The sequence below is a fragment of the Poromitra crassiceps genome (genome assembly GCF_964638095.1).
Source record: "Poromitra crassiceps genome assembly, contig: HAP1_SCAFFOLD_537, whole genome shotgun sequence".
NCBI lineage: Eukaryota > Metazoa > Chordata > Actinopteri > Beryciformes > Melamphaidae > Poromitra > Poromitra crassiceps.
The window spans coordinates 1-115,574 of record NW_028151871.1 but is presented as its reverse complement, the minus strand read 5'-3'; the positions used below and the strand labels follow the sequence as shown (position 1 = coordinate 115,574).

The window sequence follows — 115,574 nt, the reverse complement described above, 5'->3', positions numbered from 1 at the left end:
AGGGGGAGAGAGGGAGAACCAGGGGGAGAGGAGAAGCGGAGAGGAGAGCAGAGGGGAGAGGAGGAGAGGGGGAACCAGAGGGGAGAGGCGAGGAGAGCAGAGGGGGAGAGAGGGAGAACCAGGGGGAGAGGAGAAGCGGAGAGGAGAGCAGAGGAGGAGAGGGGGAACCAGGGGGAGAGGAGGGGAGAGCAGAGGGGGAGAGAGGGAGAACCAGGGGGAGAGGAGAAGCGGAGAGGAGAGCAGAGGGGAGAGGAGGAGAGGGGGAACCAGGGGGAGAGGAGGGGAGAGGAGAGGAGAGCAGAGGGGGAGAGGGAGAGGAGAGCAGAGGGGAAAGGAGGAGAGGGAGAGAGGGGGAACCAGGGGGAGAGGAGGGGAGAGGAGAAGCGGAGACGAGAGCAGAGGGGGAGAGGAGAGGGGGAACCAGAGGGGAGAGAGGAGAGGGAGAGAGGGGGAACCAGGGGGAGAGGAGAGGAGAGGAGGGGAGAGAGGGGGAAAGGAGAGGAGAGGGGGAAAGGAGGAGGGAGAGAGGGGAAGAGGAGAGGAGGGGAGAGGGAGAGGAGAGGGGGAGAGGAGAACAGAGGGGGAGAGGGGAGAGGGGAGAGGCGAGGAGAGGGGAGGGAGGGGAGAGTGGGAGGAGGGGAGGAGGGGAGAGGGGAGAGGGAGAGGAGAGGAGGGGAGAGGGGAGATGAGGAGAGGAGAGAAGAGGAGAGAGGGGGAGAGAGGAGAGGAGAGGAGAGCGCCGCCAGCGGTGGGGGGCGCCCCTTGAAGCTTACCCCTTTACCCCCCCCCCCCCCCTATGGGCGGGGTATCCGGGGATATGAGTCAAGCGCGTGCGGGGGAGGGGGGGGGGGGGGCATGGTGGCTGGACCCCTCCAGGGGCACTGCCATCTCTCTGGGCAGCCCTGGTAGTGGAAGCGATCATCTTGCTCTATAATGACCAGAATGGGTGTTGTTCAAACTGAACATTTATTTCTTTAACATGCTGCAGCAGAAAGGGAGATAAACAGTGGACACTATTTTCGTAGTTAAGCTATGAAGTAGCCTACTTCCCCCCGCAGCATCGTGACATTGAATGAAAGTATAGGCTCGTTTGAGATGACTTCTGGCTCGCCTGGGAAGCAGGCGAGAGCAGCCGAGAGAGGGGCGGGTCATGCCTTCGCCATCATGGGAAAAAAAAGATTGCGTCCCGGAGCTAGCCTGAGAGGCTAATAAAAGCTACATGTTACAGAGTAAGCTGACTATCAGTAGGCCTACGTTATAGACCAAATCAGCGGGATGTTTACATTTACTTCCGGGTACCCCTGAGGTCCACACATTATAATGGCGGTGGACGGCACAAACTGACATGTTGAAGACAAAAACAGACAAAGAAGACAAAAATGGTTCGTCCGTGTTGTGTTGTTGTTTAATATCATTCATAACAACACTTTCACTAACGTTAGTGGAGACCAGCTAATTTACCTGTTGGACCAGACTAGAGTAGACTTGAAGCTAAATTAAATTGACCTGGCGTCAGTAGCTCTGTCTGTACCAGGCTCTTTCTCGCCGAGAAGAGCCTGGTGACGCGAGGTTACTCTGTCTGTAACGTAAAAAAACAGCGAGTTTGACAGACAAACAAACTTTATTAGCTAGCTAACACTACATAAAACAAACACAGAAGAAAGGCTAGATACGTCGGACAAGCATGTTTACCAACCGTTTAACCATTTAAATTGAAAGTAGTCGGCCGAAAACAACGAGAGGGTTTGACAGCATTTATATGACAACACGCACATTTAAACCTGCCGCCTTTCCCAAGTGGTACCCGGAAGTAAATTTGTTTACATGGTGACGTCACGGTGATTTGGTCTATAGTATCAAGCTGGATTTAAAAGCAATATTGCAGTTGAATTCAGGGAATGTGCGATATAGGGATATATTTTCATTTCTAGAAGAAACTGGACTAAGCAGAAGAATATAGTCAGGATAGTGTAGTGTTTTAGAAAACCATTCTGATCCACACTCCATTTCAGAAGGTGGCGGTAATGCACCATAAGTTGTTTGCCAACCGCCATAAAACACTAAAAAAGAAGAAGAAGAAGGTACTACCCGGAAGTGACCAGGCCAGCACCAGCACAGCACAACAAGTTTCGTTTGAAATTCGAGCGGGCGTTTCACCGGAGGGTAGCCTGCCGCCCGGGATACGGTAATATTGACAAAACTAGTTGCTTATAATGTATTTGAAACTGTATGTCTTGTATAAGCAGACGGTACCGAAGTATTTTGGTGTACCCCGAAACGCAACATTATGTGTGTTTTTCTATTAGCTAGCATACGTTAGCTAACGCTAAAGCAGATTAGCTTGCATTAGCGCTTATTCTCTAGAGACTGCTTTACACAACGTTACCAGCGTTATTTAACGCTAGGTTAGTCCGTGAGACTGATGTAACGTTAATGTTACGGTAAGTAGTTAAATCGTTTTAGACTTATTTGTGAATTGCATTTACTCAAAGGGTGAACAGTATACAAAACAATGCTAGCTGACGTTAGTGCGGGAGTCAGTCTGCTTAACGGAAGCGTGTCCTGCAACGGACAATATTTTTACAAAACTCCTGTTAAAATTGTGCTTCAAACACTGCTACAATGATCATGTCATGTTTCCGTGTAGTTTAACGGCGAAAACGTTAAGTCGAACTTCTTTCTAGCAACATACCGTTGAAATAATTTCTTTTAGTTGTGTCTTTGATTTACCAGAGTCGGGGAACGGACGCTACCGCTGGCGTCTTAACTGAAAGCTCACTCTGCGGCTCTGCTGGTTAGCAAGCCAGTAGCCTCTCTCCCAGTAGCCTCTCTTCCTTTCCGTCAGAGAGAGAGGCTGGCTAGCGAGACTAGCAAGCCAGTAATAGTCAACAAAGAGTGGCTTGTAGTGGTCGCTGAGTCCCATTTTGCTGCATTATTGCCACATGCTGGCCGTGTTGTGTTTTAGACAAAACTAGCGTTAGCTAGCTAGCAAGCTAGCAACTTTAACGATCAGTAACTCTCGTCGCCCAAGCACGTCTTATGGCTTTCTGTCATCAAAGTCACTTTCCTAAAGTAATTTGACATGTTACCATGCACATATTCATATGAAATTCCACATATTGACACATATAGATGTATAAATTAGTTCCACTTTCACAAAGCGGCGATCCAGCATCTGAAATGCTAGCCGCAAAACGCGACTATTTCACTCGAGTACCTCTCCCATCATAGTCGCGCTCGCCCGACCCCTTTATCGAGGGAAAGTTGCACATTTAGCGATCTACAAGCTTCAAACATGCACCAATCACTAATATAAACTACGCACCTTGTTGCCACGGATGTTGTCGAGCAGGCCGCGCTGAGGCCGCGCTTTGTTAACTCGTATTTTAAGAAAGTTTGGGTTATTTGTGTGTCCGGAAACATTATTTTCCCTTCTCCAACGACTCTTCTTCTTTTTTGCTGCTCACCGGTTCAACTGCTCAACTGCGCCCCTCCCATCAGAAACCTGTGACTGACAGAACGACACAGGGCAAACCCCATACTTGACACATGATGTAATACCCCATGATGCGGTGGCGCAGTTGAGCAGTTGAACCGGTGAGCAGCAAAAAAGAAGAAGAGTCGTTGGAGAAGGGAAAATAATGTTTCCGGACACACAAATAACCCAAACTTTCTTAAAATACGAGTTAACAAAGCGCGGCCTCAGCGCGGCCTGCTCGACAACATCCGTGGCAACAAGGTGCGTAGTTTATATTAGTGATTGGTGCATGTTTGAAGCTTGTAGATCGCTAAATGTGCAACTTTCCCTCGATAAAGGGGTCGGGCGAGCGCGACTATGATGGGAGAGGTACTCGAGTGAAATAGTCGCGTTTTGCGGCTACTGAAATGCCTGCTAAAGTACCGGAAACCACGTCGAGAGACCTCTGACCCGGACGTGACGAAACAGGCGTCCAGGTGTCCGTTGCAGGACACGGTTACAAGCAAAACACTAATGAGGGTTTCCAAATTCCAATCATGGAAGTTGGAAACCCTCATTACTGTTTTGCTTGCACCTGTGTTTACCCTGCCTTTTCGACACAAAATAGGCCCCGTGAAAAGGGTCTATTGGAGGTGTGGGTCGATGGGCACACCACACCTGCCCTCCTGTAGTGCACATCTGTACACACAGAGAAATCAAATGAAAGTTCAAGTGACCGCCACCCACTCTGTGATCTATGATGACGTGTGCACGATCTTGTCTGCATGGAAATGAATGACTGAGTGACTTTCTTCTTTGCTACACAGCTTGTAGTTTACCTCTGCAGTGTACTATCATTCTTGCACTTCTTTTTCAAAATCATTTTCTATCATATTTATGTCGAACCGAAAGCATGTTTTAACATGACTCCACCAGATAACACAAGCAAAAATTCTCCAAAAACAAACTTCGTTCATTTAAGGTTACACTTGGACTTGGCCCATTTCCCAGCAACTGTTTTGAGGCAGTTTTAAAGCAGGTGTAATGAACCACATTGACGAGGGCCCTGGCAGGTAGGTAGTAAAGCAGGTCAAGCAGTTCCGTGACGTCTCCTGGTCCGAAAGAGAATTCCCCATTTATTTTCTCCATAGACATTTAGAAAAATCCTTATATAACGAGTTTAAAGGCTGGAACCAAGCCGGCCAACGACCTACTGAATTGTGAGTGACCATAAAACATTTCACTTGGAGCAAAAACAAAAAATAAAAGCAGGGGGGAAAAATCGAAATGAATGGTTAATTCTCTTCCGGACCAGGAGACGTCACCGAACGTCGCATACCTGCTTTACTACCTGCTTACCACCTCAAAACGGTTGCTGTGAAATGGGTCAATTATACCCAAATGTCGTCCTTTCTGACACTGTATTGATGAACGATGTGTGTGTAAAAATAAATGTATTTTTATTTTTTTATAAATGAAAAGAAGTGGCCCATGAAAACCATACCAGTCCAAAACAAGTCCAGTGAACGTCTCTATTCAGGCATCTTTCAGTCATCCTTTTTTTTTAATTGAAGGAATGCAATGATTCGCTGTGACAGAAAGATGAGGGGAAGATTCTTATTAAGTGTTTTAAGTGTCTTATTAGCACTTGTTAAAAGCATCACAGTCAAATAGCCTAATCACTCACTTAAATGGTAACAGTTGCACACGTCTTTGCATTATAAATTTCCTAGTAAATTCAATCAGTATGTGTTTTTGATCACACTGGGACATACAAAATATTAATTAAGGCAGAGTTGTTTCATTTAAAAGAAAGTCTTTGTGTATTTGTTTTATTTTCATGAATCAGCTGATATTATGTTTGTATGTTTTGTGCACATTACCCATGTCTATCATTTATCAACACATGATCATAATCTGTACACATTTGCACAAGGCACTCAGTGTTTGTACATATGCAGGTATTGTATGTCACGTATGATTTTTTTATACATGTGCATGTGCCAGATTTTGCCAGAAAACAATGAAAAAGAGACACTTATTATCAAATGATTCAATGTGTGTCTGTCTGAGTTAGCGTGTGTTGTGATTTTATCCCCCCCCCCCCCCCCCCCCCCCCCCCTTCTCCCCTGATGGTAATCACAAAGCAGAAAATAGTGCTGTGTACAGTGATTTGCTGAGCTATGAGATGGATCAGGTCAAACACTGTGCACACATGAAAGGTTGGTGGTGGAAAAGGTTGCTGTATTTGACCCAAGCACTGTCAGGAGGGTGTATTTCAGCGCTGGTAGGCTATAACTACATTTGACCAAATATTCAGTATCAGAATTTGTCTAAGATAAAATCACCCAATTCTTTGCTTTGGGCATCTATAAATATCAGTGTTCAGCAGCCGAGAAAAACAAACTCTGAATAGATCGCAAGACCAGCCATGAAGATGGAAAATAAATAAAGAAAATAAAAAGAAATCAATGAGTATGAATTTATGGTCAAAATCAATAACCCACAGAAGAGATCACTGTAATGTGATGCCAAAGGAAATCAATGAACTCCATGGCCACTGGTTGATTGTGTGCAATTTGTTATTTTGCTGTGGCTTTCGTCATCTGTAGAGAGGAGTAACATACATAAAGCTGGTTTATTTTTATGTGATGCAGGGAATCAAACTCCAGAGTTTAAAATCCAGATCCTTTAGCTGAAACAATATTGATGTGAGTGTAGGCAAACCATATCTATATGTACAGTAGTATTCTTAATCTGCAGCTAGAATGGTTTTATTTACCATATACCTTTATATACCTATAGTCTGTTTTAATAGAACTTATTGCTGAATCCTTATTTTATAAGGTCTATGGCAGCTGTTCTCAAAGTGGGGTCCATGGACCACCAGGGATCCTTGAGGGAGTTCCAGGGGGTCCCCAGCAAATTGATCAATTTTAATCATTTCATTTACAAGAAATTAACACAATAGAATATAGAAGAATGACTTTTGTTCGTGGTGGTTTCAGTGTTCACACTATAATACAGATAGGCATGTAATTCTGAACAAAATCATATCTAACAATACAAATATTGTCCGATTTGGGTCCGAGAGGCAAAATACCATCAAATGGAGGATCGGTGGCCTAATGTGGCTAGGGGTCCTCCATATGAAAAGGCAATCACATGTCTATGGTTCTCAAACTTCTTCACATAAAGTGCCCCTAAATGTACACAAATTAGCCCACCGACCCCCATTTGATAAGATTTTTTTCCAGGCTCCCCCATCTGATAAGATTTTTGCTTTCAGATATTTTATTACACTTAAAAGAGGAAGGCCACCCGCACACTCTTCACTTGCTCAATCAGGAGTTTAAATGTTTTGGTACAAGACCTTTTTCAAGTACAATTTATTATTTATTTATACTTGAAAAAGGTCTTGTACCGAAACGTTGCATATTAAACTCTTAAATAATAATAATAATTTATTTATTTTATAAAGCGCTTATCTAGGCTACTCCACCTACAGTACGCACCTGCCACAAGACTTCAGGTGTGCAAGAGTCGATATTTTATTACAGAAAGTGTATGAAAACAAGATTACCATAATAGTCCTACATTCTGTCATGCTGCAAGTGCTCGGCGTTGAACAGCCCGCAACAAATCACTAATTCCGACCACGGTAGACTACTCGAAGTGTTCTAGGTGTCGAGCAGCCTGTGAATGTTCTAGGTGCCGAGCAGCCTGCAAGTGTTCCGGGTGTCGAGCAGCCCGTAGTCTCCCCACTAATTCAGACCCCAGTGGACTACTTGAAGTGTTCAAGGTGCTGAGCAGCCTGCAAGTGTTCCAGGTGCCGAGCAGCCTGTAGTCAGGGGGGGGGCTCAATCCAAATCTCAAAACCGAGGGGGCTCAATCCAAATCCCAACACTGAGGCAGCATCACTATTTCAGACCTCAATAGACGACTCGAAGTGTTCTAGGTGTCGAGCAGCCTGCAAGTGTTCCAGGTGCCGAGCAGCCTGTAGTCACATAACTAATTCAGCAAGTCCGTGGCAACAAGGTGCGTAGTTTATATTAGTGATTGGTGCATGTTTGAAGCTTGTAGATCGCTAAATGTGCAACTTTCCCTCGATAAAGGGGTCGGGCGAGCGCGACTATGATGGGAGAGGTACTCGAGTGAAATAGTCGCGTTTTGCGGCTACTGAAATGCCTGCTAAAGTACCGGAAACCACGTCGAGAGACCTCTGACCCGGACGTGACGAAACAGGCGTCCAGGTGTCCGTTGCAGGACACGGTTACAAGCAAAACACTAATGAGGGTTTCCAAATTCCAATCATGGAAGTTGGAAACCCTCATTACTGTTTTGCTTGCACCTGTGTTTACCCTGCCTTTTCGACACAAAATAGGCCCCGTGAAAAGGGTCTATTGGAGGTGTGGGTCGATGGGCACACCACACCTGCCCTCCTGTAGTGCACATCTGTACACACAGAGAAATCAAATGAAAGTTCAAGTGACCGCCACCCACTCTGTGATCTATGATGACGTGTGCACGATCTTGTCTGCATGGAAATGAATGACTGAGTGACTTTCTTCTTTGCTACACAGCTTGTAGTTTACCTCTGCAGTGTACTATCATTCTTGCACTTCTTTTTCAAAATCATTTTCTATCATATTTATGTCGAACCGAAAGCATGTTTTAACATGACTCCACCAGATAACACAAGCAAAAATTCTCCAAAAACAAACTTCGTTCATTTAAGGTTACACTTGGACTTGGCCCATTTCCCAGCAACTGTTTTGAGGCAGTTTTAAAGCAGGTGTAATGAACCACATTGACGAGGGCCCTGGCAGGTAGGTAGTAAAGCAGGTCAAGCAGTTCCGTGACGTCTCCTGGTCCGAAAGAGAATTCCCCATTTATTTTCTCCATAGACATTTAGAAAAATCCTTATATAACGAGTTTAAAGGCTGGAACCAAGCCGGCCAACGACCTACTGAATTGTGAGTGACCATAAAACATTTCACTTGGAGCAAAAACAAAAAATAAAAGCAGGGGGGAAAAATCGAAATGAATGGTTAATTCTCTTCCGGACCAGGAGACGTCACCGAACGTCGCATACCTGCTTTACTACCTGCTTACCACCTCAAAACGGTTGCTGTGAAATGGGTCAATTATACCCAAATGTCGTCCTTTCTGACACTGTATTGATGAACGATGTGTGTGTAAAAATAAATGTATTTTTATTTTTTTATAAATGAAAAGAAGTGGCCCATGAAAACCATACCAGTCCAAAACAAGTCCAGTGAACGTCTCTATTCAGGCATCTTTCAGTCATCCTTTTTTTTTAATTGAAGGAATGCAATGATTCGCTGTGACAGAAAGATGAGGGGAAGATTCTTATTAAGTGTTTTAAGTGTCTTATTAGCACTTGTTAAAAGCATCACAGTCAAATAGCCTAATCACTCACTTAAATGGTAACAGTTGCACACGTCTTTGCATTATAAATTTCCTAGTAAATTCAATCAGTATGTGTTTTTGATCACACTGGGACATACAAAATATTAATTAAGGCAGAGTTGTTTCATTTAAAAGAAAGTCTTTGTGTATTTGTTTTATTTTCATGAATCAGCTGATATTATGTTTGTATGTTTTGTGCACATTACCCATGTCTATCATTTATCAACACATGATCATAATCTGTACACATTTGCACAAGGCACTCAGTGTTTGTACATATGCAGGTATTGTATGTCACGTATGATTTTTTTATACATGTGCATGTGCCAGATTTTGCCAGAAAACAATGAAAAAGAGACACTTATTATCAAATGATTCAATGTGTGTCTGTCTGAGTTAGCGTGTGTTGTGATTTTATCCCCCCCCCCCCCCCCCCCCCCCCCCCTTCTCCCCTGATGGTAATCACAAAGCAGAAAATAGTGCTGTGTACAGTGATTTGCTGAGCTATGAGATGGATCAGGTCAAACACTGTGCACACATGAAAGGTTGGTGGTGGAAAAGGTTGCTGTATTTGACCCAAGCACTGTCAGGAGGGTGTATTTCAGCGCTGGTAGGCTATAACTACATTTGACCAAATATTCAGTATCAGAATTTGTCTAAGATAAAATCACCCAATTCTTTGCTTTGGGCATCTATAAATATCAGTGTTCAGCAGCCGAGAAAAACAAACTCTGAATAGATCGCAAGACCAGCCATGAAGATGGAAAATAAATAAAGAAAATAAAAAGAAATCAATGAGTATGAATTTATGGTCAAAATCAATAACCCACAGAAGAGATCACTGTAATGTGATGCCAAAGGAAATCAATGAACTCCATGGCCACTGGTTGATTGTGTGCAATTTGTTATTTTGCTGTGGCTTTCGTCATCTGTAGAGAGGAGTAACATACATAAAGCTGGTTTATTTTTATGTGATGCAGGGAATCAAACTCCAGAGTTTAAAATCCAGATCCTTTAGCTGAAACAATATTGATGTGAGTGTAGGCAAACCATATCTATATGTACAGTAGTATTCTTAATCTGCAGCTAGAATGGTTTTATTTACCATATACCTTTATATACCTATAGTCTGTTTTAATAGAACTTATTGCTGAATCCTTATTTTATAAGGTCTATGGCAGCTGTTCTCAAAGTGGGGTCCATGGACCACCAGGGATCCTTGAGGGAGTTCCAGGGGGTCCCCAGCAAATTGATCAATTTTAATCATTTCATTTACAAGAAATTAACACAATAGAATATAGAAGAATGACTTTTGTTCGTGGTGGTTTCAGTGTTCACACTATAATACAGATAGGCATGTAATTCTGAACAAAATCATATCTAACAATACAAATATTGTCCGATTTGGGTCCGAGAGGCAAAATACCATCAAATGGAGGATCGGTGGCCTAATGTGGCTAGGGGTCCTCCATATGAAAAGGCAATCACATGTCTATGGTTCTCAAACTTCTTCACATAAAGTGCCCCTAAATGTACACAAATTAGCCCACCGACCCCCATTTGATAAGATTTTTTTCCAGGCTCCCCCATCTGATAAGATTTTTGCTTTCAGATATTTTATTACACTTAAAAGAGGAAGGCCACCCGCACACTCTTCACTTGCTCAATCAGGAGTTTAAATGTTTTGGTACAAGACCTTTTTCAAGTACAATTTATTATTTATTTATACTTGAAAAAGGTCTTGTACCGAAACGTTGCATATTAAACTCTTAAATAATAATAATAATTTATTTATTTTATAAAGCGCTTATCTAGGCTACTCCACCTACAGTACGCACCTGCCACAAGACTTCAGGTGTGCAAGAGTCGATATTTTATTACAGAAAGTGTATGAAAACAAGATTACCATAATAGTCCTACATTCTGTCATGCTGCAAGTGCTCGGCGTTGAACAGCCCGCAACAAATCACTAATTCCGACCACGGTAGACTACTCGAAGTGTTCTAGGTGTCGAGCAGCCTGTGAATGTTCTAGGTGCCGAGCAGCCTGCAAGTGTTCCGGGTGTCGAGCAGCCCGTAGTCTCCCCACTAATTCAGACCCCAGTGGACTACTTGAAGTGTTCAAGGTGCTGAGCAGCCTGCAAGTGTTCCAGGTGCCGAGCAGCCTGTAGTCAGGGGGGGGGCTCAATCCAAATCTCAAAACCGAGGGGGCTCAATCCAAATCCCAACACTGAGGCAGCATCACTATTTCAGACCTCAATAGACGACTCGAAGTGTTCTAGGTGTCGAGCAGCCTGCAAGTGTTCCAGGTGCCGAGCAGCCTGTAGTCACATAACTAATTCAGCAAGACCTCAGCAGGCGACTCGAAGTGTTCTAGGTGCCGAGCAGCCCGCAAGTGTTCTAGGTGCCGAGCAGCCTGTAGTCAGTCAGTTTGGGGGGGGGTTCAACGCCGAACTATGCCAACGCCGAATTATGCCGGACTGGGCGATCATCCCGCGCCCGCGCATCGCAGCAGCCTCGCCCGGCGATGGTTCCGTAAGTCGCCGTGCTGCCGAGCCAACCGGTCGGCGACAAGCGTCGCCTTCCGCCCAGCGCCCGCTGCATCGCGAGGCGAGCAGACCGGTTGGCCTTCAGGTTTCTCTCTTTTGGGGGGTTCTCCGAGCAGATGCCCTCCCGCCTCAAGAAGAGAGGCATCTTGCCACGGAGTCACTACGCCAAAGAATCAGTTGCCATGCTGCCACGCCATCAGAATTAATGCCATACCGCTTCAGGCCATGAATCCTATCGCCATGCCATACTTCAATAAAGCTTGCTGATTAACCTTACCCTCTGGTCTCTCATGATTGAAATATGTTTGCATGGATCAGTGTGTGTCTATGTACATGTGTGATGGTATACACTGCCTTGACAAAATATTCATTGTCCTTAACTTTTCCTGCGTTTGTGGTGTTACAGCCTGGATGAATGTAGGATTTTTAATCACAGATCTATACACAATAAATCATAACGTCCCGCATTGGACTTTTTTTTTTTTTAATCCATGAAAAATGAAAAGCGTACATATTTTCAGACAATAGATATTCAACCCCGTGACATTGACACTCCAAATTGAATTAAGGCAGATCGAAAAGTCTTTTGTCCATGAGCTATTTCTGTCATTTCATTGGAGTCCACTCCTAGCCAGTTCAACTCATTGGACATGATTTTACGTTGACGCAGCACATATGTCTCCATAAGGCTCCCACAGATGGCAGGCATGTCAGAGCAGAATGTTTACAGTGGAGCCCAAGGAAAGGAGACTCCCACTGATTACCATACCCTTTGATTCAGGAGGAACAATGTGCCTTTGCATTCTTGGCCTCAAGTCAAGCTTGTTCAAGGTGGGCATCAGACTCCACCGAGTGTCTGCGTTGTCCCCTCTCCTGTTTGTGTTATTCGTGAACAGAATATCAAGGCACAGCTGAGGTCTGGAGAGTGTCCCGATTCCATGACATTTCGGCGGCATCACTACGGGTCGTGGATGATGTTGCCCTTCTGCCTTTATTGGACTGTTTTCTCTGATATGCATAGAGTACCACAGGAATGAGTGGGAAGTAGCAAATCGCCGCCATGCTGGTTCGTAAGGGGAAAAGGCTATGGGATTTTAGAATGGGGATTTCGGGTTAAATGTATGAAATAAGGTCTAGGCTTAACAAACGTTTATGGGAGTGGAAATTTGTGTTCAGCAGGATAATCTTCACAAACGAGGTCCACTCTTATGACTTTTGAAGGGTAAATGCGTTTTTTGTTGTGTTTTTCAGAAGGCAGATGCCATGTTTTGTATTTTTCCGATACCGGTGCTAAAACCATACTTTAAAACGATACCAGTGTGTAAACGGTGCCTGAACCGACACTTTTTAAACTTGACGTGGTTTTAAAACGATTTTTCAACGTGAGGGGAGTGGCTACCGCGTTAGAAACCTTCAAACTGCAAGGTTATTGGTTGCGATTAAAGGAGGGATTTTTACACACAAATAAAATCCCGAGTCCGGCTTGACCGAGACCGATGGAGGGCGAGTCCGAGACCGATGGAGGGCGAGTCGAGACCGAGACCGATGGAGGGCGAGTCCGAGACGAGACCGAGACCATCAACATGTGGTCTTGAGACCGGTCTCGAGACCAAGACCGATCTCGAGTACTCCAACACTAGTGTCTGGCTTCATTCTGCACGACAGGATGAGCAGATCAGCCATCTAGAAGGTTGAGCTGCTGCTCGATCACGTTGGGAGGAGCCAGTTGAGTTTCAGGCACCTGTTAAGAACGTCCCCAGGGTGTCTCCCTTTATAGGTTTACCACGCACCTGGGGTACATCCAGGACACACTGGCGAGAGTATATCTCCCAACCTCCTGGGGAGCGCCTGGGGACCCAACAGGAGGAGTTGGAAGAAGTTACAATCAGGTATAGATCTGAGGAAGGCTGTAAACCAATTTGTGTTGGTGAATAGACACAAACAAAGTAGGCTTCAGTATCAGGAAATGTGAAAAACAATACGAAGACCCAGACTCCTTCTAGAGCCGGTTGTCCAGCTGAACTGAGCGACCATGCATGAAGGACTTTGGACAGGGACGTGGCAGCAGCAGCAGAGAGAACAATGAAAAGAGCCAAATCCAGGGAAATTCCCGAGGAGGACCTGCTTCAGATTACCAGAGACTTTAAATTGGGGTGACAGTTAATGTTGCAACAGGGCAACAACCTTAAGCACACAGCCAAATCAAAACTGGAGTGGCTTCAGAACAAGAATGTAAAAGTTCAGGAATGGTCCAGCTAGAGCACAGACTTAAATCCCACTGGAATCTAGATTAAGAGAGAGAGAGCCATTCACAGACACTACGCATCAAACTTGACTTGAGGTTGGGCAAATTTGCAAGGAAGTTTTTTTTTTCTTTCTTTCCCCAAAATTCACATGTGCCCTGCTCATACAGATTTCTGTAGAAGTCTTTACGCTGTAAATATTGCTGTCAAAGGTGCTTCTGCAAATAATTAAATCCTCCGTTCTTTAATTTACATTACATTTGCAACAATTTCTAAATGTTTTCAGTCCATCGTTATGTTTTTTTGTGTGTAGCTTGTTGCCAAAAACGAAACATTGAATCCATTTATTATCCATGTGCAACACTATAAAATGCGGGAAAAAGTGTAGGTGGTTGAATTCTATCCGGAGACATTTTATATGTGCATTGCCTCTGTGTTCCATCGTGTCCATTGCTTAACATTGTGGTCCGCTCTTGTGTGCAGGAATCAACCAATTCAATCCCATGGCTCTGCCCAACGTCCAGATGTCCCAGGCACCCATGGGAGCCCGCGCCGCCTCCCCCATGAACCACCCACAGCAAATCAACATGAGCTCCGTCCCACCGGTGAGGCGGGAGGGGAAACGCCAATCACACATCACAGCACACACACACACACACAGTGGGAAAGTAACATCAGCTAACACCCAAATGCTGGTCAATTCTTCCTCTGGCTATTTGTCTACACTAACAGCCACTTGGTCGTCTATTCAAAAATCTAGCTGGCTGGTGAATTTTGGGAAGGACGAGTCACTGTTGCAGGTGTGCAATGACAACAAATGCAAAAGTCCAGTGTGAAGCAGAAGCAGGTGAATTGAGAAGAAAAGATCAGGCCTGTGCTGATGGTGATGTCTCTGTTGTGCTGCTTCACAGTGAGGGCCCTTAGCCACGGTGTGCTAGCTACTGCAGAGCCTTTGGAAACCAAGGTGTGGGATACAGTGACCTTTTTAATACCAAATCATATTCCCAGTCATTTCCTTGATTGCCAGATAATGGGAATTGGATTAATTGTGAGTGCACTGCACATCAATGGCTCTTGGTCAATGCGCAGCTTTCCAATGTGCTATGAGAGACTAATTGAAATTGTAACATTGCCTCAACCTAGCGAATTGATTCAATAGCATTCGACTACAGACAAAATATTCAACATGACCCAGTGGTGTTTTTTTGCATTAATTATGGCTGCACTATTAATCAAACTCCAATTGTGATTTGAACATGCAATTTCTCTTTCACAGTCGACCACTCAGCGATTGTAATTGGGTAGTGCAAGCTTGTTACTTAGGAGAGAGTAGAGAAGTGGCCACTGAATAATCCTGAGGACTGAGGAGGACGAGGTTGTTGGTAAACTATTATAGTTAATGAGGATGATTTTGTCCTGGAAAAAAGATCAGCATTTTTTTTTTTACAAAGTTAAGTGGAAAGAGAAGAGGCAGAGGAGAGTACAGGGAAAGGATACACCATGGAGACAAGGGAGAAGATGGAGCCACCAAAAGAAAGACTAAGGACACAGAGGAGGAGGAGGAGACTACAGAATAGTTCAATCAGAGAATCCAAATCAATCCCTTAACTCATTCTCTGCCAGGGTCATTTCGGTCTGTGTGCTCCCAGTGCCAGGATTTTGAGCATATTTCCTGATCTTCCAGGACCCACAGAATATTCTGTGCTAGGAATAAAATTACACAACATATCTCACAATAAAGCAGAGACTCTCTTCTTACCCCTTGTAAAAAACTGAAACTCTACCATGTTTCCTTGTTTAGTTACAAGCAGTGGAAGTTAGCTTGTTTTCACTAAAAATGCCCTCCTTGGGAGAGAAATAGGAGAAAAAGAGGTTTTTAGTGAAGGACACCGTTTCAAGCAGAACTCTCTTTTGAGCCTTTTATTTTTTGCCTCAGTGACACATCAGACATATACAGTATTTGTTTTCCCAAATAAATAAATAAAAAATAAAAAATAAGAGAATGTATTTGAGGGAGCTGTGTCGGTCCATCCCGCCCAGTGAGCGGCTACAGAGAGAGAGAGAGTCTGGCCCCTGGGGTTTCTTGACAGATGAGGCTTGGCCGCTGCCTCCTTGCTACAGTATTGTCAGTAAAATGGAAGATCCTCAGAATAAGTTGGAACCTATTTCGAGACATGGTCTTTCCGAAATAGGTGGTGTAGGACTACACACAGGACTGGGACTAGGACTGGACTGCGCCTCCATCGACTCAGAGTCTGAAAACACAAAATATCAAAGTATGATAAATATGTGCACAAAATCAAATAAATAATTTACTTTTACAGTTGCCATGTGGATTTTTAGCTTAGCTTGATAAAAGCATAAACAAATGGAACAAACCCTTATGTGGTCACACTCACACTCTCTCTCTCTCTCTCTCTCACACACACACACACACAGGAATAACGAGTGCTGTAACGTTACCTGCTGTCACGTTACCTCTCATAACTAACGTTAGCACAGAAGATCACACAATAGCTACGTTAGTGCTGTAAACTTTGAAATGTTTATGTGACACAGACGGCTGTGTGTGATCATTTCATCTCAAACGCGATACAAAAAATAGGCTACTTTTTACCATCGTCATCGCTCTCTCCAAGTGGCACCCATTTCTCCTCTGATTCATCTGTGTCAGACGGATCAGAACGCTGTGAAGGGGAGCCTTCGTCGCCCTGGCGCTCCGTCGTGGAGCAACAACAAAAACGCCGGCGTCTTCCTCGCCATCGTCGCCAGCCGAGAACTCTGGATCGGACTCTGTTTCGACCACAGGCTCCACCCATAAATACTAAACTAGCGGGTTCCTTTTATCAGTTTGACTTGAAACAATGTCACAGGCTGGGAAAGTGTCTGATGTAATGTAAACACCCAAAACATGAAAGTACGTCCGAGTACGTCTTTGGCACAGAACGCCATTGTTAAAAGTACGTCCGGGTACGTCTTTGGCAGAGAATGAGTTTTGGAAGAGAGCTACGAAATGGAATCTGAGGTAAGAGAATAGGACAATGTAAGACCTGTAGTTAAGCTCATTAGTACAGTGATTCTCAACCTTTTCCATGTTACGGACCTCTGATTTAGGGCCACAGACCCCCATTTGATATTGTGTCTATGACCCAAATCTGAAAATGTGTATTGTTAGATAGGTGTGTGTCCAGAATTCCCATTAAAAAAAAGTATTGTAGGTAGAGAAAGAGGTCACAGTGAAACTATACTCAAAATGGCCATTCTGCTACATTCTCTGATTGTTGGCTTCTTGTCAATGAAATAATGGTGAAGTTGAACAATTCATCACTTTGCTGGGTACCGCGTCAAAGCCCCATGATGATCACTGGACCCATGTTGAGAACCACCATACTCCTAGGATCCTGTCCCCACCAAAGTCTATAAATCCCCCCTATGTGACATTTGGAAAATGAATTTGAGGCCCTCATGTAATAACCACCAAGTCCCAAGAAACCAGTAAAAAGTGGCTACCCAAGCCTATGTAGCGGTAAAAGAGAATGTTGTTGCGGAAGATGAGCGGATCATTTCTTATCCTTTGCAGAACATTTTAAGAACATTTTGAAAGTGCTTGCTAACCACACTATGAAATAATTATGTAAGGCTGTGTGTCCATCTAGCGTCTTTTTCTGACCGTAAAACGCTGGAAGTACGCTGGGGAGCGCTGATCTCAGTCCACAATATGCAAGGAAGCAGTCTGAAAGTAACGTTAGCTCAGTGCGGTAGCTATAGCTGACAGCTAACATTAGCTAGCAACACACATACAGTGATTTAGCTCAACACTCACCAGAAGTCTAGAAAATCTGTTCCCACAATTGTATCTCTTGTGATAGTTTCTCCATGTGATTAGTTGCCAAAAAAGGAGCACCCGACACCAGCGTCTTTCTGAAAAGTTAAAATATTTTCAGCTGGAAGCGCTGGGAGCCCGGCGCACAAAAATGACGGCGCGCTCTGAAAATAGACGCTGGTTGCAGTGCACTTTCTCTAGACGTCCGTGTGCACCCGCATACCCATTGGAAACAACTGAAAAAAGACCTGAGGAAAAGAAGCTAGGCCCTTAGATTGTGAGATAGTGTAAATTTCAAGCCTTTGAAAATTACAATGTCTCTTAATTTTACATTATTTCATAGCGTGTTGAATGCACCAGTCACAACATGTACATATGAGCATTTTGCCGCTGTTTGAATGTGTATTTGGTGACTTAACGGGGGTAGGCTAGCCCTTCCGCAGACTACCAGTCATTGTGCTTCTAAGCTAACTAGCAGGAGGGGCGCTACGTTCTAATGCATGCACAGAGAAGAGAAGGGCATCTGTCTTCTCGTGAAAATGGCGTGGAATAGGCGAATCTCCCTAAATGTTTGCATGTTCCTTTAACCATCGCAATGGCTTGTGTTGCTCAATTCCTGAGGAGGACAGAAAATGTCACCTGTGTGATCTGGGAGAGGTTGAAAATGAAATGCACTTTCTGTTTTACTGTCCGTTATATCACAATCTTAGACATAGGCTTTTCTGTAAAATTTCTTTTGATGAAGGTCCTGATCTGTTTTCTATGTCTGATGACTGTAGACTTCAGTACTTGTTTACTGAAAAAGTGTTCCAGGTTGCTCAGTTTGTGTTAAATGCCTACCAACAGCGTAGGATGGTACTTTATGTTTGAGATATAATCTTTTCTTTCATTGTCTGACATGTTCTGGAGATGTATCATATTCTGTTCTTTCATTTTCTTTTTCTTGCTCCTGTATGCTTTGAAACTAGTGTCTTGTAAGCCCATGTGGGCTGGGCACCTTAAGGTGTATGACACTTTGAAAAATAAATAACTAACTAACTAACTAACTAAAAGCTAGTGTGGTCGGTAGAAACGTCATCATTCCTGTTGCTCAATTCATGGTAACATCCCATGGCCATTCCTTCCCTCTCCTGCTGTCTAGATGGGCATGTCACCCTCCAGGATGCCCCAGGCCCAGGGCATGATGGTGGCGCATGGCGGTGGCAGCATGGTGGGGCAGACGGCCAGCCAGGGACAGTTTCTGGCTCAGACCCAGTTTCCTCCAGGATCTGCCGCCGTCGCCGCTACGGGTGCCATGAATGTCACCGTGGGCCCTGGCATGGGCCAGCCACAGGCACAGGCTGCAGTCACCCAGGTGAGACATGGAGAGACATGCGTGGCTTGCTCTTGTTAATGCTGTTCGTTTTCGGACTAGATTCGCTACTAAACTTTGCTAATTCAGACTAGCTGCTGGGGGACTAATCGAAAGCTGCTGTAACCAATCATACTAGCCGCTACTTGCTTTTAAATTACTCTCAAACCAATCACAAGGTGCTCTCTAAACCCAAATCTATGTGGTGTTACGTTTGTCTTTGTTGTCTGTATGACCTTGTGACTGTCTGTCTGCTTATCTCGTGTGTGTGTGTGCGCGTGTGTCCGCCTGCACTTTGTGTGTCTTCTTCTTCAGCAGCAGCAGCAACAACAACAACAACAACAACAGAGCGCTAACCTCCCCATGAATGCACTTGGCCCCTCGTTGGGCCCCCAGCTAGGCTCCTCCCACTCCCCCCTGCTCTCCACGCCTCCGCCCGCCGCCTCCTCTAACCTGCCGCACCCTCAGCCCTCCAGCCGCAGCTCCACCCCCACCCTCCCCGGCCCTGGCCCTGGCCCTGACCCCGGCCCGGCCCAGGGCGCCACCCCGTCCGCCCCGCCCAGCCCCAAACACAGGCGGAGCTCCCCGTAGCAGCACAGACGCAGCCCCCGCCTCAGCCCCCTACCACGCCGGTGAGACCCCGAGACCCCTCCGCATGCCCTCCGCTCTGACTCGCCTCCCCTCAAAACTCCATCCCTCTTGACTGCCATGCACCAACCGTCCCACGCACGTTCACCTTGTTTGTCTTGTAACCGCATCTCTGTTTATAGCATCCGTCACAATGGGAATATCGCATCTTTGGACTTGAGGGAGCGATGAATTGCAAATGGGAGATGTCAATGTGTGTCCTCGTAGCTCCAACCCTGCATGCACACAAGTAAACAGTGAGCTGATGCCAGTGCCTCATGGATTCTCTCCCTCCCTCCCTCCCTCCCTCCCTCCTCTGTGTTTCAGCTGTCTCAACCGGGGGCCAGTCTGGATAACCGGGTTCCCACACCGGCTTCAGCTGCCAGTGCGGACCTGCACTCGCAGCATGCCGGAGCTGACCTGCCTGTGCAGGAGACCAAAGCCGAGCCACGGCATGACCCGCGCGCGTTTCAGGCCAGCGGTGGCAAGACTGAGCCCAAGATGGAGGTGGGTGGGCCTTAAGCCTTCATTCTTCATCTTCATTCAACAACTGCCACTTTGGTTGATGTTGGACAGTATTTATTGTTTTTTGTTTTCAAATGCACTGTAATCATGGTAACACGGTTTTAATGATAATTACAATCTTAAACGCTAATACCAAACGCCAGGAATTTGATCACGGTTCATTAAACCGGTAATCGTTTAATCTCTAATCTGGACATATCAGTCTCCTGGATGATCTCCATTCTCAATGATAATATAATGTATTTTAAGTCACTTTGTTTGGTTGCTATGGAGAAATATGTCTCACATTGTGAAGCTTGGAGAATGACAAGACTCAAATAAAAACAGAAACATGTATTTTTGTCTAAACCAGAGGTTTTCAAAGTGAGAGGCGGGCATTCCCTGGGGGGCTCCAAGCAGTTTCAGGGGAGGTGAGGTGAATGGAAGTGAAAACATATTACATTAGTTATTATTAGATTATAGTTATCAAAAGGAGATGACACAGAATAGCCTAAATGTGTGTGATTTGGTTAAAGATAGTTCAGAGATAAAGTAGTTTTGGGCAATGTTACTGTTTCTACCATTCTCCCAGAGTCCGAAACAAATGAATGCCTTCAGACGTACACTTGTATGTATTTGGTATTCTAGTCTGAAGTATGGCAAACCACAATATCAGGCTATCATGGCTCAATTGTTGAGTGTCTGTCTATGGGATCAAATAACATAATCATGATCCAATAGGCCTCCAGGAATTGACTGAGGGGGACTTCCTTTTTCCAAGCTGTGTCTGGGGGGAGGCCTACATTCTCAGACTTTGAAAACCCCCGGTCTAAACCAATCTCTGAATGGCGTAAGCCATCAATTATCCAACCCCTGCAAGTGTTGAGTTGACAACTATAGCAGCGATGGAATGAGTCACGGCCTTTCTGTCTGCAGACTGAGGACGACGCTGGTTTGCTATCGATAAAAAAGGAGGAGCCAGAGGAGAAGCAGGAGCCAATGGAGGTGGAGGAGAAGAAGCCGGAAATGAAGACGGAACCCAAAGACGAGGAGGAGGGAGGAGCCAACGGCACAACCTCCTCATCCCCGACTCAGTCACGGAGGAAAAGTGAGTGTGGAGGTCAATGAAATGCTCCTCTGTTGTTGTTTAGGGCCTCTGACTAAGAGATAGAAACGCAGGGTCCCTGCGTTTCTATCTCTTAGTCAGAGGCCCTAAACAACAACAGAGGAGCATTTCATTGACCTCCACACTCACTGTGTTTGGTTTGTGTGTGTTTGGTTCGTGTGTGTTTGGTTCGTGGTTCGTGTGTGTTTGGTTCGTGTGTGTTTGGTTCGTGTGTGTTTGGTTCGACAAAAGACAACAATGTTACAACGCAGAACATGTGTTGTAACAACAAAGACAACAATGTTACAACACAGAACATGTGTTGTAACAACAAAGACAACAATGTTACAACGCAGAACATGTGTTGTAACAACAAAGACAACAATGTTACAACGCAGCCACTGGCTGTTTTCGTGGCTGTTTTTGTGACTGTTTTGTGCCCGTAGCTGTTTTTGTGGCTGTTTTTGTGGCTGTTTTTGTGGCTGTTTTGTGCCCGTGGCTGTTTTCGTGGCTGTTTTTGTGGCTGTTTTGTGCCCGTGGCTGTTTTCGTGGCTGTTTTGTGCCCGTGGCTGTTTTCGTGGCTGTTTTTGTGGCTGTTTTGTGCCCCTGGCTGTTTTCGTGGCTGTTTTGTGCCCGTGGCTGTTTTTGTGGCTGTTTTCGTGGCTGTTTTCATGCCTGTTTTGGTGGCTGTTTTGTGCCCATGGCTGTTTTCGTGGCTGTTTTTTGCCCGTGGCTGTTTCGTGGCTGTTTTCGCCACGGGCACCGTGGCTGTTTTCGTGGCTGTTTTGTGCCTGTGGCTGTTTTCGTGGCTGTTTTTTGCCCCGTGGCTGTTTCGTGGCTGTTTTCGTGGCTGTTTTCATGCCTGTTTTCGTGGCTGTTTTGGTGGCTGTTTTGTGCCCATGGCTGTTTTCGTGGCTGTTTTCGTAGCTGTTTTCGTGGCTGTTTTGTGGCTGTTTTGTGCCCGTGGATGTTTTCGTGGCTGTTTTGTGCCCGTGGCTGTTTTTGTGGCTGTTTTCGTGGCTGTTTTGTGCCCGCGGCTGTTTTCGTGTCTGTTTTGTGCCCGTGGCTGTTTTTGTAGCTGTTTTCGTGGCTGTTTTCATGCCTGTTTTGGTGGCTGTTTTGTGCCCGTGGCTGTTTTCGTGGCTGTTTTCGTGGCTGTTTTTTGCCCGTGGCTGTTTTTGTAGCTGTTTTCGTGGCTGTTTTCATGCCTGTTTTGGTGGCTGTTTTGTGCCCGTGGCTGTTTTTGTAGCTGTTTTCGTGGCTGTTTTGTGCCCGTGGCTGTTTTTGTAGCTGTTTTCGTGGCTGTTTTCATGCCTGTTTTGGTGGCTGTTTTGTGCCCGTGGCTGTTTTCGTGGCTGTTTTTTGCCCGTGGCTGTTTCGTGGCTGTTTTCGCCACGGGCACCGTGGCTGTTTTCGTGGCTGTTTTGTGCCTGTGGCTGTTTTCGTGGCTGTTTTTTGCCCGTGGCTGTTTTGTGGCTGTTTTCGTGGCTGTTTTCATGCCTGTTTTCGTGGCTGTTTTGTGCCCATGGCTGTTTTCGTGGCTGTTTTCGTGGCTGTTTTCGTAGCTGTTTTCGTGGCTGTTTTGTGCCCGTGGCTGTTTTCATAGCTGTTTTTGTGGCGGTTTTCGTGGCTGTTTTGTGCCCGCGGCTGTTTTGGTGGCTGTTTTGGTGGCTGTTTTGTGGCTGTTTTTGTGGCTGTTTTGTGCCCGTGGCTGTTTTCGTGGCTGTTTTGTGCCCGTGGCTGTTTTCGTGGCTGTTTTTGTGGCTGTTTTCGTGGCTGTTTTCGTGGCTGTTTTGTGCCCGCGGCTGTTTTCGTGTCTGTTTTGTGCCCGTGGCTGTTTTCGTGGCTGTTTTGTGCCCGTGGCTGTTTTTGTAGCTGTTTTCGTGGCTGTTTTCATGCCTGTTTTGGTGGCTGTTTTGTGCCCGTGGCTGTTTTCGTGGCTGTTTTCGTGGCTGTTTTTTGCCCGTGGCTGTTTCGTGGCTGTTTTCGCCACGGGCACCGTGGCTGTTTTGTGCCTGTGGCTGTTTTCGTGGCTGTTTTTTGCCCGTGGCTGTTTCGTGGCTGTTTTCGTGGCTGTTTTCATGCCTGTTTTCGTGGCTGTTTTGGTGGCTGTTTTGTGCCCATGGCTGTTTTCGTGGCTGTTTTCGTAGCTGTTTTCGTAGCTGTTTTCGTGGCTGTTTTGTGCCCGTGGCTGTTTTCGTAGCTGTTTTTGTGGCGGTTTTCGTGGCTGTTTTGTGCCCGCGGCTGTTTTCGTGGCTGTTTTGTGCCCGTGGCTGTTTTAGTGGCTGTTTTGTGCCCGTGGCTGTTTTCGTGGCCGTTTTCATGGCTGTTTTCGTGGCTGTTTTGTGCCCGTGGCTGTTTTTGTGGCTGTTTTCATGCCTGTTTTCGTGGCTGTTTTGTGCCCGTGGCTGTTTTAGTGGCTGTTTTGGTGGCTGTTTTTTGCCCGTGGCTGTTTTCGTGGCTGTTTTCGTCACGGGCACCGTGGCTGTTTTTGTGGCTGTTTTCGTGGCTGTTTTTTGCCCGTGGCTGTTTTCGTGGCTGTTTTCATGCCTGTTTTCGTGGCTGTTTTGGTGGCTGTTTTGTGCCCATGGCTGTTTTCGTGGCTGTTTTCATGCCTGTTTTCGTGGCTGTTTTCATGCCTGTTTTCGTGGCTGTTTTGGTGGCTGTTTTGTGCCCATGGCTGTTTTCATGCCTGTTTTCGTAGCTGTTTTCGTGGCTGTTTTGTGCCCGTGGCTGTTTTCGTGGCTGTTTTGTGCCCGTGGCTGTTTTCATGGCTGTTTTGTATGCAAGAAGAAAAACATTTACAATTTACAGAATAAAAAACAAAGGTCTCACTTTTTTTTTCCTTTTTTTTTTTCACTTCTTAGCATATTTGAAAGTGGGAAGAAGTATAAACTTTTTTAATTCCACCCTTTTCATTAAATCATAACATAATCATAGAAACTGCAACCTGTTCCTTAACTTAAAATACAATTACTTTTAACAAAATTGTAAACTGTTATATAGTTATAACTTGGAAGCTATATATCATCATATATATTACTATGAATTATATGATTTATATTACTTGGAAGTCATATAGTTACTATAGTATAAATATATATAAAACATACTCAGACAGCATACCTTTATAATCCTATATAAATACATGAACATTCGCTTACATGAGTTCACATGCACGTTTCGCGCGAACACGCAACCACATCATCCCCACCATTTATCATTTATCATGGGAGTGGCATCATACCACTGCAGCAACAACACCATCCCGGATGGCCAGCCCCACAAAGTGGACTCAGCCAAACACACACGAACCAAACACACACCAACCAAACACACACCAACCACGAACCAAACACACACGAACCAAACACACACGAACCAAACACACACGAACCATGAACCAAACACACACGAACCAAACACACACGAACCAAACACACACGAACCAAACACACACTTTATTTCATTTGGCAGACGCTTTTATCCAAAGCGACTTACATCACATTTCAATACAATTCATTCAGAGAAATACAAACAATGAAAACATAACTAAAACCATATATAATCAATAAGGTTTAACCGATTCCGGAGGGACCCAGGTGTAGCCCGAAAAGGTAAGTTTTTAGTCTCCGGCGAAAAATCACACACGAACCATGAACCAAACACACACCAACCAAACACACACCAACCACGAACCAAACACACATGAACCAAACACACACCAACCACGAACCAAACACACACGAACCAAACACACACGAACCAAACACACACGAACCAAACACACACGAACCATGAACCAAACACACACGAACCAAACACACACGAACCAAACACACACGAACCAAACACACACTTTATTTCATTTGGCAGACGCTTTTATCCAAAGCGACTTACATCACATTTCAATACAATTCATTCAGAGAAATACAAACAATGAAAACATAACTAAAACCATATATAATCAATAAGGTTTAACCGATTCCGGAGGGACCCAGGTGTAGCCCGAAAAGGTAAGTTTTTAGTCTCCGGCGAAAAATCACACACGAACCATGAACCAAACACACACGAACCAAACACACACGAACCAAACACACACACACATGAACCAATCACACACGAACCAAACACACATTTGATTTGATTTGATTCCATTTTATTTAATCAGAATATATCTTCAAAGTTATACGGGCAGACAAAACGCAACGCGTTTCAACCACGTAGGTCTTCCTCAGGCAATGTTAGCTGGGCGGCGGCCGACGCCCAGCTAACATTGCCTGAGGAAGACCTACGTGGTTGAAACGCGTTGCGTTTTGTCTGCCCGTATAACTTTGAAGATATATTCTGATTTGTAACTGCCTGTACACAGATATATTACTTCGCATTAAATATTGCTATATAAAAATACTCCTAGTAGCTCCACCGTTTTTTCAATTTGAATACTTTTGCCTTTTGAGCTGCTTGGGTCCACACTTTATTTGATTTGATTCCATTTTATTTCAAATATGCAAGAAGAAAAACATTTATTGTTTTCGTGGCTGTTTTCATGCCTGTTTTCGTGGCTGTTTTGTGCCCATGGCTGTTTTCGTGGCTGTTTTCGTAGCTGTTTTCGTGGCTGTTTTGTGCCCGTGGCTGTTTTCGTAGCTGTTTTTGTGGCGGTTTTCGTGGCTGTTTTGTGCCCGCGGCTGTTTTGGTGGCTGTTTTGGTGGCTGTTTTGTGGCTGTTTTTGTGGCTGTTTTGTGCCCGTGGCTGTTTTCGTGGCTGTTTTGTGCCCGTGGCTGTTTTCGTGGCTGTTTTTGTGGCTGTTTTCGTGGCTGTTTTCGTGGCTGTTTTGTGCCCGCGGCTGTTTTCGTGTCTGTTTTGTGCCCGTGGCTGTTTTCGTGGCTGTTTTGTGCCCGTGGCTGTTTTTGTAGCTGTTTTCGTGGCTGTTTTCATGCCTGTTTTGGTGGCTGTTTTGTGCCCGTGGCTGTTTTGGTGGCTGTTTTCGTGGCTGTTTTGGTGGCTGTTTTCGTGGCTGTTTTTTGCCCGTGGCTGTTTCGTGGCTGTTTTCGCCACGGGCACCGTGGCTGTTTTGTGCCTGTGGCTGTTTTCGTGGCTGTTTTTTGCCCGTGGCTGTTTCGTGGCTGTTTTCGTAGCTGTTTTTGTGGCGGTTTTCGTGGCTGTTTTGTGCCCGCAGCTGTTTTGGTGGCTGTTTTGTGGCTGTTTTTGTGGCTGTTTTGTGCCCGTGGCTGTTTTCGTGGCTGTTTTGTGCCCGTGGCTGTTTTCGTGGCTGTTTTTGTGGCTGTTTTCGTGGCTGTTTTCGTGGCTGTTTTGTGCCCGCGGCTGTTTTCGTGTCTGTTTTGTGCCCGTGGCTGTTTTCGTGGCTGTTTTGTGCCCGTGGCTGTTTTTGTAGCTGTTTTCGTGGCTGTTTTCATGCCTGTTTTGGTGGCTGTTTTGTGCCCGTGGCTGTTTTGGTGGCTGTTTTCGTGGCTGTTTTCGTGGCTGTTTTTTGCCCGTGGCTGTTTCGTGGCTGTTTTCGCCACGGGCACCGTGGCTGTTTTGTGCCTGTGGCTGTTTTCGTGGCTGTTTTTTGCCCGTGGCTGTTTCGTGGCTGTTTTCGTGGCTGTTTTCATGCCTGTTTTCGTGGCTGTTTTGGTGGCTGTTTTGTGCCCATGGCTGTTTTCGTGGCTGTTTTCGTAGCTGTTTTCGTGGCTGTTTTGTGCCCGTGGCTGTTTTCGTAGCTGTTTTTGTGGCGGTTTTCGTGGCTGTTTTGTGCCCGCGGCTGTTTTCGTGGCTGTTTTGTGCCCGTGGCTGTTTTAGTGGCTGTTTTGTGCCCGTGGCTGTTTTCGTGGCCGTTTTCATGGCTGTTTTCGTGGCTGTTTTGTGCCCGTGGCTGTTTTTGTGGCTGTTTTCATGCCTGTTTTCGTGGCTGTTTTGTGCCCGTGGCTGTTTTAGTGGCTGTTTTGGTGGCTGTTTTTTGCCCGTGGCTGTTTTCGTGGCTGTTTTCGTCACGGGCACCGTGGCTGTTTTTGTGGCTGTTTTCGTGGCTGTTTTTTGCCCGTGGCTGTTTTCGTGGCTGTTTTCATGCCTGTTTTCGTGGCTGTTTTGGTGGCTGTTTTGTGCCCATGGCTGTTTTCGTGGCTGTTTTCATGCCTGTTTTCGTGGCTGTTTTCATGCCTGTTTTCGTGGCTGTTTTGGTGGCTGTTTTGTGCCCATGGCTGTTTTCATGCCTGTTTTCGTAGCTGTTTTCGTGGCTGTTTTGTGCCCGTGGCTGTTTTCGTGGCTGTTTTGTGCCCGTGGCTGTTTTCATGGCTGTTTTGTATGCAAGAAGAAAAACATTTACAATTTACAGAATAAAAAACAAAGGTCTCACTTTTTTTCTTCTTTTTTTTTTCACTTCTTAGCATATTTGAAAGTGGGAAGAAGTATAAACTTTTTTAATCCCACCCTTTTCATTAAATCATAACATAATCATAGAAACTGCAACCTGTTCCTTAACTTAAAATACAATTACTTTTAACAAAATTGTAAACTGTTATATAGTTATAACTTGGAAGCTATATATCATCATATATATTACTATGAATTATATGATTTATATTACTTGGAAGTCATATAGTTACTATAGTATAAATATATATAAAACATACTCAGACAGCATACCTTTATAATCCTATATAAATACATGAACATTCGCTTACATGAGTTCACATGCACGTTTCGCGCGAACACGCAACCACATCATCCCCACCATTTATCATTTATCATGGGAGTGGCATCATACCACTGCAGCAACAACACCATCCCGGATGGCCAGCCCCACAAAGTGGACTCAGCCAAACACACACGAACCAAACACACACGAACCAAACACACACCAACCACGAACCAAACACACACGAACCAAACACACACGAACCAAACACACACGAACCATGAACCAAACACACACGAACCATGAACCAAACACACACGAACCAAACACACACGAACCAAACACACACTTTATTTCATTTGGCAGACGCTTTTATCCAAAGCGACTTACATCACATTTCAATACAATTCATTCAGAGAAATACAAACAATGAAAACATAACTAAAACCATATATAATCAATAAGGTTTAACCGATTCCGGAGGGACCCAGGTGTAGCCCGAAAAGGTAAGTTTTTAGTCTCCGGCGAAAAATCACACACGAACCATGAACCAAACACACACGAACCAAACACACACCAACCACGAACCAAACACACATGAACCAAACACACACCAACCACGAACCAAACACACACGAACCAAACACACACGAACCAAACACACACGAACCAAACACACACGAACCATGAACCAAACACACACGAACCAAACACACACGAACCAAACACACACGAACCAAACACACACTTTATTTCATTTGGCAGACGCTTTTATCCAAAGCGACTTACATCACATTTCAATACAATTCATTCAGAGAAATACAAACAATGAAAACATAACTAAAACCATATATAATCAATAAGGTTTAACCGATTCCGGAGGGACCCAGGTGTAGCCCGAAAAGGTAAGTTTTTAGTCTCCGGCGAAAAATCACACACGAACCATGAACCAAACACACACGAACCAAACACACACGAACCAAACACACACACACATGAACCAATCACACACGAACCAAACACACATTTGATTTGATTTGATTCCATTTTATTTAATCAGAATATATCTTCAAAGTTATACGGGCAGACAAAACGCAACGCGTTTCAACCACGTAGGTCTTCCTCAGGCAATGTTAGCTGGGCGGCGGCCGACGCCCAGCTAACATTGCCTGAGGAAGACCTACGTGGTTGAAACGCGTTGCGTTTTGTCTGCCCGTATAACTTTGAAGATATATTCTGATTTGTAACTGCCTGTACACAGATATATTACTTCGCATTAAATATTGCTATATAAAAATACTCCTAGTAGCTCCACCGTTTTTTCAATTTGAATACTTTTGCCTTTTGAGCTGCTTGGGTCCACACTTTATTTGATTTGATTCCATTTTATTTCAAATATGCAAGAAGAAAAACATTTATTGTTTTCGTGGCTGTTTTCATGCCTGTTTTCGTGGCTGTTTTGTGCCCATGGCTGTTTTCGTGGCTGTTTTCGTAGCTGTTTTCGTGGCTGTTTTGTGCCCGTGGCTGTTTTCGTAGCTGTTTTTGTGGCGGTTTTCGTGGCTGTTTTGTGCCCGTGGCTGTTTTGGTGGCTGTTTTGGTGGCTGTTTTGTGGCTGTTTTTGTGGCTGTTTTGTGCCCGTGGCTGTTTTCGTGGCTGTTTTGTGCCCGTGGCTGTTTTCGTGGCTGTTTTTGTGGCTGTTTTCGTGGCTGTTTTCGTGGCTGTTTTGTGCCCGCGGCTGTTTTCGTGTCTGTTTTGTGCCCGTGGCTGTTTTCGTGGCTGTTTTGTGCCCGTGGCTGTTTTTGTAGCTGTTTTCGTGGCTGTTTTCATGCCTGTTTTGGTGGCTGTTTTGTGCCCGTGGCTGTTTTGGTGGCTGTTTTCGTGGCTGTTTTCGTGGCTGTTTTCGTGGCTGTTTTTTGCCCGTGGCTGTTTCGTGGCTGTTTTCGCCACGGGCACCGTGGCTGTTTTGTGCCTGTGGCTGTTTTCGTGGCTGTTTTTTGCCCGTGGCTGTTTCGTGGCTGTTTTCGTAGCTGTTTTTGTGGCGGTTTTCGTGGCTGTTTTGTGCCCGCAGCTGTTTTGGTGGCTGTTTTGTGGCTGTTTTTGTGGCTGTTTTGTGCCCGTGGCTGTTTTCGTGGCTGTTTTGTGCCCGTGGCTGTTTTCGTGGCTGTTTTTGTGGCTGTTTTCGTGGCTGTTTTCGTGGCTGTTTTGTGCCCGCGGCTGTTTTCGTGTCTGTTTTGTGCCCGTGGCTGTTTTCGTGGCTGTTTTGTGCCCGTGGCTGTTTTTGTAGCTGTTTTCGTGGCTGTTTTCATGCCTGTTTTGGTGGCTGTTTTGTGCCCGTGGCTGTTTTGGTGGCTGTTTTCGTGGCTGTTTTCGTGGCTGTTTTTTGCCCGTGGCTGTTTCGTGGCTGTTTTCGCCACGGGCACCGTGGCTGTTTTGTGCCTGTGGCTGTTTTCGTGGCTGTCTTTTGCCCGTGGCTGTTTCGTGGCTGTTTTCGTGGCTGTTTTCATGCCTGTTTTCGTGGCTGTTTTGGTGGCTGTTTTGTGCCCGTGGCTGTTTTCGTGGCTGTTTTCGTAGCTGTTTTCGTGGCTGTTTTGTGCCCGTGGCTGTTTTCGTAGCTGTTTTTGTGGCGGTTTTCGTGGCTGTTTTGTGCCCGCGGCTGTTTTCGTGGCTGTTTTGTGCCCGTGGCTGTTTTAGTGGCTGTTTTGTGCCCGTGGCTGTTTTCGTGGCCGTTTTCATGGCTGTTTTCGTGGCTGTTTTGTGCCCGTGGCTGTTTTTGTGGCTGTTTTCATGCCTGTTTTCGTGGCTGTTTTGTGCCCGTGGCTGTTTTAGTGGCTGTTTTGGTGGCTGTTTTTTGCCCGTGGCTGTTTTCGTGGCTGTTTTCGTCACGGGCACCGTGGCTGTTTTTGTGGCTGTTTTCGTGGCTGTTTTTTGCCCGTGGCTGTTTTCGTGGCTGTTTTCATGCCTGTTTTCGTGGCTGTTTTGGTGGCTGTTTTGTGCCCATGGCTGTTTTCGTGGCTGTTTTCATGCCTGTTTTCGTGGCTGTTTTCATGCCTGTTTTCGTGGCTGTTTTGGTGGCTGTTTTGTGCCCATGGCTGTTTTCATGCCTGTTTTCGTAGCTGTTTTCGTGGCTGTTTTGTGCCCGTGGCTGTTTTCGTGGCTGTTTTGTGCCCGTGGCTGTTTTCATGGCTGTTTTGTATGCAAGAAGAAAAACATTTACAATTTACAGAATAAAAAACAAAGGTCTCACTTTTTTTTTTCTTTTTTTTTTTCACTTCTTAGCATATTTGAAAGTGGGAAGAAGTATAAACTTTTTTAATTCCACCCTTTTCATTAAATCATAACATAATCATAGAAACTGCAACCTGTTCCTTAACTTAAAATACAATTACTTTTAACAAAATTGTAAACTGTTATATAGTTATAACTTGGAAGCTATATATCATCATATATATTACTATGAATTATATGATTTATATTACTTGGAAGTCATATAGTTACTATAGTATAAATATATATAAAACATACTCAGACAGCATACCTTTATAATCCTATATAAATACATGAACATTCGCTTACATGAGTTCACATGCACGTTTCGCGCGAACACGCAACCACATCATCCCCACCATTTATCATTTATCATGGGAGTGGCATCATACCACTGCAGCAACAACACCATCCCGGATGGCCAGCCCCACAAAGTGGACTCAGCCAAACACACACGAACCAAACACACACGAACCAAACACACACCAACCACGAACCAAACACACACGAACCAAACACACACGAACCAAACACACACGAACCATGAACCAAACACACACGAACCAAACACACACGAACCAAACACACACGAACCAAACACACACTTTATTTCATTTGGCAGACGCTTTTATCCAAAGCGACTTACATCACATTTCAATACAATTCATTCAGAGAAATACAAACAATGAAAACATAACTAAAACCATATATAATCAATAAGGTTTAACCGATTCCGGAGGGACCCAGGTGTAGCCCGAAAAGGTAAGTTTTTAGTCTCCGGCGAAAAATCACACACGAACCATGAACCAAACACACACCAACCAAACACACACCAACCACGAACCAAACACACATGAACCAAACACACACCAACCACGAACCAAACACACACCAACCAAACACACACGAACCAAACACACACGAACCAAACACACACGAACCATGAACCAAACACACACGAACCAAACACACACGAACCAAACACACACGAACCAAACACACACTTTATTTTTTATTTGGCAGACGCTTTTATCCAAAGCGACTTACATCACATTTCAATACAATTCATTCAGAGAAATACAAACAATGAAAACATAACTAAAACCATATATAATCAATAAGGTTTAACCGATTCCGGAGGGACCCAGGTGTAGCCCGAAAAGGTAAGTTTTTAGTCTCCGGCGAAAAATCACACACGAACCATGAACCAAACACACACGAACCAAACACACACGAACCAAACACACACGAACCAAACACACGAACCAAACACACACACACCACGAACCAAACACACATGAACCAAACACACACCAACCACGAACCAAACACACACCAACCAAACACACACCAACCAAACACACACCAACCAAACGCACACAAACCAAACACACACAAACCATGAACCAAACACACACGAACCAAACACACACGAACCAAACACACACGAACCATGAACCAAACACACACGAACCAAACACACACGAACCAAACACACACGAACCAAACACACACTTTATTTCATTTGGCAGACGCTTTTATCCAAAGCGACTTACATCACATTTCAGAGAAATACAAACAATGAAAACATAACTAAAACCATATATAATCAATAAGGTTTAACCGATTCCGGAGGGACCCAGGTGTAGCCCGAAAAGGTAAGTTTTTAGTCTCCGGCGAAAAATCACACACGAACCATGAACCAAACACACACAAACCAAACACACACGAACCACGAACCAAACACACATGAACCAAACACACACCAACCACGAACCAAACACACACCAACCAAACACACACCAACCAAACACACACGAACCAAACACACACGAACCAAACGCACATGAACCAAACACACACAAACCATGAACCAAACACACACGAACCAAACACACACAAACCAAACACACACGAACCAAACACACACTTTATTTAATTTGGCAGGTGTAGCCAGGTGTAGCCCGAAAAGGTAAGTTTTTAGTCTCCGGCGAAAAATCACACACAAACCATGAACCAAACACACACAAACCAAACACACACGAACCACGAACCAAACACACACGAACCAAACACACACGAACCAAACACACACGAACCACGAACCAAACACACACGAACCAAACACACACGAACCACGAACCAAACACACACGAACCAAACACACATGAACCAAACACACACGAACCACGAACCAAACACACACGAACCAAACACACACGAACCAAACACACACGAACCAAACACACATGAACCAAACACACATGAACCAAACACACATTTGATTTGATTTGATTCCATTTTATTTCAAATATGCAAGAAGAAAAACATTTACAATTTACAGAATAAAAAACAAACAAAGGTCTCACTTTTTTTTTTTTTTTTTTTTTCAATTCTTAGCATATTTGAAAGGGAGTGGGAAGAAGTATAAACTTTTTTAATCCCACCCCTTTCATTAAATCATAACATAATCATAGAAACTGCAACCTGTTCCTTAACTTAAAATACAATTACTTTTAACAAAATTGTAAACTGTTATATAGTTATAACTTGGAAGCTATATATCATCATATATATTACTATGAATTATATGATTTATATTACTTGGAAGTCATATAGTTACTATAGTATAAATATATATAAAACATACTCAGACAGCATACCTTTATAATCCTATATAAATACATGAACATTCGCTTACATGAGTTCACATGCACGTTTCGCGCAAACACGCCACATGGGAGTGGCATCATACCACTGCAGCAACACCACCATCCCGGATGGCCAGCCCCACAAAGTGGACTCAGCCAAACACACACGAACCAAACACACACCAACCACGAACCAAACACACACCAACCAAACACACACCAACCACGAACCAAACACACACCAACCAAACACACACCAACCAAACACACACCAACCAAACACATGTTCTGTGTTGTAACATTGTTGTCTTTGTTGTTACAACACATGTTCTGTGTTGTAACATTGTTGTCTTTGTTGTTACAACACATGTTCTGCGTTGTAACATTGTTGTCTTTGTTGTTACAACACATGTTCTGTGTTGTAACATTGTTGTCTTTGTTGTTACAACACATGTTCTGTGTTGTAACATTGTTGTCTTTGTTGTTACAACACATGTTCTGCGTTGTAACATTGTTGTCTTTGTTGTTACAACACATGTTCTGCGTTGTAACATTGTTGTCTTTGTTGTTACAACACATGTTCTGCGTTGTAACATTGTTGTCTTTGTTGTTACAACACATGTTCTGCGTTGTAACATTGTTGTCTTTGTTGTTACAACACATGTTCTGCGTTGTAACATTGTTGTCTTTGTTGTTACAACACATGTTCTGTGTTGTAACATTGTTGTCTTTGTTGTTACAACACATGTTCTGCGTTGTAACATTGTTGTCTTTGTTGTTACAACACATGTTCTGCGTTGTAACATTGTTGTCTTTGTTGTTACAACACATGTTCTGCGTTGTAACATTGTTGTCTTGGTTGTTACAGCACATGTTCTGTGTTGTAACATTGTTGTCTTGTTACAGCACATGTTCTGCGTTGTAACAGTGTTGTCTTTGTTGTTACAACACATGTTCTGCATTGTAACTCCCTCCATCTCTCCCTCTTTCTCTCCCCCACTCCCTCCATCTCTCCCTCTATCTCTCTCCCACTCCCTCCATCTCTCTACCCCACTCCCTCCAGTCTTCAAGCCTGAGGAGTTGCGGCAGGCGTTGATGCCCACGCTGGAGTCTCTCTACAGGCAGGACCCAGAGTCGCTGCCCTTCAGACAGCCAGTCGACCCCATGCTGCTGGGTATCCCGGTAGGACACACACACACACACACACACACGCACACAGGCAGGTTTTCACTGTGTCAGTGTAGTGCTGGGAAGCAGTCAGATACCCATCTGTCTTTTACTGTGGTGGAACCATTAAGGGAAATGAAACGCACCCAAAACAACTTTTGAAATGTCAAGGGAAGTTGTTTACGGTAATTCTTATTGCTACAGTTCAAGTTTGCATCCTGCAAGATTGAGTTACCTTTTGAGAAAGTAATAACGCAAGGAACAAGTCTCCTGATTCCATAAGTCCCAAAGTATACGATTTGCTCTTAAACGGAAAATTATACACTTTTTGTTAAATAGCCAAATTGAATGACCCGGATCATCTCCTGCCTCAGTAAAATGCTGGATTAATTGGAATTTGTCAAATGTTCGATGCGATTTTTTTGCCAAAAATGTGTTGCACCTTTAATCATTTTTTGACCCTGGAACCTGTCCTTGTATCGGTCTGTCTGTGTCTCTCCAGGACTACTTTGACATCGTGAAGACGCCCATAGACCTGTCCACAATCAAACGCAAGCTGGACACGGGCCAATTCCAAGAGCCCTGGCAATATGTGGAGGATGTGTGGCTCATGTTCAACAACGCCTGGCTCTACAACCGCAAGACGTCCCGCGTCTACAAGTACTGCTCCAAGCTGGCCGAGGTGTTTGAGTCGGAGATCGACCCGGTCATGCAGGGCCTGGGCTACTGCTGTGGCAGGAAGGTGAGATGGAGAACAGGGAATGGCTGGATGGAGGATGAACGATGGAGAGAAGCAAGTTAAAAGCGTAGATGTGGGGGTTATGATTTGATCTGTTAGCCAACCTTGTGACAACGCCAGGGTGAATAAATAACATATTAGTCAACATGTGCACACAGTGGCTAAAGGCTTTTACACACTACTAAGAGTGATTTATTTGTGTAATATTTGCATATCAATAATATTTTTCGAACCTGTATCCAGTCAAATCAACCATGCATATCAACAGCGAAATTCTGTGGAGTGAAATTGCAGCACATATTCTTTCGGATCGAGGTTGATTTTTCGATGTTTTCGCTTGCGACATGAACAGTTCTACATAGATAGACCTAGACTAATTCATGTACTCCACAATGGGAATAAGTTTAAATAAGTATTGTGATATCCTGATGACTTATTTCATACTGTATGCTTGTTGGTGTATTGTATATTTTAATTTGTCAAATAAATTCAATCAGTCAATCAATGAATTCAGTAGGCAACGATACTGTGGTGCAGTGCTGTCTGTGCGTATTGGTAAACCACAGGACACAAATCACACCTACAAACTGGATTCAGAGGGAAATCATCAATGTCGCGACCATGAAATGAGTTGAGTTCTGAAAAGCCATATTAGCGCCATTATCCCACACTAGGGGTGTCACGGTACATGTATTCGTCCCGTGAATTTACGGTATGAACCCTCACGGTACCTCGTTTCACGGTACATGAAACGACACGACGAATACGTCAAATCCAGAAGCACCTAAACGCTGTTTGAACGGCATTGAATTGAATTGAATTAAACGCCACAGAAGAAGACACACCAAAACAACACAAGGGCCATAGAAATCCGCGTTCACAGAATGGGACGTTTTGTGGCGATAAGCTGTTTTGCAAATTCTGTCAACATCAAGCCAACGAGGTAAGCTTGCCAATGTAACGTTACGTAGCCGCGACAAATTCCTTTATAGTTGCGCGTTGCGGCTAAACGTTACATAACACTGACAAGGCTGTTAACTTGTAAACAAGCAACATACATCGCGTGGGATGAGTGATGCGGTCAAGCAGACATCTGCGGATGCAGACAGGCAAGCTGCAGTGAGGAAGAGGCGATGACTCCTTGTCATGTTCCAATAATCCATTAGATGACCGAACGTAATCATATTATGCTAAACAAAACTCACATCCAATAACGTTAAGGCGCTGACAGGGTTCTTTCCCGTACTTACTGGGAAAGTGAAACCCACCCCGTTGTCTGTCAGACAGTGGGGGTATCTTTCAACAGGGGTAAAGAAGTTTTTCTTCTTCTGCCGTTTTATTCTTCTTCTGAACATGTAGGTATTTTGACGTTGACTAAAGAAACACTGCCGCCTAGTGGCCGCTTTTAGATAGGATTCCAAATTAGTGCTTACATCAAACGCAAATGCTACATAAAACAAATACAACAGGGGGAGGGGTTGGTGGGAGTATTAGGCTACTCCACACATGCGCTCTGTTTACAAACTTGTGTACAATAAAGATTTAAAGTGGGGGGAAATGTCTTTGCCCTGTCAAACAGCTGGAATACAGACATCTGAGAGGGAGGCGCACCCCACACTTTGAAAATCACTGCTCTAGAGTAAAACCTTTTTGTGTGGATTGCCTAGATCTTATTAAATAGTGGACATTTATTCATTCCCACATATTAGACACTATTTCTGATGGTAAAAATAGCGTAAAAAGCAGAATTCAGACATATTCAAAGGAAAAAAAAAACAGAATTTGGGATTTGTTGCTTTTTTTCCCCATTTTCGTACCGTGCCGTATTCGTACCGAACCGTGACCCCAAAACCGAGGTACGTACCGAACCGTGACTTTTGTGTACCGTGACACCCCTATCCCACACCCAACACACATTTTGAGCCAGCTCGCCAAATGCACGGTATCCAAACTGGACTTCAGTTATTTCTTCTGAGACTATTTTACCTCAGACAACTAGCCTTTTGCTCTGGGACTGGTTCAATCTGCTCTCTGGGACTCAAACTGTCCCACAGACATCCTGAAGTAGGTCCAAAAAGTAGCCATGATTTCAGCTCCTTGTACCGAGCAATGGAACTCTGCATCTTTCCTCAAAAGACTAGAATGAGTCCTCAGTCTGTTGATGATGCTTCTCTAGGGTCTGGTAGAGTGGGCACATTTTTTCAGCCAAAACTTTAACTTTAACTTTAAGCTGCTGGCTGCTGCTGTTAGTTTTCCTACTGTGGATAGTAGAGATGTATGGCACGGCAACCGCTCTTCTCCAGTTTCAATTCAATGTTTTGGGTTTGTCAATTCTGACTGTTTGTCCTCTGCCTTGTCTCTGCAGTACGAGTTCTCCCCTCAAACCCTCTGCTGCTACGGCAAGCAGCTGTGCACCATACCCACTGGAGGCACATACTACAGCTACCAGAACAGGTACGTGTGTGTGTGTGTGTGTGTGTGTGTGTGTGTGTGTGTGTGCAGTGATGGGTGGCTGTGAACTCAACTATGAGTTTGGTAGAAAATAAATGGAACATTGCACTTCATTACACACTTGGACACTTTGTTAAACATTGAATCTTCCTGAAATAGCTTTAATTATCATACATATTATACTGTGTCGCACATTTGCATGCACAGTTGCTTATTAACCGTCTAATTGGCTATAAATGCAGCCATTTTAACAAAATCATATTGCCCATTCCCAAGGCCGGTGGGCTCTGTTGCCCTGTAGCTGTAGAGTGAACACCGTGACCCAGGCCGGTGTGCTCTGTTGCCCTCTAGCTGTAGAGTGAACACTGTGACCCAGGCCAGTGGGCTCTGTTGCCCTGTAGCTGTAGAGTGAACACCGTGACCCAGGCCAGTGGGCTCTGTTGCCCTGTAGCTGTAGAGTGAACACCGTGACCCAGGCCAGTGGGCTCCGTTGCCCTCTAGCTGTAGAGTGAACACTGTGACCCAGGCCAGTGGGCTCTGTTGCCCTGTAGCTGTAGAGTGAACACTGTGACCCAGGCCAGTGGGCTCTGTTGCCCTGTAGCTGTAGAGTGAACACCGTAGCTGTAGAGTGAACACCGTGACCCAGGCCAGTGGGCTCCATTGCCCTGTAGCTGTAGAGTGAACACCGTGACCCAGGCCAGTGGGCTCCATTGCCCTGTAGCTGTAGAGTGAACACCGTGACCCAGGCCGGTGGGCTCTGTTGCCCTGTAGCTGTAGAGTGAACACCGTGACCCAGGCCAGTGGGCTCTGTTGCCCTGTAGCTGTAGAGTGAACACCGTGACCCAGGCCAGTGGGCTCTGTTGCCCTGTAGCTGTAGAGTGAACACTGTGACCCAGGCCAGTGGGCTCCGTTGCCCTCTAGCTGTAGAGTGAACACTGTGACCCAGGCCAGTGGGCTCTGTTGCCCTGTAGCTGTAGAGTGAACACTGTGACCCAGGCCGGTGGGCTCAGTTGCCCTGTAGCTGTAGAGTGAACACCGTGACCCAGGCCGGTGGGCTCTGTTGCCCTGTAGCTGTAGAGTGAACACCGTGACCCAGGCCAGTGGGCTCCGTTGCCCTGTAGCTGTAGAGTGAACACCGTGACCCAGGCCAGTGGGCTCTGTTGCCCTGTAGCTGTAGAGTGAACACCGTGACCCAGGCCAGTGGGCTCCGTTGCCCTCTAGCTGTAGAGTGAACACTGTGACCCAGGCCAGTGGGCTCTGTTGCCCTGTAGCTGTAGAGTGAACACCGTGACCCAGGCCAGTGGGCTCTGTTGCCCTGTAGCTGTAGAGTGAACACCGTGACCCAGGCCAGTGGGCTCCGTTGCCCTCTAGCTGTAGAGTGAACACTGTGACCCAGGCCAGTGGGCTCTGTTGCCCTGTAGCTGTAGAGTGAACACTGTGACCCAGGCCAGTGGGCTCTGTTGCCCTGTAGCTGTAGAGTGAACACTGTGACCCAGGCCAGTGGGCTCTGTTGCCCTGTAGCTGTAGAGTGAACACCGTGACCCAGGCCAGTGGGCTCTGTTGCCCTGTAGCTGTAGAGTGAACACTGTGACCCAGGCCAGTGGGCTCTGTTGCCCTGTAGCTGTAGAGTGAACACTGTGACCCAGGCCAGTGGGCTCTGTTGCCCTGTAGCTGTAGAGTGAACACCGTGACCCAGGCCAGTGGGCTCTGTTGCCCTGTAGCTGTAGAGTGAACACTGTGACCCAGGCCAGTGGGCTCTGTTGCCCTGTAGCTGTAGAGTGAACACCGTGACCCAGGCCAGTGGGCTCTGTTGCCCTCTAGCTGTAGAGTGAACACTGTGACCCAGGCCAGTGGGCTCTGTTGCCCTGTAGCTGTAGAGTGAACACTGTGACCCAGGCCAGTGGGCTCTGTTGCCCTGTAGCTGTAGAGTGAACACTGTGACCCAGGCCAGTGGGCTCTGTTGCCCTCTAGCTGTAGAGTGAACACCGTGACCCAGGCCAGTGGGCTCTGTTGCCCTGTAGCTGTAGAGTGAACACTGTGACCCAGGCCAGTGGGCTCTGTTGCCCTGTAGCTGTAGAGTGAACACCGTGACCCAGGCCAGTGGGCTCTGTTGCCCTGTAGCTGTAGAGTGAACACCGTGACCCAGGCGGTAGGTTTCTCATGACAGCTGTGGCCTGGCGTGGTCACTGTTGAGCTGGTCATTTTAAAAGTAAGCTCGCAAGGCAAAAAAGTGTGGACACCCCTGAATTATAGAAACACTCACCCCAAAAGACTGTTGGTAACAGAGGAATTGGGACGGCTTGACACAAGGCAGTGTTGATGTTTTCCTCTCTCTCAGCATCCATTCAGGGACTCCGTTTAATTCACTGATCGCTGCTCCCTCTTTTGTCAGGCAGCTGAAAATATAATGCCTTGGTGTTGCCGTTGCGTATCATTGCGTTTTCCTCTTGTTGAAAGCCAGGCAGATGACCTGCTCACTCCATGTTACCTTGCACCCCCTGCTGCATGGTCTGTGTAACTGCAGCTCTTGTTTGTGGCGGGGATTCTCTTCTTGACGGGGCACTTTGAGAACGGGAGCTGTGCAGCAGCAGTAATGATACAGCATGGGGCTCCTGCAGCGTGGTCGATTCACACTCTCAGCGGGGAGCTCAGGGATTCCCCCTCTCTCTATTGTAATGCACAAAACACTCGTGTTATTTTGCACGCCGTCGTATCTGACACATAAACAAGTAGCGGAGTCCTGAATATTACAATATTACACATTTATACACTTAAAATAAAATAAACCTAGGCACACTCAACTGTTATTTCAACCACTTGTACTATTTTGAAGGTGCTGAATGGATTGTTTCCTTTGCAGGTATCATTTCTGTGAGAAGTGCTTCAATGAGATCCAAGGGGACAGCGTGACGTTGGGTGACGATCCCGCACAGCCGCAGACGTAAGGGAACCTGCTGTTGACTTTACCGACGCAAAAACGAACTCAATTTGCCACCCGCATATTTCAAAAAACACTTTTTGTCAGACATGCCGTCATCACCGGAGACTTGTGGCTTGTTTATTATTCATGGTACCCATCATCACATTGTTAAAACATCCTTTTCGTTCCCCCCCTTGCTTTGGTCATAACCCTATTTGAAAGCCAACTGGAGACATCCCTGCTCACTATGCCATTGTTCCCCATGTTTCATTGTATTTGAAAGCTGAGGGTAACAGACAACATTTCTGTTGTCATCGCACTATTCCGCCTGCGTTTAGGTCCTCCATTGGGTTGGACTTCAACCTCAAATCCATCATTCAGTATGCATTATTGGAGTAACATAGAGCAACAGTAAATACATACACACATGCTCACAAATTCAGTCTCAACCACCGTGTAGACTAGAGTAATCCTGTGCGTGCCGTACAGACCATTGCCATGAACATAACAGCAGCCCAGCTCTCGCTCCGTCCTGAGCAACTAATTAACGAATTGCGTTTGTTTTTTGTGCGGGTAGAAAAATGCCTCAAAGTTGTTCTTTATTTTTAGATTTGGCTTAATAATACCTGCCTGTGTGTGTGTCTGTGTCTCTTTCTGACTGTCTCTTCTTTTCACTCTCCCTCCAATTCCTTTGCTTCTCCTGCAGAATGATATCAAAGACCAGTTTGAAAGGAAGAAGAATGACACACTAGACCCTGAACCGTAAGTAGACGCAGCCTCACGCCCTTTCAGTGAGAGAGACTAATGTTACATCATCATCATAAAAGGATATGGTTACTTTGAGTTAGCCTCATTTTCTGTTGAATAATCGTTTCTCCTGCTCCTTTACCTACATTCTTGTTCCCGATCGCATATTTGAAAGTAAATCCTAGTTCTGCAGCACACATCTGGCTTTGTGTTTTTGCTTTTGGTGCACGGTCTCCATATTTTCTCCCTAGCTTTCAGATCAATCGGTTGGGTTTCAGTAGAGCCCCCGGGGCAGCTCAGCAGCGCCCCCTGCTGAATGGAATCGCAGCGTCACACACTTCCATCCGAAAATAATGGGCCCACCTCGATTATGCAGTGTTTGTCTTTCACCGAGTTCAATTTGAGGAGGAAGATGAAACTGAATGGAGATGTTTGTGTTGCTTGCTGTCCTCTGCAGTTAAGTTGTCATACAGATGAAGGCCACTGGCAGCACAACCGGAAGCTGTGTGACAATTTGTTCGCTGGTTCGCTTTTTTGCATTTTCAGAATTCGCTCAACACACTGACAAGGTTGCGAGGATCAAGCCTGTGACCTTTTCAGCGACAGCCAGGGCGGGGCGCTCTTTATTCCCACTGAAAAGTCTTACATGTTCCTTTTCTTTTCTTCCTTCTCTTCAGGTTTGTTGAATGTAAAGATTGCGGACGGAAGATGCACCAGATATGCGTCTTACACTACAATGTCATCTGGCCATCTGGGTGAGTTCTCTTCCCCCCTCATTTTCCCAGAGGGACGGCAGTGCCGTTGCATGTCTTCCGTGGTAATAGTGACAAAAAATGATATACATATTCTCTCTTTTTTCCAGATTCATCTGTGACAATTGTTTGAAGAAGAGTGCTAAAACACGGAAGGACAACAAGTTCTCTGCAAAAAGTTAGTGCTGTTCTCTATATTCAAACGCTTCAATCCTGGTTCCCCCCTGGACCGGTTTGGACCGGTTTTCCCTCACCGCTTGTCATGCAGTATTCAGAATGTCCATAACCTAATGCAGTTTTGTTTCACAAGCGCCCGAAGAAACAGGAGAATATAAACCACCTCCATCCCCATATGGACTGCATATGTGTGTTAGGATCTGGTGTGTGTTAGGATCTGGTGTGTGTTAGGATCTGGTGTGTGTTAGGATCTGGTGTGTGTTAGGATCTGGTGTGTGTTAGGATCTGGTGTGTGTTAGGATCTGGTGTGTGTTAGGATCAATGGTGTGTGTGTTAGGATCTGGTGTGTGTTAGGATCTGGTGTTTGTTAGGATCAATGGTGTGTGTTAGGATCTGGTGTGTGTTAGGATCTGGTGTGTGTTAGGATCTGGTGTGTGTTAGGATCTGGTGTGTGTTAGGATCTGGTGTTTGTTAGGATCTGGTGTGTGTTAGGATCTGGTGTGTGTTAGGATCAATGGTGTGTGTTAGGATCTGGTGTGTGTTAGGATCAATGGTGTGTGTTAGGATCTGGTGTGTGTTAGGATCAATGGTGTGTGTTAGGATCTGGTGTGTGTTAGGATCAATGGTGTGTGTTAGGTTCTGGTGTGTGTTAGGATCTGGTGTGTGTTAGGATCTGGTGTGTGTTAGGATCTGGTGTGTGTTAGGATCTGGTGTGTGTTAGGATCTGGTGTGTGTTAGGATCTGGTGTGTGTTAGGATCTGGTGTGTGTTAGGATCTGGTGTGTGTTAGGATATGGTGTGTGTTAGGATCTGGTGTGTGTTAGGATCTGGTGTGTGTTAGGATCTGGTGTGTGTTAGGATCAATGGTGTGTGTTAGGATCAATGGTGTGTGTTAGGATCTGGTGTGTGTTAGGATCAATGGTGTGTGTTAGGATCTGGTGTGTGTTAGGATCTGGTGTGTGTTAGGATCTGGTGTGTGTTAGGATCAATGGTAGACTCTGTGTTACTGTCTCGTATAAATGGCAGGGCAGACACCTGCCTGGGCAGCACTTCTGCTCATCAACAGACACAAACACAGGAGGGAGGGGGGGGGGGGGGGGCAAGACAGATATAAAGACACGGGGAAAAAGCAAGATAGAGTGATATTATAACAGAGCGTATCAATCAGAGGCATGGTCAAATAATAAATAGGGTAACAAACAGTATAGCCGGAGGGAAAAGGCTTTTAAACATGTAAGCGCGCGGCAGGAGATGTGGTAGGATGACCTCTAATGGGCGGGAGGGGGAAGCGGTAAAAGCCTGATAAAAGAAGAGAGTGTAACCTCACTCCACTTAGCCAGCAGACAAAGAGATGCTTTAGTGAGGCCATGAGCAACATCACCATCAAGCCACAACAACAACAACATGCTGCTGTGCATCTGCAGCAGCTGTGTTCTCAGCCCGCTGGCTGTCTCTCTGCACAGTGAAATGAATGGCGTGCACCATACAGCACAGGGCGTAAAAGCCTTTCACAGAGAATATTATAATATATGCCACCGTGGAGAAAGAAACATGTATGTAAGTATGTGAACGGGGGGTGTGTGTGTGTGTGTGTGTGTGTGTGTGCGTGTGTTTGAAGGAGAAAAAAGGGGCTCTATATTGTGCTTGTAGAGAACACAGAGTGATGGGGTGTGCCATCTGACAGAACAAGAGGAAAATATTAAGAACATCTCTAATTACCAACCCTTATAAGCTTGTGAAGAGCGAGGTCTGTCCTTCAGATCAACCTAGAGAATTATGTTTTTTTTTTCTCTCTCTTCTTTTCATTCTGGCTTCCCACCCACAGGCACGGCCAATTGTGTCTGGATGGACGCCACGACCAAGCCCGAGGGTAACACAGGGGCTCAAACCTACGACCCTTATGTTGGTAGGCAGGGAATCTACCGTTGCACTACCCGGGTACCCAACCTTGAGAATCACGCACACACACACGCAAGCAGACACACGCAGGCAGACACACACACACACACGCACACACACACACACACACACACACACACACACACACACACACACACACACACACAAGAGGGATGGTTGTTTGGAATTGGTTTGCTGCCATTATGTACAACCATCTTGGCAGTGGAGTCTGCCAGAGGCTGGAGTCATGACTTATGTCATGACTTATGTCATGACATAAGTCATGACTTATGTCATGACTTATGAAGTCATGACTTATGAAGTCATGACTTATGAGGGAAGTCATGACTTATGAAGTCATGACTTATGAAGTCATGACTTATGAGGGAAGTCATGACTTCATAAGTCATGACATAAGTCATGACTTATGTCATGACATACTATGACTTCCCTCAGAAGTCATGACTTATGAAGTCATGACTTATGAGGGAAGTCATGACTTCCCTCATACTAACACCTCACTCTAAAAAAGCCATAGTGCATTGTGTGTGAGTTACAAAAGGCATTGTCCCCACTGTCTCAGCCACTCAGCTGGATTGGCTTACTGGAATTGGAGCAGCTACTTCCTGCCAGAGTGAGAGAAGAGTTGAGATGAAATAGAGACCAGCAGCCTGTTGCACCAGCTGAACGTAAGTTCTGTCTTAAGTTAGGGTGTAAAGTCCACACTAACTGCTACGTTCAAACTAGTTAGTTTGACACTAAAGTTGTGTCTTTGTTGAGTTGCACCACGGAGACGTAAGATACATCTTAACTAGTAGTCCTTAAACCTCACACTAGCCAAAATAGTGTCGCAGAAAATGACGTGTACAGTATATGTGACCAATCAGTGAAAAGCACGGTGGAAACGGTGTTTATTTACCGTTGTTTAAGTAAGTGGAGTGAAAACAGGACATGTTGCCCACCGCAAATTAGTGCTTTTATATTTCATCAACACTAACCAAATGAGAACGTTATTGAGTAACGTTCGTTTAGGTTCATATTACTGTTAATGTTTATCTGTGAGCTCTATCAGTATTGTAGGCTAATTTAGCACCATCCTGCCTGCTAAATTGTTGCGGTTATTTTAATTTGTATGCAGTGCTGCAGCTTGTGGGAAACAAAAGCGTGAGTCATCAATATCAAAGGGTGTAATTATTGATCACGGAGAGCGCGTTACCGACGCAAAACAACGATGCGCCACGGTGCCAAGTTGCAATCCGTGCCAACTGCTTATTTTACGGAGGACTTTACACCTAGTAAGACGTAGGTGTAAATTTTAAGTTCTAACTTATGCCTACGTTGTAACTATTTCACTTGGTGCAACCCAAATATTTTTAGTAGTGCGTAAACTCGGACTTAGTGAGACTTTACGTTCAAACTAGCTTACGTTTCAACTTACGCACAGCTGGTGCAACCCACTGCTGCTGCTTGCTGCATGCTGATGTTTTCATGTGTGTCACGGCCGGCACCATGTTTTGACGGCTCAGTTGACCCCAGTTAGATCAGCGGGGTCAAACTCATTTTAGTTCATGCACAGGCTACATGCAACCCAATTTGGTCTCAAGTGGGCCAGACAATTTTTTTTAATTACAGGTACATTTTCAGAAAACGTTTTCATAGGTTTATCTCAGCTACTATAGGCCTATCAAACGAATGATCAAATCTGCTGTCTGTAAATGTGCATTACACTAGATTAACATGGGCTCCAAAATGAACAGGAACGCCATTCAGCTCCACTCCGCATCATGAGGGGCGACCGCTCTGCTCTCAGCACTCTGAAAGTCCTTGAATTTTACTCTCAAAAAGCTGTACGAACCCTGTTTAATAGAAAAAAGATGTTTTAACATCTTAACCAGATATATTTTATTGGGGTTTTCATGAAGCTTGTCCTGACAGTCAACACAAAACAGTACAATTGAAATGCAAAGCCATGAAAACAATGTGAATATTGTAATATTTGGTAGTTTGTGGGGAACACAATTGATTGAAAGCCTACATACTGTATGTGTAACTGACGACAGTCAGCACCTCCTAATAACCACTGAAAATGTCTAGAAAATGAGCATTCATTGTGTGAAGTCATTGCACAATCACATACAGAACTTGTGACTGCAAATGAAGAAATGCAGCTTTATTGAAGATCAAATAACTTGTACAAAACACTACAGCTGTCTTCTAAGTAGATCTCTGTTGTGGCTGTCAGCAGGGTCTTCAGGTCAAGAGGTAGGTGTGTGGACTTCCTCCTGGTCAGAGATGTTCACGTTGTTCTGCTTGATCTTCCGGGCAACAGGTTTGGATCTGGACATGAGCTTTCTTCCTATCTGAAATGAACGACGCCTGGCCTTTTAGCCTTGTCACTGGGTTTGTTTCTAACAGTAAACTTGTTACTGAATAAGGACCATCTTAACTACATGTTACAGTAGAAGAGACAATAAACAGTTAAGGGATATAATGCAGTGAGGGATCATTCAATCTGATGGTTTTATTGGTTAGCATATTTATCATAAACTATACTCTGTACTCTGATACTTCCATTTCTTATAATGTTTTTTTTCCAGATTTTTTATCCCCCATTAGTGCTAATTTAATTTATTTATCCTGGTTGCTGCTCCACCCTCTGCCGATCTGGGGAGAGCCGAAATTGGCTCCATGCTTCCTCCGAGACATGGGCAGTTAGCCAGCCGCTTCTTTTCACCTGACAGGGGAAGCTTCACCGGTAGGACATAGCACGTGGGAGGATCACGCTATTCCAACCGGTTCCCCTCCCAAACCCCCAGGGGGCATGGGGAGAACATGCAAACTCCACACAGAAAGGCCCTTTTGACGACCCCAGCCGGGCGGTGGGCACTCGAGGACATGCGGACAGGCACGCATTCCTTCAGCGCTCACAGCGTCCCAGGTGGGAATCGAACCCAGGACCTTCTAGCTGTGAGGCGACAGCTCTACCACTGAGCCACCGTGCCCCCCTGATACTTCCATTTCATGGGGACTTTAAAATGCTACATGTTGCACCTTTAAGCGAAAGACTTAACTGTTTTCTTGATGTCGGCCTCAGATCTCTCCAAGGACTTCTTCAACCTTTCCTCCTGGTGTTCTGTCTGCTGCCTCTGCTTGTCCTCACGCTGCCTACATCACCACAGGATGCAGGGAGAGAGAGAGAGAGAGACACACACACACACACACACACACACACACACACACTTGCTTTGAGGAAGCATGCTTCTCTGTTTGACAGCTACGCCCCCAGAGGGTCCAAAGAGCCAGACGGTCACTGGTCCATACCTGATCCTCCTCTCCCTGTCTTTGAGCTTGCCCACTTTCTCCAGGGTTTCTGGAGGGATGCTCTCCATGTTCTCCAACAGCACAGACAGGTGCTTCTCGATGGTGGTCAGCATCTGCAGGGTGCTGAGGTTGGCCCTCTTGTCATCCACACAGCAACGGTACACTTCCTCCACCTTAGAAGCCAGAGCATCCAACATGCTGTCCTGTCAACGAGGGGAGGAGGTGCAATGGGAAGATGAGAAGGTAAGGAGGAGAGAGGGGGTGGAATGAACCAGGTTAAAGGATAAGTTCACCAAAAAAATGAAAATTTAGTCATGTTACATTTGAAAGTTGGTCATTTGAATGCTGTATCTCTGTTCCCAGAAAAACGGCACACATGTTTTGTGGACCAAAAAACCTCCACCGGCATCCATGTGCATGAGTAGATAATGACTGAATTTTCATTTTTGGGTGAACTCATCCTTGGCGTGATGGAAACAGGTTAGGAATGCCACTATTCAATCTTTTCCTCTTTCATGCCTTTGGTTTCCTTTGGTAGAAAAGCATCACAGAGCGGTTGGGCTGTGAACATGTTTACATGTGTACAGTTTAGAGATGCACGATATATCGGCAATCATATCGGTATCGGCCGATGTTAGTCATTTTTTAACATATCGGTATCGGTCCGATGTTGCAATGTTAATATCGGTTATCGGTATCAGCCAAATTCTAAGCATTGAGATGAAATAATGCAGTAAATCTATGATTTATGGGCTTTTACAAATGTTTTTGAAATAAAGAAATGTATAACTTTTTCAAATTCAGTGTTTACATGTGTTTTTCACTATGTACAAAATGTTATTATCATAGAAATGTGTTTTTATACAGATCATATCGACATCGGTAAATATCGGTTATCGGCCATAACAGCAATCTTAATATCAGTTAGCGGCATCGGCCAAAATGTTCATATCGGTGCATCCCTAGTACAGTTTCCTGACATCACATCACATTACAGGATTTCTGGCTATTTGAAGTTGAAACTTTTCAAATAATTATCACTCACTGCCATTTGGATCCACCAGCGTGTGAAGTTGCCCCGGTGCAGCTTTAAATCGACATTTGAAAAAAGTGATGTTGGAAAATAATGCAATTCAACAGTCGGCTCCCTTTACCTGGTCTCCTGCCTTGAATTTTTCAGAGTTGAAAAAGTGGACCTTCAGTTGGAGCTCGGCAGCCCTCTCCTTCTCTCTGGCGATGCTCTGGTTCATGAGGTTGATCTGCACCATGAGCTGCTCTGCATCCTGTTCCCTTCAGACACACAGGAAAGAGCAACGGATGGATGTCTTCAATTGTAAAACAAAGGGGTTTATATTTGTGCCCATATGTAATTTCTGAATTATGATCATTACAGAGGTCTACCAAGGACAAACAAGGCCTAACAGTTAAGCTAACAGTGGCAACAGAGAATTCCCGCCGGTTACCAGTCTCACTTTGCTAGATCTTTCTCCTGCTGAAGGTTACATGTCCCACAATGAAGTGGCAAGTAACACGTTTACTAGTTTAGCAAGTTTACTCGCTCACTTTATCGATTCCTTCATTATCCTTCATTATGAGAACATTTTCAGGAATGGGAGGGGGATAGAGAGTGCTGCTTTTAAACAGCGAGGGAGGAGACAATCGAGTAAAGAAAAAGCTGCTAAATTGCACAGGAGGAGCTTCGTTCAGGAGCGGAATTTGACAACAAGCTCTAGAAAAGAGGCGAAAACAGCAACGCAGTGTGGATATTGCCTATTGGTTTATATCATTATGTATCAATGAAATCTCCACATAGCACACATTAGTTTCAGTTATCACACTTATTGCTGGTTTAAAGCCAAAAAGGGTATTTAAAGTTCAGCCTGTTCTTTTCAGTGTTCAGAAAGTGCTGATCTGTGCTCCCCTAAACGTAAAGCCTTCAGCTGTTGACCCTTGACCCGTCGCAACCTTGGCCCTTACAGCTTCCTCGTGCTGGTCTCCACGGCCTGACGGAGCTCCTCCAGCTGCTCCTCCGTCTCTCCAGAGTTACGGATCAGAGACAGGTTCTGCTCCTGCAGCTCCGTTAGCAGATCGAATAGCTGCTGGGGGTCCGAGAAGTAGATCTCCGGTTCATCCTACAGGGGGGCGACACCGCACACACATGAACACTCAGGACCGATGCCACTTCAGCGGATTTTGATTTTCACTTCTGGGAAACTAACCTCATATTCTGAGCTGTCGCTATCCGGCTTTGAAACGGGGGTCCTGAAATGTTGTGGAAACAGACTTTAGGTTCAGTACCCATAAAATCATCATTAGAGTAGATAAGATGACAGTGTAAGGAAGAAAAATAGGATTTCAAAACTAGAACATATCAACAAAAATATAGGAAATGTCTGCAAAATGTCCAAAATGATAGTAAAACATAATGAGACAAAGAAAAAGAGTCAAAAATTGTGTTCAATATCAAAATATATACCGTATATATATATACTATGAAAATGAAAGGAAATGATGGGGTCCCTGGCTCCCTGCTCTGCTCTCCCATGCCTTGTCTCCTTATGTTGTCTTCCTTGGCGCATGAGGGGAGTGGTTTCAGTGGTAAAACTTTCAAACTGCAAATTTATTGGTTGCAATTGAAGGGGGGCGGGGTTTACACACAATCACAGTAAAAATAAGATGAAAAATAAATAAATCAGACAATACACAGGCAGGCAATAATGTTACTGGAGTTGTGGTTTTGACTGGTCTTGAAATAAAATCCAGAGTACGGCTTGTCCGAGATCGAGTCAAGACCGAGACCGAGGGAGGGTGATTCCGAGACAAGACCGAGACAATCGAAATGTGGTCTTGAGACCAGTCTTAACACCAAGACCGATCGCGTGTACTCCAACACTAATACTGTATAAGAAAATGAGAATATATAAAAAAATACATGAATTTACAGCGCAAATATCTGTTGGTGTTTGCTTACGGTTTGTGCGTGCGTGCTGGGGACTTGCTGCTCTGTCTGGAGGCCAGCCTGGAGCTTCTGATGGGAGGCAATGCTCCACCTGCACCTGATGCCTTGCTCTCCAAGCCTGCATGCATACACAGTGCCATCTATAGTCTACATACTAGATTGCAATTGTGATTTAAACAGAGATTCATATCAAGTTCAAATACCGCTACATTGTAAAATTGTAATTTACATTGTGTGAGAAAGTGATTCCCTGTCTTATAATCTTTTTCATGTTGGATTCTCCCTCCACTTTGTGTTAATTTACACGCAGGAAAAACACTTACTGTGCTTAATGCCTGTTTTGGACTCTGTCTCTGTCTCAGTCTCATCTTTGTCCTTGTCCTGAGAGTCTCTTTGTGCTTTAGCTTGCCGAGTCTTGGTCTTCTGGGCCTCCTGCCACTCTGGAGGAGACAGCTTGAACAGGAAGTCCTTATACATTTGATACTCCTTCAGGATTTCATCATTCTTGGAGATTTCACTGTGGGAGAAATACCAGGAAAGACAGACAATAAAACATCACTGCAAAATAGCTGTTGTAGAAAAATACATCCAACAATTATTCACCTTTTTTTTAATGGTGGATTTCCATGCAACTGCTGGGTAATCACTTTGAACATAAAACATACTGTACATGCACCCATAGAGGTTTAGCAGACAACATTAACACATAAAACATACTGTACATGATGCACCCATAGAGGTTTAGTAGACAACATTAACACATAAAACATACTGTACATGATGCACCCATAGAGGTTTAGCAGACAACATTAACAGAGGTCTACCTTTTGATGGTGACCATTTCAGTGGTCAGCCTCTTGATCTCAGCCATCCTTTCCAGTTTGGATTTGGTCTCCTGTTCAGCACTGCAAAGACAATGTCTGTTACATCATCGTACATCCTAATATAAACTATACGGTACGTTCTATCCAGACAGCGCTTACATCTTGATGGCCTCCACAGAGTTCTTGTCGTTCTCTTTGAGAAACTCCTCAAACAGGAGGGCGTCGTCCTCCAGCATCTGCTGGGCCCGCCTCAGCCTCCTCTCCTCCTTGGCGCTGGCATCTTCCAACTTCTGGATCTCCTCTCGCTTCACCATCAGAGCGTACTGAGGAGGAGAGGGGAGGGAGGAGTAGAGAAAAGACAGGAGGGTGGACGGGTGGTGGAAAAAAGAAGACACTACACTGTATTTACTGTAATGCTTTTGTACTTTATAGTCTGTTTTCACATATGTTGGAAAAAGCAACAATTTTGTCCCAAACTCAGTAGCCTAGAATGACCTTATGTATAGGCCCTATAGAGGAGTCGAAGCGGCGTGTTTGCAGGCTGCAGGACTGCACAGGCATCCTGTGCAGGTGCAAATGGAGACTTCCTGTCCTCGCTCTTTTTCGGGGGAAAGTGGGGTCGATAGATGGAGGACCTTACAAGAAGCGAGGTATGGTTTAACCACAAAGGAACTTTGGTTGAACCCCTGTGACGCATGATATGCATTTTTGAGGTTTAACTATAGATGAACTTTCGTGGTGTGTGTGTGTGTGTATAGGGGAAAAACTTCATTGATTGTTATAAAACAGACACTGGGGCATTGGAGATCAGTCTCGCTCAAAACCGTCTGTTAGCTAACTGGATCAGTCTGAGAGACGGGATTTGGGTGTGGCTCGTTTTCAATGGAGAATTTCTTACTCCAATATTATTATTAAGAGGTCATTTTTGTAGCTTATTGCTTTCTTCTATTTTTGTACTGTACCTCAGCAGGTTTCATAATTAATTATTTTTATATTACAAACTTCAATCATCCTAGCCAAATTTTTGTGCCGGCTCATCTTGTTCTTGGGGTTCCAGGGAATCAGAATACGATACATAACTGTCTGGGAACGAGGCACCGGTTTCAAAGGGCAGGCACTCTCAAAAACTACCTGGCAGGTGATTGGTCACATCACTGCCACATAGGATGCTGATTGGTGTGAACCACTGGTGGTTCAGATTCAAACCAATAGATTGGAGCGTGGCAAGATGGATTTGTTGTGTGATCATGATCTCACGCGAATCCAGCTGCCTCGTTATGTATTTTATGCTTCTAAGAGATAAATAGCTGAAGTAAGGTTGTAACAGTATCGATAAGCATCAATGCTAACAATTTAAAATTGATACAATACCCATTTGCAACAGGTATCGATACCAGAAGTGCTTTGTTTTAATGAAAAATCAAACATACCGGTACGAGTGATTTAATTAGTTTTATCGGGCCTAGATTATGCAGAATTATGCGTGCCTCTGTCTTCGTTTATTTTTATGTCTCTTGATGTGTCGTCATCATGTGTTGTCAAAAATGGTATCGAGTAGGCTATCGATATTTTCCTGGGTATCCGTATCGATGTTAGAAATTCTAGTATTGCGACAACCCTAAGCTGAAGTGAGTTTTAATATGTGAAAATAATACAGGATCGTGTAGCCAGTTTGACCTGGATTGATCTGGTTATTCTATTGCATGGACGGTATTGAATATAATTGGAGCAAATTATGAACATGAGGTAATAAAATCCTTCTTGCTTGACAGAACCCCTACAAGCTGGCCACAGTAAGCAGATGGACTGTAAACAATCAGACAAAATGAATCAAACATTTCCATAAAGGTTTGAAGCTGGATGTCGTTCCAGCTGTGAGACGGTTTAAAGACTCTTAAAGGTTCTTACCTCCAGCAGGAACATCTCCCGTTTCTTGGTAATGAAGTCCACTTTGCTCTCCTTCTCCACATTTTCTGTGGAGGTACATTTAACATCAATAAATCATTAGCCCCGTCTTTCTGAGACATTCCTGTAAACACATGAGACAAATGCTGAGAAGTTGTCGTCGCCCCTCTCTCCTCGTCTTTCCTTTCTCGCGGATGTTTAAAAATGCTACACAACGTACCTCCAGTCATCATGGCCCTCCTCAGGGTGGGTCTGCCCTGTAGGCTTTTAGGCTGACTCTTCATCTTCTCCTCCTCCAGTGTCTCTGCCAGCTCTCTCCTCAGCTCCCTCTGCTGAGCCCTCATACGCCCAGCGTGGGTCGTCTTCTGGTGGACGGGCAGAGACAGATACGCGCGCATCTCCTGGGCGTGGAGGTAAACAAGCGATACATTTTCAGTTATACACACACACACACAGCTGTATTCACAGACACAGACACACAGCTGTACTCACAGACAGACAGACAGACGCACACACACACACACCTCTTTTCGCTTCTCCTTTTCCTTCATCCTCAGCAGGAAAATGTCATTGTCATTTGGCACTTTGAACGGGGTCTGCCGTGTCTTCCTCATTCTCAAGTGTGCACACAGAATGAAATAAATGTGTGTCTGGGAAACAATAGCATATAGTGCATTATATATAGTGCATTTTTTTTTAAATAATGCTCCCCCCCTCTCAAGTTGTTTTACCTACTGTACCTGGTTTACAAGATTCCACAATACTATCAGTCTCTGAAACAGCAAGGGTGCCTGAATGTACCTCTGGTCCCTCTGTGGGATGAGATCATTGTTGAGAACATTGTGAATGTTTCTTATGTGTGGCCTGATCAGTGGTGGCCTGCATGTAGCATACTTACTTGGCTGTGTTGACAACATCTCTCTGGGACAAACCAGTGCAGGTCAGTGTCATGAATATAGCTCAAGGCTACTAATTGATCTCCCACATGGACTTGGCTCAATGTTAAATTTGGCTGCAGGGCACAGACCTGAAACACATACAAATGGCAGCCTATTTATTTCCACTAAAGGTGATAAATTGAGCCTAATTTCTTTATCAAGACTATCTGTTACAGTAATGTCAATACTGTCAGGTGACTGTTCAGCTCTATAGAAGAAGAAGAAGACTAATTAATTAGCCTAATTAATATACTGCCTATTGGATGATCCAATGTGTAGTAGGGTTAGGGACATAGAAATGCACACCACTACCACACAAAATGGACAAACATAGAACTTATTCTCTAGACCAGTGTATTTCTGTTGTGTTCTTCACATCAGTGCAGTCCATCAGAGGAAATCACCAAATAAAACGGTCAGTTTCATCTAACGCTATAATAGCTCAAAGCAGGAGTAACTTTAGCTTTAAAATGTTATGTTAGCTTAACTACATAGGAACTGGCAGGCGTAGCCTACTAGCTAATAGCTAACTTAACTTCCTTGAAGCAGCTTTTCACTTTGAGGTAGGCCTATACAACAATGAAATCCACCTACCGTCTGTTTGCTATTTCTGTCTTCTCTAGAAATAACTTTAACGTTATCATACAACGTTAACGTTACTCATTTCGCGGAAAATGTTCTTTGAAGTTTCCCACCCCCCCTTTTTTAACGTTGTGTTCTGTCATGGTAACTGCTGGCGTCTCCTCCTCTGCTCGACTGAACCTATTTTCTCACCAGTAGATGGCGCCAAAACTATAATGGCGCTTCCCCATAGCTTCCATTCAGAAAATACAAACTCCAATAAGTGAATTATCAATTGACCTTTAAGTTAATATTGTAACGTATCGGGTAATTACGTGTATTGGGGTGTTTCCGTGCTTGGCTAGGAACTGATATGTGTGGGTGTGTTCCTAGGGGGAAGGGGATATATGTGACCAGCGGCCGGGGCGGAGGCCAGTCAGGCTATGTGAGGGAGCTGACCGGGTGGTTGTAGAGCTAGCAGCGAAGCTAGCTGCTAGGAGCGTGTATTGTGAAGACAAGAATAAAAAGCCTGTACCAACTTCAAGTCTCCAGTTCCTTGGACGAAACCCACTTCGTTACATTGGTGCAGAAGTAAAGCGGTAACGCCTCTGATTCGGCCGAGAGGGGAGAGGGTGAGAAGGAACGGCAAAAGAGACGGGTGGTGCGGCTTTTTGGCTCTAGAACTAGCGCTAGTAAGTTAGCTACCAGGGGTGCTAACTGCTAGCTGCTAAAACCACGTGCGATGGTGCGTGGAGAATCAAGTATCTCCGGAGAATGGCCATCGGTGAACGGGAGGAAAGGAGAGCTGACGGCGGGGATCAGCTCGATGCTGGCGGGCATGGAGGCCCGTGTGTTGAGAGAGGTCGGACGGCTGGTAGAAGAGACTCCTGCCTGGGCAGTAGAGGTGATGCGGGCGCTGCGAGAAGTCATGCAGCGGGTGGACTTGATGAGCGCGGAGGTAATGCAGCGGGGAGAGCGGCCGGAAGAGCCACGGAAGAGACTGTGTTGGACCTGCAGAGAGCCGGGCCACGTGGCGAGGTGGTGCCGATGCGGTTCCGGGAGACGGACCGGGTATGCGGGACAACGACATGGACAGCAGGGAGCCTGCTGGGCATGTAGCGCGATCGGACATCTAGCCAGAGAGTGTCCAGAGGCTGTCGGAGATCGGGGGGCAGCGGGACAAGAGAGACGTGCAGGCGGCAGACAGGTGAGACTCTGCTGGACTTGCCAGTCACCGGAGCACTTGGCCAGGGACTGCACTGAGAGTGTGGAGGCCGGAGGTGAGACGCAGGCTGGGAAGAGCGTGAACAGCCAGAGGGAAGAGAGGGACATCGTCTGCAGCGTTGTTACAGTCGGGAGAGCGACGCTCGTGTCTCCGAGTGAGCGAGAGGGGTTACCGCCGGGGGAACCGGCCCAGCCTAACCGCTATACACCCCCTAACGTTGCACTGCGGAGAGCCGAGGGGAAGATCGACGCCGGTGGTGTTCGCTCTGCTGTCCTCAACCCTGGAGGAGGGGGACGGAAAAACGAGCGGAGAGCCGAGGGGAAGATCGACGCCGGTGGTGTTCGCTCTGCTGTCCTCAACCCTGGAGGAGGGGGACGGAAAAACGAGCGAGTGCGAGGCCGGGAGGACGACGCCAGGGTCAGCTGGAGAGTCGACGGCCGCGAGTGGAGACCGGAGGACGAGGATGTCGATCCGGTGCTCGTTCGAGCATTTGGCTACTGGAACAAACAAAAGGGGGGACCGAAAAGAGTGCTTCAGGGGGAATTGGTGAAGCTGGGAAAAGGGGGGATGGAAATGGGGTTTAAAAGAAAAGCTAAGGGAAATGTGGGGGCTTGTGTTTGAATTGAAATGTGTGAAAAAGAAGGAAATAATGAAAAACTAGACATTATGGAGTGCCTAATGGGAAACTAGACATTATGGGGGTACCTAATGGAAAACTAGACATTACGGAGTACCTAATGAAAACTGGACATTATGACGGGGGTGCTGAAAAGAAAGACTGTTTGTTGGGGAATTAGAATTTGATGTGGTGATGGGAAAAATATTGTGTTGGGTGTGTTTTGGTACAGGGGGATGTGTGTGGGTTGTGCATGTCGCGTGGAAGCGACATTAAAGTTGTGTGGGGGAAGTGTAACGTATCGGGTAATTACGTGTATTGGGGTGTTTCCGTGCTTGGCTAGGAACTGATATGTGTGGGTGTGTTCCTAGGGGGAAGGGGATATATGTGACCAGCGGCCGGGGCGGAGGCCAGTCAGGCTATGCGAGGGAGCTGACCGGGTGGTTGTAGAGCTAGCAGCGAAGCTAGCTGCTAGGAGCGTGTATTGTGAAGACAAGAATAAAAAGCCTGTACCAACTTCAAGTCTCCAGTTCCTTGGACGAAACCCACTTCGTTACAATATGTAAGAAATGATTGACACTTGCACTCATTCATATATAATACAAATATCACAGGGAAATTAGTGCATAAAGGAATAGGCTATTATAGAAATATTATAGTGATGCTATAGGAGATAAAACACAAGTACGATAATGTCACTATAAAGTCGCTATTGGGTAACACAGACACATTATATGACCCAATAGGACGAATCAGCGTGACGTCACTTGCCAGTTGCCACCCATAACCCTGCGGCAGTTAATACAGTAGTATGAGTTGTGCCAAACAAACGTTAATCTCAAAAACTATACATCACATCGGTTATATTTTGACATTCTGAGTGAGAGCAGAATTAGCTCAAGAGTTTGATGTATAATATATGCATGTCGTGTTAAAGTTGTGTGAACTGTCGCAGTTTTTAAAATGTAAACAGAGCTGGCCGGCTAGAGTCAGACACTCAAGCCTCGCGCCCACTTGGGCTCCATAGGGTTCCATTGCCGTTGCCACCCAGTGACGCGGTTTGTTTACCAAAATGCTGCTCGGCTGATCCCTCGTATAGGAATATTATAGGATTATTATAGTGATTTCTCTTTGCTGACCTTCCTCTTGGACGTTTTGACCTCATCAATGTCCTGGCTGCAGGCATTCTCAATCCTGGCTCTGCCTTAATTGTCATGTTGGTGATCTTTTTATTGAAGCTTATGTGGCACTCATTGTCGGTTGCTCTGAATAAGACATAAGACATAAATAAAATGAAAGCTGTCAGTGTCAGAAAAAGTGAAATCCTGCAATAAGAAAATGTCTTTGTTATTTTGTATCTTTTCAAAACAGATATTTTCTATTTGATATTGGTCCACAGTGTCCTATATTCGGGCATCAACTAGCAGATGCATGAAGAAAACTGGAAAGCTATAAACAAAGTGCTGAGGTTTATAGTCTGAATACAGGGATTTTAAAAATATTCTACTTCTGTGCTGCACTTGTACCCGATGTCTGTACACCTGGCGTCTGGCCCTGTATCTGTGTGTGTGTGTGTGTGTGTGCGTGTGCGTGCATGCGGAAGGGAGGTGGGGGTACACACACACACACACCAGGCAGTTAACAAAGCTTATCATTAACTTGTGTTGGACTGAATGCTATTTTTCTAAATAACTGACCTAGCTGACAGTAAATCTGATTGCAGATCAGCATAGTAGTGGCAGAAAATAGACCCATTTCCAAAGGTCAACATCCAAGGAGACGACCAGTCAGAACCTTTTGCCATCGATTTCGACATAGCAGCTCATAAGAAGACATAATGTTTTCCCTGTTGCAGATATAAGGTCCCTTTCTATTAGTCTAGTCTTTAGATAGTACCAAAGCCCAAACACACTGTTTATCCTTACAAAACAATTAGGGTACTAATACTGTACGCTTAACCATGGGTTCATATTTGTGCCCTTGTACCTTAGTATGTTTCGTGTACATGTGATGGTTAAATGCTCTGATGCAGGCTCCTGGAACTTCCACAGTTGCCAGCCATAACAGACTGTTGCAAAATGCACCTATCACAAGAGTAAATGTCTGGAGATATTATCCAGGTGCACGACTTGCACCAGCCTATGGACTGGACTTTATACCAGGATGCTCTTGATAATATCCTACTTAAAGGGGAACACCATCCAATTTTTCACCATTTTCTGACATTTTATAGACCAAACAACTAATCGATTAATTGAGAAAATAATCAACAGATTAATCGTCAATGAAAATAAGTGTTTATTGCAGCCCTACTTTGTTCTATGATAGCCTTAAGTCATTTCTGAAACAGAAAACATCCCCAATTCATTTCCTATGGAGATTAAACGAGACTTTAATGATCCCCACGGGGGAAATTGGGTATTGATTTCATCACATGTTTTAGTTCTAGTTCTCTGGTTTCTGGCTCTGGGAGAGAAATGTTAATTGGCACAAATGTTGATTAGACTGTGCATAAATAAGATGATAGTTACTTCGGTAAATTGATTGTGTCTCCCTGCAGCATGATACTGAATATTGCTTTGATGCCGTAGAAAGCCACTAGAGTTTCCACACTCTTACCAACTCAACTGCCATAATCTTTTAATTAGTTCTCAGACAAGTTCCAGTATGTTTGACTGCATGTCAAAACACCCAGAGCACTGTGAACAAGTTCAGCAGCAATTCATGCAAATCCATGCAAATAGTTTGGCACATTTTCTGTCAGGAGCAGCAAACTGTATGCTAAATTAATTGGAGGTTCAGAATAAGTCTTGGTATCTTTTAATGCAGTGTGACTGAAAGTGGCTAATGCCACTCGATTAAAAAAAATTCATGCATACTCCTTTGGTGTGGGAGAGACTAGCCAGTATCTGGAGCTGCTCCATAGAGAATCTATTGAGATTCATTAAAAAATAAAAAATAAAAAAAATTCAGTCCAGCAGCCTGTTGCACCAGCTGAACGTAAGTTCTGTCTTAAGTTAGGGTGTAAAGTCCACACTAACTGCTACGTTCAAACTAGCTAGTTTGACACTAAAGTTGTGTCTTTGTTTGGTTGCACCACGGAGACGTAAGGTACATCTTAACTAGTAGACCCTAAAGTCCATACTAACCAAAATAGTGTCGCAGACAATGACGTGTACAGTATCTGTGACCAATCAGTGAAAAGCACGGTGGAAACGGTGTTTATTTACGGTTGTTTAAGTGGAGTGAAAACAGGACATGTTGCCCACCGCAAATTAGTGCTTTCATATTTCATCAACACTAATCAAATGAGAACGTTATTGAGTAACGTTCGTTTAGGTTCATATTACTGTTAACGTTTATCTGTGAGCTCTTCATCAGTATTGTAGGCTATACCACCATCCTGCCTCACTAAATTGTTGCGGTTATTTTAATTTGTATGCAGTGCTGCAGCTTGTGGGAAACAAAAGCGTGAGTCATAAATATCAAAGGGTGTAATTTATCACGGAGAGCGCGTTGCGGACGCAAAACAACGATGCGCCACTGTGCCAAGTTGCAATCCGTGCCAACTGCTATTTTACGGAGGACTTTACACCTAGTAAGACGTAGGTGTAAATTTTAAGTTCTAACTTATGCCTGTTGTAACTATTTCACTTGGTGCAACCCAAATATTTTTAGTAGTGCGTAAACTCGGACTTAGTGAGACTTTACGTTCAAACTAACTTACGTTTCAACTTACGCACAGCTGGTGCAACCCACTGCAGGCCACCGGGCATCAGCCCGACGTGTTAGCTTGGACGCTCACAGTCACAACACTGCCTCACAAACTTGGCTGCATCCAACTCTAGACAACTTTTCAGACCCTGGAGACAATCTTTCTCAGAAGAGACTAACGCGACAAATCTGGAGACTTTTTCTGACATGGGATTAACATTACCAGCAAGCAGCAGTTGGTTAATTTTGGTTCATAAAAAAAATATCTATAATAATAAAAAAAAAAATAAAAAAAAATCGAACATTCAAATTACATTTCGAAAACGAACCCCTTCCCCCACATTCGAAGTTGCATTCGAATTTCGAATGAAAAGTGACAGCCCTACAACACATGGTCCACTGATCGCTCTTGGGGTTGTAACACTCCACCGTATCCGAGTTGTTGCCTGTGGTGCACTCAAACCCACCTATAACATAGATCTTTCCTTTGAGTGCACAGGCAGCTGCGCCATAGCGAGTGATCTGCATAGGTGCCACCTCTGCCCAGACAGCGGTTTTAGGGTCGTACACCTGGACTCGATTTGTTTGAGAGCCGTCCAGCAAACCACCAGCAAGATAGAGCAGTCCGTCGAGGGACACCACAGAAGAACGGTGGACGTCTGCCATTTTGGTAGACTATAAAAAGCCAGGAGTTGGTGATGGGGTTGTAGCACTCCACAGAGTCTATTTCATTGCCATCGCACCCGCCCACCGCAAACACATAGCCATTCAGCATCACCAGGTGGCAATGTGCACGAGCTACATTCATGGGAGCCAGCTCCAACCATGAGTCCAAGCAGGAGTCGTAGCGCCACATCTTCCTGCTGAATGAACCATCACGTAATTGCCCTCCAGCCAAATACACAGTAGAGCCTGACGCCACCAGAATGTGATCGTATACATCGAGGGGCAGGCAGCCCAGGTACTTCCATTGATTAGTCACAGGATCAAAGCTATCCACGCTATGATCCACTGTCAGGATCACTGTGGACCACGCCCTGCAGCAGGAGAGCTCTTCACGGTAGTCCTTCAGCAGCAGGTAGTCCTGGTACTCTTTCTCCACATCCAGAGACTGCATCACGTCGTGGAGGTAGGAGGAGCTGATGAGAGGCAGACGGATATGCTCCAAGACCTTTCCAAAGCTCTGTTTGCGGGTAGAGCATTTGTTCAGCCATAACATGGCGGCCTCTAACACCATCTCCTCATTGGGCACGTTGACATCGTCACCAATGATCTCCGTCAGTTGGTCTACAGAGAGAGACAGGAACTCCTCCTGCTGGTAAACAGTGCTGAAGTGCCGGAGGATGTAGTCCATGCTGCGTTTCTCCAGCTCCTTAAAGGAGTGGGCCTTGGCAAAGAAGTGGATCCCCACACAGTTCATTACAGACATCTGATGCTCCATGAACCGACAGCAGGCCTCTCGAACCACCATAAAGTCCAGCAGGTTAGCCGCTGCTAGCAGGGCCTGCACATTTGCTTTGGAGATGACCACCTGTGATGTGTAGCAATAGCTCACCAGCAAGCCGATCATCTGAGGTTCAACTCCACTGATGGGAACCCGTTCCTGTCTGGACTCTCTGAAGCCCGTGGAAAACATTGCCTGGAAGTAAGAGCTACATGAGGCCAGTACAGCACGGTGGCAGGGGAACTCCTGCCCCCCACAGCACAGGGTGACATCACAGAGAGCGTTGTTGAGCCGCAGGCTGTTCAGGCCCTGTAATCACCAAGACAAAGCAGAAAGAAACAGGGGGTGGTTTTTACACGGCGCACTGCACATTTCGACAAGACTTTTCAAACTCACGAAAATTAAAAACTGACTTCACATCGTTCTAGAGGACAAGTTGGCGGACAATTTCATGTGTTTACATAAATGTTTCCTCAAAGTTGAATCGAGTAGCGAAGCGAATGAAGGGAAATTACGAGATTTACGTCAGTATAACTCAAACCAATCACAAGGAAACATTCACCGTGTACACAGGGGTTGGCTATAATTTAAGTGACAGACCAAAGGACAAATCAAAAAGTCCAGTTGGGAATCCACTCTTAAAGTCGAACTGAACCCGTTCGTCACGTGCATATGAGTCCGTTTCAGACTGAAAACATAGTTTGTCTAAGATGACAGGTTGAGAGGCGGGTCATAGTGTAACAGGGTAAACCTGTGGTACTGGTATCAGCTCATTATACTTGCCTTCACGTTGGGTGTCATTGATTTTGGGTGTGTTTTGGTTTGCAGTGACTTGGTGGGGTGTGTGAACTTGACTTTGGACTTTACTTTGGCTCTGGTGTGATTGGGAGTAATTGAAGGCAGGTGTGTCTGGGTGTGCCTCCACTCACTGGTCTATAAATAGCCACACGCAGCAAATGCTTGTCACTCATTATTCTGTTTGTGTCCTGTGTGCAGGTATGGTGTTCAGCTTTATTGTAATGTAATGTTGTGCTCGACTATTCTTCTCCTGTGTGCTCTTGACTTATTATTCTGTTGGTGCTCTTGACTCATTATTCTGTTTGTGTCCTGTGTGCAGGCCAGGGTACATTGTGGAGCGTTGCTGAAGTGTTGGACTGGAGTTGGGTGTAGTCGAGGCTGAAGAGCATTGCCAGCCACCACCCTGAACTGAATCGAACTCAACCAACACGCAGCGCTGACCCTGGGCCTTGAGGAATCTATACAAGCAGTAGGATCTGGACCTTTGTTTCCCACCCCGCATCAACTGCACTGCTGCCCTGCCCTGAGCCCATAGACTCTTTGGGACTTGAATCTTTTTGACCATTTTTAGATAAATAAATAATTGAACGTTCCTCTGTCTGGTTGTTCTTTGCCCCTGTTGATGCTGGTTGGTCAGATCCAGAGCCTGTTACAATAGTATCATGTTGATGATTTTATTTGACAATTCTGGGGACTGGATTGGGCTTTGGCCAATCCTGGCGTGTTCCGCCTGCAAAATCGAGTGGGATTCAGTGTGTTGTGGCGCTCCCCCCGGGAAGAGCCTTTTGATGGGAGGATTGGAGCTCAGTGAGCCGCAAGCAGCCAGCTGCCTTCGTGTTGCCGAGCGGAGAGTGCAGCACGTCGCCCTGGAATCTCCGAAGTGCGACCCCTGACAACCAAGCTCTCGGATGCGCGCGCCATTATCACTGCTGTAAATACGATATCCCTGGAATGCGCGTTTTAATTAACCAAAAAACTTCGAATATATTCGAACGAATTTCGGGCAATTAAAGTTCGTTCGAATTTTATTTTGGGAAAAAGTGACAGCCCTAATGTGTTGTCCCCTGAAAGAAGATTGGTACTCTGTTAATGATGCTGCTGTGGTGGATGGAATGATCTACATACTGGGCACGTCCTCTGGGGCGGATGAGCCCATGGTACAGTGGTACAGTGACGAGACGGACACGTGGGAGAGCGTGGGGACACTAGCCCCCGATCACACCTGCATGACGTGTAAGTGTGTCTCTGTCCAACTGAAGCACACTCACATGAGCAACACTCACAGTACGTCGTGAGTAGGGTTGCCAACCATCACTTAATATACGGAATCGCCCCGTAGTTGGAAACTAAAAGACGTGTTCGGTATTGAGCTGATACGGGACGAGGAGAGAGGCGGGGAGGGAGATCATGCGTTTGCAGACATGCTTCTGGAACTGACAAAAGTATCTCCAAAATACAGTATTCAGAATGTATTTGTATACATAATTTACATGATAAATATTAATAATTTGATAAAATAACTGGTTTATATGTACCGGTATCAGATTTGGGGGGATGGGGGGGGGGGTTTGTCTGCAGGTCTAAAAGAATTGGCTATTGTTGGGATGTTAAGTTTGCTCACAACCTTTGTGCCTCTTGTTTGGATTTGAATGTCAGGTTTATTCTAATCTGAGCTCATGTGAGATTTCCTTCGTAAAAAGGTTCCTAATGATGATCACTCCAGTTGTGAAGACTCGGAAAACAAATCCGTGAGAATCAGACTTTGAAGGATTTGGTGGTCCAAGCAGCAGAAACATCTATGCGACCCATGTCAAATATTGAAGCGTTGATTTAAGATATCGAAGCTGCGATTTGACAGCTCAAATTGACATGACTTCTGTATGTCACTGGTTCAGTTCTTTTGTTTCTATGTTCTACAAGGGCTTGTGCATGTGTTAAGTGTCATGTGGGAGAGTTGTGCTGTGTGTGGTGATGAGACCCAACTTTTCTAAAACACAGAGAGGAAATGTTTTGGGTGATGATGGAAAAATGTCTGTGCTTGCAGGACCAGCAGAGGGCAGCAACTTTTTCGGGCTGGGGAGTTGGTCCAGCTGCTGGATATTGTTCAGCTGATCTATAGAGCAAAACTAGAGTCTAGCAACTTCAAAGTTGATCTAGACATTGATATTAAACATGTCGTTGAAATAAAGACTGCAATATTTCGATGGTTGTGGATGTTTTAATTCTTTCTTTTTTTTTAAACTGTGTTTATTATTTTTTGCACATAAGACAGAACAGTACAAATCGCAGACATACGCACAGGCTTAAAAACATATTAAAACAGACAACACAAACAAAAACACCTGACAAAAAACAAAACTACAACACATAATTGGATGCACAATAAAATAAAAAAATACTATGTGTTCCTCCTTGACACTAGTATTCAAAGGAGACCCTCTCCACTCCTGCCCGACACATTCATACTCCTGAAATGATCTACAAAAGGTTTTGCCAAATCTTATCAAACTTGTGTTCCTGCTTCCTCAGAGAGAACTTTATTTTTTCCAGTTCCAAATGCTTCATTACATCATTCATTAGGTTTAAATGGGTTGGTGCAGATTTCTGTTTCCAGTTCAGTAAGATGAGCCTCCGTACCAGTATACAGACAAATGATACCATATAATGTTCGTCACCACTAATTTTTTCAGGATCAATAATTCCCAGAACTGCCGTTAAAGGGTCTAACTCAATAGGTCTGTGCAGAATGTTTGAAAAAGTTTGAAATATGCTATTCCAGTAGTTCGATAACCCTGGGCAGATCCAGAACATATGAGCTAAAGATGCTGGAGCAAGCCCACAACGATCACATGAAGGGTCAATATCTGGGAATATCTGGGGTTTAAGGAGTTAGAGTATAACTACACTCCTTAAACCCCGTTGTTATACTCTAACTACACTCCTTAAACCCCGTTGTTATACTCTAACTACACTCCTTAAACCCCGTTGTTATACTCTAACTACACTCCTTAAACCCCGTTGTTATACTCTAACTAGACTCCTTAAACCCCATTGTTATACTCTAACTAGACTCCTTAAACCCCGTTGTTATACTCTAACTAGACTCCTTAAACCCCGTTGTTATACTCTAACTAGACTCCTTAAACCCCGTTGTTATACTCTAACTAGACTCCTTAAACCCTGTTGTTATACTCTAACTACACTCCTTAAACCCTGTTGTTATACTCTAACTACACTCCTTAAACCCCGTTGTTAGACTATAACTACACTCCTTAAACCCCGTTGTTATACTCTAACTAGACTCCTTAAACCCCGTTGTTATACTCTAACTAGACTCCTTAAACCCCGTTGTTATACTCTAACTACACTCCTTAAACCCCGTAGTTACCATGTAAGTACAGTGTGGTACCCCGTAATTAGCCTATAAGTACAAACATTTGTCCCCTGCTTCATAATACAGCCCGCGACCCCGTAGTTAGACTATAAGTACAGATCTTGTTACCCTCTAGTTAAAGTATTTTTTCACTCCTTAAACCCCGTTGTTATACTCTAACTACACTCCTTAAACCCCGTTGTTATACTCTAACTAGACTCCTTAAACCCCGTTGTTATACTCTAACTACACTCCTTAAACCCCGTTGTTATACTCTAACTACACTCCTTAAACCCTGTTGTTATACTCTAACTACACTCCTTAAACCCCGTTGTTATACTCTAACTACACTCCTTAAACCCCGTAGTTACCCTGTAAGTATAGTGTGGTACCCCGTAATTAGCCTATAAGTACAAACATTTGTCCCCTGCTTCATAATACAGCCCGCGACCCCGTAGTTAGACTATAAGTACAGATCTTGTTACCCTCTAGTTAAAGTATTTTTTCACTCCTTAAACCCCGTTGTTATACTCTAACTACACTCCTTAAACCCCGTTGTTATACTCTAACTAGACTCCTTAAACCCCGTTGTTATACTCTAACTACACTCCTTAAACCCCGTTGTTATACTCTAACTACACTCCTTAAACCCTGTTGTTATACTCTAACTACACTCCTTAAACCCCGTTGTTATACTCTAACTACACTCCTTAAACCCCGTAGTTACCCTGTAAGTATAGTGTGGTACCCCGTAATTAGCCTATAAGTACAAACATTTGTCCCCTGCTTCATAATACAGCCCGCGACCCCGTAGTTAGACTATAAGTACAGATCTTGTTACCCTCTAGTTAAAGTATTTTTTCACTCCTTAAACCCCGTTGTTATACTCTAACTAGACTCCTTAAACCCCATTGTTATACTCTAACTAGACTCCTTAAACCCCGTTGTTATACTCTAACTAGACTCCTTAAACCCCGTTGTTATACTCTAACTAGACTCCTTAAACCCCGTTGTTATACTCTAACTAGACTCCTTAAACCCTGTTGTTATACTCTAACTACACTCCTTAAACCCCGTTGTTATACTCTAACTACACTCCTTAAACCCCGTTGTTAGACTATAACTACACTCCTTAAACCCCGTTGTTATACTCTAACTAGACTCCTTAAACCCCGTTGTTATACTCTAACTAGACTCCTTAAACCCCGTTGTTATACTCTAACTACACTCCTTAAACCCCGTAGTTACCCTGTAAGTACAGTGTGGTACCCCGTAATTAGCCTATAAGTACAAACATTTGTCCCCTGCTTCATAATACAGCCCGCGACCCCGTAGTTAGACTATAAGTACAGATCTTGTTACCCTCTAGTTAAAGTATTTTTTCACTCCTTAAACCCAGTTGTTATACTCTAACTACACTCCTTAAACCCCGTTGTTATACTCTAACTAGACTCCTTAAACCCCGTTGTTATACTCTAACTACACTCCTTAAACCCCGTTGTTATACTCTAACTACACTCCTTAAACCCTGTTGTTATACTCTAACTACACTCCTTAAACCCCGTTGTTATACTCTAACTACACTCCTTAAACCCCGTTGTTATACTCTAATTACACTCCTTAAACCCTGTTGTTATACTCTAACTACACTCCTTAAACCCCGTTGTTAGACTATAACTACACTCCTTAAACCCCATTGTTATACCATAACTACACTCCTTAAACCCCGTTGTTATACTATAACTACACTCCTTAAACCCCGTAGTTAGACTATAAGTACAGATCTTATAATTCACTCCTTAAACCCCGTAGTTAGACTATAACTACAGCCCTAAACCCCGTTGTTATACTCTAACTACATGCTTATTTGCGGGCTGTATTCTAAAGCGTTACCGATTTTTTTCTCCCAGTTTTCAAGTGGGAGCTCCCACTTTGAGTGCCGTTCCAGCGCACTTTTCCTAATAGGAGGCCAGAAAATCTGAAGGTCCCAGTTGTCTGGAAGGCAGCATCAGTGCAGCCCCAGGACAGGAAGCGCCGCAAGCTGCTCGGTGATTGGCCAGGAGCGAGGCTTCCGTTTTTACAGCTCTTGCCTTCTCACAGCTCAGTGCAGCGCCCCACCAACCATTCCAACAGTCGATGCCGGAATGGATCGACCGGGGGGACACGAGGAGTGACGATTGGTTGGGGCTCTGGTTGGGTTTAACCATGGGGAGTGATGATTGGTTATGGTTAGGGTCAGAGGCGGTCCCTCCGGCCGATCCATTCTAGTATCAACCTTCTTAAATGAATAATTAGAGTGGAGGGCGTATGCAACCTTCGACGTGATGTTTTTTCTGAAACAACTTTCTATTACTTGAAGAAGATATGATTCACAATGTTTATTGTCACTCTGATTGTACAAATTAGGCCGGGAGGCTCCACAGGACATCAAACATGAATATGAAAATGTTTCTTTTGTGACTCACCGGCCACTTTGAGGGTTGAGTTTATTTTTATAAACCAGTTTATCAGCGTTAACTGCATGTAGAATGGGCTGGGTCATGTATAATAACGTGGGATATGTATTTGTGGTTGTGTATGTGTGGACTCCACACACATAGCCAGGGTGAGACCACCCCCTTTTGCCACATAATACAATGTTGCAAAATGGGGTGGTGAATACACTGTATTCTATAGACCAAATCAGCGGGATGTTTACATTTACTTCCGGGTACCCCTGAGGTCCACACATTATAATGGCGGTGGACGGCACAAACTGACGTGTTGAAGACAAAAACAGACAAAGAAGACAAAAATGGTTCGTCCGTGTTGTGTTGTTGTTTAATATCATTCATAACAACACTTTCACTAACGACCAGACTAGCTAATTTACCTGTTGGACCAGACCAGAGTAGACTTGACGCTAAATTAAATTAACGTGGCGTCAGTAGCTCTGTTTGTAACGTTAACGTAACCTCGCGTCACCAGGCTCTTCTACGTTAATGAGTCTGCAAAACAGCGAGTTTGACAGACAAACAAACGTTATTAGCTAGCTAACACTACATAAAACAAACACAGAAGAAAGGCTAGATACGTCGGACAAGCATGTTTACCAACCGTTTAACCAATTAAATTGAAAGTAGTCGGCCGAAAACAACAAGAGGGTTTGACAGCATTTATTTGACAACACGCACATTTAAACCTGCCGCCTTCCCCAAGTGGTACCCGGAAGTAAATTTGTTTACATGGTGACGTCACGGTGATTTGGTCTATTGCACGCATAGGCCTATCTTTACATTTAAACGTTTACATAGCAAAAATAGAAATAGAAGTAGGCTATGTCAGTGTTTTCCCCTGAATAGCTGAGAAAGTGGACACTGTCAATAGTTAGCACTGTGAAGCTGATACAATGCAGGTGGTGGTAATGCAACATTTAAGGATGCCAACCGCCATAAAACACAGAAGAAGAAGCTGAGAAAAAGGAAGTGCTGTTGGGTTGCAGCTGGTGAAAACCGTCTATATGAAACAGGACGATTCCAATGGCCCTTGACTGACGGGGGCCCTAAAAAAATGAACACTAGGGAATTGTTTGCAGTACTGCAGTCCTATTAACCTATCATTAATATGCTATATCGTATTCAGAATGTAGGCTACTAATAAAACGATCCCCCCCCCCCTTGTTTTTGGCAAAGAATATTTCATTTTGGACAATTCCCCCTCCCCCCTTCGATTTTCAAGAAATGGTTTCTCCCTGCCTGGCTGTGTCAGGCACGCCCCCGAGCGGGGCAGGCAGAAGATATTCTCCGTCAAGCAGCTTCAGCAACAACATGTCTAGTTTGTCAAAGCAAAGTCGGGTTCCCCAAAAAAGGAAGAGGAGAAAAGAGGGCAGTTTCTCACTCAATTTTGCAAGAAGAAGGAATGTGGGTGCTGTGCTGTCGGAGTGGATCTGTAGCGAGCTGGTAGTGACAGACAGACAGCAGATAAGCAGAGATACATGACTGAATCACAGCTCTGCCATGTGTGTTAACCAATAATTGCACTGGGTCTGTGGGGATTTATTTTTTATACTAAAAAGGATCAAGTTATTTTTCCACATAATGATCATTATGAAAGAAAGCAGCCTACAAATGACAGCCAATGTTAGAATAATACCTTCAAGACATATGGCCACGGTGGGGACGGCTTTGATGCAGACTGAACTATGGTTACAGGTAGGCTACATTTCTGTCAATATTCTGCATGATTCAGTCCTGTTTATTTTTCCATTGTGCAGTCTAATCCGAATAACACACTCTTGTCAGCTTAAACCATACCCACTTTCAGACCAAACCCCGCCCATTTCCTATTAAACCACACCCCCTCCAAGTACAGATACGTATACAAATCATTTAGTTTGTTAAACAGATACAGATAATGGTGTGCTCGCGGAGTTCCAACGATAGATTAAAAAAGAAGATTCCAAATTGACCTGGAACAAAATTTTGACGCATATGTGTTTGGTTAAGTGGCTTGACTTGTGACGTGTGGGAGGAGAGAGAAACCCTGAGTGAAAAGGACGTCGCCATGAATGGCGTCCGGCTTTCGCCCGTTATGAAGTTAAGACTATACTTTCAGGGATCATTTCTATAGTTTCTAACTTGAGAAATGTGTTTCTAAAGTGTTCAGTCTCGCTAACCACGATGATGAGTCGTGATATTCTCTTCTGAGCGTGAAGCGGACAGTGAATAATGATTCAGTTCATACGTTCACTGTCATTGATGACCGTTCTTTGCTTCCTCGTGGAGCATTGATGAAGAGAATATGGTCAGAGTGGTTAACCAATCATGTCACAATAAAACAGATTTAAGGTAAAAAGGTCTGGCTGGGCTTTATTTCATTGAGCAACAAGGCTAATGTGAGTTCGCCTGATTTGCCAGATGGGGGCGCCATTGTTCCACAAATTCACAAGGTTGTGAAACAAGTTAATGTGAACCAACTTACATCCATCTGGCAGCGTCAGGTTAAATGTGAGTCACTCACTAAATGTAGTTTATGTGGCGGTGTTGCAAATTTGTCCCACTCACACCCACTCATTATGTGATTGGCTGAGAGGCTTGTAAAGCTGCATTAGTCGATCCAGAACATGACTCGCCAACATTTTTTTGTTAATAATGATCAATCGTTTAGACTAATTAAAGAAAAAAACAGATCTCGTTCCAGCTTCTTAAATGTGAATATTTTCTGGTTTCTTTAGTCTTCTATGACACTAAACTGATTATCTTTGGGTTGTGGACTGTTGGTTATTTTCTCAATTAGTCAAGAAAATAATGGACAGGTTGATTGATTAATTGATAATGAAAATTGCTGAGTTTCCCAACAAAGAAGCTTCTTAAAGGAACACTCCGCCCATTTTCAACCAGCTTTGTATCATTAGAACATCAGTAGTATATCAGAAAACTGTAAACAGTTTTGAAGTCTGTCATTTAATTTGACAGTTATTGAGTGTTTTAAGTGTGGACCAGTGATGTCACTGGTCCACACTAACTCAAATTAATAACTCATTAACTCAAACCAACTCTCAATAACTGTCAAACTAGATGAATGATGAATAGTTTTACAGTTATTGAGAGTCGATTTGAGTTAATGAGTTATTAATTTGAGTTAGTGTGGACCAGTGATGTCACTGGTCCACACTTTAACACTCAATAACTGTCAAATTAAATGACAGACTTCAAAACCGTTTACAGTTTTCTGATATACTACTGATGTTCTAATGATACAAAGCTGGTTGAAAATGGGCGGAGTGTTCCTTTAAGAGTTAAGAAGCTTCTTAAGGAGTTAAGAAGGCTCCAAAGAAGTGTTTCCCAAACGCCTTCTTAACAGAAGAGAAGAAGAAGAAGAAGAAAAAAAGAAGGCTCTTAACACGTTCACTGCCATTGACGGGATATCTCGGCTTACAAAATCCAACGGTTGACTGCCAATGACGAGATATCTCGGCTTAAAAAAAAAAAAAAAATGACGGTGGGACGTGGATCCAACCCTTTTACGTCTCCTATACAAATATTGGAGGTATTGAATGTGTATAATCTATTTTACCGACCCACTGAGTGGCGACATGTCTCTCCAAAGTAGAAAGAGGCGAGCCAAAACTGCAGGGAAAAGCGCGAGGAAGCCGTTCTCATACTGTAAAATGGATGGCGAAAACGCTTTCGCTTTCGCACTGACGCACAGCGGTGGCAACGGTGGGGGGTTCCAAGAATAGACTGGGTGCACACTTTGAAACACGCAGCATAAATAACCGCAGAATCGCAAGAGCTTCATCAGAGCTCTCAACCGAAACGCCAAGAAACGAGCGAGCCCCATCCAGCGAGCCCCATCCAGACTGCCAGGCAGCAGCCAGGCAGCAGCAACTCGTTTGTGACAGACCCGCTGCAGAGCCAAGGAGGGCGGAGGAGAACGCCCACGGAGGGAGAAGTTTGAAGCAGAGGGGGGTTTCCTGCTGTTATGGAGGAAATTACTGTTCAAAACTATTGTTTAGATGTCTGACGTCTTACTGATGCCAAAAATGAATGGTTAAAGTGACTGTTCTATCGAATTTCACAAAAAGCCGTTTATCTCAGAATAAATTTTCAGACGCTGAAACCATGCTGTATTCAACTGCTAATGCTTACATAACTACTAACTCTACAAACTAACTCTTTTAGACAGAGAAAGCACACATTCTATTAGTTCTTTTGAGATATTGTGTGTTCACAAAATCCTAACAGAAACGAATCCTCGGCTCTTGAAAGATGAGCCAGAATCCTCAAAAAAAAACCTTGGCAGAAGCTAACTACAGTATTGAAAAACGGCTGGCAGTGAATGTGTTAAGAAGCATCTTAACTGGAGCTGTCCACCATCTCGATGTGAGAGGTCCTCTGCGGCCCACTAGATGGCACTCTGAGCCCACCAGTGGGCCACGACCCAGTGATTGAGAAACACTGTTGTAGAATAACCTAATCGTGGTCATGTTAAACAAGAACTTCTTCTATTAAACATTATTTATTTCAGACATGGACTGCAGTTCAAATTGCTTTATATACACAGCATCCAACAAAATTGCGAGAAACACTACAGAATTTAAGCGACCTTGGGTTCTGTGAAAGGTGCTATATAAATCCACAACATTCTTATTATAAAAGGAATCCATTCTGATTAGAGGAATATAGCCTACGGTAAAACATTTAAAACACAAGTAACCATACATACAGGGGAGATTTTCAAGTGTTCCCCAATTTTAAACACTAAAGGGTGCATGAAAGAAAGGAAAAAGGGAAAAACACAAGAGGAACAGTGGACACAAGTATCTCCTTTTGCCTGACGCGGCTGGATCTGCCAGTGTTTCGTCATTAAGAAGGTGTTAACACAAAACCTTCTTAACGAAAGATCATCTTAGCGCTAAGAAGCTTTTGGGAAACGCAGCCTTCTTAACTCATTCACCGCCAAAGACGTCTTTGACGTGTTATCAGCAATGGCCTTCCCCGCCAAGGACGTGTTTGACGTGTTTTTGTTTTTATTGGTGCAGCGCCTGCAGCAAACACTTGCCCAGCCTGTCACACAGACACAGGTCCCTGCCTTCAAAGGGTAGCCGACAGCACGCGATCAAACACATACCGCAGCTGTTGTTTTGAAATTGAGCGAGAGGAAAAGCAGCAAAACGGGTAACGCTTCCTTGTGCAGACAGGAGAAACTACATTGAAACGCCCTCGGCGCGCTGCACGAGCTGGAGTCGCCTTCCTCTGTGCCAGCCATGAGAAAACGGGAGAAAGTAATCAAGAGATGTGTTTGATCATCGGAGGAATGAGGAAATGATCGATCAGTTTGCGAGGGCGGTGAGGACGTGTTGAATAGCCAGGGGAAAACGGGAACGATCAAATAGCAGAGTTGATATGACAGGGACGAGGACGAGGACCAGAACAAATCAAAAATAAACACAGGAACAGCTAGGCAGCAGCGGGCAGAAGGCACTCACAGCAGCCCGCTGTCCTTCTCAAGAGCTCTTCAGTCGGTTCATGAAATCGCTGGGCTGCGTGCCCTCCAGTGTTGCTCCTGGCCAATCCCAGCGCCACAGGGCGTGGTTATTGCTTATCCTATGTTGGGTTAGAAATCTAAAAGGGGGATCGTGTGTGTGTGTGTGTGTGTGTGTGTGTGTGTGTGTGTGTGTGTGTGTGTGTGTGTGTGTGTGTGTGTGTGTGTGTGTGTGTGTGTGTGTGTGTGTGTGTGTGTGTGTGTGTGTGTGTGTGTGTGTGTGTGTGTGTGTGTGTGTGTGTGTGTGTGTGTGTGTGTGTGTGTGTGTGTGTGTGTGTGTGTCTGTCTGTCTGTCTGTCTGTCTGTCTGTCTGCACACTCACACCGAGTAAACTGTATTGTTGAATGTAAAAAAAAAGCACTTCATGTGTGTATATATATATATATATATATATATATTTTTTTTTGTCATTTGTGTCCTAACGAATAATATTTACATGTCTGATGTCAATACAGTTCAAAATAAAAGAATTGAGAGTGAGTTATGCCTGAGATTGTGCCCTTTTACAAAAATGCTTTTTTCTCCCTTTTCTCTTCCCAGACAGGCTTTTTTGGTGAACATGGGGTGTATAAAAAGGGTTATAAGTAGAGTACAGAACATGCTAAAAGCTAACTTTCTTTTTGGGGATGAAAGTAGAGACTTAGATCTTCATTTCGAGGTATTGGACATCACTGTAGTCCTAGTACAGAATTTACTGTGGGTCTTGAAAGATGACCAAACATTATGGAAATACTTGGCCTGTGCCAAAAATGCCAGTCAGATATTGGCAGTGAATGAGTTAACGGAAGATAATTTTAGGCTAAGAAGCAATCGGGAAATGCGTTGGCTTTGTTGGCTTCTTATGGGAGCCTTAAGAAGGGTCAAAGAAGCTTCTTAGCGCTAAGAAGCTTTTGGGAAACGCATGCCTTCGTAACGAAAGATCATCTTAGGCTAAGAAGCAATTGGGAAACGCGTTTATTCTTAAGGGGGCCTTAAGAAAGGTTAAAGAAGCTTCTTAGCGCTAAGAAGCTTTTGGGAAACCCAGCCAATACAGGTTAGTTTGCAGCCCTAGTGGCTTGTGATGTGTGGTGTTTATAACAGCAGAGAGAAACCCTGAGTGAAAAGGACTTTGCCATGAATGGCGTCCGGCTTTCGCCCGTTAAGAAGTTAAGACTATACTTTCAGGGATCATTTCTATAGTTTCTAACTTGAGAAATGTGTTTCTAAAGTGTTCAGTCTCGCTAACCACGATGATGAGTCATGATATTCTCTTCTGAGCGTGAAGCGGACAGTGAATAATGATTCAGTTCATACGTTCACTGTCATTGATGACCGTTCTTTGCTTTCTAGTGGAGCATTGATGAAGAGGATATGGTCAGAGTGGTTAACTAATCATGTCACAATAAAATGAAAACAGGTTAATATGTTCTGCTGTGCTTGACTCAATAAGCAGCAACGTTCATGTATGTGGTGGTGTTGTAGTTTAATGTGGGGGCGTGTCCCTGCTACTTTTCTAATTACCCAAATTTCACTCACTCCACAAAGAGTGAACTCAAGCCCGTTCCAACCAATAAATAAATGAATACATAAATAAAATCCAAGTTGCCCAAAAATAAATTTCTATTGGTCATTGGCCAGTTTGCTCCCGCCTCCATTTCATACGCTTAGTTCATAGCCTACGCTTAGTTGTTCGACAGAAAATGAATCGCCAACTCTTTATTTTAAATAATCTATTAATTATTTATACTATTTTTAAAGAAAAGGAACATACATTTATCTTGTTCCAGCTTCTTAAATGTGAATATTTTCTGTCTTATTTAGTCTTCTATGAAAGGAAGCTAATTATCTTTGGTAAGACTGTTGGTCAGGACAAAAGAAGACATTTGATTATGTCATCTTGTGCTTTATGGAGAAAGTGATCGACATTTTTCACCATTTGGTGACATTTTGTAGACCAAACGACTAATCAATTAGTTGAGGAAAATAATCAACAGATTAATCGATAATGAAAATACTGGTTAGTAGCAGCCCTAGTGTCTTGTGATGTGTGGTGTTTATAACAGCAGAGAGAAACCCTGAGTGAAAAGGACGTCGCCATGAATGGCGTCCGGCTTTCGCCCGTTGTGAAGTTAAGACTATACTTTCAGGGATCATTTCTATAGTTTCTAACTTGAGAAATGTGTTTCTAAAGTGTTCAGTCTCGCTAACCACGATGATGAGTCATGATATTCTCTTCTGAGCGTGAAGCGGACAGTGAATAATGATTCAGTTCACTGTCATTGATGACCGTTCTTTGCTTCCTTGTGGAGCATTGATGAAGAGGATATGGTCAGAGTGGTTAACTAATGATGTCACAATAAAACGAAGACAGGTTAAAATGATCTGCTTGGTTTTGCTCATTGGGCATCAATGAGTCATGTCACTGTGTAATGTGTTATAGTTTGTCAGCAAGACCAATCAGAGTGTGCAATTACTGTAGACATTGCACTCCTGTAGAACCCAGCTGCATCCCCCGCCTGACCAAAACACCTTAAACACGTTTCTCAAGTCAGAAACTATATAAATGATCCCTGAAAGTATAGTCTTAACTTCATAACGGGCAAAAGACGGACACCATTCATGGCGACATCATTTTCACTCTGGATTGTTAAACACATCACAAGCCACTAGGGCTGCAACCAACCAGTATTTTCATTATCAATTAATCTGTCGATTACTTTCTCAACTAACCGATTAGTCTTTGGGTCTATAAAATGTCACCGAATGGTAAAAAATATCAATCACTTTCTCCCTTAAGAGCACAAGATGACATCCTCAAATGTCATCAGACCATTTTAACCTATATTAATTTGATTATGAGATCATTAAGTAACCACTCAGACCACATCCTCTTCATCAATGCTCCACAAGGAAGCAAAGAACGGTCATCAATGACAGTGAACGTATGAACTGAATCATTATTCACTGTCCGCTTCACGCTCAGAAGAGAATATCATGACTCATCATCGTGGTTAGCGAGACTGAACACTTTAGAAACATATTTCTCAAGTTAGAAACTATAGAAATGATCCCTGAAAGTATAGTCTTAACATCACAACGGGCGAAAGACGGACGACATTCATGGCAAAGTCCTTTTCACTCAGGGTTTCTCTCTGCTGTTATAAACACCACACATCACAAGACACTAGGGCTGCTACTAACCAGTATTTTTGTTATCTAACAATCAATCAATTAATCAATTTCTTGACTAATTAAGAAAATAACCAACAGTCCACAACCCAAAGATAATCAGTTTACTGTCATAGAAGACTAAAGAAACCAGAAAATATTCACATTTAAGAAGCTGGAATGAGATCTCTTTTTTTCTTTAATTACGGTAGTCTAAACGTTTGATCGATTATTAAAAAAAAAAAAGCAGTCATGTTCTGGATCGACTAATGCTGCTTTACAAGCCACTCAGCCAATCACATAAGCGTATGAAAGGGAGGCGGGAGCAAAGTGGTCAATGACCAATAGAAATTTATTTTTGCTTCTGGGAAGTATCCCCTCTTTCTTCCTTTTTCCCCACTCTATGGTTGGAACGTGTTTGAGTTAACTCTGTGGGGAGTGAGTGGAAATTGGGACAAATTTGCAACACCACCACATAAACTACATCCAGTGTGTGACTCACATTAGCCTTGTTGCTCAATGAATAAAGCCCAGCAGACCATTTTACCTTAAATCTCTTTTATTGTGACATGATTAGTTAACCACTCTGACCATATCCTCTTCATCAATGCTCCACGAGGAAGCAAAGAACAGTCATCAATGACAGTGAACGTATGAACTGAATCATTATTCACTGTCCGCTTCACGCTCAGAAGAGAATATCATGACTCATCATCGTGGTTAGCGAGACTGAACACTTTAGAAACACATTTCTCAAGTTAGAAACTATAGAAATGATCCCTGAAAGTATAGTCTTAACTTCACAACGGGCGAAAGATGGACGCCATTCATGGCAAAGTCCTTTTCACTCAGGGTTTCTCTCTGCTGTTATAAACACCACACATCACAAGCCACTAGGGTTGCTACTAACCCATTATTTTCGTTATCTAACAATCAATCAATCAATCAATCAATCAATCAATCAATCAATCAATCAATCTGTTGATTATTTTCTTGACTAATTAAGAAAATAACCAACAGTCCACAACCCCAACATAATCAGTTTACTGTCATAGAAGACTAAAGAAACCAGAAAATATTCACATTTAAGAAGTTGGAATGAGATCTGTTTTTTTCTTTAATTAGTCTAAACGTTTGATTGATTATAAAAAAAAAAAAAAAAGGGCAGTCATGTTCTGGATCGACTAATGCAGCTTTACAAGCCACTCAGCCAATCACATAAGCGTATGAAAGGGAGGCGGGAGCAAAGTGGTCAATGACCAATAGAAATTTATTTTTGCTTCTGGGAAGTATCCCCTCTTTCTTCCTTTTTCCCCACTCTGGTTGGAACGTGTTTGAGTTAACTCTGTGGGGAGTGAGTGGAAATTGGGACGAATTTGCAACACCACATAAACTACATCCAGTGTGTGACTCACATTAGCCTTGTTGCTCAATGAAATAAAGCACAGCAGACAGTTTTACCTTAAATCTCTTTTATTGTGACATGATTAGTTAACCACTCTGACCATATCCTCTTCATCAATGCTCCACGAGGAAGCAAAGAACGGTCATCAATGACAGTGAACGTATGAACTGAATCATTATTCACTGTCCGCTTCACGCTCAGAAGAGAATATCATGACTCATCATCGTGGTTAGCGAGACTGAACACTTTAGAAACACATTTCTCAAGTTGGAAACTATAGAAATGATCCCTGAAAGTATAGTCTTAACTTTATAACGGGCGAAAGCCGGACGCCATTCATGGCGACGTCCTTTTCACTCAGGGTTTCTCTCTCCCGTTAAACACCACACATCACAAGACACTAGGGTTGCTACTAACCCATTATTTTCGATTATCGATCAGTCAATTATTTTCTTGACTAATTTGACTAATCGATTAGTCGTTTGGTCTATAAAATGTCACCAAATGGTGAAAAATGTCGATCACTTTCTCCATAAAGCACCAGATGACATAATCAAATGTCTTTTTTTGTCCTGACCAACAGTCCACAAACCAAAGATAATCAGTTTACTGTCGTAGAAGACTAAAAAGGCAGAAAATATTCACATTTCAGAAGCTGGAACTGTTTTTTTTTGTGTGTAGAAATTGGTATAAACTATTGATCGATTAAAAAAATAATTGGCGATTAATTTTCTGTCAATCAACTAAGTAATTGATTAATCGACTAATCATTGGAGCGCAACAACCCACTCAGCCAATCACATACGTGTATGAAAGGGAGGTGGGACAAAAGTGGTCAATGACCAATATGAATGCATTTTTGTTCCTGGGAAAGTTGGAATCTGCTTTCTTTTTTGACACTCAGTGGTTGGAACATGTGTGAGTTCACTCTTTGTGGAGCGAATGGAAATTGGGACAAACTTGGGTCATTAGAAAAGTAGCAGAGACACACCCCCATATTAAACTACAACACAACCACATACATTACATGCAGTAACATATATGAATGTTGATGCTTATTGAGTCAAGCACAGTACATATTAACCTATAATAATTTAATAATGACATCATTAGTTAACCACTCTGACCATATCCTCTTCATCAATGCTCCACGAGGAAGCAAAGAACGGTCATCAATGACAGTGAACATATGAACTGAATCATTATTCACTGTCCGCTTCACGCTCAGAAGAGAATATCATGACTCATCATCGTGGTTAGCGAGACTGAACACTTTAGAAACACATTTCTCAAGTCAGAAACTATAGAAATGATCCCTGAAAGTATAGTCTTAACTTCACAACGGGCGAAAGCCGGACGCCATTCATGACAAAGTCCTTTTCACTCAGGGTTTCTCTCTGCTGTTATAAACACCACACATCACAAGACACTAGGGCTGCAACTAACCAGTATTTTCGTTATCTAACAATCAATCAATCAATCAATCAATCTGTTGATTATTTTCTTGACTAATTAAGAAAATAACCAACAGTCCACAACCCAAAGATAATCAGTTTACTGTAATAGAAGACTAAAGAACCGAGAAAATATTCACATTTAAGAAGCTGGAATGAGATCTCTTTTTTTCTTTAATTAGTCTAAAACGTTTGATCGATTATAAAAAAAAAAAAAGGGCAGTCATGTTCTGGATCGACTAATGCAGCTTTACAAGCCACTCAGCCAATCACATAAGCATATGAAAGGGAGGCGGGAGCAAAGTGGTCAATGACCAATAGAAATTTATTTTTGCTTCTGGGAAGTATATCTCTCTTTCTTCCTTTTTCCCACTCTATGGTTGGAACGTGTTTGAACTAACTATTTGGGGAGTGAGTGGAAATTGAGACAAATTTGCAACACCACCACATAAACTACATCCAGTGAGTGACTCACATTAGCCTTGATGCTCAATGAATAAAGCCCAGCAGACAGTTTTACCTTAAACCTCTTTTATTGTGACATGATTAGTTAACCACTCTGACCATATCCTCTCCATCAATGCTCCACGAGGAAGCAAAGAACGGTCATCAATGACAGTGAACGTATGAACTGAATCATTATTCACTGTCCGCTTCACGCTCAGAAGAGAATATCATGACTCATCATCGTGGTTAGCGAGACTGAACACTTTAGAAACACATTTCTCAAGTTAGAAACTATAGAAATGATCCCTGAAAGTATAGTCTTAACTTCATAACGGGCGAAAGCCGGACGCCATTCATGGCAAAGTCCTTTTCACTCAGGGTTTCTCTCTCCTGTTATAAACACCACACATCACAAGCCACTAGGGCTGCAACTAACCAGTATTTTCAATTATCGATCAATCCGTCAATTATTTTCTTGACTAATCGATTAGTCGTTTGGTCTATAAAATGTCACCAAATGGTGAAAAATGTCGATCACTTTCTCCCTAAAGCACAAGATGACATCCTCAAATGTCTTCTTTTGTCCTGACCAACAGTCTTACCAAAGATAATCAGCTTCCTTTCATAGAAGACTAAATAAAACAGAAAATATTCACATTTAAGAAGCTGGAACAAGATACATTTTCTATGTTCCTTTCGTTAAAAATTTGTATAAATAATTTATCGATTATTTAAAATAAAGAGTTGGCGATTCATTTTCTGTCAATCAACTAAGCGTTATGAAATGGAGGCGGGAGCAAACTGGCCATTGACCAATAGAAATGTGTTTTTGTCCCTGGGCAACTTGGATTTTATTTATGTATTTATTTATTTATTGGAACATGTTTTGAGTTCACTCTTTGTGGAGTGAAAATTGGATGAAATTTGGGTAATTAGAAAAGTAGCAGAAACACCCCCACATTAAACTACAACACCGCCACATACATGAAGGTTGACGCTTATTGAGTCAAGCACAGTAGACAATATTAACCTGTCTTCATTTTATTGTGACATGATTAGATAACCACTCTGACCATATCCTCTTCATCAATGCTCCACAAGGAAGCAAAGAACGGTCATCAATGACAGTGAACGTATGAACTGAATCATTATTCACTGTCCGCTTCACGCTCAGAAGAGAATATCACGACTCATCATCGTGGTTAGCGAGACTGAACACTTTAGAAACACATTTCTCAAGTTAGAAACTATAGAAATGATCCCTGAAAGTATAGTCTTAACTTCACAACGGGCGAAAGATGGACGCCATTCATGGCAAAGTCCTTTTCACTCAGGGTTTCTCTCTCCTGTTAAACACCACACATCACAAGCCACTAGGGCTGCTACTAACCCATTATTTTTGATTATCGATCAGTCAATTATTTTCTTGACTAATTTGACTAATCGATTAGTCGTTTGGTCTATAAAATGTCACCAAATGGTGAAAAATGTCAATCACTTTCTCTATAAAGCACCAGATGACATAATCAAATGTCTTTTTTTGTCCTGACCAACAGTCCACAAACCAAAGATAATCAGTTTACTGTCGTAGAAGACTAAAAAAGGCAGAAAATATTTACATTTCAGAAGCTGGAACTTGTTTTTTTGTGTGTAGAAATTTGTTATAAACTATTGATCGATTTAAAAAATAGTTGGCGATTAATTTTCTGTCAATCAACTAAGTAATTGATTAATCGACTAATCATTGGAGCGCAACAAGCCACTCAGCCAATCACATACGTGTATGAAAGGGAGGTGGGACAAAAGTGGTCAATGACCAATATGAATGCATTTTTGTTCCTGGGAAAGTTGGAATCTGCTTTCTTTTTTGACACTCTGTGGTTGGAACATGTTTGAGTTCACTCTTTGTGGAGCGAATGGAAATTGGGACAAACTTGGGTCATTAGAAAAGTAGCAGAGACACACCCCCATATTAAACTACAACACAACCACATACACCACATGCAGTAACATATATGAATGTTGATGCTTATTGAGTCAAGCACAGCAGATCATATTAACCTGTCTTCATTTTATTATGACATCATTAGTTAACCACTCTGACCATATCCTCTTCATCAATGCTCCACGAGGAAGCAAAGAACGGTCATCAATGACAGTGAACGTATGAACTGAATCATTATTCACTGTCCGCTTCACGCTCAGAAGAGAATATCATGACTCATCATCGTGGTTAGCGAGACTGAACACTTTAGAAACATATTTCTCAAGTTAGAAACTATAGAAATGATCCCTGAAAGTATAGTCTTAACTTCACAACGGGCGAAAGCCGGACGCCATTCATGGCAAAGTCCTTTTCACTCAGGGTTCTTCTTCTTCTTCTTCTTTCTTTTTCCGGCAGTGTAAACGCAACATGGCGTATTACTGCCCTCCTCAGTTCTATACTTCAACTACTCCCATAATTGAGAAAAACTTAAATACGCATAGAAATAAACACTATATCCTCTGATACAACTCTGATTCATGCAGAAATTGCAGCACTGCCTCTGTGATCAGCTGGTGGTTCTTATTCTTCAGGCCAAAGAAAGATTTTAGAGAGAAAGAAAAAACTCCTAATACTGTTAACCTCTTATAAAAGATTTCCCTTTCTTTCCTATACCTTTTACATTCTAGAAAAACATGCTTGACAGTTTCAGGCTCTCCACACTCACACCGCCCATCTGGATGTTTTCCCACAATGAACAAGGTACTATTCAATCCACAATGACCAAGCCTCAGTCTACATATCTTGACCCTATCTCTCCTAGACCCATATCCAGCCAAGTTGATTTTGACCTGAGGCTGCAGAGAAAAATAGTGCCTCCCCTTGGTCCCCTTTTCCCACTCAGCCTGCCACTCAGCTTCAACTCCTTTCTTGATCTTCTCTCTGAGCTCAACTCTTCCCATTGAAATACTTATAACTTCTTCCTTTTTCAGGCTCTCCTTTGCAAGGGAATCAGCTGTCTCATTTCCCTCAATCCCAGCATGCCCTGGAACCCAGCAAAACTCCACTGCACAGCCTGCCTTCTCAATCCTATATAAAACTAATACTATTTCATGAATGAGATCAGGCCGAGCTTTAGACCTACCTACACTCACAGCCATCAGTGCAGCAGCCGAGTCAGAACATATAATCACCTGGCTTGGTCCCACTTCCTCCACCCACCACAATGCCCAGAGAATGTAATTCTGTTACAAATACAGAGCTGCCGTCAGAGATTCTCTGTCCCTTACCGATCCCTAACTGAGGCACACACCACCCAAATCCTGCCTTCCCACTCTCTGGATCCACAGAGCCATCAGTATAAACCTCCAGAGACCCTGAGGCTAAAATGAATTTCTCTATTTTTCCCACAATCTCGCCCTTGTCTTTCTCCATCAAAAAACTAAATTCAATATCCCGGTCTGGAACTAGCCAAAATGGCACTGACAGCCATTCACTCAGGGTTTCTCTCTCCCGTTAAACACCACACATCACAAGACACTAGGGTTGCTACTAACCCATTATTTTCGATTATCGATCAGTCAATTATTTTCTTGACTAATTTGACTAATCGATTAGTCGTTTGATCTATAAAATGTCACCAAATGGTGAAAAATATCTATCACTTTCTCCATAAAGCACAAGATGACATAATCAAATGTCTTTTTTTGTCCTGACCACCAGTGCACAAACCAAAGATAATCAGTTTACTGTCGTAGAAGACTAAAAAGGCAGAAAATATTCACATTTCAGAAGCTGGAACTTGTTTTTTTGTGTGTAGAAATTGGTATAAACTATTGATCGATTAAAAAAATAGTTGGCGATTAATTTTCTGTCAATCAACTAAGTAATTGATTAATGGACTAATCATTGGAGCGCAACAACCCACTCAGCCAATCACATACGTGTATGAAAGGGAGGTGGGACAAAAGTGGTCAATGACCAATATGAATGCATTTTTGTTCCTGGGAAAGTTGGAATCTGCTTTCTTTTTTTACACTCTATGGTTGGAACATGTTTGAGTTCACTCTTTGTGGAGCGAATGGAAATTGGGACACACTTGGGTCATTAGAAAAGTAGCAGGGACACGCCCCCATATTAAACTACAACACAACCACATACATTACATGCAGTAACATATATGAATGTTGATGCTTATTGAGTCAAGCACAGCAGACCATATTAACCTGTCTCCATTTTATTATGACATCATTAGTTAACCACTCTGACCATATCCTCTTCATCAATGCTCCACGAGGAAGCAAAGAACGGTCATCAATGACAGTGAACGTATGAACTGAATCATTATTCACTGTCCGCTTCACGCTCAGAAGAGAATATCATGACTCATCATCGTGGTTAGCGAGACTGAACACTTTAGAAACATATTTCTCAAGTTAGAAACTATAGAAATGATCCCTGAAAGTATAGTCTTAACTTCATAACGGGCGAAAGCCGGACGCCATTCATGGCAAAGTCCTTTTCACTCGGGGTTTCTCTCTGCTGTTATAAACACCACACATCACAAGCCACTAGGGCTGCTACTAACCAGTATTTTCGATTATCGATCAATCCGTCAATTATTTTCTTGACTAATTGATTAGTCGTTTGGTCTATAAAATGTCACCAAATGGTGAAAACTTTCGATCACTTTCTCCATAAAGCACAAGATGACATCCTCAAATGTCTTCTTTTGTCCTGACCAACAGTCTTACCAAAGATAATCAGCTTCCTTTCATAGAAGACTAAATAAAACAGAAAATATTCACATTTAAGAAGCTGGAACAAGATACATTTTCTATGTTCCTTTTCTTAAAAATTAGTATAAATAATTGATTGATTATTTAAAATAAAGAGTTGGCGATTCATTTTCTGTCAATCAACTAAGCGTATGAAATGGAGGCGGGAGCAAACTGGCCAATGACCAATAGAAATGTGTTTTTGTCCCTGGGCAACTTGGATTTTATTTATTTATTTATTGGTTGGAACAGGCTTGAGCTTTGTGGAGTGAGTTGGATGAAATTTGGGTCATTAGAAAAGTAGCAGGGACACGCCCCATATTAAACTACAACACAGCCAGATACACTACATGCTGTAACATTTATGAATGCTGTATGAACATTAACGCTAATTGAGTCAGGCACAGCAGAACATATTAACCTGTCTCCATTTTATTGTGACATGATTAGTTAACCACTCTGACCATATCCTCTTCATCAATGCTCCACGAGGAAGCAAAGAACGGTCATCAATGACAGTGAACGTATGAACTGAATCATTATTCACTGTCCGCTTCACGCTCAGAAGAGAATATCATGACTCATCATCGTGGTTAGCGAGACTGAACACTTTAGAAACACATTTCTCAAGTTAGAAACTATAGAAATGATCCCTGAAAGTATAGTCTTAACTTCACAACGGGCGAAAGCCGGACGCCATTCATGGTAAAGTCCTTTTCACTCAGGGTTCTTCTTCTTCTTCTTCTTTCTTTTTCCGGCAGTGTAAACGCAACATGGCGTATTACTGCCCTCCTCAGTTCTATACTTCAACTACTCCCATAATTGAGAAAAACTTAAATACGCATAAAAATAAAAATAAACACTATATCCTCTGATACAACTCTGATTCATGCAGAAATTTCAGCACTGCCTCTGTGATCAGCTGGTGGTTCTTATTCTTCAGGCCAAAGAAAGATTTTAGAGAGAAAGAAAAAACTCCTAATACTGTTAACCTCTTATAAAAGATTTCCCTTTCTTTCCTATACCTTTTACATTCTAGAAAAACATGCTTGACAGTTTCAGGCTCTCCACACTCACACCGCCCATCTGGATGTTTTCCCACAATAAATAAGGTACTATTCAATCCACAATGACCAAGCCTCAGTCTACATATCTTGACCCTATCTCTCCTAGACCCATATCCAGCCAAGTTGATTTTGACCTGAGGCTGCAGAGAAAAATAGTGCCTCCCCTTGGTCCCCTTTTCCCACTCAGCCTGCCACTCATCTTCAACTCCTTTCTTGATCTTCTCTCTGAGCTCAACTCTTCCCATTGAAATACTTATAACTTCTTCCTTTTTCAGGCTCTCCTTTGCAAGGGAATCAGCTGTCTCATTTCCCTCAATCCCAGCATGCCCCGGAACCCAGCAAAACTCCACTGAACAGCCTGCCTTCTCAATCCTATATAAAACTAATACTATTTCATGAATGAGATCAGGCCGAGCTTTAGACCTACCTGCACTCACAGCCATTAGTGCAGCAGCCGAGTCAGAACAGATAATCACCTGGCTTGGTCCCACTTCCTCCACCCACCACAATGCCCAGAGAATGTAATTCTGTTACAAATACAGAGCTGCCATCAGAGATTCTCTGTCCCTTACCGATCCCTAACTGAGGCACACACCACCCAAATCCTGCCTTCCCACTCTCTAGATCCACAGAGCCATCAGTATAAACCTCCAGAGACCCTGAGGCTAAAATGAATTTCTCTATTTTTCCCACAATCTCGCCCTTGTCTTTCTCCATCAAAAAACTAAATTCAATATCCCGGTCTGGAACTAGCCAAAATGGCACTGACAGCCATTCACTCAGGGTTTCTCTCTCCCGTTAAACACCACACATCACAAGACACTAGGGTTGCTACTAACCCATTATTTTCGATTATCGATCAGTCAATTATTTTCTTGACTAATTTGACTAATTGATTAGTGGGTCATTAGAAAAGTAGCAGAGACACGCCCCCATATTAAACTACAACACAACCACATACATTACATGCAGTAACATATGAATGTTGATGCTTATTGAGTCAAGCACAGCAGAACATATTAACCTGTCTCCATCTTATTATGACATCATTAGTTAACCACTCTGACCATATCCTCTTCATCAATGCTCCACGAGGAAGCAAAGAACGGTCATCAATGACAGTGAACGTATGAACTGAATCATTATTCACTGTCCGCTTCACGCTCAGAAGAGAATATCATGACTCATCATCGTGGTTAGCGAGACTGAACACTTTAGAAACACATTTCTCAAGTTAGAAACTATAGAAATGATCCCTGAAAGTATAGTCTTAACTTCACGACGGGCGAAAGCCGGACGGCATTCATGGCGACGTCCTTTTCACTCAGGGTTTCTCTCTCCTGTTAAACACCACACATCACAAGCCACTAGGGCTGCTACTAACCCATTATTTCCGATTATCGATCAGTCAATTATTTTCTTGACTAATCGATTAGTCGTTTGGTCTATAAAATGTCACCAAAGGGTGAAAAATGTCGATCACTTTCTCCATAAAGCACAAGATGACATCCTCAAATGTCTTCTTTTGTCCTGACCAACAGTCTTACCAAAGATAATCAGCTTCCTTTCATAGAAGACTAAATAAAACAGAAAATATTCACATTTAAGAAGCTGGAACAAGATACATTTTCTATGTTCCTTTCCTTAAAAATTTGTATAAATAATTTATCGATTATTTAAAATAAAGAGTTGGCGATTCATTTTCTGTCAATCAACTAAGCGTATGAAATGGAGGCGGGAGCATACTGGCCAATGACCAATAGAAATGTATTTTTCTCCCTGGGCAACTTGGATTTTATTTATGTATTTATTTATTTATTGGTTGGAACATGTTTTGAGTTCACTCTTTGTGGAGTGAAAATTGGATGAAATTTGGGTCATTAGAAAAGTAGCAGAGACACACCCCATATTAAACTACAACACCGCCACATACATGAAGGTTGATGCTTATTGAGTCAAGCGCAGCAAAATATATTAAGCTGCATTTATTTTGTTGTGACATGATTAGTTAACCACTCTGACCATATTCTCTTCATCAATGCTCCACAAGGAAGCAAAGAACGGTCATCAATGACAGTGAACGTATGAACTGAATCATTATTCACTGTCCGCTTCACGCTCAGAAGAGAATATCACGACTCATCATCGTGGTTAGCGAGACTGAACACTTTAGAAACACATTTCTCAAGTCAGAAACTATAGAAATGATCCCTGAAAGTATAGTCTTAACTTCATAACGGGCGAAAGCCGGACGCCATTCATGACAAAGTCCTTTTCACTCAGGGTTTCTCTCTCCTGTTAAACACCACACATCACAATCCACTAGGGCTGCTACTAACCAGTATTTTCGATTATCGATCAGTCAATTATTTTCTTGACTAATTTGACTAATCGATTAGTCGTTTGGTCTATAAAATGTCACCAAATGGTGAGAAATGTCGATCACTTTCTCCATAAAGCACAAGATGACATAATCAAATGTCTTCTCTTGTCCTGACCAACAGTCCACAAACCAAAGATAATCAGTTTACTGTCGTAGAAGACTAAAAAGGAAGAAAATATTCACATTTCAGAAGCTGGAACTTGTTTGTTTGTGTGTAGAAATTGGTATAAACTATTGATCGATTTAAAAAATAGTTAGCGATTAATTTTCTGTCAACTTGATTAATGGACTAATCATTGGAGCGCAACAACCCACTCAGCCAATCACATACGTGTATGAAAGGGAGGTGGGACAAAAGTGGTCAATGACCAATATGAATGCATTTTTGTTCCTGGGAAAGTTGGAATCTGCTTTCTTTTTTGACACTCTGTGGTTGCAACATGTTTGAGTTCACTCTTTGTGGAGTGAATGGAAATTGGGACAAACTTGGGTCATTAGAAAAGTAGCAGAGACACGCCCCCATATTAAACTACAACACAACCACATACATTACATGCAGTAACATATATGAATGTTGATACTTATTGAGTCAAGCACAACAGAACATATTAACCTGTCTTCATTTTATTGTGACATGATTAGTTAACCACTCTGACCATATCCTCTTCATCAATGCTCCACGAGGAAGCAAAGAACGGTCATCAATGACAGTGAACGTATGAACTGAATCATTATTCACTGTCCGCTTCACGCTCAGAAGAGAATATCATGACTCATCATCGTGGTTAGCGAGACTGAACACTTTAGAAACACATTTCTCTAGTTAGAAACTATAGAAATGATCCCTGAAAGTATAGTCTTAACTTCACAACGGGCGAAAGCCGGACGCCATTCATGGCGACGTCCTTTTCACTCAGGGTTCTTCTTCTTCTTCTTCTTTCTTTTTCCGGCAGTGTAAACGCAACATGGCGTATTACTGCCCTCCTCAGTTCTATACTTCAACTACTCCCATAATTGAGAAAAACTTAAATACGCATAAAAATAAAAATAAACACTATATCCTCTGATACAACTCTGATTCATGCAGAAATTGCAGCACTGCCTCTGTGATCAGCTGGTGGTTCTTATTCTTCAGGCCAAAGAAAGATTTTAGAGAGAAAGAAAAAACTCCTACTACTGTTAAGCTCTTATAAAAGATTTCCCTTTCTTTCCTATACCTTTTACATTCTAGAAAAACATGCTTGACAGTTTCAGGCTCTCCACACTCACACCGCCCATCTGGATGTTTTCCCACAATAAATAAGGTACTATTCAATCCACAATGACCAAGCCTCAGTCTACATATCTTGACCCTATCGCTCCTAGACCCATAGCCAAGCCAAGTTGATTTTGACCTGAGGCTGCAGAGAAAAATAGTGCCTCCCCTTGGTCCCCTTTTCCCACTCAGCCTGCCACTCAGCTTCAACTCCTTTCTTGATCTTCTCTCTGAGCTCAACTCTTCCCATTGAAATACTTATAACTTCTTCCTTTTTCAGGCTCTCCTTTGCAAGGGAATCAGCTGTCTCATTTCCCTCAATCCCAGCATGCCCTGGAACCCAGCAAAACTCCACTGAACAGCCTGCCTTCTCAATCCTATATAAAACTAATACTATTTCATGAATGAGATCAGGCCGAGCTTTAGACCTACCTGCACTCACAGCCATTAGTGCAGCAGCCGAGTCAGAACAGATAATCACCTGGCTTGGTCCCACTTCCTCCACCCACCACAATGCCCAGAGAATGTAATTCTGTTACAAATACAGAGCTGCCATCAGAGATTCTCTGTCCCTTACCGATCCCTAACTGAGGCACACACCACCCAAATCCTGCCTTCCCACTCTCTGGATCCACAGAGCCATCAGTATAAACCTCCAGAGACCCTGAGGCTAAAATGAATTTCTCTATTTTTCCCACAATCTCGCCCTTGTCTTTCTCCATCAAAAAACTAAATTCAATATCCCGGTCTGGAACTAGCCAAAATGGCACTGACAGCCATTCACTCAGGGTTTCTCTCTCCCGTTAAACACCACACATCACAAGACACTAGGGTTGCTAATAACCCATTATTTTCGATTATCGATCAGTCAATTATTTTCTTGACTAATTTGACTAATCGATTAGTCGTTTGGTCTATAAAATGTCACCAAATGGTGAAAAATATCACTTTCTCCATAAAGCACAAGATGACATAATCAAATGTCTTCTTTTGTCCTGACCAACAGTCTTACCAAAGATAATCAGCTTCCTTTCATAGAAGACTAAATAAAACAGAAAATATTCACATTTCAGAAGCTGGAACTTGTTTGTTTGTGTGTAGAAATTGGTATAAACTATTGATCGATTTAAAAAATAGTTGGCGATTAATTTTCTGTCAATCAACTAAGTAATTGATTAATCGACTAATCATTGGAGCGCAACAAGCCACTCAGCCAATCACATACGTGTATAAAAGGGAGGTGGGACAAAAGTGGTCAATGACCAATATGAATGCATTTTTGTTCCTGGGAAAGTTGGAATCTGCTTTCTTTTTTGACACTCTGTGGTTGGAACATGTTTGAGTTCACTCTTTGTGGAGCGAATGGAAATTGGGACACACTTGGGTCATTAGAAAAGTAGCAGAGACACGCCCCCATATTAAACTACAACACAGCCACATACATTACATGCAGTAACGTATATGAATGTTGATGCTTACTGAGTCAAGCACAGCAGAACATATTAACATGTCTCCATTTTATTATGACATCATTAGTTAACCACTCTGACCATATCCTCTTCATCAATGCTCCACAAGGAAGCAAAGAACGGTCATCAATGACAGTGAACGTATGAACTGAATCATTATTCACTGTCCGCTTCACGCTCAGAAGAGAATATCACGACTCATCATCGTGGTTAGCGAGACTGAACACTTTAGAAACACATTTCTCAAGTTAGAAACTATAGAAATGATCCCTGAAAGTATAGTCTTAACTTCACAACGGGCGAAAGCCGGACGCCATTTATGGCGACGTCCTTTTCACTCAGGGTTTCTCTCTGCTGTTATAAACACCACACATCACAAGCCTTACACACTAACCAATTAAACCAATATTTTCATTATCAATTAATCTGTCCATTATTTTCTTGACTAATTGAGAAAATAACCAACAGTCCACAACCCAAAGATAATCAGTTCACTGTCATAGAAGACTAAAGAAACAAGAAAATATTCACATTTAAGAAGCTGCAACAAGATCTGTTTTTTTCTTTAATTAGTCTAAACGTTTGATCGATTATTTAAAAAAAATGTTGGCGATTCATGTTCTGGATCGACTAATGCAGCTTTACAAGCCACTCAGCCAATCACATAAGCGTATGAAAGGGAGGCGGAGGCAAGGTGGTCAATGACCAATAGAAATGTATTTTTGCTTCTGCGAAGTATCCCCTCTTTCTTCCTTTTTCCCCACTCTATGGTTGGAACGTGTTTGAGTTAACTCTGTGGGGAGTGAGTGGAAATTGGGACAAATTTGCAACACAAACTACATCCAGTGAGTGACTCACATTAGCCTTGTTGCTCAATGAATAAAGCCCAGCAGACCATTTTACCTTAAATCTCTTTTATTGTGACATCATTGGATAACCACTCTGCCCATATTCTCTTCATCAATGCTCCACGAGGAAGCAAAGAACGGTCATCAATGACAGTGAACGTATGAACTGAATCATTATTCACTGTCCGCTTCACGCTCAGAAGAGAATATCATGACTCATCATCGTGGTTAGTGAGACTGAACACTTTAGAAACACATTTCTCAAGTTAGAAACTATAGAAATGATCCCTGAAAGTATAGTCTTAACTTCACAACGGGCGAAAGCCGGACGCCATTCATGACAAAGTCCTTTTCACTCGGGGTTTCTCTCTCCTGTTAAACACCACACATCACAAGCCACTAGGGCTGCAACTAACCAGTATTTTCAATTATCGATCAATCCGTCAATTATTTTCTTGACTAATCGATTGGTCGTTTGGTCTATAAAATGTCACCAAATGGTGAAAAATGTCGATCACTTTCTCCATAAAGCACCAGATGACATCCTCAAATGTCTTCTTTTGTCCTGACCAACAGTCTTACCAAAGATAATCAGCTTCCTTTCATAGAAGACTAAATAAAACAGAAAATATTCACATTTAAGAAGCTGGAACGAGATAAATGTTGTATGTTCCTTTCCTTAAAAATCTGTAAAAATAATTAATCGATTATTTAAAATAAAGACTTGGCGATTCATTTTCTGTCGAACAACTAAGCGTATGAAATGGAGGCGGGAGCAAACTGGCCAATGACCAATAGAAATGTATTTTTGTCCCTGGGCAACTTGGATTTTATTTATGTATTTATTTATTTATTGGTTGGAACATGTTTTGAGTTCACTCTTTGTGGAGTGAAAACTGGATGAAATTTGGGTCATTAGAAAAGTAGCAGAAACAAACCTCCACATTAAACTACAACACTGCCACATACACTACATGCTCATGCTGTAACATACATGAATGTTGATGCTTATTGAGTCAGACACAGGAGAACATAGTAATCTATATTAATTTTATTGTGACATCATTGGATAACCACTCTGACCATATCCTCTTCATCAATGCTCCACAAGGAAGCAAAGAACGGTCATCAATGACAGTGAACGTATGAACTGAATCATTATTCACTGTCCGCTTCACGCTCAGAAGAGAATATCATGACTCATCATCGTGGTTAGCGAGACTGAACACTTTAGAAACACATTTCTCAAGTTAGAAACTATAGAAATGATCCCTGAAAGTATAGTCTTAACTTCACAACGGGCGAAAGCCGGACGACATTCATGGTAAAGTCCTTTTCACTCAGGGTTTCTCTCTCCTGTTAAACACCACACATCACAAGCCACTAGGGCTGCTACTAACCCATTATTTTCGATTATCGATCAGTCAATTATTTTCTTGACTGATTTGACTACGGTAATCGATTAGTCGTTTGGTCTATAAAATGTCACCAAATGGTGAAAAATGTTGATCACTTTCTCCATAAAGCACAAGATGACATAATCAAATGTCTTCTTTTGTCCTGACCAACAGTGCACAAACCAAAGATAATCAGTTTACTGTCGTAGAAGACTAAAAAGGCAGAAAATATTCACATTTCAGAAGCTGGAACTTGTTTTTGTGTGTGTAGAAATTGGTATAAACTATTGATCGATTTAAAAAATAGTTGGCGATTAATTTTCTGTCAATCAACTAAGTAATTGATTAATGGACTAATCATTGGAGCGCAACAAGCCACTCAGCCAATCACATACGTGTATGAAAGGGAGGTGGGACAAAAGTGGTCAATGACCAATATGAATGCATTTTTGTTCCTGGGAAAGTTGGAATCTGCTTTCTTTTTTGACACTCTATGGTTGGAACGTGTTTGAGTTCACTCTTTGTGGAGCGAATGGAAATTGGGACACACTTGGGTCATTAGAAAAGTAGCAGAGACACACCCCCATATTAAACTACAACACAGCCACATACATTACATGCAGTAACATATATGAATGTTGATGCTTATTGATTCAAGCACAGCAGAAAATATTAACCTGTCTCCATTTTATTATGACATCATTAGTTAACCACTCTGACCATATCCTCTTCATCAATGCTCCACAAGGAAGCAAAGAACGGTCATCAATGACAGTGAACGTATGAACTGAATCATTATTCACTGTCCGCTTCACGCTCAGAAGAGAATATCATGACTCATCATCGTGGTTAGCGAGACTGAACACTTTAGAAACACATTTCTCAAGTTAGAAACTATAGAAATGATCCCTGAAAGTATAGTCTTAACTTCACAACGGGCGAAAGCCGGACGCCATTCATGACAAAGTCCTTTTCACTCAGGGTTTCTCTCCTGTTATAAACACCACACATCACAAGCCACTAGGGCTGCAACTAACCAGTATTTTCGATTATCGATCAATCCGTCAATTATTTTCTTGACTAATTGATTAGTCGTTTGGTCTATAAAATGTCACCAAATGGTGAAAAATTTCGATCACTTTCTCCATAAAGCACCAGATGACATAATCAAATGTCTTTTTTTGTCCTGACCAACAGTCCACAAACCAAAGATAATCAGTTTACTGACGTAGAAGACGAAAAAGGCAGAAAATATTCACATTTCAGAAGCTGGAACTGTTTTTTTTGGGTGTAGAAATTGGTATAAACTATTGATCGATTTAAAAAATAATTGGCGATTAATTTTCTGTCAATCAACTAAGTAATTGATTAATCGACTAATCATTGGAGCGCAACAAGCCACTCAGCCAATCACATACGTGTATGAAAGGGAGGTGGGACAAAAGTGGTCAATGACCAATATGAATGCATTTTTGTTCCTGGGAAAGTTGGAATCTGCTTTCTTTTTTGACACTCTGTGGTTGGAACATGTTTGAGTTCACTCTTTGTGGAGCGAATGGAAATTGGGACACACTTGGGTCATTAGAAAAGTAGCAGAGACACGCCCCCATATTAAACTACAACACAGCCACATACATTACATGCAGTAACGTATATGAATGTTGATGCTTACTGAGTCAAGCACAGCAGAACATATTAACATGTCTCCATTTTATTATGACATCATTAGTTAACCACTCTGACCATATCCTCTTCATCAATGCTCTACGAGGAAGCAAAGAACGGTCATCAATGACAGTGAACGTATGAACTGAATCATTATTCACTGTCCACTTCACGCTCAGAAGAGAATACCATGACTCATCATCGTGGTTAGCGAGACTGAACACTTTAGAAACACATTTCTCAAGTTAGAAACTATAGAAATGATCCCTGAAAGTATAGTCTTAACTTCACAACGGGCGAAAGACGGACACCATTCATGGCAAAGTCCTTTTCACTCGGGGTTTCTCTCTCCTGTTAAACACCACACATCACAAGCCACTAGGGTTGCTACTAACCAGTATTTTCATTATCGATTAATCTGTTGATTATTTTCCTCAACTAATTGATTACCGTAGTCGTTTGGTCTATAAAATGTCACCAAATGGTGAAAAATTTCGATCACTTTCTCCATAAAGCACAAGATGACATCCTCAAATGTCTTCTTTTGTCCTGAACAACAGTCTGACCAAAGATAATCAGCTTCCTTTCATAGAAGACTAAATAAGACAGAAAATATTCACATTTAAGAAGCTGGAACGAGATAAATGTATGTTCCTTTTCTTAAAAATTAGAATAAATAATTGATTGATTATTTAAAATAAAGAGTCGGCGACTCATTTTCTGTCAATCAACTAAGCGTATGAAATGGAGGCGGAGCAAACTGGCCAATGACCAATAGAAATGTATTTTTGTCCCTGGGCAACTTGGATTTTATTTATGTATTTATTTATTTATTGGTTGGAACATGTTTTGAGTTCACTCTTTGTGGAGTGAAAATTGGATGAAATTTGGGTCATTAGAAAAGTAGCAGAAACAAACCTCCACATTAAACTACAACACTGCCACATACACTACATGCTGTAACATACATGAATGTTGATGCTTATTGAGTCAGGCACAGGAGAACATAGTAATCTATATTAATTTTATTATGACATCATTAGTTAACCACTCTGACCATATCCTCTTCATCAATGCTCCACGAGGAAGCAAAGAACGGTCATCAATGACAGTGAACGTATGAACTGAATCATTACTCACTGTCCGATTCACGCTCAGAAGAGAATATCATGACTCATCATCGTGGTTAGCGAGACTGAACACTTTAGAAACATATTTCTCAAGTTAGAAACTATAGAAATGATCCCTGAAAGTATAGTCTTAACTTCACAACAGGGCGAAAGACGGACGCCATTCATGGCAAAGTCCTTTTCACTCAGGGTTTCTCTCTCCTGTTATAAACACCACACATCACAAGCCACTAGGGTTGCTACTAACCCATTATTTTTGATTATCGATCAGTCAATTATTTTCTTGACTAATCGATTAGTCGTTTGGTCTATAAAATGTCACCAAATGGTGAAAAATTTCGATCACTTTCTCCATAAAGCACAAGATGACATAATCAAATGTCTTCTTTTGTCCTGACCAACAGTCTTACCAAAGATAATCAGTTTACTGTCGTAAAAGACTAAAAAAGGCAGAAAATATTTACATTTCAGAAGCTGGAACTTGTTTTTTTGTGTGTAGAAATTGGTATAAACTATTGATCGATTAAAAAAAGTTGTTGGCGATTAATTTTCTGTCAATCAACTATGTAACTGATTAATCAACTAATCATTGGAGCGCAACAACCCACTCAGCCAATCACATACGTGTATGAAAAGGAGATGGCACAAAAGTGGTCAATGACCAATATAAATGCATTTTTGTTCCTGGGAAAGTTGGAATCTGCTTTCTTTTTTTACACTCTATGGTTGGAACATGTTTGAGTTCACTCTTTGTGGAGCGAATGGAAATTGGGACACACTTGGGTCATTAGAAAAGTAGCAGAGACACGCCCCCATATTAAACTACAACACAACCACATACATTACATGCAGTAACATATATGAATGTTGATGCTTATTGAGTCAAGCACAGCAGAACATATTAACCTGTCTCCATTTAATTATGACACAAATAGTTAACCACTCTGACCATATCCTCTTCATCAATGCTCCACAAGGAAGCAAAGAACGGTCATCAATGACAGTGAACGTATGAACTGAATCATTATTCACTGTCCGCTTCACGCTCAGAAGAGAATATCATGACTCATCATCGTGGTTAGCGAGACTGAACACTTTAGAAACACATTTCTCAAGTTAGAAACTATAGAAATGATCCCTGAAAGTATAGTCTTAACTTCTTAACGGGCGAAAGCCGGACGCCATTCATGGTAAAGTCCTTTTCATTCGGGGTTTCTCTCTCATGTTAAACACCACACATCACAAGCCACTAGGGCTGCAACTAACCAGTATTTTCATTATCTAACAATCAATCAATCAATCAATTAATCAATCTGTTGATTATTTTCTTGACTAATTAAGAAAATAACCAACAGTCCACAACCCCAACATAATCAGTTTACTGTCATAGAAGACTAAAGAAACCAGAAAATATTCACATTTAAGAAGCTGGAATGAGATCTCTTTTTTTCTTTAATTAGTCTAAACGTTTGATCGATTATAAAAATAAAAATAAAGGCAGTCATGTTCTGGATCGACTAATGCAGCTTTACAAGCCACTCAGCCAATCACATAAGCGTATGAAAGGGAGGCGGGAGCAAAGTGGTCAATGACCAATAGAAATTTATTTTTGCTTCTGGGAAGTAGCTCTCTTTCTTCCTTTTTTCCCACTCTATGGTTGGAACGTGTTTGAGTTAACTCTGTGGGGAGTGAGTGGAAATTGGGACAAATTTGCAACACCACCACATTAACTACATGCAGTGAGTGACTCACATTAGCCTTGATGCTCAATGAATGAAGCCCAGCAGACAGTTTTACCTTAAATCTCTTTTATTGTGGCAAGATTAGTTAACCACTCTGACCATATCCTCTTCATCAATGCTCCACGAGGAAGCAAAGAACGGTCATCAATGACAGTGAACGTATGAACTGAATCATTATTCACTGTCCGCTTCACGCTCAGAAGAGAATATCACGACTCATCATCGTGGTTAGCGAGACTGAACACTTTAGAAACACATTTCTCAAGTTAGAAACTATAGAAATGATCCCTGAAAGTATAGTCTTAACTTCACAACGGGCGAAAGCCGGACGCCATTCATGGCAAAGTCCTTTTCACTCAGGGTTTCTCTGCTGTTATAAACACCAGACATCACAAGACACTAGGGCTGCTACTAACCAGTATTTTCGATTATCGATCAATCCGTCAATTCTTTTCTTGACTAATCGATTAGTCGTTTGGTCTATAAAATGTCACCAAATGGTGAAAAATTTCGATCACTTTCTCCATAAAGCACAAGATGACATCCTCAAATGTCTTCTTTTGTCCTGAACAACAGTCTTACCAAAGATAATCAGCTTCCTTTCATAGAAGACTAAATAAGACAGAAAATATTCACATTTAAGAAGCTGGAACAAGATACATTTTCTATGTTCCTTTTCTTAAAAATTTGTATAAATAATTTATCGATTATTTAAAATAAAGAGTTGGTGATTCATTTTCTGTCAATCAACTAAGCGTATGAAATGGAGGCGGGAGCAAACTGGCCAATGACCAATAGAAATGTATTTTTGTCCCTGGGCAACTTGGATTTTATTTATGTATTTATTTATTTATTGGTTGGAAACATGTTTTGAGTTAAATCTTTGTGGAGTGAAAATTGGATGAAATTTGTGTCATTAGAAAAGTAGCAGAAACACACCCCCACATTAAACTACAACACCGCCACATACATGAAGGTTGATGCTTATTGAGTCAAGCACAGCAGAACATAAGAAGCTGCATTCATTTTATTGTGACATGATTAGTTAACCTCTCAGACCATATTCTCTTCATCAATGCTCCACGAGGAAGCAAAGAACGGTCATCAATGACAGTGAACGTATGAACTGAATCATTATTCACTGTCCGCTTCACGCTCAGAAGAGTATATCATGACTCATCATCGTGGTTAGCGAGACTGAACACTTTAGAAACACATTTCTCAAGTTAGAAACTATAGAAATGATCCCTGAAAGTATAGTCTTAACTTCACAACGGGCGAAAGACGGACGCCATTCATGGCGACGTCCTTTTCACTCAGGGTTTCTCTCTCCTGTTATAAACACCACACATCACAAGACACTAGGGCTGCAAGTAACCTGTATTTTCATTATCAATTAATCAATCAATCAATCTGTCGATTAATTGAGAAAATAATCAACAGTCCACAACCCAAAGATAATCAGTTTACTGTCATAGAAGACTAAAGAAACCAGAAAATATTCACATTTAAGAAGCTAGAACGAGATCTGTTTTTTTCTTGAATTAGTCTAAACGATTGATCGATTATTTAAAAAAAAATTGGGATTCATGTTCTGGATCGACTAATGCAGCTTTACAAGCCTCTCAGCCAATCACATAAGCGTATAAAAGGGAGGCGGGAGCAAAGTGGTCAATGACCAATAGAAATGTATTTTTGCTTCTGGGAAGTATCCCCTCTTTCTTCCTTTTTCCCCACTCTATGGTTGGAACGTGTTTGAGTTAACTCTGTGGGGAGTGAGTGGAAATTGGGACAAATTTGCAACACAAACTACATGCAGTGAGTGACTCACATTAGCCTTGTTGCTCAATGAATGAAGCCCAGCAGACCGTTCTACCTTAAATCTCTTTTATTGTGACAAGATTAATTAACCACTCTGACCATATCCTCTTCATCAATGCTCCACGAGGAAGCAAAGAACGGTCATCAATGACAGTGAACGTATGAACTGAATCATTATTCACTGTCCGCTTCACGCTCAGAAGAGAATATCATGACTCATCATCGTGGTTAGCGAGACTGAACACTTTAGAAACACATTTCTCAAGTCAGAAACTATAGAAATAATCCCTGAAAGTATAGTCTTAACTTCACAACGGGCGAAAGCCGGACGCCATTCATGGTAAAGTCCTTTTCACTCAGGGTTTCTCTCTCCTGTTATAAACACCACACATCACAATCCACTAGGGCTGCAACTAACCAATATTTTTTATTATCAGTTAATCTGTCAATTATTTTCTTGACTAATCGACTAGTCGTTTGGTCTACAAAATGTCAGCAAATGGTGAAAAATATCTATCACTTTCTCCCTAAAGCACAAGATGACATAATCAAATGTCTTTTTTTGTCCTGACCAACAGTCCATAAACCAAAGATAATCAGTTTACTGTCGTAGAAGACTAAAAAAGGCAGAAAATATTCACATTTCAGAAGCTGGAACTTGTTTGTTTGTGTGTAGAAATTGGTATAAACTATTGATCGATTTAAAAAATAGTTGGCGATTAATTTTCTGTCAATCAACTAAGTAATTGATTAATCGACTAATCATTGGAGCGCAACAAGCCACTCAGCCAATCACATACGTGTATGAAAGGGAGGTGGGACAAAAGTGGTCAATGACCAATATGAATGCATTTTTGTTCCTGGGAAAGTTGGAATCTGCTTTCTTTTTTGACACTCTGTGGTTGGAACATGTTTGAGTTAAATCTTTGTGGAGCGAATGGAAATTGGGACAAACTTGGGTCATTAGAAAAGTAGTAGAGACACGCCCCCATATTAAACTACAACACCTCTACATACACTACATGCAGTAACATATATGAATGTTGATTCTTATTGAGTCAAGCACAGCAGAACATATTAACATGTCTTCATTTTATTGTGACACAAATAGTTAAACACTCTGACCATATCCTCTTCATCAATGCTCCACAAGGAAGCAAAGAACGGTCATCAATGACAGTGAACGTATGAACTGAATCATTATTCACTGTCCGCTTCACGCTCAGAAGAGAATATCATGACTCATCATCGTGGTTAGCGAGACTGAACACTTTAGAAACACATTTCTCAAGTTAGAAACTATAGAAATGATCCCTGAAAGTATAGTCTTAACTTCACAACGGGCGAAAGACAGACACCATTCATGGCGACGTCCTTTTCACTCAGGGTTTCTCTCTGCTGTTATAAACACCACACATCACAAGCCACTAGGGCTGCTACTAACCCAGTATTTTCATTATCTAACAATCAATCAATCAATTAATCAATCTGTCATTATTTTCTTGACTAATTGAGAAAATAACCAACAGTCCACAACCCAAAGATAATCAGTTTACTGTCATAGAAGACTAAAGAAACCAGAAAATATTCACATTTAAGAAGCTGGAATGAGATCTGTTTTTTTCTTTAATTAGTCTAAACGTTTGATCGATTATTGAAAAAAATGTTGGCATTCATGTTCTGGATCGACTAATGCAGCTTTCCAAGCCACTCAGCCAATCACATAAGCGTATGAAAGGGAGGCGGGAGCAAAGTGGTCAATGACCAATAGAAATGTATTTTTGCTTCTGGGAAGTATCCCCTCTTTCTTCCTTTTTCCCACTCTATGGTTGGAACGTGTTTGAGTTAACTCTGTGGGGAGTGAGTGGAAATTGGGACAAATTTGCAACACAAACTACATGCAGTGAGTGACTCACATTAGCCTTGATGCTCAATGAATAAAGCCCAGCAGACAGTTTTACCTTAAATCTCTTTTATTATGACATCATTAGTTAACCACTCTGACCATATCCTCTTCATCAATGCTCCACGAGGAAGCAAAGAACAGTCATCAATGACAGTGAACGTATGAACTGAATCATTATTCACTGTCCGCTTCATGCTCAGAAGAGAATATCACGACTCATCATCGTGGTTAGCGAGACTGAACACTTTAGAAACATATTTCTCAAGTTAGAAACTATAGAAATGATCCCTGAAAGCATAGTCTTAACTTCACAACGGGCGAAAGACAGACACCATTCATGGTAAAGTCCTTTTCATTCGGGGTTTCTCTCTCATGTTAAACACCACACATCACAAGCCACTAGGGCTGCAACTAACCAGTATTTTCATTATCTAACAATCAATCAATCAATCAATCAATCAATCAATCAATCAATCAATCAATCTGTTGATTATTTTCTTTACTAATTAAGAAAATAACCAACAGTCCACAACCCAAAGATAATCAGTTTACTGTCATAGAAGACTAAAGAAACCAAATAATATTCACATTTAAGAAGCTGGAACGAGATCTGTTTTTTTCTTTAATTAGTCTAAACGTTTGATCGATTATAAAAAAAACAAAAAAGGGCATTCATGTTCTGGATCGACTAATGCAGCTTTACAAGCCACTCAGCCAATCACATAAGCGTATGAAAGGGAGGCGGGAGCAAAGTGGTCAATGACCAATAGAAATGTATTTTTGCTTCTGGGAAGTATATCTCACTTTCTTCCTTTTTCCCCACTCTATGGTTGGAACGTGTTTGAGTTAACTCTGTGGGGAGTGAGTGGAAATTGGGACAAATTTGCAACACAAACTACATGCAGTGAGTGACTCACATCAGCCTTGATGCTCAATGAATAAAGCCCAGCAGACAGTTAAATCTCTTTTATTGTGACATGATTAGTTAACCACTCTGACCATATTCTCTTCATCAATGCTCCACAAGGAAGCAAAGAACGGTCATCAATGACAGTGAACGTATGAACTGAATCATTATTCACTGTCCGCTTCACGCTCAGAAGAGAATATCATGACTCATCATCGTGGTTAGCGAGACTGAACACTTTAGAAACACATTTCTCAAGTTAGAAACTATAGAAATGATCCCTGAAAGTATAGTCTTAACTTCACAACGGGCGAAAGCCGGACACCATTCATGGTAAAGTCCTTTTCACTCAGGGTTTCTCTCTCCTGTTATAAACACCACACATCACAAGACACTAGGGCTGCAACTAACCAGTATTTTCGATTATCGATTAATCCGTCAATTATTTTCTTGACTAATCGATTAGTCGTTTGGTCTATAAAATGTCACCAAATGGTGAAAAATTTCGATCACTTTCTCCATAAAGCACAAGATGACATCCTCAAATGTCTTCTTTTGTCCTGACCAACAGTCTTACCAAAGATAATCAGTTTACTGTCGTAGAAGACTAAATAAGACAGAAAATATTCACATTTAAAATAAAGAGTTGGCGATTCATTTTCTGTCAATCAACTAAGCGTTATGAAATGGAGGCGGGAGCAAACTGGCCATTGACCTATAGAAATGTGTTTTTGTCCCTGGGCAACTTGGATTTTATTTATTTATTTATTGGTTGGAACAGGCTTGAGCTTTGTGGAGTGAGTTGGATGAAATTTGTGTCATTAGAAAAGTAGCAGGGACACGCCCCATATTAAACTACAACACAGCCAGATACACTACATGCTGTAACATTTATGAATGCTGTATGAACATTGACGCTAATTGAGTCAGACACAGGAGAACATAGTAATCTATATTAATTTTATTGTGACATCATTAGATAACCACTCTGACCATATCCTCTTCATCAATGCTCCACGAGGAAGCAAAGAACGGTCATCAATGACAGTGAACGTATGAACTGAATCATTATTCACTGTCCGCTTCACGCTCAGAAGAGAATATCATGACTCATCATCGTGGTTAGCGAGACTGAACACTTTAGAAACACATTTCTCAAGTTAGAAACTATAGAAATGATCCCTGAAAGTATAGTCTTAACTTCACAACGGGCGAAAGCCGGACGGCATTCATGGTAAAGTCCTTTTCACTCAGGGTTTCTCTCTCCTGTTAAACACCACACATCACAAGCCACTAGGGCTGCAACTAACCAGTATTTTTTATTATCGATTAATCTGTTGATTATTTTCCTCAACTAATCCATTAGTCGTTTGGTCTATAAAATGTCACCAAAAATGTCTATCACTTTCTCTAATGACATCATCATCAATGGGAAGCAGGGAAGGGATACTGATGATGTCACAATGGCTAAAAACCCAAAAACCTAAAATATCACTGTTAAAGGTAGGTCAAATTCATAAATGTGTTTTGGCCTCAAATTCTGCATTTCCGCTAGTAGTGCCTTGGGGTTTGATCAAGCAACCAGCCTGATCGACATTAACAAACAAGACTCAATGATGATCTAATCTAACAATGTTGACCTAATCAACATCCAATCAAGAAATGGGTGTTGGTATGTAGATCTAGAGAAAGGAATAGCAGGTAAAGTGTGAGAGTGAGTTTAGATTGTAAGCTGTACCAGCATCTGATTACGTTACAACTGTGGGATGGCCCTGATAAGAACATATTCTGCCTCCAGCTGCTCTTTGTCCTGCATCAACTATATAAAGAGTTTGGTTTTCTTTCTGGCAGTTGGAGCTTGCAGCCGTCCTCCAGTCCTCCACAAGTGTTCATTTCAGGTAAGATAGGAAAGTTCAAATACTGAGGAGATGGATTCTTTGCAGCACATATTTCTCAGGAACAAGCTTTGGCATTCTCACTGTCATATTTGCAACTATTTGCAAATGATTTTTGGATTAGCTTCATTTTGCCGTTTCTTTCAAGTTGAACATGTAAATTACTAAACTGGTGTAGCCGCACCTCTGGCTCACTCCAAAGTCTCTGAGATGATGTCAATTGTGTTAGATAATAATTGTTGCAATGAAATCCATATTTAAGTGTTTTATGATTTCTATGCATGAACAAATTAAATCATATTAAAGGTGCTGTAAGTGATATTGTTTTTTTAAATAAGTGTTACATAGCTCTACATTCCGACAGCTATCACTGATATATGAGTGTTTGGTCAGTGATGTGGCTCCTAGTCCCTCTGCTCTGCAGTAAAGAGAAAATAAATTCATGGAATCCTCTCTCCTGATTGGATAAAAATGCGATGGGATCCTCACTCCTGATTGGATAAAAGTGGAATGGGATCCCAGAAAATGTATTTTCTATATACTGTAGAGAGTGCAGCACATCACTCTCTAGTCTACAGTATATCAGTGATGGCTGTCAGAAAGTAGAGCTATTAATTTATTTTTTATTTTATTTTAGTACCACTTAAAGCACCTTTAGTGGGTTGTCGGAGAACAGTTGTGAATTGTATTCTCTTTTAGCATAACTGATAAAAGCTGAGCATTCTTACGTAACAATCTTGCCTAGTATCGCTTTAAAGTTCCCAAATGCATGCAGACATCTATGAATTGTCTTGATAAATCAAAAAGTGAAATTTGTATGTGGACATATCAAGGAGCTTTATTCTCTGAACAGGTGCACGGGCACGTTGCAGTCAGTCATCATGGCTTTCCTCACAGCGTTTGTAGATGACTTTGCAGTAGCAGCAGTTGGACCAATTCAAACCAATCGGCAGTGCAGCATTGAGATTGAGAATGGCTGTTCTCACTACACTCTTTGTGACCCCAGGTAGAGATACCCATATATTTGTTCCCAAGCATTTTCTCTCTACATACACATATAAACTGGAGCTAGCATGCTCAACTCACACAAACGTTTAAAGTTGGAGGGTGCCGCCTGGGGCAAGTAGATATCCAAAAACTGAATAGATGCTCCAGCACTCCCAGTAGATCAGTGGGCACTGTTGTATGACATTGTAATGACTGAATTTAAAATGTGGGTGAATTATTCCTTTAAGATTCCTTAAATGTCCTACTGTTTCTATGACCAGGTTGTTCCTTAACAGAGGGTGCTGCTCAATTCCACTGTCACCAGCTGTTGAGCCTTCCACATCTAAGAGTGCACTGTTCACCAAGACTCCCGGCACAGCAAGGGGATCTGTTGGCGTCTTCACTTACGATCTCTGCAATAATCGTACCAAGCAGGCCACTGAGAAAATGGCTGTCATGTTCAATGTGCCCTTTGACTTTATCCTTGACTCAAACTGTTATGCAGTGGGAATCTTTGACGTGAGCAGAACATGTGATTATGATCTTTATCATGACATGCATAAGAAAACAGTGAATGGGTTTGTCAGAGGCGACCCACAATCTGCCTGCAGTCTCACGTATAAAAGCCACGGTGTGACCATCAGGGCCACAATGTCAGATGCTTACAGATCCGTCATCAAGGTGCAAGTGAACGACAAGGAGTGAGTCTGAATTGCTGAAATGTAGAACATCTTTCAGTTTGCATTTGACATCATCGGTGATGTCATAAATTGTGACATCATCAGTGATGTCAGAGGCATTGTGACATCACACACACACACACAAAAAATCCAAAAAAGAGCCTGTCGCATTATTCTGGGCCGGGAGTACGAACACTACCAGCCCTCCCTCAGTATCCTCGGCATCTGCCGATTCTCAGAGAGAAGAGAAGACCTGTGTCGGAGTTACGCTCACCATGTCCAAAACTCCCACCTGAGAGAACTCCTCCCCCCCTCCAATGGCTCTGTCTCTGGCCGCAGCACAAGACAGGCCAGTAAGCTCCAATCTATGCGAAAAAGAACTGAGCACTATAGGAACTCCACCATCCCTTACCTGAGCAGACTTATAAATGAAAAGTAACAATTTTATATTCTAACCCCTTTTTTTAATGATGTTTTGTGTTTGTGTGGTTTACCATTTATAATGTAAAGGACATGAAATTCATCTAGTGTGAACTCGATGCAATATGTTCTTGAATAAACTACTACTACTACTACTACAAGAGACAGACACCTTGATTTGTGGGGGCTTTCAGGTCTCACTGAAGAGACGGATGGCAATTGGGAAGGTGTCCCTGTTGAGAGGTTCTGGTACTGCCAGATATCAGTCTTCTGCCATGGGGGAGGGCCCTGAAGGGTTTACGTCCTGAGTGGGTGGGGTAGGCCATGGTTTTTCAAGACCGATTCAGCATCCTGGTAGCGTGTAGGTCCTGAAGGGATGGCAGGCTGCACCCGACCACCTTTTCAGCATGGCAGATGATGCACTGCAGTCTGGAGATGTCCTTGCTAGGGTTGCCACCTTTCATGGAGAAAAATAAGGGACTCCTCCTCGGGGCCATGACCATCACGGGCCCGGGGGCGGGGCCAGTCAGTAGTAAATCATAAACTAAACATTGTTTCAAGAAAGCATTTAGATTCATACTTAAAGTTTGAAGTGCTTAATTAACAGTGGACTGAATTGGAAATAAGCAAAAAAGTTATAAACTCCAAAATAAATGGGTATATGAGAAAATATTTAGTTTCTCTGAACATTTTATTTATTTATTTTGACCTTTTTTCTGTTTATTGAATAATGCAATTTTCAGATTGGTTAATGAGCATATACAGAGTTGTTTATTTTCTTCTCATGTGCACTATATTGATTCATATATTAAATTAATGTTTATTTATGTATTCGACTGTAAAAAATAAAAATAAATAAAAAGAATGCCAGCCAAAGATAGTCTGTCATAGAAGACTAAAGACATCAGAAAGCCAAAACAAGAGAAAACAAAACATTGTTTTAATTACTCTCTCTCCTCTCTCTCTCTCTCTCTCTCTCTTTTGAAAACTAGAGCCAATCAAAATGTGGGACATCATCTCAAAAACTAAAGAAATTAGATTGTTGTGATTTGTTTTGCATACATTATTAAATAGGTGCACTGAATACCCAGGTATTTGAACTAAAAGAAAAGAAAAGTCATTTTTGGGTTCAGCTCGACTTTAAGATCAGACAGAGAATAGAGATGCTCACTGACCTCTTATCCTTTCCTATCTCTCCTATCATTCTCTCTCTCTCTCTCTCTCTCTCTCTTGAAACCAAGAGCCAATCAAAATGTGGGACATCATCTCAATATGTGGGATATGGGAAAAGGCCTGAAAATGCTGTGCAGTCCCACACAAAGTGGGACATCTTGTCACTCTACCATATGACCAAGTAAATGGATGGCATCAGGTCCCAACAAGAAGCGGTCTCAGAGTTCTTTCATCCATAAATAATATAAAGAACCTAAAACACTCGGTCACAGTAGGCCTACATACCGTTCCTGAGTTGTCAAAAAATCATTGGCACAGAACTACCAAACCTCCATAACATCTTCACCACTCGCTGTAAAATGAAAACCAAAAACATTATCAAAGACACCAGCCACCCCGCTCATACCCTGTTCTCACTCCTCCCTTCCAAAAAACGCTACCGGAGCATCAAATCACACACCACCCGTCTCAGTAACAGCTTTTTCCCTCAGGCAGTCAGCCTGCTGAACAGTTGACTCACACACACTGCAACGCACTGTCACTTTGTTGTGCACCATTACTGTACTGTACTGTATTGTGGTTTGTGTTATGTCTACACGTACTGTGTACAGACATGTCTGTATCACGTGTAGCCTACATAGTTATGTAGGTCTACACCCTTTTTCTGTCGGTCTTTGTGACCATGTCCTTGTGTATGTAAGGCTGAGGCTGCTCAAAGCATAAAGAATTTCATTGTATTATACATTGTATTATACATATGACAATAAACTACTTGAACTTGAACTTGAACTTGAAGCACAACGTCGTCCAAACATGCCCTTTCGCGTCGACATGGCATAATTTAATTTTCTAATAATTTCCATATTATCCACGTTTGTGTTCTCATGAGGTTGCCTGCATTTCGCATTGGGAATTTCGATCAAAACTGACGCTGGACGTTGATTTGGTTTCCTGCGTGCGTCGTGACGTAGGACGTAAAGTGAATCACGTTCCTGAGGTGACGTAGGACGTAAAGTGAATCACGCTGCTGAGGTGTTTGTCTTCCTTTATGCTTTTCTCTTGTTTTGGTGACACCAATGATAGCGCTAACATTACATCAATGCACGTGGCGATAAAACTATATCGGCATTATATCCGACAATCAACGATATGCCCTCTGACTTTGTAACGTAACGTTAGAACTTAGAAGTAACGTAGTAACGCGTTTATAGCAAGAAAACAAACAGAGTAGTTAGCCAGCTAGCTAGCTAGCTAGCAGTGTGTAGCACCGCAGATCTCAACGGTGTGTGTGTGTGTGTGTTCTACATTTTCATGATCTCTTCCATTTCGTCTTCGTTGGTATTTAGCCTTGTATCCTGTCACTAAAGTTCAGCTCGTGGTTTTGCCAGGAGAGGATGAACTGGCTTTTCCCCCAGTCCAAAGGCTCCGGACCTCTCCCTCCTCTCAACAGCCTCCAGCAACAAAGACAGCGGCAGATCGAGTCACTGAAAGCGGCTCACTCCAGGTAGCTTCACGTCAAAATCACACTGCACTTGGTCTGGTGTATTAGCGTTGTTTTCTGTAAAGCCAGCCAATATCGCACAGACAGCGTCCCTCCTACACGTCACCCGGCCTGCTGTCACTGTCAGTCTGGTTGGCTAACGATTAGCTTGCTAACGCTAATTGCTAGCACATGTCTACCTCAACCAAGTTGCTACACAGCTGATGTTTACGTCGCATGGGGCTAGCTGGCTATAGCCAACATAAATAAACAGTTATGTTATGACTACATCATGTAAGTTCGTTGAAACACGAACCCGACGTCAGCTAACGTCAACGCGCTCACTAACTTGGCTGTTGAGCAACTAAGTTAGCTAGACGTGATTTGGAGCCACGTTAGCTGGCTAATCAAGTCAACTATGTATTTTTAGGGCTGACGACACAAGTGTATAGGTGGCTGACCAGCCCAGTGTCTCTGTGCCACGCCAAGGCATGCGGCTTGACGAGGAGCTAGCGTTCAGTTAGCTGTGCAGATTAAAGTATTAGGCATTGTTTACTGGAAGAGCCCTGTCAAGTCAAATGACTGACGAGTCGTGACCCATTTTTACTCAGCTACTGGCAGCTAGCTTGTTCTCAGCTCTGACGTTGCCACCCACATGCAATCAGTATTCTTGTTGTAAAGTGTCCTGAGAGATGAGACTCCACTGCACTAATAACACTGCCGTGGAATGTGCGCAGTGTTATTAGTGCAGGTATTGCAGAAGAACGTAAGTAACGTTTATTTACATTATCACCTTTCACAGAGCGGAGTCACAAAGTGCGTCACATGATCAAATACAGTTAAAACAAGTACATCGATCGAACAGTAAGAAACACAAATAAGATACATAAGAGGCTAGATGAAGGCCAGACTGAGTCTTGCTGCTTATTGAAAATGAAAAGAAGTTAAGGGTCATGTGTTAAACTTATGATTTGTCGTGCTCCTGTGACTGATTTGAGCATGTGAAAGACTGGATACAGTAGGTGATTTGAGCATGTGAAAGACTGGATACAGTAGGTGATTTGAGCATGTGAAAGACTGGATACAGTAGGTGATTTGAGCATGTGAAAGACTGGATACAGTAGGTGATTTGAGCATGTGAAAGACTGGATACAGTAGGTGATTTGAGCATGTGAAAGACTGGATACAGTAGGTGAAGTGCAACGAACTTAAGGCCACAGTAACAGTTACTGTTTTTCTGGCTTGGGCAAAGTCTGAGTGTGGCCTCTTGTGTCAATGTAACATCCAGCTCTAAACACCACCTTAAACATTAGATCATTGGAACTGAAACTGGACATCACATTTCACATATTTAAAGGGTTCTTGTAAGTGTCTCATAGATTGTGATTACGGATGCACAGATATGAAAATGTTGGCCGATACGATAACCAATATTAACATGGCTTTATGGCTGATAACTGATATTTACCAATGCCAATTATTATCTGTATAAAAATTGGTATGATAATCAAATTTCATACATACTGAAAAACACTGAATTTGAAAAGGTAATGAATGCATTTCTTTATTTACAAAACATTTGGAAAAGCCCATAAATCATAGATTTACCTCATTGTTTCCTCTCACAATGATATTTTTGCTGATATATTAAAAAATGGCTAACATCGGCTGATACCGATATGAGTGCCGATATATTGTGCATCCCTAATTGTGATCAATCTGAGGAAAAGGAATTGTCTGAAAGAAAATGTTCAAATGTAAAGAATAACAGCTACTTTCACTGGCAGAACACACATGAAACTTGTGTTTGTATTAATATAGACCCAAAACGCATTATGCTTATTGTTTCTCAGCCTTTAATCTGTCAACCCAACTTGAACCTACATGCTTTTTTCTCATGCCTGGAAAGAGATCCTGCATCAACTGCTTGCCACCAAGTAGTAGAGGTATTGGGGTCGGATCAGAACGGAAAGGCTTCTCTCTTTCTAAGTTTGTCTGTCTTTCCCTTCAGTTCAGAAGAAATCCATAATGATTGATGATCCAAGTGTACAATAATTTATCCAAAATGTGCTGCTGATCCGAGAAAGGTTCCAGATCATGATATTTGCACACCTGTCTGTCTTTGTCTCCAGCCTCGCAGAGATCCAGAAGGATGTGGAGTACAGGATACCATTCACAGTCAACAACTCCACCATTAGTGTTAACATGTGAGTACACTCAAGTCAATATAGAATATAGAAATGCTAGCCTTAAAATACATCGGGTGCCAGGCCAACAGAGCATGGAGAGTCAGGTGAAATGGCAGCACTCACAGATAAAGTAAAAACAACAACAACAACAACAACAACACTGAGGAAAGGCGAAGGCTGAAAGTTAACACATCTGTTTGTACTGCTGTCTCTTTCTCTTCTTCCTTTCCTGTCTTCTCTCTCTCCTCTCCCCCTCTTCCAATTTTCCACTGTCTATCGCTCCTCTGTCCTCCCTCCTCTTCTCTAGTCTGCTGCCTCCTCAGTTCCCCCAGGAGAAGCCGGTAGTCAGTGTCTACCCTCCTGTCGGTCACCACCTAGTGGACAGCAACAATGGCACCATGGTCACTAGCTCCCTCATCACTAATGTAAGTCGTTGTCCAGTCGCTCGCTTGGCTGGCGAGGGCCAGTGGTTCCCAAACTGGGCTCTGGGGGAATCTGGGTGTGGTTGTGGTCAGAGGTTGCGTGGTTACTTAGACTATCTCGCTGTCTGTGATTTTGACTGATAGGGTTGTGAAAATTCTGTCTTAATCTATAGGGTTGTAAAAAATCTGTCTTAATCTATTCTTCCCTTGTGTTAAAATGACAGACAGCCTTCAGATTTTTTTCTTTTATTGTTAAAAAAAAATCTGTAAAGGATGGAAAATATTCAGTTAGCGTGACCACTGGTGGTGGTTAGCGTTTGGTCTTTCTGTGAAGTGGCCAAGTATCACACCTATTTAGGAATCTTCCAGGCTTTGACTACCTCACTGTACTGTGATCTCTGTAAGCTCTACATGAACTGCTGGGTCTCTGCTGTGTTGTCTGTAACACTGGCCTTCCTCAGTGTATGAATGGAAAGAAGCAGAAAGAAAGGGAAGGCAGATAGCATATAAAGCTAAGCTCAAATGAGGCGGTTTGAACGTCAGTTCTGCTCATCTCCTCTTTTCTATGTGCCTTGTTATGTACATACAGTTTGGGATGCACTCAGACCTGGGTAAGGTCATTCAGAGTCTGCTGGACGAGTTCTGGAAGAGTCCTCCTGCCCAGATGTCTAGTGGCTCCACCGGCTTTCCATAGTGAGTCCACTCTCATGTCTCATGCAGAAAGGGAAAGAAACATGCTGTCATGTTCATCTCCTCTCCTGCACGATGCTAGTACAGAAATTAATAGGGAAAAATAGCAACTCATCACTGAAAAGACAAAAATGATTCTCCAGTAACATCATCATCTTATGCCCCTCCCCTCTCCCACAGCAACATGTACAAGGCATCGGGCATGGCCCCCTACCCCACCCAGGGTTTCCACTACGGTCAGCGCCCAGCGGGTCCCGGCCAGCCCCCAGCCCCTATGCCTCATCCAGGGGCCGATGGCACCCATGGGCCCCCGAGAGCTCCGGCCCCATACGGACTGATAACTGACCTGCCACTGCCTGTACCCACTGGAGACCCACAGGTACACTGAAGATGGATATTATTATCAAATCAATTCTACACACAGAAGCAACCATGATGTGATTTGCTGCAGCATGCAAGATTTTTAAGCAGTGGAATATCCTGTCCTTATGGTGCAGTGCTTAGTTTGCCCAGCTATGGTATGTACAGTATGTCAAGTGAAGGTTTAGATTGTTAACAAAAATAAGCAGAGTCACAAAAATATATAAAATGAGAGACAGAACTAGTAGATCACAGACTTGTAGAACGGGACCAGTGCAAATCCATACATGTGAGTGTTAAATAGTTTATTGTCATTGGGTAAACCTATACACATGGCTCCAGTCAATAGCCAGTACCAATGCAAGACATGCACAGTCTGGTCTCGCAGTAGCCAGCCGTCGATGATATCTAGGTCTGGAACACAACTCTGAAAAGTGGTTAACGCCCCAAGACAAAAAAAACAAAAAACGAAATAACGCTCCAAACGTAGGTTAAATTTGGGCGAGGGAAAACTATTTGAATAGGAGGATATTTGCTTGACATTCCCTTCTTTCTTTCTGTGTGTGCGTCTCTCACAGGCTGGACTGAACGGCCACATGTACAAGATGCCGGAGATCCCAGAGACTTTCCCTGAGCTCTCTGACATGAGGTGAACCCACAGAGTCCAGAACGCCCTCTGCTTTTAACAGACTTTTTCCTTAAGCAGATTATGCTGTGATAAGGACCACTTTTTCATCTTCTTCTTGATTTATCTCCTTCACTCTGTCTCTTCCTCCCACTGATCTGTCTGTCTGCCTCTGTCTGTCTCAACCCTCTACCAAACCCCAGTATGTCCCAGTTGAAGGACATGTCTGAGCAGGAGGACATGTTGCTGGAGTTCTTTGTGAGCTTGCCGCAGCTCAAACAGGTCACCGGTGATAAAGAAGAGCTGGTCACCAGTATAGTGGACATGGCCAGTGAGTACACTCCACCCCACCCCCATCCCCACCCCCAGCCAAACACCTCGATTCATTTCAAACAGAAAAGGTTACAGAGTCAAGATTCTGTAACAGATTCCACGTCTCTTTTTGTCCCTGGCAGAGAAAAACCTTCACATGGAGCCACAGCTGGAGGGAAGAAGACAGGAAATGCTGTACAAAGTGAGTTAGTGCATCCCTCTTCTGTCTCGCTGCCTCACTGTCTGTCTCTCTCTCTCTCTCTCTCTCACACACACACGCACGCACGCACACACACCCCAACGTATTCACCCATGCCATTGTGTAGCAGCTTACATTGTCATTGTCTGTTGTGTTGACAGTACGAGCAGCTGACTCAGATGAAGTCGGCCTTTGAGTCAAAGATGCAGAGACAGCATGACCTCAGTGAGGTAAGAGCCTTCTCTCTCCACTAGAGGTGCTCCGATCGATCGACACGCGATCGGAAATTGGCCGATTTTGACCTCAAATATGCGATCGGCAGATTACAGATATTGCTTTATTGTTGCCGATCTATGCAGCCGATCATGCTGCACGTGAGAAACATGAGACAGCCCATTTCTCCACAGAGTTAATTCATTGGTCTAAAAAACAACACATATTTTCATGATAGAAAATGTCTATCGTTTCACTTTCATATTGTGCTCTATCGTTTATATCATTGTGTTGCAAAATGCAAATCACACGCTTTGCTTTCGTCAGTGTTTTTTTTTTTACTCACCTCCACACCGCACCAGACTCGGTCAACACGCCCCTTTGATTGGAGTCACAAAAATCAGCCGGTGAGTAAAGAGCAGAGAGAAGTTACCTCCAGTCCTCCTGCCTACCGAGGCATTTGCGCTGTATTAAGTCTGCATTTGATCCTTATTTGCGTTTATCCTCGTAACGTTAAACCAGGCAAAACATCTCTCATCCTCTCGTCATCACAAGGAAATCCAGGAGCCGACAGCCAAACATCTCCAGTCCAGACTTGACAAAAGCTGTTGTAATTTTGTAATCAACTAGCCAACTAATGAACTAACCTGAACTGACAACTGCTGTCACCAGCCGTGTGTTGCCAAAGCTTATTTTTGTTGAGTGAACTGAACTGCATTGAACTGGTAACATGGAAATCCCAAAGTGGAATATTTTCATTCCTTTATCAACTGAACTGAGGGAACTGGACTGAACTATAAAGAACATTCTTCTAGCCGTTTCTAGTCTCAGCACAGTCTTGTGCTCCAATTATCTCACACACAAATAATCATGTTGGCGGTTTCCTTTAGCCTACACAATATAAAATATTGATGTAGAAAAAAAGAAA

At 42.8% G+C, this 115,574-nt stretch overlaps 3 protein-coding genes and 1 pseudogene across 4 annotated transcripts; 2 read left to right on the top strand and 2 right to left on the bottom strand.

Annotated features, from left to right (window-relative positions):
• Nucleotides 1–11,361: 11,361 nt before the first annotated feature.
• On the top strand, nucleotides 11,362–42,602 carry LOC310771340 (CREB-binding protein-like; the record flags this gene model as incomplete). Its single annotated transcript, XM_083663973.1, has 12 exons — nucleotides 11,362–11,424; nucleotides 13,216–13,327; nucleotides 14,165–14,286; nucleotides 18,646–18,858; nucleotides 19,810–19,989; nucleotides 20,923–21,094; nucleotides 34,707–34,825; nucleotides 35,313–35,552; nucleotides 37,915–38,003; nucleotides 40,861–40,941; nucleotides 42,345–42,422; nucleotides 42,530–42,602. The coding sequence occupies 12 exons, from the start codon at nucleotides 11,362–11,364 to the stop codon at nucleotides 42,600–42,602; spliced, it is 1,542 nt and encodes a 513-aa protein (XP_083520099.1).
• A 4,945-nt stretch (nucleotides 42,603–47,547) lies between these two features.
• On the bottom strand, nucleotides 47,548–54,117 carry LOC310771339 (cilia- and flagella-associated protein 100-like; the record flags this gene model as incomplete). Its single annotated transcript, XM_083663972.1, has 12 exons — nucleotides 47,548–47,659; nucleotides 47,816–48,018; nucleotides 48,970–49,105; nucleotides 49,793–49,947; nucleotides 50,035–50,077; nucleotides 50,787–50,892; nucleotides 51,098–51,291; nucleotides 51,599–51,679; nucleotides 51,758–51,921; nucleotides 53,507–53,571; nucleotides 53,724–53,904; nucleotides 54,028–54,117. 12 exons carry the CDS (start codon nucleotides 54,115–54,117, stop codon nucleotides 47,548–47,550), a joined length of 1,530 nt encoding a protein of 509 aa, XP_083520098.1.
• A 3,424-nt stretch (nucleotides 54,118–57,541) lies between these two features.
• Nucleotides 57,542–63,188, bottom strand: LOC310771338 (kelch-like protein 24; annotated as a pseudogene). Its single transcript has 3 exons — nucleotides 63,129–63,188; nucleotides 60,944–62,310; nucleotides 57,542–57,552 (listed from the first exon to the last, which is right to left on the bottom strand). The product of its transcript is annotated as a kelch-like protein 24 (transcript).
• A 46,101-nt stretch (nucleotides 63,189–109,289) lies between these two features.
• Nucleotides 109,290–114,663, top strand: LOC310771337 (vacuolar protein sorting-associated protein 37A-like; the record flags this gene model as incomplete). The annotated part of the gene is made up of 10 exons (XM_083663971.1): nucleotides 109,290–109,438; nucleotides 109,545–109,660; nucleotides 111,769–111,843; nucleotides 112,133–112,250; nucleotides 112,837–112,940; nucleotides 113,118–113,316; nucleotides 113,876–113,946; nucleotides 114,126–114,253; nucleotides 114,378–114,436; nucleotides 114,595–114,663. Coding segments are annotated over exons 2-10 (933 nt in total), but the record flags the coding sequence as incomplete, so codon positions are not given.
• Nucleotides 114,664–115,574: the final 911 nt, after the last annotated feature.